The sequence below is a fragment of the Cervus elaphus genome, chromosome 5, assembly GCF_910594005.1.
Source record: "Cervus elaphus chromosome 5, mCerEla1.1, whole genome shotgun sequence".
Lineage (NCBI taxonomy): Eukaryota > Metazoa > Chordata > Mammalia > Artiodactyla > Cervidae > Cervus > Cervus elaphus.
Window position 1 is genome coordinate 83255444 of NC_057819.1, and position 144179 is coordinate 83399622.

The 144179-nt window shown below is 45.4% G+C and overlaps 1 protein-coding gene and 1 non-coding gene across 4 annotated transcripts; one reads left to right on the plus strand and one right to left on the minus strand.

The window, feature by feature from the left end:
* Nucleotides 1–19378: 19378 nt before the first annotated feature.
* On the plus strand, nt 19379–104909 carry YPEL2 (yippee like 2). Of its 3 annotated transcripts, none has more exons than XM_043902836.1 (5): nt 19379–19550; nt 41847–42160; nt 74310–74353; nt 75366–75474; nt 79459–84270. In XM_043902836.1, exons 2-5 carry the CDS (start codon nt 42044–42046, stop codon nt 79546–79548), a joined length of 360 nt encoding a protein of 119 aa, XP_043758771.1. In that variant the 5' UTR covers nt 19379–19550; nt 41847–42043; the 3' UTR covers nt 79549–84270. The 3 variants fall into 3 exon arrangements, with proteins under 3 accessions (XP_043758771.1, XP_043758773.1, XP_043758772.1); XM_043902838.1 differs by lacking the exon at nt 19379–19550 and adding an exon at nt 51548–51638 and having other exon boundaries at nt 42035–42160; XM_043902837.1 differs by lacking the exons at nt 19379–19550; nt 41847–42160; nt 79459–84270 and adding exons at nt 44917–48123; nt 51548–51638; nt 104778–104909.
* A 9615-nt stretch (nt 104910–114524) lies between these two features.
* LOC122695697 lies at nt 114525–114674 on the minus strand. Its single transcript, XR_006341461.1, has one exon. It is a non-coding gene; the product is annotated as a U12 minor spliceosomal RNA (small nuclear RNA).
* Between the last annotated feature and the right edge of the window lie 29505 nt (nt 114675–144179).

Below are 144179 nucleotides of genomic sequence, written 5' to 3' on the forward strand. Positions count from 1 at the left end.
GCCCGCCAGGCTCCTCTGTCCATGAAAATCTCCAGGAAAGAATACGGGAGTGGGTTGCCAGTTCCTGCTTCAGAGATAATAAACTTAAATATATCAAAAATTGAAAGTTAAGAAAAAGAAAAAACTTGGATATAGATAAATTAAATGGACTAGATGATGGGTGAATACACTTTAAAAAAAAACTGAAGTATAGTGGGGCTTCCCTGGTGGCTTAATGGTAAAGAATCCGCCTGCCAGTGCAGGGGACATGAGTTCGATCCCTGGTCCAGGATGATCGCACACGCCTCGGAGCGACTAAGCCCGTGCACCACAGCTCCTGAGCGGGGCTCTGAAGCCTGGGAGCCGCGACTGCTGAGTCCACATGCCCTAGCGCCCGTCCTCCACAAGACAGGCCGCTGCAGTGAGAAGCCCTCGTACCACAACTGGAGGGTATCCCCCAGTCTCTGCAACTAGAGAAAATAAGCAACGAAGTTCGATCACATCCAATAAATAAATTAAATTTTAAAAAATGGAGTATAGTTGACTGACAATGTTGCTTTAGTTTCAGTGTACAGCAGTGATTCCGTTATACATGCATGTGTTGATCTATGTTACTGTTTGGACTCTTTTCCATTACAAGTTCTTGCAAGATATTGACTACAGTTCACTGTGCTATACAGTAGGTCCTGTTGTTTACCTATTTTATACATAGTAGTGTGTATCTGTTAATCCCAAATTTCTAATTTATCCCTTTCCCCAACCTCTGCTATCCCCTTTGGTAACCATAAATTTGCTTCCTGTGTCTGTGAGTCTTATTTCTGTTTTGTAAATAAGTTTCTTTGTATCATTTTTTTAGATTCCATGTGTAAGTGATATAATATGATATTTGTCTGATTTCACTTACTACGATAATCACTAGGTCCATCCATGCTGCTGCAAATGGCATTATTTTATTGTTTTTTATGGCCAAGTAATATTCCATTGTATACATGTACTGCTTCTTATTCATCCATTCATATTTGATGGATATTTAAACGTTTTCTATGTCTTGACTATTGTAAACAGTGCTGCTATGAACATTGGGGTGCATGTATCTTTTCAAATTAGAATTTTCATCTTTTCTGGGTATCCGCCCAGGAGTGGGATTGCTGGATTAAATGGCAACTCTATTTTTAGTTTTATAAGGAACCTCTGTACTGTTTTCCATAGTGACTGCACCAATTTACAATCCCATCAATAGTGGAGGAGGGTTCCATTTTTTTCACACCCTCTCCAGCACTTTTTATTTGTAGACTTTTGGATAATAGCCATTATGACAAGTGTGTGGTGATAACTCATTTTAGTTTTTATTTCTCCATTTCTCTAATAACTAATGATGTTGAGCATGTTGAACATGCTTTTATAAATCAGAGAAACACAGAAAACAGGCAAACTATATAAACATTTACAGAAGAAAAAATACAAATTGCCTAATGGCTACAAGCAGATGGAAAAAAATATTCAGTCACGCTGATAAAACATAGCTCATTTAAATCAATGAGATAATAAACTAATAAATTGGCTTGGATTAAAAAATAGAATGTTTAATGTTGACAAATGCATCATAAAATAGACACTCATGTAAAGAATAAATGTGACATGACCTTCTGGAAAGTATCTTGGCAGATTGTACTGAGAGTTGTAAAATGTTACATATGTTGATCTTGTGATCTATTTGTTGCAGGTTGAATTGTTTCCATCCAAGCAGCATGTTGAAGTCCTAACCCACAGTGCCTCAGAATGCAACCATATTCTAAAACTAGGTCATCACTGATATAATCAGTAAAGACAAATTCATACTGGAATAAGGAGGACTATGGCTTCAATATGATTAATGTCCTTTTAAGAAAGGAGTATGTCATAAGAGGCTTCCCAGGTGGAACAGTGGTAAAGAATCTGCCTTCCAATGCCAGAGACACAAGAGAGACAAGTTTGATCCCTGGGTCAGGAAGATCCCTTGGAGTAGGAAATGGCAACCCACCCCAGTATTCTTGCCTGGAAAGTCCCGTGAACTGAGACTGGTGGGCTACAGTCCATGGGGTCGCAAAGAATCGGACACGACTGAGCAGGCACACATGCACCCAGGAAGGCACACGCCCTGTGAAGGCAGAGGCAAAGAGAGAGAAGCGTGCTGAATGGCTATGAAGGCAAAGATTGGAATGATGTCATCTGGAGGCAAACCAATGCCAAGGATTGCCATCAAACGACAGAAGAATGAGAGAAGCAAGGAAGAATTGCCCCCTGCAGTTTTTAGAGGTGGTGTGGCCCTGCCAACACCTTGAACTGCTGCTTTCCAGAACCATGAAACGATACGTTTCTGTTGTGTGAAGCCACCTAGTTTGAAATAGTTTATGGCAGCCCTAGGAATCTAAAACACTATCTTTGGGGAATGATTGATATGAATAAAGATATGTCCAAAGATATTTATCACTAAATTATTTATAATTATGCAAGTTTAGAAGTGACCAGAATATATAACAATAATAGAATCGTTATGTGAAATATATTTAGAATGCAGAATATTATGGTGCCAATAAAAATCATATTTTTGGAAGTCTGGATAAACATTTCATAATATAAAAGTGAGAAGAGGTAGCAAATAACACTGCATATACTATAAGATTCAAACTTTATTTTTAAATCATAATTTTACATAATTATATATTTATAGAAAAAAGCTGATGGTAAATACAGGGTCAATAGTGGTTAGCTTATGTTCTATAATTTTAGATTATATTTTCTATAATTTTCTACAGTTATCATTGCAAAGTATAAATATTAGAAATGTAAGAAAGAAGAGACATAGTATATTTAAATTTGATGGTCTTGGAGACCAGAAGGAAAAAAAAAGTAATTACAGGCATCCAGTTTACACTGTTTCATTTGTTCACACAGCTGGGACTTGTTTTCCCCTTGAAATACAGCCTATTTCTAGAGCAGAAGGTGGCAAGGACTTAATTCAGGCCCAAGCCCATGTTCCTAAGTACAGAACCAAGGGTAGAGGCTGTCAATTTGACTCTAGTATTTTATTTTCTTTATATCGTAGACTATAGAGACTAAGAAGAACACTGAGAAGATTCCAAGGAGATACAGAGGATATTCATTCTCACTTGAAATGCTCAGTTATACTTCAAGATTACCAGTCCCTGTGACTTCCCTGGGGGCTGTCCAGGGGTTGACTCCACTCTGCCACTGCCCAGAGCCGGGTTCAATCCCTGGGTGGGGAACTAAGACCCCACAAAGCCGCAGTTACCAGTTTTAGGTGACCCCAAGTGCCCAGCAAGAGAGAAGCTTCACAGGGCTAGAGGAGCCGCAAGAAAAGGCATTTATAGGAGGAAGGGTATGATGCCACAGCTGCAAGTGCTGTGAGCTCTAGCAGGGCAGCAAAGCCTCACCCAAGGCCGTGCATGGCAGTTACATTACTTCACCTCACTGCATCCTCTCGGAGGAGTGATACAATCTGATGGCTCTCTCCCCTCCCTCCCCTCTCCCTCTCCTTTCCTCTTTCTCCCCTTCCCCTCTCTTACAACATGGTGTTTTCCTACAATGGAAGTGCTTCCCTAGGATGCCTTTCTTTTGTTATTGCTGTTTGTTGTTTAGTCGCCAAATCGTGTCCGACTCTTTGCCACCCCATGGACTGCAGCACACCAGGCTTCCTGTCCCCCATCATCTCCTGGAGTCTGCTCAAACTCATCACTGAGTCGAAGATGCCATCCAACCGTCTCATCCTCTGTTGTCCCCCTCTCCTTCTGCCCCTCCCCTCACCTTCCTCTCTTGATCAGTCGTTTGCATTTCTGCAACATTGTAACTTGGTATAATCTTGTGGTAAGGCAACATGACAATAAGTATCAAGAGCTTTAAGTTAAGGAAAACAAGAAAAAGGAAAATAATTACAACAGTAATTTGTCTACTTGCCAGTTCTGTGCCATATACATAGCATACAGGATCATAACCTCAATCCCCAGAGGATCTGGGAGCTTTAAGCAAAGCATTCAAGTCACACAGGTGGTAATAGGCAGGGCTGAACTTTTACTCACGTGGTCTAATTCCAAATTCTGTGTTTCTATCCACTCTGCTACTTTGCCATACTATTCATACTCTTCGCCTCTGAATTCTGACTCCTAGAAAGGTATCCTACTACTCCTAGAAAAGTAGTTATGTGTGGATGTGAGAGTTGGACCATAAAGAAAGCTGAGCTCTGAAGAACTGATGCTTTTGAACTGTGGTGTTGGATAAGACTCTTGAGAGTCCCTTGGACTGCAAAGAGATCCAACCAGTCCATCCTAAAGGAAATCAGTCCTGAATATTCATTGCAAGGACTGATGCTGAAGTTGAAACTCCAATACTTTGGCCACCTGATGTGAAGAGCCGACTACTTGGAAAATACCTTGATGCTGGGAAAGACAGAGGACAGAAGAATAGGGCAACAGAGGATGAGATCGTTGGATGGCATTGTCGACTCAATAGACATGAGTTTGAAAAATCTCTGGGAGATAGTGAAGGACAGAGAAGCCTGGCGTGCTGCAGTCCATGGGGTAGCAAAGAGTCAGACATGGCTTGGAAACTAAACAACAAACAACAATAACAAAAGAAAGGAATCCTAAGAAAACACTTCAGTTGTAGAAAAACACTGTGTTGTAGTGTTAGAAAAGAGAAAAATTTGAAACACTATTATTGTCTAACAATAGAAGAATACCTGTACTATGGTGCACCTATGTTATGGAATATCATATAGACTCCCACGGAGACTCTGGAAGTATGAAAAAAATATTTCAGATACACTATTTGGTGAAAACAGCAGAATATGAATGGTCATATTCATTAATTGCAGCAACATAAAAACATGTATGTATAGGAAATATAATTGAAAGTAGTGGTGGATTGAGGTTGCTTAATTGGACTGGCTGAATTTTTTCCCCTTAGTTTTAAAACAATGATCTGAAATGAACAATCGCACATAATCCCCTTCTCAGTACGCTAGCTTCATTCCAATTTCTTTACTTGTTCCTCTTCTGTTCAGAACAGCTCCCCAGTTTCCATTTGCTTCTGTTGAACTCCACAGCATGAGCTTTTGACACTCAGGTCCGTGTGCAGAAAACTGGCCCAAATAGGAGCCACACATTTCCAAAAAAAGAAAGAAACTGCATGTATCCAGAACTCACTTCACCATTTCGTCCATCTCTGCTGTGATCAATAGTGTTGAGCTGCATTTTTTTTAAAATTTTGTTTTATTTTAAAAGATATTTATTTATTTAATTGTGTCAGCTCTTAGCTGTGATACGCAGGATCCTTTTTAGTTGCAGCATGTAGACCGTCAGTTGCAGCATGTGGGATCTAGCTCCCTGACTAGGGATCGAACTCGGAACCCCTGCATTGGGAGCGAGGAGTCAGTCACTAGATCACCAGGGAACACATGAACTGCGTGTTTTATTGAAGAATTTGTCCTTTTTTGCCCCTCCACGAAACAGGGTCTTCCCACACACACACACCCCCATTATAACAACATTCCTTTGAGGACAGTTGTCCCCTTTATACACTTGCATGCGGCTGTTGGTCACGGGGCTTCTCAACCTCAGCATCACTGATATGTCAGCGCAGATAAATCTTGGCTGTGTGTGTCCTCTGCATTGTAAGATGTTGAGCAGGATCCCTTACCAGACGTCAGTAGCATCACTGCTCAAAAGTGTGACAACTGAAGACGTCTCCAGATATTGCCAAACGTCCCCTGGGGCTGGGGGCAGAATCACTCTGGATGACAACCCGGGGAATGTTGGCGGCACAGTGAGAACCTGTAGCTGACTGTTATGCCCCGCTTTGACCACAAGAGGTCTCCCTAGACCCCATTATGGTTCCATCCTGGCAAACAGGGCGATGGCCGCCACCAAATAGGTTAATCATCATGATTCGGTGGGTGGCAGCAGCAAAAGGTTTACAAACAAAAGCATTTGATCAATCTTCTGTGCAGAAGAACTCCAAATAAACTAAGGAGACATTTCACTCTAAAAGAGGGAGCTTTATTCCCATAGTGCGGTCATTCAGTTGCTCAGTCGTGTCCGATTCTTTGCGACCCCATGAATCGCAGCACACCAGGCTTCCCTGTCTAGCACCAACTCCCGGAGTTTACTCAGACTCATGTCCATTGAGTCGATGATGCCATCCAACCGTCTCATCCTCTGTCACCCGCTTCTTCTCCCGCCCTCAATCTTTCCCAGCATCAGGGTCTGTTCAGTGAGTCAGGTCTCCACATCAGGTGGCCAAAGTACTGGAGTTTCAGTTTCAGCATCAGTCCTTCCAGTGAACGCTCAGAGTTGATTTCCCTCAGGATTGACTGCTTTGATCTCCTTGCAGTTCAAGGGATTCTCAAGAGTCTTCTCCAGCACTAGCATCGATTCTTCGGAGCTCAGCTTTCTTTATGGTACAATTCTCACATTTGTAGCTTTGATTACATGAACCCATACATGATGTCCCATAGTGTAGGCTATGCATTACTGATTTGCTGTCAAAGAAAGAGGAATGGAAAGTTAACTGTAGTGGAGAAACTCAGCAAACATGACCTCAGCCAGGGGACTGAGGTCAACATCAACACTGATAAATCATAATGATAGTACTTACCCTTGACATACATGATGAAATGGCACTTTACCTCTGTGATCTGCCTCTCCAGTACCCTGTGACCCCAGTCTAATCATGAGAAAAAAACAGCAGACAAATCCCAGTAGAGGGCATCCTACAAATACCGGCCAGGACTACCCAAAACTGTTAAGGTCATTAAAAACAAGAAAAGTCTGAGAAACTGTCAAAACCAAGAGGAGCTGGGAGACATGACAACTAAAGATAAGGTGGCACCTGGATGAGATTCTGAAACAGAAAAAGAACAGTAGGTAAAAATGGAGGAAATTTGACTAACTATAAACTTTAATTAATAATAAAGTGTCAGTGTATGTTCATTAATTAGAACAAAAGTACCATATGCTCAGATGCTCAGTCGTGTCCAACTTTTTGCTCCTCTGGAGTACTAGCCCACCAGGCTCCTCTGCCCATGGGATTTTCCAGGCAAGAATATTGAAGTGGGTTGCCATTTCCTGCTCCAGGGGATCTTCCTGAGCTAGGGATAGAACCTGGGTCTCCTGCATTGCTTAAGATAATACTAATATAAAATTTTAATAGTAGGGGAAACTGTATACAGGTGTCAGGTTAAATGGGAACTCTGTACTCTGCTTAATTTTTCTTTAAAACTATAAATTAAGTCTATCAATTTTTTTTTAAGTCTATCAATTTTTAAAAAAGCATCTGATCAAGCACTGCATTGGTAAAATAAGTGGAGATCTTAAAATGGTGGATTTGCTAGAACTCTGATCTAAAAGGAATCATTTGATGACTAGTGAGAAATGCTACCATCATGAACCAATCAAGCCCATTGCTTTCTGCCGCGGTATCAGGTAAGAAAGGCAAAGACTGATACTTTATTCCATTCCAAGAAAACTTTGAATGGAATAAAGGAGCCCAACTAACATGTTGGTAAACGCGCCCTGACCATACAGTGAGAATATCAACTATTTATATCTCACTGATACCCCCTTTCAAGTTGATTATATATATTCCAGTTGAGGAAAATTGAATCTCAGCAAGATTATATAGCTGCCTAATATCGTAGAACTATTATGTGGCAAAACGAAAACTCAGCTTTTTACATCTGATTTTACAATCTTTGCTTTTGACTCCTGTTCAACATTTCCTCCCTATATGTGACAGCCAAGGTTATTCATGTCTCTGTAGAGTATATATTATGTAATTTAAAAAGCGTTGAACAAAAACCAGAAGTCCGCATCCTCGGCTGGCTCAGGATACCAATTTCCTTACCAGAAAATTGTGGATAATAATACCTGTCTTGCTTACTTCACAGGGTTATTTTAAGAGTCAAATGAAAGAATACATGAGAAAATGTCTTGGAACCTGTGAAGCATGGCATTGTACCCTTAACACATTTTCATTCGTGCAGCTTTTTGCAAAGATGTCTGTGAGCTAATTGCCAGATGGAATTTGTGGAGCTGACGGAAGGGAGCTTTAGACTGGAAGGCTTAGAAGAGAACTGTGTCAGCCTCAAATCCTCCCTTGGAGGATAAGATCCCAAGCCTGTGGTCTTCACCACTGACTGCACGTACCACCTTGGGAGCTTTTAAAAGCATCCATGCCCAAGTTCCACTCCAGACCAATTAAATCACAATTGCTCGTAGTGCGGCACAGGCATTGCTCGGTTGGGAAAGCTCTCCAGGTGATTCTAATATGCAACCAAGGCTGAGAGCTGCCATCCTAATTGATCTAAAGTTAGCCCAGTTCCGTGGGGCCCACCCTACCCTTCCCGAGTAGGCTGTTCTGCTCTTCCAGAAATTGCTGGCGTTGGCGCATTGCCATCAGGCAGTGAGGCAAAAATAAAAGTCTGGTCAGCCAAGCTGCTGAGACAGCTGATGATATTGTCATTTGACTAAAGGAAATAGATCTATGTCAGTTTTATTCAAAGAAAGAAGAGTCCAGTCACGGGAGGGAGAATGCTACAGAGGCTAGCTTTGCAATCCTGCAGCCCTCTGCTGCAGCAGCAGGCCAGGAGAGCAGAGAAGCTGCTCGGAGCCTGTGTAAACTCAGCTCTGTGGGTCAGTTTATCTTGGCTATTGTGTTGTCTGAAGAGCTTTTTTTGTTGGGAGCCTGGGCCTTGGGGCCTGGCAGACCAAAGCAACAATCAGCTTTCAAGTCAGTGAATTAACACTGTTCAAAAACTGAGACCGAAGAAGAAAAAGCTGTTGAGCAGGAATAACATTAGATGTGCTACAGAGTGAACACAGTTCAGAGCTGGAAACTCCCGTGTTTTAGAGACCAGGCCCAGGTTCTCATATACTACTTTTTCAGGGTCTTTGGCAGAAGGATTTAGGTTACTGCAATGCCAGAAGAGAGGGCTGAGATGAAGTCATCTGGGGAAACTGAGGGTCCCTGTCTTCTAGGGTCTGGGCATTACTTTGACAAATTCAAGACTTCATTTTGCTCTTTGTTTGTTTTTCTGGGGAAGAGGCCTGCTTCACAGCATGGAGGATCTTAGTTCCCCAACCAGGGCCCCCTGCATTGGAAGAACAGAGTCTCCAACCAATGGACTACCAGGGAAGTCCCAATAATTCATCTTGTCATAACTTAGAGGTGAGCAGTCTCTTGGGGGTAGACCCACGTTAACCAAGCTCACAAGAGTCTGATGTTAAATTATGCAATGACACTGGATGGTATGTTCTCAACCATCTGTTAGAAAGACAACATGGGGAGCCATGTTGGAATCAGAAATTATACTTGAAAATCAAGAATGGAATTAAGAAATGAGTTAGGTGATCTTACAAGATGGTGTCTTCAAGCTGAATTCATTCAGCCTTTCTGCAGGGGTGAACAGTTAAGCAGAATAAAATACCCCAGACTCTGGCTGGGCGCCTTCTGTCTGAACCACCTTGCAGTTGCTGGCAAATTCCTGCTGTTGGGGAGTCATTTTTTCAAACCAGGGCCTCCGAACGTTTCTGGTTGTACTTTCCTAACAAATAACAACAACAAAAAGTAAAGTCAGTTTTCCAAATCATCTGTGGATAATTTTGATTTTTTTTTTTTTTTTTTTGCTATCACCTTCTTGTCAGATTTGACAAGACAGTTATTGCTTTTTCCTGAGTAATGTGGCTGACGGCTGATATTAAAGGTAAGAGAAATGTCAACCTCACCATTTTCTTGTTTGCTGGGGCCTTAATTAGTAGCATTATCTTTAATTTGTGGTTTCTCTGCAGGAAACTTGGTAACCTCTTGTCCATTTTATGAGGGTTAACTTAATGGAAACTGAACTCGGTAGTGTAAGATTACCTGTAAATCCATTAAATGGGGCGCAGTAAACTGCAAGGTGCCTCAGGCTCTGCTGAGAGGAAACCAGTAAGGGAGGTGCCACTGTCAACATTTCCACTGTGGAATTCCCATTCTTTGCTCAGATACCGCAGCCATGAACGGAGCTATTCTTCAGACCATATATGACACAATGCATTCACTCAGAGACTAGGATATTTTATAGCTTTGGATACAGTAACAATATACAATTGTTCTTATTTAGACATTTTGCCCTAATCCCCATATGGAAAGCCCTAGATCTCTATCTAGGGCTTCCCTGGTGTTAAAGAATCTGCCTTCTAATGCCGGAGACAAGGGTTCGATCCCCGGCTCAGGAAGATCCCCTAGAGAAGGAACTAGCAACACATCCCAGTATTCTTGCTGGGAAATTCCATGGACAGAGGAGCCTGGCTGGCCCATAGGGTCACAAAGAGTCTAACATGACTTAATGACTAAACAAATCTCTATCCGTTTGCTGACTAGGGGAGTCTTTTGTGTAGACGTCCAGTCTCTTCCATCACGGTTTGATTCTCCTTATTGTTACTGCTGGAGGGGGACTTTTATCTGAAGTTTTGGGGGTGCCTAAGGAATACACTGCTCTACACAGAACCATAAAGCGAGCATGAGAGAACCATGAGCATCGTCTCATTTCACTATTAGGAGGATGGTTTTATTTAAACTCAGAAGCAAAACAGCCCAAAGCAGAGCTAATTTGGTTGACGGGATCAGGATGAACTAGTTTTACCTCTCTCTGTTCAGAGACTTCCATTCCTGGGAAACTTTCCACTGGGTTTTAAAATTATGGCTCTGGAACATTTAAAAATTGGCTGAGATGAAATTTTCGTTGTAATTGGTGTTGTGCTATAGGTGAGTCTGCAGGCATTTGAGACATTTGTCTGCAATGGATTAACAACAAAAGAAAGTCTCCTGATCCATGGCTTTCTCCCAAAGATAGCACAGAGTTTGGACTCTATAGTCAGACTGTGTTGGGTTGTTCTTTTTATTTCCTCCATAGAGAAATTAACTTTATTTTTAATAGGTGATACATACACACGATACTTAATGGGAAGGCTCCCTCCATCTCCTCACTCCCAGCTCCCAGTTCTTTTCCCAGCAGGAAAAACAGGTACCAGTTTCTTGAGCATTCTCCTAGAGATACTAAAGGTGTCTTCAAGCATACTTCTATACATCCTACATATATTTATATTTAAAAAAATAAACAGTGGCATACTTTGTACTGTTGTACTGCCCCATGCCTTCCCCCCCACTCCTGCTGCCCAGGAATTCTTAGAGTTTGTTCGCTCAATTCATTCATTCAACATGTATCAATATTTACTGAGCACTATGCTAGATTGAAACATTGTTCTCTACTCCTCAAGGGAGGGTCATACATCCTGCTCTCTGCCTCCTGACTTCTGAGGCTATTTCACAGAAAAAAGTGAAGTATACTTCTCTTCTCTCTTGACTTTGGACTTGATCACATCATTGTCTTTGAATAGTGGGTTGCAGACCAAAGTGACAATATGTCAGTCAAGGGAGAGGCTTTAAGAGGCATCATATGTTACCACATACTTCTTAAACATACATCAGTTATCCCTAAATGAGAAGACACTAGAAGCCAATTTCAACCCAGCCTGTGACCCTTAGCCTGAAGCACAGGTGCCTGAGAGATTCACGAGAAAAAAATCAATGTGTTTTGTGTGTATGGGTAAGCTACTGATATTTTGGTATTATTTTTTATGTGCATACTCAGTCATGTCTGACTCTTTGCGGCCCCATGGACTGTAGCCCACCAGGCTCCTCTGTCCATGGGATTCTCCAGGCAAGAATACTGGAGTGGGTTGCCATTTCCTCCTCCAAGGGAATCTTCCCAACCCAGGGATCGAACCCAGGTCTCCTGCATTGCAGGCAGATTCTTTAACATCTGAGTCACCTGGGAATCCCCACTGTCAGTTAGCCAGAAGCAAACTAAGACCACTATGAGCCCAGGTACTATTCTAGGTGCTTAGGTTCATTGGGGAACCAAAGACCCTTGCCCCCATGGAGTAGCTATGTAAAACCTGCCTCTTTATAATGGCTGCATAGTATTCCTTCAGGCAGAGGCACTGTAACTTATTCACCCAGTCCTTTATTGATGGATTTAGAGTATTTCAAAGCATTAGTTTTAAAAGATGAAAATCATATTTTCAATATAAATGCATAGAAACCATATATTAAAATTTTTATTTAACCCATTAGTGAAGAAACTACCAGGATGACAAAGTTGTTTCAAAACAGAATATGCAAGTTGAAAATCATAAAATCAGTGGATAAAAAGATTCTGAAATAGCAATTATGGTAGATAACTAGCTAATGTCCTACAGGGTGAAAATAATAACATTTTAAGTTCTCTACTATTAAACAGAAAAAAATAATCATCCCCAATTATCTGTTTTTTGGAAGATATTCCCTGGTGGCTCAGTAGTAAAGCATTCACCCGTCAGTGCAGGAGATACGGGTTTGCTCCCTGGTTCAGGAAGATTCCTTGGAGAAAGAAATGGCAACCCACTCCAGTATTCTTGCCTGGAGAATCCCAAGGACAGAGGAGCCTGGTGGGCTACAGTCCATGGGGTCACAAAAGAATTGGACATGACTTAGTGACTAAACTGAAACATTATCAGTTTTAGAGAGTCATAAAATTTCTGGGCTTTAATCATTTTTAAAGTTACATTTCCCAGAGAGTCAGAGTTTTTGCTAAAACTAACAATTTTACAATATCCTTTAATGTCCATCTTCATGCACATGTGTGAGTCCATCTTAAGTATAAATTCCTAGAAGTGAAATTTCTGAGTATATTAACTTCTTATTTTGAGAGAGGTTATCAAATTGCCCTTCACAGAAATCATACCAATTTACCTTATTGCAAACAACATATGAGTGTGTATTTTGTCACGGGTTCTTCAACACAATGTTTTTATTTTTGGGTTTTTTTTGTTTTAGTTTTTATTAGAGTATAGTTGCTTATAGACACTAACAATGTTGTTAGTGTCTACTGAGCAGCAAATCCAACACAGTGTTACTGAGCTTTTTACTACTTGTCAATCTGATAAGATAAAAATAGTACCTCACTGTAATTTTAATTTACTTTTTTCTTGTTATCTGTATGGTTGAATATTCATATCTTTACAAGTTATTTCTTTTTCTTCTACTGTGAATTGTCACTTCCTATTTTTGCCTTCAGAAAAAACTAGCCCTCAGGCTGTCACATGTGTTCCAATTTTTTTTCCACAGCTGCAGACTATTTCTCATTGTAGTTCTACTATTTACTGTCTGTGTCAGCTTGGGCAAGTTACTTAACCTCTCTGAATCTAAGTGACTTATCTGTGCTGCTGCTAAGCCACTTCAGTCGTGTCCAACTCTGTGAGACCCCATAGACGGCAGCCCACCAGGCTCCCCCGTCCCTGGGATTCTCTGGGCAAGAACACTGGAGTGGGTTGCCATTTCCTTCTCCAATGCATGAAAGTGGAAAGTGAAAGTGAAGTTGCTCAGTCATGTCCGACTCTTAGCGACCCCACGGACTGCAGCCTACTAGGCTCCTCCGTCCATGGGATTTTCCAGGCAAGACTATTGGAGTAGGTTGCCGTTGCCTTCTCCCAAGTTACTTATCTGTAAAGTTGGGATAATACTATAGTCCTCAGTCCCATAGTTGAAACCCTGGCATAGATGTGTTTTAAATTCTAGAATCTTTCAGTGCATATGCTATATATTACATAAAACCCCGGGGTGTATGAGCTCTTCCAAATATTAATATTCCAGTAAGAAAGATATGAGCATGCCAGATGGGACTAATAAAGCCTATGAACAGCCTCATGTCAGTTGAAGCTTGCCATCAAATGAGCTACATCAAACTTTACAAACAAAATCTTGGGGACTTCCTTTGTGGTCCAGTGGCTAAGACTCTGTGCTGCTAGTGCAGGGGGCCTGGGTTCAATCCCTGGTCAGGGAACTAGATCCCACATGCCTCGACTAAGAGTTTGCGTGTGCAACTAAAGATCCCCACATGCCACAACATAGATTGAAGATCCTAAAGCACAAAGACATGCCACAGCCAAATAAATAAATTAATTTAAAAAATCTTTTAAGGCTTTTTACATCAGTTTAAAAATTATGCAGGAAAAAAATTAAAAATTATGCAGAAGAGAGTCATCTGCAAAAATTATGCAGAAGAGGGGTACTGTAATTGATTGTGAGGCATAATCTATTAATTATACCAATATTGAGACTAGCCCACCCGGGAAGGGCTGGAAATGAAAAGACACTCAATAAGAGTGAAAATAAAGAAGGAAAATGCAATTGCTTGCATCCTCCCAAATATTTTTTACCCTACAGATTTAGCTATTGAGTACCACTGCTTTGTTATTGTTCCACATGGGTTGTGTCAAATTTTTAATTTTTTAAAGCTTGTTGAATTTTGGAACTGTGGGTAAGGTATGTAACTCCCCTTCCCCACAGTGGCAGATCTTTTCCCCGGTGGAATAGTAGGTAAGTATGTAAGGTTAGTACACCTGTGTTATCTCTCTCATAAGGTTATTGTGAAGATTGGATTAAAATGCGTGGAAAATGTCTGTATCAGCTGTTGCATTTAAGATGGAAGTTCTCTTGCTTCTGGGACCTTTGAGTTTTGCTTTGTGGGGGTAATCTGATATTTGGATGAGTTTCCTTGTCAAAGTGACTGGAATATTTGAAGAGAAGAGGAGCGAAGACTTTGTCCTCTTTGATGGTGGAGAAGAACGAATGAATGGGCTTTGAAGCCAGATAGATCAGGGTTCTTAATTCCATAGGATCATCTTCTGTAAAAAAAAAAAAAAAAAAAAGAAAATGGAGGAAAATACCTATCTTGCAGGTTGCTTTGAGGATTAAATATAACGAGATAGAATAGAAACTGCTCTGTCCACAACACGTGCTCAATAATGAGAGCAGCTGTTTTGTTCGGCGTGTGTTCAGGAGGGCTGATGCATAACCCTTACCCACTTACAGTCTGAAAAGCACATAATCAGCCACTTTCACGACTGAAAGTGAGGGGCTTGGACAAGGATCAGAGAAAGCATCTATTGTACGTCCAGAAACAAAGCACTGTTGCCATGATGTGTCTGCAGGAAGATGGCACCAGGCCCTCCTCTGTGATGTAACGTCATGGGACTTTCCATGTTGGGGAAGATGGCAGGAAGGGGTACAGTGCAGCCTGGGAGGAGAGCGCCCCCTCCCCACCCTGGCTGTTTTCCTAGGTGGTGTGGTAGTGTGACAGCCTGTAGCCTTTAGAGTTCAGGAAGTTTCCATTGTGCTGTGATTTTAAAATGTAGGCAGCTCCTTTCATGACGGAATATACTGAAGTTTCAGGTTAATGTGGTCACACCATCAAGTCAGACCGCTATAATTGATCAGTGGACTCTGAAGTCAGGGCTTATCCATTCCTGCTTGGATCCCGACTGGTTTCAGCTCAGATATAAACCTGGAGGGAAGGCCTGTCACATGCCAGGTGCTGAAAATATAAAGACGATCTGATAAGGTTCCAGTCCAGGAGGGACTGGCAGAGAGAATAGATAACTGAGAACTCTTAACAGGGAGTGCAAAGTGTGGAGTGGTGTGATGGAGTTATGAATACACGGCTGTGGGGGGCACCGGGAAGAGAAAGAATAGGGGAAACTCCTCCAAAGAAGTGCCATTTGATCTTTGGACTGAGTCCTCGAGTGAAAGGCTTTGAGATGGGATGAGCAAGGAGCAGAGAGGGGAAGGGCATGAAGCAAAGTGAAACAAACTGCAGGGGCTGGGGTGGGAGGTGGGGAGCATGTTCATTCATTTGTTCAGTTATTTATTCCACAAGTATTGGTCGTGTGCCAGGTGCTCTTCCAGGCACTGGGGAGACAACAGGAAGGATGGCGATGTCCCTGACTTGATTATGGAGTTTATACTTTAGAGCTGGATGAGACAGAAAACAAATAAACAAGGTAATTTCAGAGGGATAGGTGTTATGAAAAGCTGGAGGTAGGTAGAATAGAGACTAGCTTGGAGGGGGGAGCATGCAATGACTGAGGGGCCTCTAAGAAGGAAGTATTAGACCTAAGAACCAAGTGGTGAGAGGCAGCCTTCTAGCGCTTCAGGAGGAGGGAAGAGCAAGCACTGACTCGGTAACGGGGCTAGGCTCGGTGTGGACTTCTAGCCCCCTTGTTAGGACTCCCACTTTCATTGTCAGGGCCCTGGGTATGATTCCTGGGGAGGTGGGGGCTAAGATCCTGCGAGCTGAGTGGAACAGCCAAAAAGTAAATGAATAAATAAAATTAAAAAAAAAAAAGATGATGACGACTAGGCCCAGTGTATTTAAGGAACAGAAAGGTGGCCAGCTCCTTGGGAGCAGTGTGAGCAAAGGGGAAAGACCGGAGAGGTGAGCTGGCCTGCTTAGCAGGGCCTTGTGGCCATCGTAAGGGGTTTGTTTTGAGGAAGTACCATCTGGCTGCTGCGGAGAGAATGGACTGGAAGCACGGAGATCAGTTGGGAGGCTGTGGCTTACTCTAGGCAAGAGATGCTGTGGCTCCGACAAGGGAAGGGGCAGTGGAGATCTATCTCATGCTCAGAGGAAATAGAATATGCATTCTTGAAGTAGAGCTGACAGGACCTGCTAATGCACTGCTGTGGGGGTGAGGGAAAGGAAGAAAGTGCGAAAGTTTTGGTCGTGTCCGACTCTTTGTGATCCATGGACTACAGCTTGCCAGGCTCTTCTGTCCATGGAATTCTCCAGGCCAGAATACTGGAGTGAGTAGCCTTTCCCTTTGCCAGGGGATCTTCCCAACCCAGGGATTGAACCCAGGTCTCCTGCATTGCAGGCAGATTCTTTACCAGCTGAGCCACTAGGGAAGCCCACCATGAGCATATACAAGTGACCTTTGAGACTTTCCTGGTGGTCCAATGGTTAAGACTATGCTTCCAACACAGGGGGCATGGGGTCATCCCTGGGTGGGTAACTAAGATCCCCCACTGTGAGTGGCATGGTCAAAAGAAAAAAAAAAAAAAGTGAGCCTTTTCACGGTAGCAGTGATGTCAATATGGCAGCAGTAGGAATGTGGGATTGGAGACAGCGGATGCTGGAAAAGAATGGCTGTGAAAGCTTTGGGAATGAATGAATTCAGCCACATACAGAGGAGACAAGTGTCCTGGGCCACTGACAGAGGCAAGCTGATCGATATCCTGTCTGTGGGGTGATCTGAACGAATTTATTTACATCTCTCCCTGTATTTTTCCACCTCATTTTTGCTCTATGGGGTAGATATCTGTCCATTCTCACACTCTCTCCATAAGCTCAGCCCTCTATTCTTTTGGTAGGTTCTTTGGAAAACCACCATTCCAGCCAATCAGGCAAGTCTGCACAGAATAGGCCCCTGAGTGAAGGTGTCCTGAGAGGCCATTCAAGGTGCTTTCAGAGAGGAAGAGAAGTTGTTTCTGCTACTTTGTTTCACTTCTACCTCCTCCCGGGAATAGTTCCCAATGCTTGGCTCTTTTGACAGGGAGGAGGCATGATCAGGCTTATTTCATCTTTTTCTGTTGGCTGCCTGGCTTGGTTCTATTGTCTCTAGTCTTGCAGTCTGGATGCCTCTTCCAGTCCCCGGCATACACATGGCCAGCCTGCAGGGGTCCTCAGATCTCCCTCTGAAGCTCCGCACCAGGCTCGTCCTCCTTAGCTAACATTATCTTTTATTTAAAACAGTAGCCACCAATCTTGTTACATAACATACCAATATTCCAGGGTGTTAAACTCATGCAGGGCCTGCTGCTGGGGAGTGGTGATCTGGCAACAGTAATAGTCACTAGGATGTTGTTGAAACGTTGTAACAAGTTTGACTTTCTGGACCTGCTTAGATTTTAGCCCCTGGAGGGGACTATTTCAATCTATTTCAATCTTTTTTGTTTCAAACTGCAGCTACTAAGGTCTGGAGAGAGGAAGAAATTTGCCCAAGAGGCAGATTAGAGCAGAAATCAAGATCTCAATAATCGAAAGAATCTACCACTTCTTCACAGATTAAGGATTAAGTGCTAAACCTTTCTTGATTCTTTATCTGATAAGTATTTAAATTTTTTTTGTTTTAAACTTTTCAAGTTCATCAACTGTGAACAGTGACAAGGTGCTCTTGTTTACACTGAAAACGCTTACACTGAGACTGATAGATATGTGAGATGCCGATGTGTTTCTGGTATTTTTTGTTGTTTTTACTAACATTAGGACTGGATTCACACCCAACCATGCAACGTATATTATCAGAATACATCCAAATGAGAAATATATTAACTGAATCAAACGCATTTTAAAGACAGCTGGCTGGAGTTGTGGTGAAGTTTGAGCCACCTGGGGATCTACCTTGGGTACCATTCTCCATTTTCGCGCAAACCAGCGTGGAAAGGGGTTGAAGACAGCGTCACCTCCAGAAGTGTCTCACATTTCTGACAGCGGCTCTAACTAAAACCTGGGGTTTCCTCCTGCTTTCTGAACAACTGCAGAATCCCAGAGGCCAAATGAAAAGGCTGAACTGCTCTCTGCCCCTGATCCCTGTCTGCATTCTTTCTCAAAGTGACCTGTTTTCTTGCTGGGAGGCTGCCCCACTCCGCCCACCTGGTGCCTCCCTAGATTTCCTGATAGCCCTGGGCTTATTTTTTAACCGTCTCTTCCGTGAAAAGCACCGCTCCACTGACCCAGACTGGGCGCACCGCCCCTATGGTCACTGACCATCCTAGTGTCCCAGGTGAATCGTTTCTCTTCAAAAGCCTTAGAAAACCAGCAGCAATTAGGGGCGAGGTGTCTTCCAATGTAAATGCCTCTTATCCTGAATTTAATGCGCCCAGTTTAAGGAGAGCAGAGAGACAAGGGGAAATGCCTTGCTGCTGAGTGGGGCCTGGCGGGGGCCCCCTCGGGCTGGCGTTGTCTTATTACATTCAACTGCCCTGGGTCCCGAGAGCCTCTCCAGGTAACTTAGACTGAGTTAAGGGCGGCTAAGGCGTGAGGAGTGAGTTACTGTCTTAGCTCCTCTAAGCAGAAGCATCACTAGAAAGCGCGCCCCCCCGCTCCCACCCCGGGTTCTAGAAATCCCAGCCTTGACCTGGAGACAAACTCCAAACCCAAATAAACGGTCTTCGCCCGGGCGCCGAGAGCCTCTCCATCGTCATCACCCTTCCTCCCCGTCCCTCGGGCCAGCCGACCCCCGCCTCGCCAGGCCCGGCGGGCTCAGCCTCCCCAGGGCTAGATCCCGGCGCCCGCCTCGCGCCCCGCACCCAAGCCCGGCGGGGCCCGAAGGGGTGGTGGGGGGTGGGGGGCGGAGGTCGGGGAAGCAGGGGGCGGAGTTCCGTCCTTCGCTGATTGGCTCGCGGCGGATGGGCTGCGGCCGGGCGCAGCCAACCCGCGGCGTGTTGCTATGTGCTGCGCCGAGGGGATAGGCGCGGGGGCGCGTCCGTCACCCGGCGGCCCCCGGCCCGGCCGGGAGGGATGCGGAGCGGCGGCGGCGGCGGCTGTGGCTTTAAGAGCGCGCCCGGGCCCGGGATCCGGCCGGGCGGTCCTTCGCTGCTGCGCATCCCCGCGGAGCCGAGCGCGGCGCGGGCCGGACGGGACTGCGGGCTGCCGGGTGAGTGAGACGCGAGCGCGGCGCGCGTGGGCGTGGGGCGTGCTGTCAGCGCGGGGCGCCCGCTTGGGGCGCGGGACGCCTGTCCCCGTCCCCCCGCCTCCCCGCCCCGGGGCCCCGGCGGCCCGGCTCTCTCGGAGCGCGCGCGGCACCCTCCGGCCGGCGCGGCCGAGGTGGGGTCCGGCGCGGGGGTCGCCCCGGGGCGGGGTGGGGGGGCCGCGGGCACAGGGGGCGGGGAGCGAGCCGCCGGGGCCACGTGATCGGTTTGTTTACAAACACTGCCGGGGCCCGGCTGCGGCCCGCGGCGGGCGCCGAGGGGGCGCGGGTCCCCGGGTCGGGGCCGGGGACCCGGGCGACTAGCCGGGCTGGTCTGGGGCGCGCGGGGCGGGGGCGGGGGGTGTGAACCTGGAGACCCGATGGCCGCGCCTTTCTCAGCTTAGTTCCCGCGGGTTGGGACTTCGTGGGTGGGGGCCCGTGGTGGGAGTTTAAGGCGTTTTCTGTCCCCGATGTCGCTGGGTCTGCGCTGGAGACACTGGGTCCGGGGGCGCCGCCCTCGGTGCCCCACCGGTTCCCCCGCCTTTTGGGGGACTGGCTGCCCTCAAGACTCCGAGGAGCACTTGGCCGGCCCCGGGCAGAGGTAACCGCAGCAGAGTTCCTCCTGCCTGGCCGCTTCCCGGCGCCTCCCCAGGGCCCTTGCCAAAGAGGTGGGCGCGAGTTCACTCCTGCCCGACGGAATCAGGGGGCCTCTCCAGCGAGTATCTCTCGGGAAGTGGGTTTGGGGGGCAGCCCCGACCCCTCACTGCTTCAGGTGCACCCTCCCTGGCCGCTGACCTCCTCTGGGTATCTTTACCGCAAGTGGTGACTTTTCTCTCGTTGGCGAGGGTGGGGGGGAGGGGAACCACCTGTTCTTTTGGACCCGGCCCAGGAGCCTGCCACCTCTGACTTCACTCTCGGCTTACAAGAGCTTATAAAGCCTAGGGAGTGAGCGCCCTCGGTTTTTCTGTGTGATGTAGCTGACCTGCCCGCGGTCCCGCGGCTTTGAATGGCACGGGGAAACCGCTCCTGGGCTTCGCTGGGGTTTTTTTTTTGTTTGGTTTTTGAGCTCAGGCCTCCTCGTCGGTTGCTCTCCTCGAGTCTTCAGGCTGTTTTCAGTAAGTCCTTGCTTCTGATGAGTCTAAAAGCTGAAAAGACAGCTAGCTACTCTTTTTTTTTTTTTTTTTTTTCTTTTTGGCCACATCCTGCTGGCAGGCGGGATCTTAGTTCCCCCATCAGGGATGGAACCCACGCCCCTTGCAATGGCAGCTGGAGCCTTAACCCCTGGACCACCAGAGAAGTCCCAGCTATTCCTTCTCCCTCCTAGCTCTTCCTCCCATGTTCCTCTCTTCTGGTCGGGCCAGATGGGGCTGCCTGTCCTTGCATTGGGCAAGAAGGGACGCTGTCTGATTCCTTGTGTTCCACTTGCTCCCAGAACATTGGCCATGCAAGGAACCGAGGGGATTGAAAAGCTAAGTGACTTGCCCAAGGCAACCGATGTCACTGGTTCTGGGGTGAGACGTGACTTCACATGCCTGATGCTGTCCAGTGCTGTCCTGATTCTGAGAGCTCAGGGCCTGCTGGTCAGTGGGCCTGGATTCACCCTTCCCTGACTTTCCTTTGACCTAGTCACTGCCCCAGGACTGCACTGATGGGTTGAACCTGAGTTCTCTTATTCCTTAGACTGAGACTGAGCCTCCCCCGCCTGGCTACCTACCCACCCATAAGGGAATATTTCAATTCTTCTAATGTATGATAATGAGTGTGCAAGTTCTTTACCAAGGAACAGGTCCAGCCTGGGAAGAGTTGTACAAACTTCCCTTTGGCACTTTCCATATCCTCAGCTCCTTGAGAAGGGTCTGGGGCAGGAAGGAGCCTTGAGCTGACCCCCCTGTTCAGTTTGACATTGCCTCATCAGTTTAGGATTTGATAACAGCCTTTGTGTCTTGATAACTTGTGCTTGAACTAAAATCCAGAAGCTCGGAATTAGGGGTGAAAAATGGTAAATAAACACCATGCATAGGAATAGCATAAAATATTCCATAAAAATATTCCTTCATCCCTCTAGGAGAGTGGTTTTTAAACTGAACCACAGTGATGAATACATTTTACATCACTGCACAGAGGTCCACAACCGCTTAAGTTCCCAGAAACAATAATTGCCCTGACTACCTGCAGTGTGTTCTATTTATAATTTTTTCCTACTTAATTAAAAAAAAAATCAACTGCTGGTCATGACTCATGGCCCAGAGTTTGCAGAAACATTGCTGAAGTTCTCAGACTTAAATGTGCATAAAGACGACCTGGGTAGTGTTTAAACACTGTAGTTTGTAAGTCCACTCCGGAGATGTTTATTGTCAGTGAGGGACGTTTTTAATAAGTGGGCCATGAGGTTGTGAGACAGATGGTTGATAAGAAACGCTGAACTAGTGGGAATTGGGGGCGATGAACACTGATATGCAAAGCCTTGGTCAGATTATATGACCCACACTGTATACAGACCTAGGACCGCTGATCTGTCGCAGGCCCAGGCTTTGAAACGTCTAAGGGTATAGTGTTTGCTTTCAGCTGCCTTGAAGCATTGGCCCTAAGAGATAGGCATGGGCCCTGTTATTCCCCGCAGCACCCTGCTCCAGTCCATTTGAGGGCTGCTTTTCACTATTCTGTACATTCACTATTCTGGATGTTTCTAGGTGTGTGGGGTTGGGGTCATGAGTAGTGCTGTTGAATCTGCTGCATTATTCCCAGATGTAGGTGAATTTTCAGGGTTTTAATGATTTTAATGGTTTTGAGTTGAGGATAACAGTCATTGTGCCTGGGACATTAAGAGTCTGGCCAGCAGGAAAGGTTGATTTTGTTTAGTATCTGGGTATTTCAGGCTGTGTAACCTGGAGGAAGGGCATACTGGTGATTTTATTTTTCTTGGGAGTGGGGAGGGGAGCCAGGGGTTTGTCTGTTAACAAGAAGTGACAACAAGTTTCCATGCCCCCTTGCCGACCTCAGCCCAGCTTCTTTCCTGGGTGGTGGCTCGGCTCCTGTGTGCAGTTGGATCTTGATTAGTCACCCGTTTTCTGATGCTGTTACCTGTCTCTCTTACCTGTTCCCTGGTAGCTCAGGTAAAGAATCTGCCTGCAATGCAGGAGACTGGGGTTGGATCCTGGAGAAGGAAATGGCAAACCACTCCAGTATCCTTGCCTAGAAAATCCCATGGACAGAGGAGCCTGATGGGCTGCAGTCCATGGGATTGCAAAGACTCGGACACGACTGAGCGACTAACACTTTCACTTCGCTTTACCCATCTCTACTTTCAAGCAGAAACACACTCCTGCTTCTTCCACATGTTGGATGTTTCCCTCTTATTCTTGTGTCCAAACACGTTGGTAAAAGAAGTTTCTTCGAATTAATCAAAGCTGCAGTTTAGCTTCAGAAAAGATTCAAATTCAAATTCATCCTTCTGTGGTGCTTCCTGCCAAGGGTATGCCTTATTTGGGAAGGCTAACAGTGGGATTGTTGAAATTAACTTTAATAATATTCAGTCTGGTCTAGCAGCTCACATGGAGAGTGTTGAGTTTTGAGCCTCTGGAATAGAAAACAACAAAAGGATGGCCAAGGATACGACATCCTAGGATGGGAAGAGCAGGTGGGATTCAGATAGAGGTCTGGATCAGTTTTCTTTGTAAATTATCTTGGCATTTCCCTAGAGTCTGTCAACCAAACCACCAGTTGCTCTGACAATTGCATTCCCTTCATGATGAGGGGGTATAAAGCTCTGGAAAAGGAACTGTCTTTTTTACTTTTAGCATCTAGTGATGGAAAGCAGGTTTCCCTGGCAGCTCAGTGGTAAAGAATTTGCCTGCAATGCAGGAGATGCCGGTTCAATCCCTGGGTCAGGAACATCCCCTGGGGAAGGAAATGGCAACCCACTCCAGTATTCTTGCCTGGAGAATGCCATGGACAGAGGAGTCTGGCAGGCTACAGTCCATGGGGTTGCAGAAGACTTAGGGACTAAACAACAACAAACAATGGAAAACCAGGGCCTACAGGCTAAAGGGATTCCCTTAAGAGTTTTGAGTTTGGTGATACTACATCTCTCTGAACTTCCCTTGGAGCTCTGACCACAGCCCTGGAGATTTTACACTAGGGTTATGCCCCTCCCATTGCCCTTCAGAAGGAGTCCACCTCCTTTCCCTGTAGCCCTGTCTCCATCTTCTCCCACCTCATTCCCTGCCGGCCTTCACTTGGTCTGTTCTACTTCAGGCTGGCTTCAGTCTACTGCAGTGGCCTTCCAGAAGTTTCTAAAACATGTAAGGTTTGTTTTTGTCATGGGGCCTTTCTGCTGGTGCCTGGTCTCCAAATTTTTGCATGATTGGGTTCCCTCACTTGCTTCTCAGAGAGCCCCTCCCTGACCTGTTATCTAGAACAGTCCTCCCTCCCTGCCCCTCAGCCTCTCGTAATCCCCTTAATTTTTTTTTTTCTCCAAAGCACTTTAATACCATCTGGAAATGTATTTGTCTACTTGATGGCTGGATTGGAAGCTCCTCTGTCTTGCTCACTGCTGACAGTGCCTGGCAGGGAGTAGCACAGGGTAAAAATCTAATTGTTGCTGGAATGAATGAATGAGTGACTGACCAAGAGAGCCAAAGTTTAGAGTCTTTTAAGAGTAGGAACTATGAACAAAGCTAGTGGAGGTGATGGAATTCCAGTTGAGCTATTTCAGATCCTAAAAGATGATGCTGTGAAAGTGCTGCACTCAATATGCCAGCAAATTTGGAAAACTCAGCAGTGACCACAGAACTGGAAAAGGTCAGTTTTCATTCCAGTCTCAAAGAAAGGCAATGCCAAAGAATGCTCAAACTACCACACAGTTGCACTCATCTCACATGCTAGCAAAGTAATGCTCAAAATTTTCCAAGCCAGGCCTCAACAGTATGTGAACCTTGAACTTTCAGATAGATGTTCAAGCTGGATTTAGAAAAGGCAGAAGAACCAGAGATCAAATTGCCAACATCCGCTGGATCATCGAAAAAGCAAGGGAGTTCTAGAAAAACATCTACTTCTGCTTTATTGACTATGCCAAAGCCTTTGACTATGTGAATCACAATAAACTGTGGAAAATTCTTCAAGAGATGGGAATACTAGACCACCTGACCTGCCTCCTGAGAAAGCTGTATGCAGGTCAGGAAGCAACAGTTAGTACTGGACATGGAACAACAGACTGGTTCCAAATCAGGAAAGGAGTACATCAAGGCTGTATGTTGACACCCTGCTTATTTAACTTCTATTCAGAGTACATCATGAGAAATGCTGGGCTATGAAGCACAAGCAGGAATCAAGATTGTCGGGAGAAATATCAATAACCTCAGATATGCAGATGACACCACCCTTATGGCAGAAAGTGAAGAAGAACTAAAGAGCCTCTTGATGAAAGTGAAACAGGAAAGTGAAAAAGTTGGCTTAAAACTCAACATTCAGAAAACTAAGATCATGGCATCTGGTCCCATCACTTCACTGCAAATAAATGGGGAAACAATGGAAACAGTGACAGACTTTATTTTTTGGGTGTTCCAAAATCACTGCAGATGGTGACTGCAGCCATGAAATTAAAAGATGCTTACTTCTTGGAAGGAAGGTTATGACCAACCTTGACAGCATATTAAAAAGCAGAGATATTACATTGCCAAAAAAAGTCCATCTAGTCAAAGCTATGGTTTTTCCAGTAGTCATGTATGGATGTGATGATTGGACCATAAAGAAAGCTGAGCACCGCAGAATTGATGCTTTTGAACTGTGGTGTTGGAGAAGACTCTTGAGAGTCCCTTGGACTGCAAGGAGATCCAACCAGTCCATCCTAAAGGAAATCAGTCCTGGGTGTTCATTGGAAGGACTGATGCTGAAGCTGAAGCTCTAATGCTTTGGCCACCTAATGGGAAGAACTGACAAATTGGAAAAGACCCTGATGCTGGGGAAGATGGAGGGCAGGAGGAGAAGGGGATGACAGAGGCTGAGATGGTTGGGTGGCATCACTACTCAATGGACGTGGGTTTGAGTGAGTTTTCCGGGAGTGTAGTTGCTTTACAATGTTGTGTTAATTTCTCTCGTGCAGCACAGTGAATCAGGTACGTGTAGATAACACATCCCTCCCCTCCTTTTTGGATTTCCTTCCCATTTAGGTCATCACAGGGCACTGAGCAGAGTTCCCTGTGCTGTGTAGTAGGTTTTCATTCACTGTCTATTTTATAATATTTTGTTTTCAAGAGAAGAGGAGGAAAAGAAGTTTTCTATTCCTTTTCCTGAGATTTTCTGTTCCTGTGGAATTACTTCTGAGATTTCTGCCTCTCACAAATTTTTCATCCTTTTTGTCTTTTTATAGGTTGCCAAAGTCTCTAAAATCTCCACGGTTATTTTTTTTGTTTTTATAATAACTCTTGCCTGCTCTACTGGCCTCACTAGGCTTCATTGTTCTGACAAACATAGTAATCATGTTTCATTAATGCTAGGCACTATAAGTAGGGCTAAGAATCTTGACTTTGGAACTAGAAAGCTCTGTGACCTTGGACATTTTCTCTGAGTCTCTGCTCCTTATTTGTTAGATGAGACTAATAATAGTTACTATCACACAAGGTTGGTGGGAGGATTAAATGAGAGAATGTACAGGAACCCAGGTCCCGGGCCTGGTACATGAGCTCTTGGTATTAGCTATTAATAGCAAGAGTAATGTTAATAGTTAGATTCTCTCTGTCTCTCTCACTGGCAGGAATTTCTATTGATTTGGGAGTGCAGTAAGACAGGGAAAACTACCAAATTTTACATTAATGTAAGTAAATGAAGACCAAAAAGGTCACTTAGATTTATCAGAACTGGAATGGAATGTAGAAGTCATCTAATTGGAAATTGCTACCCAACTCTTAATAAACATCCATGTGGAAGAAGTAATATTTATAGAAGTGTTTGGAAGAACAAGTTGTCTACCTGGTCTTAGTTTTATCCTTGATTTAAGTTGGGCCAGTGAAAGCTGCATGCTTGGGCCATGTTAGCTCAGCCCCGCCCGAATTACTTTCACTGAGATGAACTTGGGTGTCCTGCCCTTTGCTTTATGGACTGATGCTCTCCAAAATAGCTTTCTGTAACTTGCTACTATATTTCTTGTAAGAGTTTACATTGTTGAAGACTTAAGCTACAGCTTCATTTAATATCTCTGCTAATTGGAGAAATTTCCTTTCAGAATCCAGTGCCAGGAAAAGCTTTGCCTCTCCCAAGGAACTGGAATGATTTTCCTTTGTGGACAATTGGGTGTAACTGATCATATTTCTCTTTTTGCTTTGGCTGCCAGGAAGCAGAGAAACAAATTTGTGGCTTGACTTTAATAACTGTCGGGCCCTGTATCCCAATTTTTTCCAGTGGTAACTTTATCCTTTTATTTTCCCTGCTTTTGAGCTAATGGTTTATAACTCTGTATTATTTAGATATTTGCTGGATTGGGCATTCAAATCCATTTTAGGTGTTACATTTTAGAGACATAAATGTTGAGGCTCAAACAGGCAGTAAGAACTTGCTTATTAATGCACAGAACTAAGTAGGGCACAGCATAGACTGTAAACTGTATCTTTTATTTCTCAGATCCAGGGCTCTTACAACTCCTGTGCATTTTGGAGGAGTACCAACTCCTGACTTAAACTCTGAAGAACTCATAATGTCTCAGTGCTAGGCCAGGCCTCCCTTCTCTCTTGGAATGGACTAAGCATCTGCTAGTGAGGTGTGCTCTGCCACCTGAAGCCCTGTTTCCTGGCCGGGTCACTGACCTCTCTGGTCTCCTGTGTTCCAGTGCAGTCAGGCCTCCCCGTGGTCTTGGGAATGCAGTCTGTCCAGACTTAGTGGGTTTTAGCTGAAATAAGAGTCACTGCTCAGGATGAAATTAGCCTCTAGTGTCTGGAGTTCCCTTGGCTGTTTCTTGCCACGAGAGGAAGGCTTGCTATCCAGATGGCAGATGGGTGCCGGATGCTGTTTACTCGCTAAGTCGTGTCTGACTCTTTGCCACCCCATGGGCTGTCGCCCGCCAGGCTCCTCTGTTTTCGTGGGATTTCCCAGGCCAGAATACTGGAGTGGGTGGCCATTTCCTTCTCCAGGGGATCTTCCCAACCCAGGGATAGAACTCGTGTCTCCTGCTTGGCAGGTAGTTTCTTTACCATTGAGCCCCCGGGGAAGCCACATGCATGCCACTGAGGCTCAGAGTCCCCTGGGTGTGAGCAGTGGTTGAGATCAGTTGGGCAGAAGAAAGTGGCTTTATTTTAGCTAATGTGAATTTTGTTATAGGAAATATTGACCTACCTAATGATTTGGTTTGTTTTCCCGTGGTGTTCTGGGTGGGAGTACCTGGGGCAGAACATATCCTGCCTGAGTCAGGAAAATTTCGATTCCTTTTTTGAGATAGAGAAGAGGAACCTCTGGCCTGGGGCTGAAATTCAACCTTGATTTTATTTCCCTGGGTAATCATCATTCAACAGATGATAAGACCTTTGGGAGAAAAAGATAAGTTATAATATGGCCCCTAAGAGCATATCCTCAAATAGGAGTGATTAAGGCATCTATGTCAATAACCAGAGTACAAGGTAGAGTCTAAAGTCCTTAGAGCGACACAGAAAGAAGGGTAGGCGTTTTGGAGATAGGGCTGGGAAGTGACATGCAGAAAGAAACACGCGGGGGGACACAGTGTGTGCACAACCACGGGGGTATGAACGTGAGCGGAAATGTACGAGGAGCGCCAGGAGGCGTGTATGATGCGAGGAGAAATTGCTTAGGCTGCCACTGCTGCCGAGTAGCTCCACAGAAGTGGACTGTGACTTACATTCACAGTAGAACTCTGGACGATGAAGACCCATGCACAACAGCCTAGCTGACATAGATCATTGTTGTTGAGTTGCTCAGTCGTGTCTGACTCTTTGCAACCCCATGGACTGCCGCACTCCAGGCTTCCCTATCCTTCACAATCTCCCTGAGTTTGCTCAAATTCCTGTGCATTGAGTCAGGATGCCATCCAACCATCTCTTGCCCTCAATCTTTCCCAGCATCAGGGTCTTTTCCAGCGACTCAGCTCTTCGCATCAGGTAGCCAAAGGATTGGAGCTTCAGCTTCAGCATCAGTTCTTCCATTGAATTTGATCTCCTTGCTGTCCAAGGGACTCTCAAGAGTGTTCTCTAGTACCACACTTTGAAAGCAATTCTTCAGCACTCAGCCTTCTTCGTGGTCCAGCTCTCAACATCCATACGTGACTACTGGAAAAATCATACATAGGTAATAGGCATCCTCAAAAGTGAGACTGTCCCTGGGGATTCTCTACCTTGATTGTCTTGAGAATTCCTGGCCCAGCTAAAGGCCTATAGAATCAGAATTTTTGGAATAGGGAATCTAATAAGAGTAAGCAAATAATACCCCTGCATATCCCCATTTCCCAGATTTTTCTAGGCAGCCCACCCCACTCATGTCCGAGGTCTGGAAATCACTAAGGCAGTTGCTCTCCCAGGCAGAAACCAGCTACTAAACCTCCTTAACCTCTGGCCTCCTTTGCCTTAGTTTCTATGTCTGCCTCTTCCTTTTCTTTTGTTTGTAAGTCCCTGTGTGTCATCCATTGTATTTGTGTTCCCTTAATCATTTTCTTTGACCACTTTCGTCTTTGTTGGGGTGTCCCTACCTAAACTGACCCACCTCAAAAGGGACCGTAAGGTAGAAAGGATTCGCTTTCAGTATTTGCTGTGCTAAGGGTATAAACATGTGTGTTATGTAAATATATATTAATAGGGCTTTGGGTTAGTTTTGCTTACATGATTCTTAATTTGTTTTCTTCAGGATTTGAGGGGGGAAAGTGACTGCAGCCTGAAAGCTAAATACCCCGTTAGCGTGAAGAGATGACAAGAACTGAAAACGAGCATTCTCTTGTGCCTACTCTGCTGTCCCACCTTCTGGTTCCGGTTATTCCCTCCCCTCATTTGTTTTCTCAGGTTGCTGCAATTAAAAGTTGACTCACTGGGCCAACCCTGGGAGTCTGAAGATGTTTTGAGAGAACTTGACATCTTCGTTTTGCATTGTCATTAATTGACTTGGTCTCTCTCTCTGGGAGGTATTGTCTTAGAGGGCTCAGGACCAAGGATGCACCTCTTCAGATCACTTTCTGTCATGTCTTGGTTGAAGGATCCCCTGGTGGGGTTGGGGGGTGGTTCCCAGATTCAAATCTCAGTTCTGGTACTTTTCTATTTAAGCCACTGGTGGCTCAGACAGAAAAGAATTTGCCTGCAGTGCAGGAGACCTGGGTTCGATCCCTGGTTTAGGGAAGATCCCCTGGAGAAGGAAATGGCAGCCCACTGCAGTATTCTTGCCTGGAGAATCCAATGGGCAGAGGAGCCTGGAGTCCTGTGGTCGCTGGGGTCAGAAAGAGTCAGACACTCGGCGGCAAACAGTTTGACTTCACTTTTTGGTACTTTCTAGCAGAGTGACCTTGGGCAAATTGCTTAACTTCTTTTGGGCTTTTTCATCATCTCTCAAATAGGAGTAATCATAATAATACCTGCCTCTCTGGGTTGTTGTGAGGATTGAGATAATATGTATCGAGTGCTTCACCCCTCATGGGCCCACAGTAAGAAATTAATACATTGTGGAGCTCTGGAGGCTTTCTGACAGTTGCTGAAAGGCCTCAGTGACTCTTCCTACGTCCATCCTTCGCTCATTTCCTACCTTCCTTCTCTGAGCTCTTAGTGCCAGTGGGGCTTGGGGCTAGCTATGACAGATGATCAACTGGATGTGGTTCCTGGACGTGATCATGAACGACACAGCATCTAGTGGGAAGATTAACCCATAAACTACTAGCTTTGTGGAGGCCTCTGACAGTATGTGACAAGGCAGCACCGGCAACATGCTTGGCTTCACCTAGGAGTGCCAGGCTGAAAAGGAGATGCGGCTGTCATTCTTATGAAAATCTGCCATTCCCATAACAGGAAGAAGCCAGAAATTTGCTCTAGAATCAATCTGTCTCCCCCACCCTGTTCCTTTTCCATTCCTTCAATAAATGGCCACACTGGGTGACACTTTAATTCTTAGAACAAAATGCATCCATCTCTGGGGTGGTGACGGCCGAGACTTTGGACATACAGGCAGCCTTTTGAAAGTGCCTCTGCCCGTTTTTTTTCCTCCTGAGTTTTAAGTCCAGTTTCCAAATTCCAATCGTGGAAAGGCAGGGAGCCCAGCCACAGATGTCAGAGCCGAGTTTTGGATTTATTTGAATTGGGAGATTAAAGTGAGAAAGCCAAAGGCATGCTGACAGGGGAACAATAGAATGGTATTGGCAGATTTGGGATGGATGGCTTGTAGCTAATTGGGGCCCCAGCTGCGCCCTAGGGGAGCAGCAGTTAAAGAGAAAGCAAGGTCACACAGTGCCCGTGTTCCAAAAGACAGTCATTTATTCAGTAAATAATATTGGATCTTTGAGTATGTGAGACACAGACGACAATCAAATAATCATCTCAATAACAACGGTGACAAGTGCTATCACATGGAGTTGGGGGTCTGTCTTACTGGGGCTTGGAGGAGTCTAAGGTGAGGGTTCCCTTGAGAAGTAACCTGACGACTGGCCACATCTCATACTCTGCTTTCCAAGACGTTTTCTTTATGGATCTTCTAAATGGCTGCTTTACATAGCAGTTCATAGTGTAGCCTTGTCTGGGACAGAGGAATGGGCTGGATCCCTATCTGGGGCCCAGATCATGGGAAGAATGCATTCATTTTGTTTTAACCAGGATTATCATCTCTGAGCATGGCCAAGCAGAAAATGAAGGACTCACACTGAAGGTGACAGTCCCTGGGGACCGGCAAGTAGGTAGATCTGGTTTCTTTGAAACGTGGAGCAGAGGCAAGGTCAAGGGACCCTTTCCTCCTCGGCCTGAACCAAGTCTGACACTGCATTTTCTCTGACTCAGTCTTACCTAGAACAGCAGCTCAGACTGCCTTGGGGCTTTAGTGGGGACCCTCCTGGAAGAGAAGGTTCCTGGGTGGGAAGTCTGGGGGTTTCTTTAGGGGTCTAGAAGCCACTGCTGGCCTGGAGAGGGTGCCTTGGGAAGTTGCCCTAGGTGGGCAGTGGTGGGAGGGGCCAGGGGAGGCTGAATGGGAAGTATTTCTGCCAGCAGCTGGGTAAAACCATCAGAGGTTTTTATGATGGGGCCTATCAGAGATAGGGCTCCGCAGTCCTGAGTTTCAACCTGCCAGCCCAAGTGAGTTTACATCAGAAGAGTCTGTGGAACATTACTGGTGTGTGAGTCCCGTGTAATACCCGGAATTCAGTATTTTAAATGTACTGGATAAGGGCAAAGTAAGGAGACTATAAAAAAAATACCAGCTTTAGAGGCCAGCACAGAGCCAATGATGGTCATTCAGTTTACTCAGTTAATTAACATTTATCAAGAATCTCCAGTGTGCTGGATACCCGGAGTCCTTGGGAACCAAGGAGGGTGGGTGGATAGAGACTGGACCTCTGACTGCAGGAAGTTTCCAGGCTGAGAGTGGAAAAGTACCATTCCAGAGAACTGTTTTTTTGCATGCTGGATGAAGGGGGCCTCTAGCTCTGCTTAGGCTCTCTTTTTCTTTTGGCCTGTGAGATATGTGAGATCCTAAGCTCCACAACCAGGGATCGATCCTGCATCCCCTGCATCGGCAGCACTGGGCTGCCAGGGAAGTCCTTCCTCAGGGTCTTATTGGAGCTGGGTATTAAGGGATGAGGAGGTATTTCCTGGGCAGAGAAGATAGGTTAAGGCTTTGCAGGAGGCTGAAATAACTTGAGAAAGGGTAATGAAGGAGCTCGGTCAGATGGGGAGACAGGTTTGCCGCAGTGTGGGAAGCTGACGAGAAGATAGAGAGAATTGGGCCTAGGCTTCAGTGCCACGTCACGGGGGCTGAACCTTGCCTTGCAGGCTGCTAGGAAACCACTGGAGGTTGAAACATGCGAGAGCTGTGATCAGATTGTGCTGTATAAATAGAATTCTAGAAGGGGCTGGGTTGGAGAGGTAAGCGCTGAGTCAGGGGGACCAGTTTAGGAAGTTCAGAATGAGAGAGAGGACCTGGCTCCCAAAGCTGCCAGCTGTGACTGAGGATGATGGTGGGAGGGTGGGTTGTCAAGGCAGTAGCTGTGTAGGGGACAGGCTGGGGTGTGTGTGTGTGTGTGTGTGTGTGTGTGTGTGTGTGTGACATAGAAGGGAGAGAGAATAAAGGGAGTTTCCTGCCTGGGCAGCTGGGCCTCCAGGAGGAGGGAACAGAAGAGGAGGAAAGGGGATGAGAGCCAGGGGGAGGGGGAGAGATGGTGCTGGCTTTGGGAATTCTAAGTGCTTTCCTAGGAGCCAGAAAGGGGTCCCCCTGTAGAGAGGAATCCATGGACTTCCCTGGTGGTCCAGTGGCTAAGACTCCACGCTTCCCATGCAGGGGGCCTGGGTTCGATCCCTGGTCAGGGAACTAGATCCCATAACTAAGACCCAGTGCAGCCAAATAAAAAATAAATATTAAAGAAAGAAAGAAAGGAATCCAGAGAGGTATTTAGAAGACTTGAGTGTGGATGAGAATGCTGGAGATGTAGGGGGTGGGGGGGAGGGCAAGCAGGCATCTGGTGGAAGCTCCTCCAAGGAGGAGGAGGATGGAAGAGCTGCCTGGGAGACTGAGGCTCCATCAGAGGCCGAGGAACCCAGAGAGGCAAGAGGAGGCCCATAAGGGAGAGTTTCAGGGGAAAAAACAGCCCAGGGAGAGAGCTGAATGCAGCACCCGGGCCAAATAAGTGCTAGCATTCAAAAGTATTAGTGTTTGGACTTGGCATGTTGGAGGCTGCCCATATTTTTGTTACTCAAAAGCCTGGTTGTGATAAATGATATTCGTGGAGCGCTGCCAGAAGGCTGTGCAGCTCTCCCGTTCCTCTGGAGAGCCGATATCGCTGGATCCAGCCAGACCATCCGAAAGCCACGTTCTTGGGCCGCCCTCATTTGACCCCATGTAGAATCCCAGTTACTGAATCGTCAGTATTCCTCGCGCTGTCCATTTTCGCGGAGGGGCCTCTGAGAAAGTCTTGTAAGAGAATCCCGTGGCGGGAAGGGCTGACGCACTGGGGCTCCGTCCGCTGGCTTGCTCACTGTCTCCTGCAACCACCCAGAGGAGAAATGTCTCTCAGAGAATCTGTGTCCTGAGCAGCCAAGATGCTTTCATTTCACAGGAAATACAAAACGTCTAACGGCTGGTATTTTCTTTTCCTGCCTTGGTTCTTGGGGAGCTCAAAGCCAAATTTGCAGTTGAAATTCAGAAAATCTTTAGTAATTTAATAGCATGCATTTGTGTCCTAACTCTCTTTTTGTTCTTTAATTCTTCCTACCCTAATTTCTTAATCTATTTTAATAGTGTTGTATGATTTGTGCTTTTGTAAAGCCCCCTTAAATCCTTTTTGGATCTTGGTGTTATATAAGAAAAAGAAGGAAGCCATCAGTGAACTTAAGCCAAATGTGCTTGGTAATGAATCTTCAGACAGGTTGTATTTGGTTAGAATTGTAGAAACAACCCAAAGTAATATCTGATCTCTTCCTAGCCAGCTAGCAACAGCTATTTGTATGTAATGACTAGTAAATTACTTGCAAGTTTCAGAATATTCAAGAGGAAGTGCCTCTTCTCTATGCAGATGTTCTAACAGATGTAAACCTCACATGGGGGCCTCCCAGGCAGAGTGCTGAACTAAGGGCCATGTGGAAATATATTGTTTTGCTAACAGATGTTGCAAAGCACTGTCCAGCCAGTGGACTCTGCGAGGCTGGGATGTTTCTGTGACCTCGCAAAACAGAAGGTTGGTGGGTGGGCACTTTACTCTGGGGCAGGGTTCAGCTGGCAGAGACATCACATGAAATCAGGTTTTTAAGAGCTGAAGGAATCCTAGAGATCATGTTGGATTATCATCTGAAAGATAATCCCCCTGAAATTAAGACTAGACCCTGTATCCAACATAGAGATGAATGGTTGGTTTTGTTTATGAAAGAGTGGTTTCCTGAATATCCAAATGGTTTTTTTTTTTTTTTTCCATTAACTAGATGGATTTAAAGTACCACCTGAGTTCAGAGGTATAAAGTGGTTAACCATGAAGTGATAGCATTGTTTTTCCCACGTGCCTTGCACATCAGCTTGAGGCAGTTTTAATACAGAGTTTCAATAAGGTTTTCAGTAGCGGCCCCCTCCTGGGATTAGTAGAGTCAATGCAGACTGCAGAGGTACCTTCCATTGCACGAAGTGATGGAGTGGTCTGTTGTTCACAGTGACACTGCAGTAATGTCAGATCCCCAGCTAAGCCACCAGAACCTGCTTAAACCACAGTATACCTTTAAGTGGATTAATTTAGGCCTAACCCTCTAACCACCATGAGTCAACCTGGCAGACAGGAGCACCACTTATTCAGGTCTTGTGAACAGGAAGGGTTCCCGTGTTTTCTTCTCTCTTGCTGGTGAGGATGATCGCAGCTAATCAAGGTTATGGAGTACCAGCCACATGCCAGGTGCTCTGCTGAATGCTTCACTTGCATTATGTCATCTGATGCTTTTGTCTCCTCCACGAGGTAGGCACTGCTAGTCTCTTTCAGGCAGCTTGCCCAGTGGCGATGCAGCTAGTGAGAAGAACCAAGACAGAATCCAAGTCCCTCTCTAATCCTGTCCTCCTCACCAGGGGAAGATACCACCACCCACTTCTCTTAAGTGGCACCCTAGGGAAACTGGGTCTCCCCACTTCCTGAGCAGGATCGAGGATTCTGGTGAGATCAGGAGAAAGGGGAAGAGAGAGGAGTATCTCCTGGGATAGAGGTTTTCCACAGCCATTCTGTCTCTTCGTTTTTTTCTGTCTCTAGTCCCAGAATGGCTCACCTATCCCCTTTCCACTGCAGCCTATTTCTTGCCTCCAGTTGGGTCTTCTCTCTTTCCTCCTGGAACAAGCTCCTACCCTCCTGTTCATGCTCCTACCCTCCTGTTCTTAAAGCCAGCATGAAATCCTTCTTAGGATTCCTGAGAGTTCCTGCGGTAAGTGCGTGTGTGCTCAGCTGTGTCCGACTCTTTGCGATCCCATGGGCTGTAGCCCACTAGGCTCCTCTGTCCATGGGATTCTCCAGGCAAGAATACTGGAGTGGGTTGCCACTTCCTCCTTTAGGGCCTACAATAAGTACAAGATGGAAAAGCTGGAAAATGGTTAGGCTGTAACCTCAACAGATATATATATATATATATATGTATTTATATATAGATAGACAGCTTCTGTTGGTGGCTCAGTTGGTAAATAGTCTGCCAGCAATGCAAGAAACCTGGGTCCAGTCCCTGGGTTGGGAAGATCCCCTGGAGAAGGAGCGACTGAGCGACTTCACTTGCTTTCTTTCCTTCTTTACTATATGCCAGGTGCCTATGTAAGTACTTTATAGGTTTTAGCTTAGTTAATTCTCACAAGAGCCTTATGAGGTCATTATCAGTGTTCCTAGATTTTGATGATGAGAGCAAGGTCCAGAGAGTTAAGTTGTTCCAGGTCACACAGCTAATAAGTTATTGAACTGAGGTTTGAAATCCTCGGAGTCTGTTTCCAGAAACCCTTTTTAAAAATATTGTTGTAATTAATTACATACTGCACGATATGATATTAATTTTCAGGTGTACAACATGATGATTCAATATTTTTATACATTATGAAATGACGACCACAGTAAGACCTGTCACCATACAAAGTTATTACCGTATTGTTGACTGAATTCCCTGTGTGTACATTTCATCCTCATGACTCATTTATTTTATCGCTGGAAGTTTGTATCTCACCTGTCTTATTTGTCCCCCCACACCTCTCCTCTCTGGCAGCCACCAGTTTGTTCTCTGTATCTGTGACTCTGTTTCTGTTTTATTATGTTGGTTCGTTTGCTTTGTTTTTAGATATATAAGTAAAATCATATGGTATTTGTTTTTCTCTGTCTGACTTATTTTACCTTGCACAGTACCCTCCACATGCAACCATGTAGCTGCAAATGGCAAGATTTCATTCATTTCTATGACTGAGTAATATTCCATTGTGTGTGTATATGAATAAATATATATATATAGTATATATACCACATCTTTATTCATCCATCAATGAACACATGTTGCTTCAATATCTTGGCTATTGTAAATGGTGTTGCAGTGGACATAGGGGTATGTACATCTTTTTGAATTAAATGTTTTAGGTTTTTTTTTCAGTTAAATATTCAGAATCCATCTGTTCACCCACTGCCTCGTGTTGCCTTTCTGAAGGACATGAGAGTGATGAGATTAAATACATACATGCTTTTTAAATACATGACACTGGCTGAATGCAGAAGGTGGGCTTAAGGGGGAAGGAGACTCAGCCCTGCTAGGGCTGTGTGCATCAGAGATGCTATGTTCCTGGCAGTGCTTTAGGCCCTTTGCGAGCATGGCCATGAGGGAAGTGACCCCCTAGGGGAAGGAACATTGCTGCAGATCCTCCAGTGCACTCACCACCTTGAGAAGAGAATTCTAGGTTTAGAGAAATGTCATCCCAGTGATCGCAAAGGTACCATCTACCTTGCTTGAAAACAAGCTAGACAATCCTAATGAAGCAGCAGGAAAACCATGTCTGTCTCTGAACTCTCTGGCCTCCTTTTCCTTTTTCTTCTTTTTTTTTTTTTGAAGCAGCAGCATCTTTTTTTTTTTAAATTCATCGACCACTAAAAATAGCAATTGCTACAATTTTGGTGTTTTGTGTGCCAGTACTGTGCGTGTACTTATATCCTCTCATTTGATCCTCCTCACCCTGAGTATGTCAGTTTTATTAGAATTGGGGGAGCGGGGGGTAAGAGGAGTTGAATAACTTGCCAAAGTCACTCAGCTACAGTGGAGCAGAACCAGTCTCTCTTTTTAGTTTACCATTTTCATGATTTTATTTTTATTTTATTAAATTTATTTTTTTTTTGGCCAGCCCGTGGGATCTTAGTTCCCCGACCAGGGATCGAACCCACACCCACTTCATTGGAAGCGTGGCGTCTTAACCACTGGACCACCAGGGCAGTCCCCTACCACCGGTTTCTGACTCCAGAGCCCACTTCTTTTCCAGGCAGTCTTTGCCCGCCCTCCTCCAGAACAACACCCCACAACAGCACGGAGGCACACCTCGGGGTGGTCCTGGCCTGTGGCTTGAGGGGGGGGGGTCACTTCCCTCGGCGAGTTGCGCCCTCCCCGTTTCTGGGGCTCTGTGAGATCGGATGCAGCTTTGCTCGCTGTCACTTATCCAGTGCCTTCATGACTTATCTGAGGGCTCGGTACCTCCCTGCCCTCCATCCTAGGGACACGCAGAAGGTTCTGTTTTGAGTTCCACCTGGGCAGTCGTGGCTTCTGGTGGAAAAGCCCAGTCCATGAGGTGGGATGTCTAGGTTCGCTGTGTGCTCCCTTTGAGTTTGGCTCTCAGCGTGGCATATCTGAGGTCTTTGTTTTTAATCATAATAGTTCACATCTTTTCTTTCCACGCCAACCAGCAGGGGCCAGCTGGAGGTGGTAGCAAATCTCCCTTTAATTTCCACTGTGATGGATTATTATTTCGCTTAAAATGGTGTTTAATTTGTACACGTGCCCTGAGGCTTTTAAATATCGAGCTCATTTGATTATTGTTGGAAATCAATTTAAACTCCACAATGTGTTCAGCAAGGTGGACTCAGGAAGCCCCATGGAGCCTGTGGCCCCACTAGCAGGTACCGCAGTCCAGAGATTAAAATGCGGTGAGTTCTGCAGCCCTGTAGCCTTAACTTCTTCCTTAGAAAAACAAAAACAAAAAGCTATTTCATCTTCCTTCCTAACAACTGACTTCTTTTTACTTCCTTTTTAAAAACTGACTGCTTTTTAAAGAAGCAGCTTTTAATATTTGACCTTAAGAGGGGAGGAGACAGTAATTGGTGATTAGTTTTCAGTCTCCAGCTCTTCACTTTTTCTCTGACTCAGCCCATTCTTTCTTCTCAGGCTCAAGGACCCCTCTCTTGATCCTCCTTCACCTTGCTTTCCACTTTCCCCCTCTTATTCCTTCTCGTCTGCCCCACAGCAGTTGAACAAGATTCATATTTCAGCAAGCCACTTTTTCTTTCTGTCTTGGGGAAGGAGTCACCTTTTGTGGGTTCCTGTCAATTCCTAGGAATGAGTGGAGACTTTGCAAGGAGAGCAAAGTAGAGCAAAGTCCAAGGCTGTTCCGGGCTTTTCTAGCACCAGGCAGCCTGCGATGTTGCTTGCATGGTCCATTTTTCTCTTCTTAAGTTCTGAGCTGGATGAATGTGCTCGTGTGTGACACATGCATGTTTAATGCAGATTATGAATGCCGATTTCTCCAAAGGTTTGTGTAAGTTTTGAGATTCACATTTGAAGCTGAGCATAACCAGAAATCCCTGCCTGTGAACTTTTTTGGGGGCTTTCCTACAGAAGAGAAGTGAAAAAAGAAATAATTCTACTCTGGGGAAATGCATAATTTAGCAGCCGTCTGCGTGTGTAAGAAAACAGACTCTGGGGCTGCTCTGTAAACCCAGACTGGCAGCCAGGACTCACTGTTTCCTCGCCTTCCCGCAAGTTTGGATAAAAGGCGGACAGGCCAGAAGCAGTGCTCCTCCTGCTCTCCTCCAGGCAGCGGGGGCCCTGGCCTTCAGGAGAGCCTGGCCCGGGGCAAGCCTCCCACCCACTTCCCCTGCCCTGTCTTTCCTGTTCCTGCCCCCTGACCTTTCACCACTTCCTTTCCTGGAAATGCTGCCATTCCTGAGAATAGCACAGGAGTATTGCAGAGTTCTAGGATCTTTCAGGAAACCCCAAGCAGGGTCCTTGGCTCTTTCTACCACCTGCAACACTTCAATACCCAACAGCCTTGGTCTACCGCGGGCTTTGGTTTGGACCACTCACCTTAGCGTTTGCAGAGTAAGCTTAGGGTGAGATGCGGGGGCTCTGATCCAAGGGGTCGTGTTGTCTCCTGTTGTGTCTCCTATCTCCTGCTATGGCCAGGCCTCAGGCTGAGGCAAAGCTGAGCAGGTGAATTCTGACCCCCATCCCTGCACGTGTGCTGAGTCGCTTCAGTCGTGTCTGACTCTTTGCGACCCCATGGACTACAGCCTGCCAGGCTCCTCGGTCCATGGGGTTCTCCAGGCAAGAATACTGGAGTGGGTTGCTGGGCCCTCCTCCAGGGGATCTTCCTGATGATGGAATCGAACCTTCATCTCTTACATCTCCTATGTTGACAGGCAGGTTTTCTTTTCTTTCTTTTTTTTTTTTTTACCACTGATGCCACCTGGGAAGCCCCTCTTAACCCTTCCCATATTCTTCAAGTATTTCTATGATGCTCAGTTTAATCTGATTACTCTTTAAAAAAAAAAAAAAAATTTATTTGGCTGTGCCGGGTCTTAGCACATGGGTTCTTTTTAGTTGTGGCATGTAGGATCTAGTTCCCTGACCAGGGATTGAACCCAGGTGCCCTGCATTGGGAGCGTGAAGTCTCAGCCACTGGCCCGCCAGGGAGGTCCCCGATTTCTCCTCTTTAAAATTAGCGGTAGAGAATCTAGCAGCCAAGACACTGTGCCTGGGCCCCTCTAGGTCTGAAGCCCTATAGCAGTTGGACATTTCAGGTGACCAGTTGGTCACTCTGGATGTGGTGCTTCCTTGACTCAGCTCTCAAGGGACATGCGGGGTGAGAGATGATGACCACTGCTGTCCTTGAGCCTAGTGCTGGCCAGGGGTGTTAGCCACTCAGGAAGCTATAGAGTGCCCCAGGGGCACAGTGGCCTTCAGTGGCGCAGCAGTGGGAAGGATGCCAGGGAGGAGGGCGGCTTTCGTGCTGAAGATTTGGTTCCAGTTGAGGTCTAGAGGGAAAAGACTGTGATTGGCGGGCTTTGTCCGAACATCCAGATGGATCCCAGGCATAATGCGGCAAGGAAGATCTGATTTTGTTTGTCTTCCTCCCCCGTCTCTCTAAATAATTTTATCTTCAAAGCATGACGCAGGCGTTAATTAACACTCTGGCTCTCCTGGGAGGTAGGCAAGTGGGAACACCACCCCCGTTAGTGAAGAGTGAAGCCCAGGGAATAGGTAGATCCAGAAGCCTTAGGTGTGTGAGCCGCAGAGAAGCAGAATGGGTTTCAGCCCTTGGGGTTTTGCCCTCAGACCTTTAACTGGACATAACCCGGGAGCCACCCCTCCGTGTCCTTATTCTCCATGGGAATCACAAAGCTGAGGCTGTGGTAGGAGAAATACTTGGTACTGTAGGGTGAGTAATGGAAAGTTTGAGTGTTGAAGAGAAATTCTGATCAGACTCACTGTTATTGTGAATTTGAAATGCAGGAGTCTGATTCTGCCATTAGTTGCCTTCATTTTACTTGCTTAAAAACAAATGCGCTGAGCATCTCCTTCTGGACAAGGTATTACAAAGAGAATCATTTCTCAAAAGGACTGCCTGGCCATGAGGGATCCTCTTGGTTGGGAACTTGATCCTTTGTATCCTGTGTTTTGTTTATACGCACAAGGGACCATGGGGTTTGTTGCCTCTTCAGATGGTGGTAACTTCAACTACTGGAGGACTCCTGGCATTTGGAGATGAATACACATCTATCTGTGAATTGTTGACTGTAGGAAAGTCATTCATCTTGGCTGGATCAGGAGAATGGGACCCCCAAGGGTCCTCTCCCTGTGCTGTAAGTGGCATATCTTTAAGCCTGGCCTTTTCTGTAGCTGTGAGTTTTCCCTCGTAGCTCAGCAGCAAAAAATTTGCCTGCAATGCAGGAAATGCAAGTTTGATCCCTGAGTCGGGAAGATCCCCTGGAGAAAGGAAATGACAACCCACTCTAGTGTTCTTGCCTGGGAAATTCCATGGACAGAGGATCCCGGTGGGCTACAGTCCATGGAGTTGCAAAAGAGTCAGACGCAACTTAGTGGCTAAACAACCACCACATCTAGGAAACTTCCCAGGAGTGGTGATCATGCCAGTTTGCTGGACGTTGGTAGAATAACTCCTGAGAGCCCCCAGTCGGCTCTAAATCTCCAGCTCTAGAACTGCAGCAACCGTGGGATCTCCACTGGTTTCTTTCTTACTCGTTGGGCATCTTGGCACAGCGCAGGAACGCAGAAGGGGGATCTTTTTGTGCTGTAAATGCTGCCCTCTCTCGGGTGGCAGTTGGACTCGGCTGGCTTTACAGGAAGCCCAGCTCCATCTAGCTAATGATATTCGCTTATCTTGGCCCTGCAGGCTGCTGAGAACCAGCCCGAGACCTCTGCTTGAGGGTCCTTCCTCTGAAGACATCACCAGTGTGTGGAGCCTGCCGCACACCCACCCCCCGCCAAACCACGGCCTTTACCTGCGTCTTTCGGTGTTTCCCGTGCGACCCGTCCTGTGGGAGTGCCTCGTGGGCCACCCCAGAGTTCACCCCCCGCTCAGCAGCGCCAATGGTGAAGATGACCAGATCCAAGACTTTCCAGGCTTATCTGCCTTCTTGCCACCGGACCTACAGCTGCATTCACTGCAGAGCCCACTTGGCCAATCACGATGAACTTATTTCCAAGGTACATGTTCGCTGCAGGCCCTCCTTGCCGACCTCGGGGGAGGGCGCTTCTGGGTTCGCAGACATGGACAAGCTCTCCCAAAGGGCCCGGGACGTTTGTATTCCTCCTTCTGTCCAGGGAGGGCGGATCTGCATGGCTGTCTCACTCAAAACTAAGAAAGAACTCGGAGTTGGGGGGGATACAGTACTAGTTTAATCTGTAATTTTGGAAAGTGGGTGTCATCCCTGTTGACATCCCCAGGTTGTGGGGAGAGGGGCCAAGGAGTGATTGGAGCCTTGCAGCCAACTGGCCTGGCCTGGGTTGGCAGATGAACTCAACGTGGGGGCTGCCCGCCTGGAAAGGACTTCTGAGAAAGGTGGTAGGCAGGAGAGAGAAAGGTAGAGCAGTTAATGGCCGAAATGAGAGGGAATATTGCTTTTTAAGCTCCCGGGGACGGTTACCGGATGGTTTAGTTACTAAAGTGGGTGACCTTTGGGTGAGTCACAAGTGGCTTGGTGAAAGTTGACCCACTGGCTTGTGGGTCCCTTCAGGGCTTCTACGTGAGGTAACATGGCATGACATTTGATCACAATCAGAAGAAAGACAGGAACCCTGTTTTCCCTGAGGAGCCTTGGCAACTGCTCCCTAAAGCTGGGGTGAGGGATTATTATTCATAACAAACACTAAGTGCCCCAGTGGGAGTCCAGACCCCGGCTCCTGCAAGCAGCGTTCTCAGGGCTGCTCCCTTCCTTCTGGCTCTGAGTTCCCAAGGGAGGAGAAACAGCTTTGCTAGGCTGCATGAAAAGGAAGAAGAGCTCAGGGGGGACTTGTGCCTTTATAGGTGACCCGTGGGAGCTGGCTCCGAAGGACCCCGGAGCCAGTGCTCTGTGGCAACCTGGACGGGTGGGGTGCGCAGGGAGCGGGGAGGGGACATACCTGTCCCTGATGCTCGTGCATGTTGATGTGTGGCAAAAATCATCACAATTTTGTAAAGTAGTTATCCTCTAATTAAAAACAAAAAAAAAGCATTCTTTGGGAATGGCTACCCACTCCAGAACTCTTGCCTGAAGAATTCCATGGACGGAGGAGCCTGGCGGGCTATAGTCCATGGAGTCGCAGAGAGTCGGACACGACTGAGCAACGAACACTTTCACTTTCACACTTGAAGAATGTAGACTTCATATCGTTGAAGTGAAAAAAAAAAGAAAAGAAACTTTTATGCTAACTCAGACTAAGTTAAAAAAAAACAACCCAGTGTTCTTGATCTGTTTACAAGAGGTGCTAGAAAAGATGGCGCCCGCTCCCCGCCTCTGGCTCAGTGAGCCGCCGCCGGAGGGAGGAAGGGCCGGCCGTCACAGAGAGTGCCGTCCAGCTGGCCGGGCTGACAGGAAGCGGGGGAGCCGCGCCAACAGCCTCGTCTGGTGGCGGCGACCCACGAATCAGGGCTGCGGCTGGGTCGGCTCCTCCTAGGCCCCTCCCAGGCTCTGGGATCACCCCAGACCTGGAACCCCGACTGGCCCTTCTCTAGGTCTCTGCTGCTCACTCTCCTCGGCGCCGTTCATGTTCCGGCCAGCCTATAGCTTCCTCCCCTGTCAGCCAGACTCATCTTGTCTCAGATTGCTCTTGGATCTTTTGGGAACCCCCTGAGTCTGGAGGTTTGGATGTGGGGAGGCTGTATCAGTGAGAGGAGAGAGGTGGTCAGTCCTTTTTGCTTTGGAAGGGGGCCTGCAGGCTTGGAGGGGAAAAAACATGTGAGTTGTCCTGTTCCTGGAAGTCTCCAGAGAAAGCGGAAGCCAAGATGTCTTTTTAACTTGAGGGAGAGGTGCTGTGTGTCCTAAGAAATGGAGGTAACCGTAAACTGTGTGTAGGTACCTTCCGAGTACAGAGGACTGCTGCCTAACACTGTATAAATAGTACCTCACTCATTCCCTCCTAAGATGCCTTTGAGGTAGGTGATGCTAGTCATATATTATATGGAGGGAGAAGTTGAGATGCATAAAAGTTGTCCAAGAACTCAAGTCTTGAGTTCTCAAAGAAGAGAGGGCAATGACTTTGAGCGTGTTCGGGAAGAATTTCTGGAAGAAATTTGCGCTGGGCCTTGTTAAGGTGAGCAGAAGGAAGTATGTGGGGGTGGTATTGGCCATCAGAGTGATGTCCTACTTCTGTGGCCTGGTGCACATGGCCTTAGATGATCTGGCAGAGCCTAGCTTTAGAGTTAGGGTACCTTGCTTAATGTTCTAGTTCAATTCAGTTGCTTAGTCATGTCCGACTCTTTGCAACCCCACGGACTGCAGCACGCCAGGCCTCCCTGTCCATCACCAACTCCCGGAGTTTACTCAAACTCATGTCCATAAAGTCAGTGATGCCATCCAACCGTCTCATCCTCTATCGTCCCCTTCTCCCGCCTTCAATCTTTCCCAGCATCAGGGTCTTTACCAAGGAGTCAGTTCTTCGCATCAGGTGGTCAAAGTATTGGAGTTTCAGCTTCAGCATCAGTCCTTCCAATGAATATTCAGGACTGATTTCCTTTAGGATGGACTGGTTGGATCTCCTTGCCGTCCAAGGGACTCTCAAGAGTCTTCTCCAACACCACAGTTCAAAAGCATCAATTCTTTGGCACTCACCTGTCTTTATAGTCCCACTCTCACATCCATACATGACCACTGGAAAAACCATAGCTTTGACTAGATGGACCTTTGTTGGCAAAGTAATGTCTCTGCCTTTTAATATGCTGTCTAGGTTGGTCATAGCTTTTCTTCCAAGAAACAAGTGTCTTTTTAATTTCATGGCTGCAGTGATTTTGGAGCCCCCAAAAATAGTCTGTCAGTTTCCATTGTTTCCCCATCCATTTGCCATGAAGTGATGGGACCAGATGCCATGATCTTAGTTTTCTGAAGGCTCAGTTTTAAGCCAAAGGGTCATTGTTGATTCCTTTCTTACTGCTGCCCCCTTTCCCCCTCCCCCTGCACCCAGTCCCCATATCCAATCCACAGGTAAGTCCTGTTAGCTCTGCCCTCAAAAAAGATATTTCAAATCTGGCCCATTTTCGCTATCTTCCCTTGTCTGGACTCCAGCAATGAGCTCTTTTTAACTGGCTTCCTTACTTTCACTCATGCATCTTACAGCACATTTCCGAGAAGAGCCACAAGGATCTTTTCAAAGTGTAAAGATGTTGCAGGTCCTCTGCTTAAAATCCTGAAGTTAGAATAAAATTCAACCTTCAAAGCCTTACTCGCTGATGTACCTGCAGTCTTACTAACTTTTTTCATGGCCTTAGATGATCTGGCAGAGCCTAGCTTTAGAGTTAGGGTTCATTGCTTAATGTTCTAACCTCTTGGCATATCCAGCAGCATTTCCCTGGACTTGCAGATAGGGGTATCTCAGGCCTCTGTGCCTCAGCCAGGAGCATCCATTTTTCTTTTTTTGGCCATGCTGCACGCTGTTATGCGATCTTAGTTCCCCGACCAGGAATCGAACCCATAACCCCTGCATTTCTGAAGCATAGAGTTTTAATCACTGGGCTGTCATTTTTCTTTACCTCCTTCCTCTCTCCGAGGGGCTCTTACACATCCTTTTCCTCCTGGGGCCGTATCCTATGAGCTTTGTATCTTTGGGTCAGAACCTGGCTCACGTCAAGAGCTCAATAAATGATCAAATAAACAGATGGATGGCTCTTTTTGGGCCTGGGGAGAAGACAAGTGATGAGCAAAAAAAGACTTGATGTCCTCCTTCCTACACCTTTTGGGGAAGAAAGCCTCCTTCACAAGTCCAGGCCAAAGTCAGCACAGGCTTTAGTTTCATTGGCTACAATCGGTGCACAGATGGGGCGCATTGGGGCTTGATGATTTAAAGAGCTGGGTTAAATTCCTGACTGCGGGGAGAGCGAGGGAACTGTGGCTGGCATCGCACAAAGATTCCTTTATTTCATTCCACAGCCACCCCCGGCGTTAAATAATCTATAGATTTCTTATGCAAGTCCGCTTAACGGAAAGATCGTTGCCCCAGCCCCCTCCCTGGAAAACAGGCCTTTCTTTTCATTTTGTTTCTCTCTTCCATTTAAGAAAGTTCAGGGAGAGAATGTTTCTCCTGTTCTCCCCTCTTGACATAATCTCCTATGTGGTTTCAGAATCCACCCAGTGGGAGTTAGGAGCTGGGAAGCAACTAACTGGAGCAGCAGTGTAATTAAATGATACTTTGTCCTTGTAATAGAGCCTTTCATCTGGAAGCTTGACGTTCCATTGTTTGGGGTTTTGTTTTGTTTTAAGTGAGTCTGCCTTCACTATGGAGAAGGCGACACAAAGGTGCAGAGAACTAAAGCTCCGGGGCCAGCAGAGAGCTGGGAACAGAATCGGGACTTCAGGCTTCCTTCTTATCAACGTAGCTAAGCCTCCATGGAAATGTGTAGTTGTCAGGTCTTGAACAATTAGGGTCCGTTTTGATACGGTGGTAGAAAGACTCCTGCACTGGGCTTTCTGTCTTCCCAGCTCTCTCTAGATTCCTAGAGGCCTCGTTGCCTGGGATCAGCTGTCCAACCTCTGAGTCTCACTTTCTCACCAATAAAATGAGTAATATTTGCTGTGTCGATGGCTAGCAGTTAGCACTTGTTGTGTGCTTACTACGTGCCATGGCCCTAACAGCCCTAGGAGGTAGCCCTACCTTGTTTGAGTGTCGGGGGAGCAGGTTTACCTCACTGGGTTGTTATGAGACTGGATGAGATCATGGATGTGTGGGTGGTTTGCAAATCACAAAGCTCTATGCAAATATAAAGTTGTCCCTTTGCTTCTCTTGGTCTTGCTGTCCCAAAAAAAAAAAAAAAAAAGTCAAGGAGATGGGTGGACAGGATTGTTACTGCCTGACACTAAGCAAATTGACTTTATACCAAGATAGTTTTGCTTTAGAACGTGGAGCACAGGAGTTGGATTTGCAAGGCTAAGAAGAGGACAGCAAAGCTGTGTGTGTTGGCAGAAAGGTAACAGCATTTGCTCTGTAGGATGCTGGGGATGGGGGGGTGCCGGGAGGGGATGCTGCTTTTTGAATCGATGACAGAGCTATCTAGGGAATGTGCTGAGGCCTCCTACAATTGCTTTCTTAGGGGGTGTTGTGGTCTAAATGCTGAAGTGTTTGCACTCATAGGTATTTTGAGTTGGCACGAGGAATTGCTCACGCTGTTGTTTCTCACTTAATGGTGCAAGTCACAGTATAAAAATATACTTTGGTTATAAAATAATAATAGTTTACATCAGAGCAGTTGCCCACCCCCCCCCCACCCCAGTGAAAACAATCTAATGCTCACTTCAGTGGATGCTATCTATCACGGCAACCTGGATCTTCACAAAGCCTTTCCTGAAAAACTCTTTCGTCCTTCCCTCACCTCCTTCCTGCTAGTCCTTGGATAGGCTGGCAAGGAGGCCACTTAAGAACGGTGAATTGGACTAATCTACCGTGAACCCACTTGGGCACGTTGGCTTCATTCTGGGACACAGGTTGCTCTAAGCACCCTGGGTCCTTAGAGGGAAGGTGTCGGAGGCTGGTGCCTCCGTGACCAGCTGAGGTTACCCAGCCCAGTCTCCACCTCACCCCCTGCACTGCTCAGTGTGGGAGCAGCTGGGCCTCCTTGTGAGGCTGCAGCCTCATTAGGAGGCAGGTTCTTTTTGTTCCCTCTGGGGTTCCTTTGGGCTCATAGTGGTGGCCTTTGGGTTTTTCCTTCCTGCCTAGACACTAAATGCAGCATCACTGTGAGAAAAGTGGCAGGGAGGAAGGTGCTCTGAAGTCTTGTATTGACCTGGTGGCGGCTGAGAGGCCCACTTGCCCATCGCCGCTTCTCAACACAGTGTTCTACACCAGTGGCTCCCAAAAAGTCTTGTTCCCCCAACACAATGATGACTTAGAGATTGTGGACAAAAGCAGGGTACCGTCCAGTCCTGTCAACTCTACCTGTCAAGGATGTATCTGTCTTCATTCCCACCACCCGCCAGCTTGTACAGGTAATAAAACTCTCTCTCCAAAATGATAATGCAGTTATTTTTGTCCTGAAAACCTCATGTGAAAAATAAATACAGGAACAGAATTTCTAAAAAAAACAAAAAAAAAAACTACACATTTCTTTTTCTCTAAGTGCCCTGGAAAATGTTATAATAAGCATTGGGTTGTATTAGCTGTATTAGTGACCACTGTGTCACATTAAATGGCATAATTCCTAAAGAACACATGCAGTAAGACATGGGTCTTGAAGATAATTCTGTGAGCTTACCTAATTTGCAAAATATGTCAAATTGTAATTTTATTAGTTGAGCAGTTTTGGTATCCAGTGATAACAGTTATTTTTTACAAAAAAAAAAAAAAACGAATTTAGTAAAATTAGTTTTTCATTCTAGCAGGAGGGGAAAAAGGCAGATTGCATATAAACATGTAAATGTCTCATTAAAAGTGTCCGTTTTTGTTTCTAAAATCCTGGAGACCCAGGACTAGAGTGATTGATGGGTTTTAAGAAACAAAAGGTTGCGAACAATCACCAATTTGGGACCCATGCCAAATAGCGGGTGCCTTTGCTTCTTTTGCAATGTTTGCAAAACACTGTCACATGTTTGTCAGTTTCCTAAAGAGCATTTCTGAGGTGCAGTGAAGGCAGAAGTGATAAATTATGGAAGTGTTCCAACATACACCAATACCCTAGTTTAAAGACACAATCAATTTTGCTTTTGTAAAGAGAATCCATATCCAACCTAAAGCTTGTTTTGCTCAACTGTTTGATCTTTGAAAGCTCTAATCTCCTGCTAATGAAGTGTTAGTTCTTGGGGGGTGGGCGGGGGAGCGGTGTGGGGTGGGGGTGGGGTTGCAGATGAGCTGTTGACCACCCAGGAAGGGGTGACAGGTGAACCATGTCTATACAGCAAATCTCCAAACAAAGGAATGTGGTTATAGTGTTTCTTGGTGAAAAGAGATTATAGATTATAAAATATAATCTCTTACGGTATCTTCTCCCCATGGGGCAGAGATTGAATCAATTCAGGGTAAGATAAATCATAAGTTAGGCTGGTATAATTTGTATAGCATAATTGTTCAGAGTTGGGACCACCTTCCCTGGATATCAGAGGCCTCTGGTACACGTGGGTGATGGCAGTGGGGCCTGTGCGTGTAACTTGGTCATCTGTTTCATTGGCCGTGTTCTATTATTGCATGAATAGATATGTATTGTGGGGTGGTGGCGCACTGTACTAGTTGTGGGGTGTGTATGTGTGTGTGTGTGTGTGTGTGTGTGTGCGCGCGTGCGTGTATGTGCACGTGCGCACACGCTCAGTCGTGTCCTACTCTTGGACTCATGGACTATAGCCTGCCAGGCTCCTCTGTCCATGGAATTTTCCAGGCAAGAATACTGCAGTGGGTTGCCATTTCCTACTCCAGGGAGTCTTCCCAACCCAGGGACTGAACCTGCATCTCCAGCGTCTCCTGCATCGGCAGGCAGATAAGTCATCCACCCCCATTTTTTTTCCTTAGAACAATTTAACAAATTATACACGTATATTTAGAGGGCTTCCCTGGTGGCTCATAGCTCCGTTGGTAAAGAATCCACCTACAATGCAGGAGACCCTGGTTCAATTCCTGGGTCCTGAAGATCTTTAAAGTCTTTATTGACTTTTGTCTTTATTTTAATTTTATTATTTTAACTTTTATATAATTAAAGACACCTTATGTCTTTAATTTTATTCAAAAAAGTCTTTATTGAATATTGCTTCTGTTTTATATTTTATTTTTTTGGCCATGAGGCACATGGGATCTTTGCTCCCCAACCAGGGATTGAACCTGTATCCCCTGCATTGGAAGGCAAATTCTTAACCCCTGGACCACCAGAGAAGCCCCCAAACTCCTTATCGTAGGTTCCAACTTAAATCTACTAATTTATATGCAAATACTATGCCATTTTATATAAGGGACTTCAGCATCCTTGAATTTTGATCTGTGAGGTGGACCAATCCCCTTCAGATACAGTAGAATGACTGTCTTTCACTTTATGTTTATCTTAGGTGCTGTCTCTCTCGTTTGGCTGTGCCTCAAGGCTTATGGTATATTAGCTCCCTGGCCAGGGGTTGAACCTGGGCACCAGCAGTGAAAGTGCCACGTCGTAACCCCTGGACCACCAGGGAATCCCACACCTTATGTTTATCTTAAAGCATTTATCACAGTGTAATGATGCATATCTCCCAGTAGCCTGTGAACTACTCATGGAGGTGATTGTGATGTCATCTTTGTGTCTCTGGCCCCTGGCACAGCTTTTAAATACTGGCCAATTTCCAGGGAGTATCTGTGCAAATAACTTGTTAGTTCTCTCAGAGAAAGACAATAAGGGGCTCTACATCTGGGGTCTCTGGGCTGACTTCAAAGGGTCCCTGAAATTGTATGTTTAATTCTACATTTATGTATATTTTTCTAGGGAAGTTTCCATAGCTTTCATTAGATTCTCAAAGGATTCTTGATGAAAAACTCTATAGGTCTATCTTTCTAGAAACGAAAGTTCTAGGAAGACTTGGTAGGAGTGATACTGAGATGTCCCTTGAAGCAAGAACCTAGATGTGTGGAAGTGGATGGGGAGGGACTTGTAAAAGGAGCGTCATGAACAAAGAAGTGAAGGCCCGGAGTGTGTGGGGAGGGGTCATCCTTTTGGGTCACACAGTGAGGAACTGTGTGAATACGGATTGAAGCCAGGTTGTTGGGAGAAGAGAAGTTGGGACTTTATTCTGCTGGCAGTTGGGTGCCACTGAAGGCTTTTGAGCATGTAATGCCCTGACCAGAGCCTGGCTTTCAGATGGCAGATGTCACGGTGTCGTAGGTGAACTACTGAAGAAGAAACCAGACCTGAGGGAACGAGCGCATACGCGCTGCAGTGGTTGCAGGTGGTTCATGCACGTGGTGATCATCAGGTGCAGACCGTTGACCACTGCTTGGGAAAGAGCTGTAAGCATTCTAGGGCTTAGAAAAATTTGCTCTATCATTTATAGCGACGAACAAGAGGAACTGAGTTCAGGAAGTCACACTCTTTGGATGGGAGGCAGACCTGTCCTACACTCTGTGAAAATTAATGATCTGGGCATAAGCAGAATTGCTCACCAATTTATTATCAAAGGAGCTGCTGGAGATCAAGTCGAGTGAATCATCTTGTGTTGTTTGCTGCAGACTGCAGGCAGCTGGAGCACAAATCTGCTCAAATGCGGTCCTTTCTATGTGGTTGCTTTAAATACCAAAAGGAAATGTTGACTTGAGCTATGAGGCGTACCCTGAAAATTAACTCTGCGGTTTGCAGATGCCTGTAAGGTTTCAATCCTAAGATTGGTTTGTGCATTTGTGTGTTGGCCTTCAGCAAGGACACCGGTGATTGCAAGCTTTGTTCCTTGTGAAAATCCAAACTCTTTTCAGCAGGGCCCTCTCCCTGGGAAGCAGGCGGTGGAAGCAGAACCCCATCCCCATGTTTTGTTGGAGCGCCAGCACTCTCGAGGTCTCTGGAATGGTAAAGCTGCACCGTTGCCTCTTTGGTTGTTTGTATTTTGGGACCTGACTGGAATCCACCATCATATGCTGATTGTTCATTTCAGTAATATTTTTTTGTGTTTCAGATGACATGCCAGGCCTAGGCTGGGTTCTAGGGATAGGGAGAAGCAGCCTACTGAGATCACAACATTCAGGGAGCCTGTGATCTCTGGGCTACATGGAAACATAAGGCTCACTGGGAGGGCAGAAGAGTGTTACAGATGAGGTTGTATTGGTGACCTGGAAAACACAGGATGGAAAATCTACATTGTTGCTGTTAACTATTATTTATAGAAGATCTACCATGTACTTGGGACTCCTTACTTTACAACGGCCCCTCAAGGTGGGAATTAGGTGACTTGCCTAAGGCCATGGGGTAGTCAGAAATGGAATACAGGTCTAGATGGGTCTCTGCCCTCTTAACCATAGTTTGACCTAGGTAGCTCCTTTGGCACTGTTTTCTGGGTCTTGTTAATATTGGTGGTCAATCCTATTCCTCTTCCCCTCCTGTCATTTTTCTTTCCTGGAAAATCCTTCTTTTTCTCTAGTGTCTACTCATTCTTGAAGACCAGCTTAAGTATTTTCTAGGATGTCTTCCTGGATACAGGGTCCTCTCCCTCCACTGAACATCAGTGGTACTCACCGCCTGGTGGTTTTGTTCTTTGAGCAATCAGTCATGACTGTCTTGTGATAATATAGTCTATATGATTGTGATTACATCATACATCATGTGTACTTTTATGTGTAATCGTCTGGTTTCCTAATAAGATTCTAAATGACCCGGAGTCATAGACTCTCTGAGTATTAGAGGCTTTGAACCAGGGTGTTTCTAGTTCTGCTCATCATGTTACAGGTTAGGAAACCAAGGCCCGGAGAAACCAAGTGCCTCTTGACTCTGCACTTTGCCACCTCCTCCCTGCCACACACACCACCTACCACCTTCCACTTAACAGGTGCTTGAAAATGCTAAAGGCAGCCCTGGAGGAGAGTGCAGGCAGCCAGAAGAAGGACAGTATCAAGCCGTGCGATCTTGGGCAAGACTGTTCTCTCAGGCTCTCCTTTTTCTTCATCCATCCAAGCTTTAGATCAGACTGTCACTGAAGGTTCCCTCCACCTTCCCCATCCTCTGATTCTATTAATAAGATAGCAGCAGGAGATGATGCGAGGCAACATAACTCAGTGGTTAACAGTATATAACATTTGAGTCAGGCTACGCAGGTTCAAACCTGGCCTCCTCACCTAAATAGTTATGTAAGCTAAGCAACTCCTGGGTTGCTCTCGGTGCTCTCATTGGGAAAGTGGGAATCATGTTCATCTTAGATGTCTCTAAGATTTTTTTTGTGGACATTAAGTGAGGTAATCAGTATAAAGTACTTCTCACGGTGCCTGGCCTATCGGAAATGCTCGGTAAATGTTGTTTTCTGTGCACATCACTAAGCAAAGTGAAAGTGTTAGTTGCTCCGTGATGTCCGACTCTTTGCCATCCCATGGACTCTAGCCCACCAGGCTCTTCTGTCCATGGGATTTCCCAGGCAAGAATAATGGAGTGGGTTGCCATTTCCTCCTCCAGGGAAAAACTCTGAGACCCAGAGATAGAACCCAGGTCTCCAGCATTGCAGGCAGATTCTTTGCCATCTGAGGCACCAGGGAAGCCTAAGCAAAAACCAAACAGAAAGTGACAAAGAGACGCAGGTCCTGTCGCCGTCACCCGTCACAGTGCCGGGGTGACAGCCGCAGCAGCAGCTTCCATCCTGCTCTTGGGGTTTACCTGCAGGTAGCTGGGAGGCCTCTCTGGAGTTTAAACAGAAAAACCAGCCCCCTGCCCTCTTCCCCTCCAGTCTGAGCAGTGGTGTGATTTTGCCCGTGAACCACACGTCGGACAGTTTCAGAGACCTCGAACTACCATGATAGCCGCAGCAGCCCAGGCAGCTGGGAGAGAATTCGGGGCCTCAGTGTGGGAGCAGCAGCTCAGAATTGCTCATCAGTTTGGTTCACCTTGTGATGCTCCATGGTGGGTGTAGGGCAAGATGCTGTTTTTCTTATCTTTCAAAAATAAAACCGAGAAAAAAAGCATCTCTGATACCTTTGTTTTCAAAGCACTCAGCCAGCTACCAGGGGGAGGATTTGACCCGGTGACCCAGAGTATTATCTCTGGGGTCAGGGCTGTCTTGCCAAGGAGAACCTCAGCTCCGGGTTCCCTCCCCTCCCTGCCTATTGCTGGTGGCTGGACAGTGACTCAGAGGAGGAGGAGGCGGGGAGGAAGAGAGGAGGAGACAGCTCCGCCAGCTGCTGCAGAAAACAACATCTCATCCGTCCATCACCTCCCTCCCCTCCAGACCACAGTGAGGACAGGGGGCAGCGCGGGTGGCCCTGATTCTCCCCTACCCCTCACGCCTAACACCTTTGGGTCTCCGAAGGGATGGTTTACGGTTGTCAAAAGGGAAATTATCTACCTTCGGAGGGCCTGGGAAATTCCTTTTCTTCCCTGTTAGGACTGGTTCCACCAAGAGCCTTCACTGTAGCGTCAGCTCTTACAGATGAATGAGGAGAAGCACATCCCCTGGCAGGGGAAATGGCAGGCCAACTCCAGGATTCTTGCCTGGAGGATCCGTGGACAGAGGAGCCTGATGGGCTATGGTCCATAGGGTTGTAAAGAGTCGGACACGCCCGAGCACACACACAAAAGCAAACGGTCTCGGTGTGAAACCTCCTGTGCTAAGCCCTGCCGGTTCGGAGTTCAGCGAGCACCTCTGACCTGTTAGATATTGGGGAGACAGCCTTGCCTTCACCCAGCTCGCACGCAGAATCCTTTGGTTACTAGCAAGCCCACTGTCTGAAGAAGCAGCCGGTGGCAGGACAAGTGGGGAACTCCATCTTGAGGGTTGGCTGGAGCAGCTGAGAAGCCAACATTTCCATATCATTTTCTGTCCCGTTTGCCTGGTTTTCAGGAGATGCCAAATGTGTCCCGCTCGCCCTCTGATTGCCCCCGCTCCCCCCACTGCAGCGTGGCCCCGAGTGTAAAACTGCCGCCTGGGATCTGCTGGTAGTGTGTGGTGGCCAGTGACCCAGGCCTGCGGTTCTCAGGTGTCCTTGGAGGAATGTCTGCTCTTAGGATCAGGCCTCTCTCGCCCTGGGGTGGTGGCTGCCTTGCACGCTTCACCCGCAGCCGGTCCCTCCCCTGTACGTGCCAGACGTGCCACCGGGCAGGCGGGGCTCCGAGGAGTCCTTTGAGGTCCCTCCCAGACAGATTCACCCAGGAAACCCAAGGGGAGAGGAAGTGAGAAAAACCAGACTTCCCGGAGCTCCTCTAAGCCCCAAGTCTCCGTATATCTTGATCCTCCCCTTTGCAGGAGAAAGAAAAACAAAACAAAGTACATCTGTGGGGAAGGAGAGAGGTCCTCCCAGTCTCTCTCCTCCTCTATAAAAACACCAGGCCAGGCTGCCCTGGGCAGGTGTCGGGTAAGCAGGGAGGAAGGAAAGCTGATAAGATAAGGTCTGACAAATCTAGGTCAGCAGGCTGCTGCCAGACACCTGTGTGACTAGTCACCTTGAAACTGACGAGAGGGAGGGTGGACCTTTGTTCAGGGTTCAGGCCCAGACTAGCTGGACCTTGTTTGTCTGTTTATTTAATAAACATTGCTTGAGTACCATTAAACCAAGCCAAGTCATGTGCTCGGGTGCCCCAGGCCCGTGTGTGTGTCTCTGATAGGGAAAATCTCCTCCTGGATCCCAGGCCGGGAACCAGAGCTAAAAAAAGCAATGACATCATGCAAAAGCCAGTCTGGTCCACTGACTTCCAGAGTGGGGGCAGCCAGTCCCTTGGTAGCAGGGCGGGCCTGTTTGGAGTCTTCATTCCCTGTTCCTTCAGCTAGATCAGGGGTCAGCAAAACTTTTCCTGTAAAGGCCAGATAATACATAGTTAAGGCTCTGCGGGCCATATGGTCTCAACTGTGTGTGCGCTTGCCAAGTCGCTTCAGTCGTGTCCGACTCTTTGCGACCTCTTGGACTATAACCCACCAGGCTCCTCTGTTCATGGGATTCTCCAGGCAAGAATACTGGAGTGGTTTGCCATTTTCTTCCCCAGGGGATCTTCCCAACCCAGGTATCGAACCCATGTCTCATATCTCCCGCATTGGCAGGCGGGTTCTTTACCACTACTGCCACCTGGGAAGCCCCTCAACTCTGCAGTCATAGAAAATTCATAAACGAGTCAACCTGATTATGTTCCGGTAGCACTTTATTCACAAGACAGGTGAGAGGCCCCATTTGGCCCTAGAGGACTGTTTGCTGACCCCTGATGATTGGAATGACCGTTATGAGATCGGTGTTGGAAGAATGGGTCAATGTGATTTCAGGAGGTGTCCCAGATCAACAGGGGAGCTCCGTTTGGTAGGGATAGTACAGGAGTTGATGGACGCTGTTCAGTGTCATGGTCTGATTGGCGCCAGGGAAATCCTCTGCACGGGCCAAACTGCATCCTCAGCCATCTAGTGCACTGGTTCCCACCAAAGGTTACACGGTGAGTGAGCCAGACAGTGCCTGTAGTTTCAAACAATCTCATCACTTCCGTGGGAAAACAGCGTGGTGCCCTGTGGGTGGCGAGTCATTGGCACCACCTTACGAGCCCTGAGTGAAGAGTCAGGCCACCTCTGCCCTGGGGCCTGGCTTTGCCACTGAATGTTGAGTGTGGCCTTGGATAAGGCACATGATCTCTCTGACCATTCAGCGTTGTCCTGAGTACTGCCTTATGAGGCACTGGGAATACAGAAATGGACACGATAAAATTCTTGCCCTGAAGCAGCTCATGATCTAGTGGGCAAAAAGAAACAAGTTAACTATTACAGGCTGAAGTGAAACTCGGGCTTTGAATAGGTGATTATTTAGGCTGTTTACAGGGTCAGAGAGCAAGATGAGTGTTTACTAAGTGAACACGAAAGGGGAGTCCATTCCAAGCAGAGGCGTAGAAACGTCGTAGCGGAGATCCAGCCTAAAGGACCACAGGTAAGAGATGGAGAGGGCAGGTAGAGGGAAGCAGAAGGTCAGCATGGGTGGATCACATGGGCCCAGAAGGCCAGGGAAGGAGTTTAGACACAATTCTGTATGCTGCATGCTCTGGGGAGCCACGAATAGTTTCCAAGCAAGGGAATAATAGCCTTTGGTTCCACTCAGCTTCTCTCTTAACTGCTCTAAACCGTATGCCTATGAGCTTTGTGTGAAGAGGAATGTTGATATTGTATAAAGTTAATAAGTGCTGATAATTAAGCCAGTGGCTGTAATTAATAACCAGGCCAGTCCATTCCTGGTGATGCTGTCAGCTAAACGGCAGCCAGATAAATTACTGGCCAACACCCAGCACCCGTGACTCTGAGATGAAGGCCTTTCAAAGTACTCTGGGACCTGGGTTATCTGGTTCGCTGGGTGAGATGCTCCCTCTCCTATGAATTCCTAGCTTCTTGAGCTCACTCACTGAGTCATCATAAGCAGGCCGTTGCAGCCTGCATGTATGGATTTTTTCCTATTACTTTCAAGGGAGAACTGAGTTGCAGAATGCAGATGACTTTGGTGTATGTCCTTTTGAGGCTTAGGCCAGGGAAAAGTGAAGGAGGAGATTAAGTGGCTTCTACAGCCTTCATGTCTTTTAGGGTCTGAGAGTAGTTGAAACTGGCTTTGGAAAATGGAGATTCTTGGGCAGTGATTCCTAGGGCGGAGAGTACATCAGAATAACATGGGATAAAATGGCTGGTCTCCAGGTCCCAGGGATTCCTATTCTGTAGGTCTGACTGTCACTGGGAAGCCCCTACTAGGGGAAGGAAACAAGTCTCCTAGGACAGCAGCTTTAAGGAGGCACTCTATTTGGGCTTCCCCTGTGGCTCAGACAGTAAAGAATCTGCCTGCAATGCGGGAGACCCAAGTTAGATCCCTGGGTGGGGAAGATCCCCTGGAGAAGGGAATGGCAACCCACTCCAGTATTCTTGCCTGGAGAATTCCACAGACAGAGGAGCCTGGCAGGCTACAGTCCACAGGGTCATAAAGAGTCGGACACGACTGAGCGACTAACACTTTCACTCCATTGTAGGTTATTGTAAGATATTGAGTATAGTCCTCTGTGCTATACAGTAAGTCCTTGTTATTGGTGGTGGTGGTTTAGTCACTCAGTCATGTCCGACTCTTGCGATCCCATGGACTGTAGTCTGCCAGGCTCCTCTGTCCATGGGATTTTCCAGACAAGAATACTGGAGTGGGTTGCCATTTCCTTCTCCAGGGGATCTTCCCGACCCAGGAATCGAACTGGAGCCTCCTGCATTGCAGGCAGATTCTTTACCAACTGAGCTATGAATGAGGGAAGCCCTCATTGTAGGTTATTGTAAGATATTGAGTACAGTTTGTGCTGTACTGTAAGTCCTTATTGTTCACCTATTTTATCCATAGTAGTATGTGTCTGTCAATCCCAGATTCCTAGCTTATCTCTTGCTGCTCCCTCACCACCACCCACTGTACCCTTTAGTAACCTTACCTTTGTTTTCTATGTCTTTGAGTCTGTTTCTGTTTTGTAAATAGTTTATTTGTATCATGTGTTTAGATTCCACATATAAGTGATTAGCATGGCATTTGTCTTTCTCTGACCTGCTTCAGTTAGCGTAGTGCCCTTCAAGTCCACCCAGGTTGCCGAACGAGGTGTGATTTCATTATATTTTAATGATTGAGTGGTATTCCATTGAACCACGTCTTCTTCATTCATTTGGCATGGACACTTAGGTTGCATCCATGTCTTGGCTCAAATCGTATATATGGGCTTCCCTGGTGGCGCTAGTGATAAAGAATCTGCCTGCCAGTGTAGGATTCATAAGAGACTTGGGTTTAGTCTCAGTCGATTTATACTACAGTCTTTTAGTTGTATTCATGTTTACAGTAGTCTTGTTTTCAGGTTCTTAAGGAATAAGACAGTATGTTCTAATGTCCTTTCTTTTGTGCTGAAGTGAATTTGTCACTGTTATCCTCTGTATTCTTTTTCCCCCCAAGACAAATAACCACTATTTGTTGACAGTTATAACCTTAAAGTAATTAATACTCTATTTTAGTATAATTTTTAAATTTATTAATTTTATTAAATAGTAAATACATTAAAATGATTTTATTTATATATTTATTAATAAAAATTTTAATGTTTATTTGATTAAAAAAAGAGAGAGAGACTTGGGTTCAATCTCTGGGTCTGGGAAGATCCCCTTGAGGAGGGAGGGCATGGCAGCCCACTCCAGTATTCTTGCCTAGAAATCCCATGGATAGAGGAGCCTGGCGGAAGTCAGGTTGACGGAAGTGACTTAGCACGCACATGAACATTGGGGTGCGTGTATTTTTTCGAATCAGAATTTTCTCCAGATTTTCACCCAGGACTGTGACTGTTGGATCATATGGCAAATCTCTTTTTAGTTTTTAAAGGAGCCTCCGTACTGCTTTCCACAGTGGCTCCTCCAATTTACATTCCCATCAACAGTGTGGGGGGGGGGTCCCTTTTCTCCTCTTGTTCCCATTTTCAGGTGAAGAAAGTGAGGCTTGGGCAAACTGAGTTGACCAAAGGGGACTCAGCTAGGAAACGGAAGTGGTAGAACCAGAGTTGGAATTCAGGTGTGATGCGCGCCCCGCCCCTGCCCCCTGCCCCCATTCATTCCCCAGCCCACTCCCCTAAGAGTTCTACCTGGAGGCCTGTTTCTTGCTCTGAATTAGCAGAGGAACTGAGAGCCCAGCCTCCTCTCTTGGTCCTTCCCTGGCTGTCTGCCTGGCTCTGAAATCTCCAGGTAACTTCCTGTTCCTGGGATTTAGCACTGGGACAAAACCCAACACCCCATATTTCCTTTTTCACTTGTTACTGGGTTTCCGGGTGCATACACAGCTGAGGCTCACTGGGGAAGGGGCAGAGGAAGGGCACCGGTGGTCCTCAGACGGGCCCAAGAAGAGTTCTTCTTTCTTAAGCTGTTTACCGATTAACTCCCATTGCTCCTGAAACCAGAAAGAAGAGGAACTCGAGAGTCAGCAGGGCTCAGAAGCCCTAATTAATTTGTGGTCCAACTGGGTCAGGGGGAGTGACCCTGGGCAGTGGCCTTTTTTTTTTCCCCCAAGGACATGTCTGCTGAGGCTCACTGGGGCAGGGTTCCCTGCCATGAGGGAAGGCATTCCAGCCCTGCTGTCGCCCCCCCCTCCACCCCGCCAGCCCGGGGGAGTTAGATCTCCTGCGAAGCTCATGTCTGCCTATTCAGTCCCTTCCTCCCCAGCCCTCTGGCCGGGCGCCTCCCGGTGTTAAGTTGCCCCAAATACCCAGTCTCTTATTTCACATTCTCAGGCAAAGATCCCACAGCCAAGGTGCCCTTTCAGCTTAGCTTTCCCATCGGCTGCTCACTGACAGATAAGCTCCTAAGAGGAGGGCGGGGTGGGGTGGAGAGGTGGGTAAGACCAGCGGGCAGACCCTGCTGCGCCCTTTGTCGTGGGGCCCACTGGGTCCGGCAGCGCCACTGCGGGGCTTGATGATGGGGTGAGCCCTGGGTGGGGGCCCCCGTCCTTCGTTGGCAAATGGAACTGGACTTGGCTGAGGCACAGTCATACATACACTTAGGTTTTACCTTCGGCTGGAAATCAGAGGCAGAGAGTCTGTAAGCGTCCAGAGACAAGGAAACTCTGTGTTCCATGAGCGCGCAGGCTGGGAGAAGCCTGGCCTATTTGCACCTCCTCTGCCATGGCTGTGCCAGACTCCCCGTCCAGGCCTCGCAGAAATGTCTCGTCCCTCAGGCTGGATGGAACTGAGACACGAGTGCTGCTGCGGGTCGAGACGGGGAAGAAGCCAGTGGACAGAATGTTCCTGCGCCTGGGCGGACCAGCCAGCCACGGCACAGGCCGGGTTCCCTGGGAGGCGAGCTGAAACCTTGCTCCTTTCTGTAGCCAGGCCATATCTTGAGTCACAGTCGAGTCCCTGCCAGAGGAACTGGTGTTAGTTCAGCTTTCTGAAGTGATAGATGGACTTAAAAATGAGAGTGACCGGGAGGTCTGCCCTGTTAGCTTCGCCAGTCTTGTTGCTCTGGGAAATGGATGTGGACACTGGACTTAAACTACCACCTCTTTTGTCTTCCCTTCCCCCTTCATTTGCAGCCAAATCAAATACCTGGAACCTGGTTGTAGGGATTACTATGGTATGTGGAATTAGTCCATCCTCCGAACAGTCCCAGGGAATTTTCCCAAGAAGGGAGAATACAGGCCAACCATGGCCTCCTTGGAGGTAGGTGTCAGTGTGAGAGAACCCAAGAACTGGGCCTCTGTATATAAGTTGGTGTCCAGAATATATTTAAAATGATATCCCAAGTATCCAGAGACAGGTTTAAAAATGTGTTCAGAAAGGTAGCAATTTATTGTTTCTCTTGGAATAAGCCTGGCCTGTGCATTCTCCCAGGAGCCTTTGCCTAGGGAATATGATTAAAAATAGATCTGAGTAGCACTTCCTGCTTGGCAGATGGCTGATAGCAAATGCTAGGGCTTGCAGCTGACCTTTCCTTTCTGAAATCTGCTCTGTGTTTCCATGATGCTAATTGAGTCCCTCACTAAACCTAATCAAAGAGCTGGTTGCAGAAAAACTAGGCTTGCTGTGTCCTGGGTAGGCTCTGTTCATGGAGCAACTTGAAAGCGCTGGAATTTGCATGGAAACACCCACTCAGTGGTCCAACTGGCTGGTCCTTGTTTAAAAACTAACAAGTTCTGCTTTCAAAGTTGCTGTCCAGTGCTGTTATGGATCCCACACCCTCTCTCCACCCCCATCAACAGGAAAGATCAATGGGTAGGGGAATGATGTGTATACAATAGACAAGGCTCACCCACACTTCCAAACAAAGGAGCTGCCCCCGGCGTGGGGGGTGCTTTTTTGAGTTTAACTTCTGGGTGTGGCTCTGTCCTCATCAGTTTATCTTTTTAAAAATTATTTATTTATGGCTGCACTAGGTCTTCGTTGCTGTGCACAGGCTTCTCATTGGGGTGGCTCGTGGTCCCTGCGTGAGTAGGCAGATTCTTTACCCCTGGACCACAAGGGAAGTCCCCATCAGCTGTCTTATAGAACAGGCATAATACCTGAGACAATGCCCTGAGGTGGTATCAAACTAGGGGAGATACAAGATATTGTTGTTTTTCTTATTATGTAGCGAGCATCTGGGGACCGCTGCTCACTGAGTTATTATCCTTCCCTGGGAAAGAGGTGCGCGTATAGGCAGGCCGTGCCTCGGCTGTTCCCAGTCCTCTTCGTCATCTTCACCTTGGAGGAAAGCCCTCTGCTGGAATTTAAGAATCTTTGGGACAGACTATTTATACCCTCTGGGGCTATGCAAGGTCTGGGACATTAAGTATTTGTTGATTTAAAATTATGGAGGTACAGCATTCTTTCTTTATGGCTGTGCTGGGTCTTCATCGCTGCACAGGCTTTTCTCAAGTTGCGGCGAGCTGAGCCTACTCCCCGGCTACAGAGCACTGGTTTCTCATTTGCCGTGGCTTCTGTTGCTGCAGATCATGGGCTGTAGGGCACAAGAGCTTCAGCATCTGCGGCCCGTGGGCTCAGTAGTTGTGATACATGCTCTGGAGCATCGGCTCAGTAGCTGTGGCATGTGGCCTTAGTTGCTCTGCGGCATGTGGGATCTTCCTGGACCAGGGATCAAACCTATGTCTCCTGCATTGGCAGGCAGATTCTTTTTTTTTTTTCTGCAGGCAGCTTCTTTACCACTGAGCCACCAGGGAAGCCCTCAGCCATATCTATATTATTGAACAGTTAGCTCTTACCCCACCCCATGTCTCCTATTTTTAAAATATCATAGACTATGTTACTGTGGGAAAATCTCTTTGCCCAGGAGATGATTTTCCAGTGCCTGATATTTCAGTGTGCCTTAGGTTTTTCTGTTGGCCAGGGAAGAAGGTTGAGCACCAGAATATGTGGCAGGGATTTAAGTCTCTAAGTCTTGAGGATGAGTCTTATCAAGGAATTAGATAAGATAGACCAGCTGATGAGCAGAAAAGACCTTTTATCCAGATAAACAGGAAGTTGAAAGAACACCAGAAAAGAGGTTCTGACTCAGAAATATTCATTTACTGTGCAAGGCGTCTACTCTCTGGAGAATATGGACTCATGGAATATTCACCCTTGCAAGAAACCTCAGTCAACCCCCTCATTTCACAGATGATGCAACTCCCAGTGCAGAGGGGCAGGGCTCTGCATGAGGAAGGCATGGAGTTGGAGGCAGATGATGAAGCCTTGCCTGGCTGGGGCTGGGAGCAGGCCGGCTGGTTGTTCTGACCCGCTCGTGTTCTGCCTCTAGACAGAATACTGAGAATCTCCACTGCCCAGCTTTTGCACTTTGGCAAGCACGTAATGCACAGATCTTTCTAATATTTGTATCCTTGAGTCTTTTTCATAAGAGCTCGCTGGCTGTGATTTCTTCAAACCCTTTTAAATAACATTGTCTCTTCCTTCATAACTATTTCATTTAACTCTGCTCCTGACTAAGCCCAGTCCCTGGGGATGCATGGATTTGGAGGTTAAATGTAGATAGATGCTAATACGCTCATGGGAGGAAAGTCTGGTAATGGACCTGTGGCCTGGCAGGGAAGACCATTTACTCAGCCTGCTTTAGTTTGTGTGAACAACCTGACTGGTGAAGCAAGTCCTTGTGCTTTGATGAGCATTTCCAGGAGAGGAAAGGGGAGTTCAGGAACCCCTAAGATGAAATGAAAAAATCAGGTTAGGAAGACAGTGAGAGACTCTGTGAGGGTAAAACCATGCCGCGTACAGGAAATTTGAAGGATGCTACCACTTTTCAAGGGCCTGGCTTATGCCAGTCACTTTACTCTCTGCGAGGTGGGTACTGTTACCCCACTTGACAGGTGAGGAACTCGAGACCAGAAAGGGGAGCATCTTCAAGAACACACAATAGAGAAAATGCCAGAAATGGGATTTGAATCTAGTTCATCTGCTAAACTGGGAGAAGCTTAGCCCGTGGAAGGAAACCACGACATAAAGCTCTAACCAGAAGTATTTTTTGGCACCAAAGGGTGTAAAGATTAAGGAATATCAGAGCGACTGGCAGCAGAATGGGCTTCCTCGGGAGGCAGGGTGAAATACTTTCACTATCCCTGAAAGTATTTAGGCAGAAGTTTGGTGGAAATAGGGCTTCCCAGGTGGCGCAGTGGTTGAGTCTGCCGGTCAATGCAAGGAGACAAGAAGAGACGCAGGCGGGTCTCGATCCCTCGGTCAGGAAGGTCCCCTGGAGGAGGAAATGGCAACCCACTCCAGTATTCTTGCTGGGAAATCCCATGGACAGAGGAGCCTGGCAGGATACAGTCCATGGGGTCGCAGAGAGTCGGACACGACTGAGCACACTTCAATCTTTGGTGGAAACGTGGACAAGAGCCATGCGTCAGGTGAGTGGTTGACCCCGGCTCCTCAAAGCCCAGTGGTCTCTGAAACTAAAACTGGATAAAGTCATACGTATATTTTGTTTTGTTTGGAGATCCTCCGTGACTGTGGAGGCCTTTTGCCACTATACCTAACCTGCAGTCCACTTCATGAGATTCCTACGGACTGTAATTTGTTATTTCTTTTTTTGAAAGCTCCCCAAAGCATTCTTTCAGCTTCTCTGCTCATTCTGCGTCATGAAGTCCATGTACCCAAAAAGAGGGGAGTGGATTTTTAAGGGCTTCATTGATTTTCTTTTTCCATGGGTTGTGAAATGAGAATCATTCATTCAGTTGTTACCTGGGAGGGCTGGTTTCAGGCTAGGTTGCAGAGAGCATTCTCTTGGTGGCCCTTAATCAGCCTTAAGCATTGTTAAGTTTACAAATTAAATTTTATCCATTCTCCCAAGAGTGACCAAGCCCTGGTGAAGTGATTCATCCTAACATAACTCACAGGAAGCTAATTGGTAGACCAGAATTCTAATTAATTTACAGTGGAACAGATAATCCCAAAAGCTTAGATGTGTGTTATCTTCCTTGAAGGTAAACCCACTGAGCGATTGAATTAAATTTAGGCAGTTGCTGAGTAAATATGGAATCAGAGCAGAGGAGGGTGAATAGCTTAAGAGACTTTCATCAGTTTTGACAGCTTGATCCATCCTTCTTCTTCAAAGAGACAGATTTTCCAAGTGAACACATTCTAGAAAAATCTTGGGACCTGGAGTCAGAAGCTGTAGGTTTATGTATTGACCTTGAGTTACAAGCTTTGGGAAACTGGGTAAGTCACTTGAACAGTTCTGGACCTCAGATTCCTCCTCTGTTGTTTTGGAGGTAAATCAATCAACATATGTGAAAGATCTTTAAATATGTCAGTATTAGTCTAATTCTGTTGAGCTCCTTTCTTTTAGGAAGTCACTTGGACAGCACCCTTGTCATCCCATCTTCATTCTTGCTTAGATTTTGGAGCCAGACTGCCTGGGGTCACTGGCATGTGTTGGTATTTGACCCTATGTTGGCATATGTCTTAACCTTTCTTTGTCTTGCTTTCCTCATCTGTAAAACAGGATGGATGAAAGTACCTCCCTCATTAGATTGTTGACAGGATTAAATTACCTGGCTTATGTAAAACAGTTTGAATCCTGTCTGGAATATGTTGGTTTAGTTGCTCAGTCCTGTCCAACTCTCTGCAACCCCACGGACTGTAGGCTCCTCTGTCCGTAGAATCCTCCAGGCAAGAATACTGGAGTGGATTGCCGTTCCCTTCTCCAGTGAAAGTCGCTTAGTCATGTCCAACTCCTTGCAACCCCATGGACTGTATGGTCCATGGAATTTTCCAGGCTGCAATACTGGAGTGGGTAGCCGTCCCCTTCTCCAGGAGATCTTGCCAACCCAGGGATCGAACCCAGGTCTCCTGCATTGCAAGCGGATTCTTTACCGGCTGAGCCACCAGGGAAGCCCTGTATAGCATATAGTAAGCACCATATAAATATGAGCCACGACTATTATTATTTCACCATTTCCAGTTTATTTTAATGAGCATCTCAATTTGGGCTTCCCCGGGGGCTAAGTGGTAAAGAATCCGCCTGCAATGTAGGAGACACAGATTCGATCCCTGGGTTGGGATGATCCCCTGGAGAAGGGAATGACTACCCCACTCCAGCAGTCTGGCCTAGAGAATTCCATGAACTGCATGGGGTCAAAAAAAGTCAGACACGACCGATCGACTTTCACTTCACATCTATAAACTGTCTCCAATTTCACTATCATGATTACTTGTTAGAAGATATTTAGAAATCAACTCCCCCCGCGCCCCCCCTCCCCCCACCCCCGCCCCATAGCATGTGGCTTCAGTCTTGCAGGAACCGTTTCTGTCTGGACTGGTTGCAGGGGAAGTCTTGCCTTGAGAGTCTTTAACTTCAGGGGCTTGTAGTAAATTGTTTTTAAAGGCCTGAAAAAGTTTCACACACATGATTTCATATGATCTCAAAATAAACCTTTAAAAAAAAAATCCCTCTCCCCTATACTGCCCTTCCCCGCATTCCTCTTCCCACCAGTAACTACTAGTTTGTTCTCTATGTCTGTGAATTTGCTTCTTCTGTTTTATTCACTAGTTTGATTCCACATATAAATGATATCATACAGTATCTGTCTTTCTTTGTCTGATTTACAGAATAAAAGTCCATCCATCTTTCTGCAAATGGCAAAATTTCATAATTTTTTTCTGGCTGAGTAGTATTCCATTACATATATATATATATATATATATATATATATATATATACATATACATATACACACACACACACACACACACATATATAAAACATCTTCTTTATCCATTCATTTGTTGATGGACGTTTAGGTTGCTTCTGTACTTTGACAATGATAAATAATGCTGCTGTGAACACTGCAGGTAGGGAGGGGTGTGCACATATCTTTTTGAATTAGTGTTTTATTTTTCAGATATACACTCAAGAGTGAAAGGGCCTGATGGTTTTGAGAGAAATTTGAGCTCCATTATTTTAGCCCCCTTAGAAATTTTATTTTTATCTATTTATTTTTTAGGTGACACTGTGCAGCACGTGGAATCTTAGTTCCCCAACCCAGGATCGAACTGGGGGTGCAGAGTCTTAACCACTGGACTGTCAGGGAAGTCCCCCCTCCAGAAGTTTCAGTTTTATATTTGAATTGCAAAGGGCCCAGCTTTAATGAGACTTCCCTGTTGGCTCTGGCTGCCATTGCATCCTGATTCCACCTGTTCACTCTCTGTCTCAGAAGCCGCTCCCCCACCCAGCAGACATACAGGCTTTCTTCTGTAGAGGATAGGGGCTTGTCTGATCATAGAAACCCCCTCCTCTGTATCCTTGTGGAGAATGCAAGTGTCCCAGGACTTCTCTGTGGAGAGAAAGGAGGAGAACAGGTTGTAGGGAGCTGCCGGCATCTGCTGAATTTGGAAGGTCTGATCATTAAGTAACTTAGATCCTGAAGCCTCCACGTTTCAGCAATAAAATGTGGCACCCAGGCCCCACACCACCTTTTGTTTTTGCCATTCAGTTTGTTGTATCATGTATGCTGCCATGCCCTTGGAATTTCATGACTCCACACTGCAGATATTTCCTCCTCTAGAGCCAGTCCCTTCCCTGCCCCTCCCTTCATCTGGTTCAGGAACGGGAGGGTGAGTGGCGACCTCCCAGAGCTCAGAGGGAGCCAAGCTTCTGCCCCTAGGCAGCACACACGTGGCTTTTTACCCCATGCAGACCTCCAGACAGATGTGTGAAAACTTTCTATAAACCATAAACACATACAAATGGCTTTATGCTTTCCTAATCTTTCCTGGTGACCTGTGTCCCAGTGTGGAAGTCTTACATAGTCAGGAAATTCTTCCCTTATAATGAACCCAAGTCTCTCTTATTTCCGTATCGGTCCACTTCCTCCTTATTGCAAAGAAAATGGAAGAAATCCCCTTTGATTGTCTTTCCTCTTAGCTAATTGCTCAGTCTTTAAACTGCACTCGGGTTCTAATTGTGGAAGTTTTCATCATTTTCATTGTTCTTTATTATCACCCTTCCCACTTTCTCCATATGCTTCCTCAAGGGTGAAATTCAGACAAGGTTATTTTGCTTGGGTTTCAGCTCTTTGGAATGGAGCCTGTGGTTTACTTTGACCCTGAATAGCAAACTCCACCAGGCTTGGATGCAGAAAGGAATGAGAAAGGAAAAAGGACTGACCTGACCTTCCCCAGGAGAATCTTGAGGTGGGGTGTTCAGCCCACACCCCAAGGGAGGAGTTTTACTTATCCTTTATTGTGTCTTTATCTAATACCTCTGTTACCTTCTCCCCGACAAGGTACAGAGTACAGCATATAATACCATGAGCAAATCCGTAAATACAGAAAGTAGGTTTGTGGTTGCCAGGGACAAAGGAAATGGAAGGTGACTGATAATGATGCAAGATTTCTTTGTGGGGTGTGAAGATGTTCTGGAATTAGATAGTGGTGATGGTTGCATAACCTTGTGAATATACCAAGAGCCCCTGAATTGTATACGTTCATGGTGACTTTTTTTTTGTTTGTTTGTTCATGGTGACTTTTATGGTAAGGTTCTATCTATCATGCCATGAAGCGTACACAGTATTATTTATTTCTTATACAAATCTGGTGTGAGTGTGAATACAATTTTACTGTGTGCATTTTATAGATGAGGAAGTTTACTCTCAGAGAAGTAAATTGGCTTGACCCAGTTAGTAGCATCGTGAATATATGGCCACGCCAAGGCTCCAACTCTGGCAGTCCCATATCTTCAAAGCCCATGTGATGGACATTGTGCCTATGGACGGTACTTTAAAAGGTTCGTATTATTGTAACTGGTAAGGGTCATCAGCAGCTGCAGGGCTATCCCTATATTTTTATGGATTTTGAAGAACCAGACAGAGTCAACTTTTTCTTCTCTCTTCTGCAGGCTTCTGAAAAAGCCAAAGAGGGAAGGTGGAGAACTGATCTCCTTTTCCCTCTGCACTTGGTTTACCTTGTTTTACTTCTTGTTCTCAACAACTTAGGACGTGGGCACATTTTCCATCCACAGGTGTAAAAGATGTGGAAGCCCAGAGGGTAGATAATTCTCCCAAAGTCAAGTAGAGCTAGTAAGTTGAAGTTGTAAAGCCAGGATTTTATCCTGAATTTCTGAGCCAAGATGAGATCCTCTTATCATGTGCGGATACCCCAGGACTAGCTCCCAGTTGTTAGAGCTGAGTAATCAGGTGGGCCTCTGCCTGCCTCATCCCTGGGCACCTCCTGGGGCATGAACTCAGTTGACGATGAGTGACCTTCCCAGAGAAAGGCGACTGAGAGGCCCTCTTTATGTGAGGAGGACTTCATGCCTGAACCTGTTCGAGAGAAGGAGGAATCCGCATGTTTGCTCTGTTGCCACCTCCCCCGACAAATATTCGTTTTTCAATGGTCCTCCTGCTTTTGAAAGGAATTGCTGCCTTCCAGACTTTCAAAGGGGCCAGAAATCAGTGGTTTTGGCTACCAAACAGGAAACTCAAAGCCTTTCCGTTCCTTTGAGCTGGCTGGAAGGGCTGGGCCTGAAACTATAACTTTCCTTTAAAGGACAGAAGAAAAGTTTGGGGTAATTTTTAAAAAAAACAACAACAACCAAAAAAAACCCTTTCCTGGAGTCCTGAATACCAGCCTTGGTTGATATACAACATGGAAAAGAGCTGCCTTGTTGCCTGGCAGTCATGATAGCAAACAAATGTGTCTGACCGTCTGTTCGGGCTCTCCTGGTCTGAAATCCTGCTTGCTGCGTTCTGATTGCTCCCTGCGCTGGCTTTCTGTCTCCCCACCTTCCGTTCCACCCTCCCTCAAGGGAGCGCCGGGCCGCGCCTGGTCGTGCCAGGCTGGGCCGGGCCCCACAGGATACAGCGACCCAGCCGGGCTATTCTTGTCTGTGTCTATTTGCAAGATGCCTGTTGTTCTCCGTGAATGTTTTTCTCATCATAAATGTTGGCTTGGCAGCGGCCCAGCGTGGAAGCCATGGCGGAAGAGCTTGCAGAATCTCCCTTGTCCTCAGAGGCTCAGCTGGTCCCGGGTGCAGAGCTGGGGAGACAGGCTCATCGATGCTGTCGCTAGTGGGGTGCCGCTGTGGGTATCGGCACCTGATGGGTTCAGCACCCTTCGCAGAGCGTGGGCCTCTGCCAGTACACCCTCGGAGAAGACACCTGGAGGAGCCGGGGTCGCCCTGGGAGGCACCCCTGGGCCTGATGGAAGACTCTTCTTCATGTGCCCTCCCCCACCCCACTGTCTAGGAATTCGAATGTGTGTCAGGCTAGAGAAAGCCACTCTCTTTTTTTTTTTTTTTACTTTTCATATGATTTTTAAAAATTGATTTATTCTTGCATTCCTATATGCTAAAATGAGAAAACAGAAAGAAATTAAGGAAACAGTTCCATTCACCGTTGCAACAAAAAGAATAAAATACTTAGGAATAAATCTACCTAAAGAAACAACAGACCTGTGTATATAGAAAACTATAAAACACTGATGAGAGAAAGCCACTCTTAGGCCCTGCCTGAGAACCCCAAGAACAGTCACCTCTGAGCATTTAAAGTCACATACCCCTACCAGGAAAGTGTTTTGAGCGTGTACTCCTAATGTGTCTATTTATTTATAAATGGTTTACATGGGGTTGCTAATTTGTACATTATAAACATTTACTAGAAATTTTTAATAATTTATGCAATTTAAAAGGATGGAAGAAAAAGTAACACAATTATAACTTTTTAATCTTATTTTATTGAAGGTATATATGATTGAATATGCTCTCTTTTCAGGGGAAAAAAAATCTTCGTTTATCACTTTCTGATTCAGTAATTCAGAAAGTGAAAGTGTTAGTCGCTCAGTCGTTTCTGACTCTGAGCCCATGGACTGGCTCCTCTGTCCGTGGAATTCTGCAGGCCAGAATACTGGAATGGGTAGCCGTTTCCTTCTCCAAGCATCTTCCTGAACCAGGAATCAAACCCAGGTCTCGTGCACTGCAGGCAGATTCTTTACCATCTGAGCCACCAGGGAAGCCCTCAGTAATTCAGAGGTGTGTCCAAAGACAGTGCCCTTCGGTACTTCATTCTAACTATTGCCCTTGCTGAAAACTTCTTTACAGAGACAGGTAGATTCAAATGGAATATTTGTGGGAATTCCCTGGTGGTTCAGTGGTTAGGACTTGGCACTTTCACTGCTAGGGGCTTGGGTTCAAATCCTGATTGGGGAAGATTCTATTGGATTTCACTAGCAAGAGTATATTTTACTGTAGGTAAAAATAATTTTTTAAAAGTCCAATGAGTTTTGACACATGCATAGTCTTACGCACCACCAAAATCAAGATGAGAAAATAATTCCATCTCCCATGTTACTCCTTTGTAGTCAAACTCACCCCTTACCCATAACCTCTGGCAACCACTGATCTTTTTAGCCTAAAGCATTTCAAGCTCATCCATGTTGTTACGTGTATTAACATAGGTTTTCATTACATTTGGGTAATTGAAACTGCCAAATGCTTGTCCAGACTTGGCCATTTTGCAGTGTCCTTGAGAGCACTTAGTTTTGTCAGTTAAAAAAAATTTTTTTTGGACCGTTCTCATAGGGGTATGTCAGTTGTTTTTCATTTGCATTGCCCTAGTGGCTAGTGATGTCCAGCATCTTTTCATGGGCCTGTCCCATCTGCTTATCTTTGGTGAAGTCTCTTCAAATCTTTTGCCCATTTTAAAATTGGATTTCTTATTTTATTATTGAATTTTGAGGGCTCTTTATATATTTTAGATACAAATCCTTTGTTAAAAAAGCAATATGTAGATATTTTCTCCCAGTCTATGATTTGTTTCTACACAGTGTTTTTCAGAGCACAAGTTTGAAATTTTGATGAAATTAGGAGTTTTTTCCCTTTATAAATTGTATTGCTGACGTAGTATCTAAGAAATCTTTTCTAATGCAAAGTCAAAGATTTTCTCCCGCTTTTTTTTTTTCTTAATAGCCTCCATTTTGAATTAGTTTTTTTGTACAGGCATTTCAATTTTGAGCTACAAAGATCATATAAAATGAAAGCATTGCTAAATACCAGTTCTCTCTGTAGTACAAGTTTCTTTGGAAAAGGTGTTACATTTCCATTCCCTGTCAAAATGTTGCCTTTACTTTGAAGGGGCAGATTTAGTGTGTGTTTTAAAAAAAAATATTGCCAAGTCAGTATTTTGTCAGCAACTTTTTGTTAAGATAGTTTGGGATGTTTTTTGCAAAGGAAAAATGCATAACGTTATCTTTACATTATTAAGTACTTGGGTGTAAATGAACCTCTTTGGGCTACTCTGTCCCATTAGAAAACATTACAAGGATCCTACTGTTTAAAGATCCTATTTTTATAACATCAGTCTCATTATTGACATCTTAAAGCACAGAAGCAGCGTTTTTTTTTTTTTTTTTTTTTTTTTAAGGAAGAGGCAATTGACTCATGGGATAAATATTTTGTAAATGATGCCAGATTTTTCATGCTATATGTTGCGGGTTCAGAGAGACATTGAAGACACGGTTCATATCTTCAGGGAGCTCACAGTCTAGTGAGGGAGTTAGTTAGACAGGCAGTTGAAATCAAGTATGCTGAGAGCTAAGAAAAAAGGAACAGGCGGTGAGCAAAACGAGTCCCGTCCATGGGTACCAGGGGGTGCCTCTTCTTGGGGAGGTCAGAGAAAACCTTACGAAAGAGAGGAGGCTGAGCTGAGGCTTGAGACTGGTCAAGTGAAGGAACCTCCCCGTCTTAGGGAGGATCGTGGGCAAAGTTGGTGAAATGCAAGTTCCAGGAATTGCACATGGTTTGGCCCGACTAGAGCAAAAGACACAGTGGCAGAGGAGCAAGAGAAGAGACTGCAGGGGGTGGTGGGACCAGATGGTGAAACTTTTGCTATCCTGGTGGCACTTGGGTGTCTGTGTGCTGCAAGACTGAACTAACTGGTTGGCCAAATGTATGGTCTGAGACATTGTCTCATCTGAACACGTGGCATGGACTTCCAGGTTCCAGGTCTCGAGGCTGTAACACTGGGATTCATGCTTAATTCTAGCCTAGAGCTCATATATTCCCCGGAGATGCTTCAGGACCCAAAGGAAAGAGAGCTGGTTTTGCCTGAGCAGCAGCTGGGGAACACCTGCTTGCTCCTCGGAGCTGCACCTGGGAGCCAAGGCTTCTGGCGTATTTGCACATTGGAGGCAGCCAACCATCCAGCTGCCCCAAAGACAGATCTGTGGCTGGCGGGCCCCGATCCCTAAAGTCCATTGCTTCTGACGGCAGCTGTCATGGACGCAGTGATCTGTGTCCTGTCTGGTTCTCTCCTACCCTCTGGTCATCTGTTAACCAGTCAGCCCTGGATCTCTCCAGCCACTGAATAACAGAGGTCATGGGAAAGTCCCTTATTTTGTTTGGTTGTTTCTTTCTGAGTGGTCTTCAGAGCAGACGAGGATGTTTAATTCAGGGTACAGTTGTCAAGCCACATTAAAAATGCAGGCAGCAGTGTGGGACATGGCTTGCTCATGTCAACCAGACATTCCAGTGTAACCAGAGGAGGAGAACATGGACAGGGCCCGTGTTAGAGGAAGTATTGCAGGGTGAGCTTTCAGGCTCCTGTTTCTCCCAGTCCCTGCCATCCTCCAGCCAGAAGAAAGAAGCTCCTATTTGTTGTTGTTTTTGTTCAGTTACTAAGTTGTGTCCAACTCTTTGTGGCCCCATGGACTGCAGCCTGCCAGGCTTCCATGTCCTTCACTATCTCCTGGAATTTGCTTAGACTCATGTCCGTTGAGTCAGTGATGCTGTCCAACCATCTCATCCTCTGTCTCCCCCTCTTCTCCTGCCCTCAATCTTTCCCAGGATCAGTCTTTCCAATGAATATTCAGAGTCGATTTCCTTTAGGAATGACTGGTTTGATCTCCGTGCAGTCCAGCTCCTATTTAAGCTAGAAGTTAAAGTGGGATTACCCTTTAGTGGGCATTCCTATGACCTGGAGATCAAGTTGCTTACACCTCAGAGAGAGAGAACTCCTGCAGTGCAGGTTGGTTGGTTTGTTTGGCTGCACAGCGTGTGGGATCTTAGTTCCCCAACCAGGGACTGAACCTGTGTGCCCTGCATTGGACGGTGAATTCTTAACCACTGGGCCACCAGGAAAGTCCTCCATGCTGCATTTAGGAAGACAGTGACTGTTAGAGCAATTAGGGTCTCCAGGAAAGTAAGACCAGTGAGAAGTGTGGGTTTGGTGGTTCAGTCTTACCTTGGGAATTCTTTGCTGTCTCCTGGGGGTTGTACCCAAGAGGGCAGGGAGAGGTACTTGTGCCTCTTGCCGTACCCTGGCCGCCTTGAGGAAAGCTGTGGGCAGCACAGATGGCCAAAAGCAAATGGGTCCAGGAAAGGCCAATGTGGATTAATGCTGTCTCCTTGCCAATCCAAGTGTGGGCTGACCCGGGTTCCGTAGCTTTGTTTGTTCTGCCTTCTCCTCCTCCCACCGTGCCATCTGCCAGCTGGACAGTTAGCTGCCTCACTGCTCCCTTTTAGCTCTGTCAGTCCTGCAAGGTCATGATTGTTGTGCTTTGGGGTTGGTTTCCCCCCGGGTGGGTGAAATGGATCTCTAACCATCGATTTGTCTTCTTGCATTTCAGTCGTTCCAAGGAAGTCAAGGACGAGCTTACCTCTTTAACTCAGTGTGAGTGTCTCTGAATGGTACATCCATTGTTTGGTGCAAATTTTGAGGGATGGGGAAACGCAACACTCCATGATGATGACACAGTGGAACCTGTCCTCTCTGACACACACACACACATACACACAACCCTGTGGGGCATTATTTAACCACACATGTTAGCCAGTCATCCTTGGGGAATTTGGTGGTGGTGGTGGTGGGGGGAGGGGCATCATCTTGGGCTAAAAATAATGTAGGCAGTATTCCAGTAAGCAGAGAGGGCTGTAGTCTCCTAGCAGAGAAGCTGGCGTGCTTCTTCTGAAGCCTGACCACAAAGGTCTCAGAACTAGAACTGAGACGTGTCTCTGAGGAAGAAAGGAGGATGAACAGAAGACCCCAGGATCCACTGGAGGACTGAGGCTGGAGGAGGCTTTGTAAAGTGGAGTTAGCCAAGAGCCCCTGTCCCCTCGTACGGTCTGCCACAGCCCTCAGCATCGTTTACAGCTTTCTCTGGGAAAGCAAGCCTGATGAACTGTGAAAATGGAAATCTAGCATGTTCAGCTTGAAATAATAGGTTCTCCGTGAAGGAGTTTAGGTAGCTGATAGATGGGGCTCACTGGTCCCTGATGAGGACAGGACTCTGCTGTCATGATTGACATCTCCGGCCATGGTCCGTCCTCAGGAAGCTATGCTCAGGCTGTGGGCTTCAGTGTGGTTGTCCATTTGCCCCCTTAAATCACAAGCTTAAGAAAAGCTCTGAAGAAAGAAAAATTCTAAGCAAAGTCTCAACCATAAAGACTGTTTTGAGTCGACTCACTGAATCAGAACTTTCAGATCTGACAGACAACTCAGTGGAGATGTTTCCACGTGGCTACCTTTTGGAGGTTGCTACTAGTTTCCGTTAGAGGTGATGCTCTTAGCGTTGGCTTCGCTTCGGGCAGCCATGTTCAGTTAATCTTTTGCTGGAAGTTCAGCTCCAAAAACCAATGGGCATTTGCCTGACTCCCCTCTTTCTCTCTCCCCACCCTTGGCACAGAGTTAATGTGGGCTGCGGGCCGGCGGAAGAGCGCGTGTTGCTAACAGGACTGCACGCCGTCGCAGACATTTACTGTGAAAACTGCAAAACCACCCTGGGCTGGAAATATGTAAGTACCGAGGGGTCTGGTTGGTGGAGAGCGTGCCGTAAAGAAACGAACAGAGTTGGACACTGGAATGCAGCCTCCCACTTGCTTCCCCTGGCCTTGTGGGATTCTCTTCAACGAGGATGGGAAACTGAGTTCCAAGAGCAGTTCCTGGCACACATGCGTCCTCTTTTCATTGATAGTCCACTCTTCCTACTCAATCCTTCACCTGCTCCTGACACACACAGACACACAGTCACACACCCTCTCAGTGTAGTAACAGTGAAAAGTGAAGTTGCTCAGTCGTGTCCGACTCTTTGCGACCCCATGGACTGTAGCCCACCAGGCTCCTCAGTCCATGGAATTTTCCAGGCAAGAGCACTGGAGTGGGTTGCCATTTCCTTCTCCAGGGGATCTTTCCAACCCACGGATCGAACCCGGGTGTCCCACACTGCAGGCAGATGCTTTACCGTCTGAGCCACCGGGGAAGCCCAGTAGTAATAGTATTAGTAGTAATAACAATGGCACATAACATCTGACGCCTTGCTGTGTTCCAGGCATACATTATTTTATTTACTCTTCCCAGAATCCTTAGAGTGTGGGCCATATTTTAATCCCTAGTTTACAGATGAGGAAACTGAGGCTTAGGCAGGGTGATAGTATGTCCCATATTGTCTAGTCATTAGGTGGCCAAAGAAAAATAGGAGTGCAGGTAGTGGTCTGACTGCAGAGCTCTTTGCTCCAGTAAACATCCCCAGAACATTTTAATTTTTTGACCATGCCATGCAGCATGTGGCATCTTAGTTCCCTGACCAGGGATCGAACCGACACTCCTTGCCCTGGAAGTGCAGTCTTAACCCCTAGACTGCCAGGGGAGTCCCTCGACAGATAGTTGTAATGTCTCCTTGGCAGCTAGGAGAGTGTGCAGAGCCTTGCCAGGGTGAGAGGAGTTTGTGTGTTCTGTCCAAGTCAACTGGTATTATTATTATTGTTGCTGCTATTATCGGTAGATCTTTTCACAGTGCTTTTCTCTGTCCTCTCTGTCATTGTGGGGCTGTTAAAAGTCAGTCTTCCTGTTTCTGGGAGAGAACTTTATTCCATGTTGTCGCAAAGGGTTGGTGTGGGGCTGGCTCGTAGGACCTGCTTGGGAAGGAGCCTGAAGGAGCAGTCAGGACCTCCTGGAGAGTGCTAAGGATGTGTCGTGTAGGTTTGTTGATGGCAGCAAAGACACCACTCTGCAGGACTTTGCTGGTGGAGGAGCTTCTGCATATGTGGGAGCAGGGAGCGTAGGGGAAATCTCTGTGTCTCTGTGTCTCCTGCTCCTTTTTTCGATGAGTCTAAAACTGCTCTAAAAATATGAGTCTGTGTGGAAAAAAATATATTGAGCAAGAGAAGCCAGCCATGAAAGTATGATTCCGTTGAAATAAAGTTTAAAAATACTCAGATCATAAAAACTGCAGCAGGTAGAGTCTCCAGGGAAGGAGCACAGCCTTTAGATTCTGTCTTTCATGTCTTCCTTGGAATGCTCAGAATGAGAACGGAAAAACCTAGACACTGTGTCACGATGCTGAGAAGGTTCAGCCACAGGTTCATCTGGGAGAAAGGTCCTTGGCCGATCTGATTCCCCTGTGTGGCCACTAGCCCCCTCTGTGGTCTGGGGGCCACAGTTCTGGTTTTGATTATCCAGAAATGTTCTGCCCCTTCTTTGTTTCCCAACTTCTTGATTATCTTATTCCTTGAAGATGTGCTGGATTATAGACAGAAAATAATCCTGAGTTGGCCAGCTTGTCTCCTTACCTTGGGTTAAATGATTAAGTCCTGGGGACTTCCCTGGCAGACCAGCGGTTAAGAATGCACCCTGCAATGCAGGGGACCCAGGTTGGATCTCTGCTTGGGGAACTAAGATCCCACATGCCACACAGAGTGGCCAAAAAAAAAAAACAAAAAAACCAGTCCTTTGACAAAGCTTTATTTATTAAGAGCTTTGTGTTGGATACAAAAGTGAGTGAGATCCAGTCCTTTCTCTCAGGATGCTTACAGTCATGATACTTGGGAGGAAAGCCGCAGGTGACTATAAAACAGCTGGACAGGACAACAGAGAAACATCCATCTCCCCAAACATTCCCTGATCCCCTCTCACATACCAGGCCCAGTGCTCCAACCTTTCATTCTATTATTCCTTCTGACCCTTACGATGACCCTGTGAAGTACTTGCAATTATCCCAACTTTGTAAGTGGAAAGTTTATAATTCTGCAAACTGTTAATGGAAGTCAGATGCTTAGATAATGCTTTTGATGCTGGGAAGCAGTAGGAGCGGGGTTTAATTTGCGATGTTTGTGTCAATTCCAGATCCAGTGCTCTGTCCCTTGGAGTCCACTTGTGACATTTTGCAAGTGTCTCGAGGCTTGAGGGGTGGGCGTATTGACTTTCTTTTCCCTCTCTCTTTTCTGCTTTAAAATAGGGACACACTGTCACTTTCCTAGTTTTATTTCTTTCCTCCCTTTGTATTCCGAACACCCTACCACGGAACAACAGGTTTTATTCCTAAACCATATTCCTCTGTTGTGTACACATCACACTCAGGCAGACAGAGCCGGGGAATAAGGAGGTGTCAGGGAAATTACTGCTGAGCCCACAGCTCTTGTGTGTGTGTGTGGTGTGTTTGCATTTTCTCTCGACGCCCCTCCCCTCTCTGCTATGTGGAATGACTCCTCTCTGAACGAGAGACTCAAGTCTGAACTCGTGTTGAGACCCAGAGCCCCTGCACCCTAGAACAGAAGATACAGTTCATTGCTGCCTAGCACCTATCAGCAGTAGGATTCAGCTCCTTCCCGATTTGGGGGGCCTATCAAGCTTCGCCATCTGATGACCCTGACACCCACTGGTTTTTAGATGCCACACCAAGATGGCTTTCAGTATCTGTTTCTGCAAATAGAATATCATCGTGATGCCACACCGACGCAGGGCTTATTTCCGTGGGGCTTGTTAGCTGGGAGAGCCTGCGGTGCTGTTTCAGATGGACACCTCCCAGCTGGTTTGTAATGGGTTTGCCCTCTGGAGGCCTCGCAGCCGAGTGGGGCTCAAGGGCTGGCAGGTCCTTCAGCCTGCAGTTCATACAGCTCCTTGCTCCCTGGAGAAAGGCAGTGACGGAAAAACAAACTTAAGCCATCTAACATGGAAATAGCAAGATAAGAAATAAAAGAGAGACCTGTTTGGCAATACAGTACACTTTGTCCCTCTCCCTGAATGTCTTTTCTCTAAGCCTAACAAGCATGGTTTAAAATAATGGCACAGTGGGCATTCCCTGGCGGGCCAGGGGTTAGAATTCCGTGGTCTCACTGCTGAGGGCCCAGATTCAATCCCTGGTCGGGGAACTAAGATTCCAGAAGCTGCTTGGCACAGCCCCCAAAAATAATAAAAATGTGACACACACAGAAACTCTGTGGATACCTCCATAGGATGGATTTGTGGTTGACATAAAAAGCTAAGTGCCCATAAGATTTTACAAGGCAGACAAAACACAAAGTAGATATACAATGACCAAGACAGACAGACACAAAATAGATACAAGTTACACTGTATGTTTGAATGTGGTTAAGTGCTGTGGAGAAAAGTAAAGCAGGAAAAGACAGGGGGCAAAGGGGATGGCTGTAGGGGAGGTTGTGGTTTTCAATAAAGACCTTACTGCGATGATGATGACGTTTGAGCAAAGATGCTAAAGGAACTCTACTGCAAATACTGAGAAACTATTTAGGATACTTAAATTTAAAAATATTTAAATTCTACTGCAAATACGGAGAAAGCGCTGGTGATGCCTCAGTCCTGCAGTTAAGCCAAGGGGACATGGCCTGCTTGACTGGTGGGCCTTCTCCGTGAGTCTGGGTGAGGCTGGGCCAGACTTCAGAGGCCCCGAGGCCCGTCACTGGCCCTGCCTTTGCTCCTGTAGCCAGAAGTCACCTGCGCATCTTTGGTCATTGGATGTCTTCTCTTCCTTTGTGTTTCCGTAGGAACACGCCTTTGAAAGCAGCCAGAAATATAAAGAAGGCAAATACATCATTGAGCTAGCACACATGATCAAAGACAATGGCTGGGACTGAGGGGAGAGCATCCAGCCAGCCCAGCGTCCACGCGAATGCCATCCAACCGAACATTCTACCCAAGCGTGAGAGAGTGATGAACACTTGGTTCCATCCATTTAGGGGCCTTGCCATCTGGGGCATTCTCCCACCCTGACGCCAGCTTTCTGGTGACCGGCCTCTAAACCGCTGTCTCTCTGTCTCTTTGCTTTGTATCTGTTTGTGAGTTGATCCTGGCTTCTCTCTCTGTTCTAGTGTTGGCTGAAAAAACAAAACAACAAAAAGGAACAGACGCCTGCCCGCATGGCGGCAGCCCACTTTGACGAAGGCCCCAGGGCCCTTGAAGAGCTGCCCGAAGGCCACTGGGTCAGGAGCACAGTGGCCCAGCCTGGGGGTGTGAGGGTCCCGGGTGGGCAGGGGACGGGAGGGGAGAGGTAGGAACAGACTTGTGCTGCTCCTGGAGACCTGGGAACTTAGGCTTGAAATAATCGACTTGTCTAAGAGGACAAAGAGGAAAAAAAAATACCTCATGACTTGCATTCTCTCTGATCAGAAGCTTCTGTTCCTGACACCAAATGTGCCAGGTTAGCAAATGCGAGCACAAGACGGATGGCCCCTAATTGTCACTGGTGGGGCAGGGGGCCGGCCTGGTTCTCCCGGGCCGAGCTGGTGGGGGGTGGTGTGTCCTGGCAGCAGGGGATGACTTGGGAAAAGCCCGGAAGGTTTTGATGACTCTGATGCCTCACTGCTCCTCTGGGTGATCTCTGCCTCTTCAGCCCCTGTAGGTGACAGGAGAGGGGACTGTCATTTGCAATGTGCGCGAGATGCAAATATCCCAAAGGCTTTGACCAGCAATCAAGTAAAAAAATCAGTGATTGAGGATAACAGGGAACAAAGCCGGGGGGAGGTGCAGTTGGGGAGCTCTTGCAGAAATGGCCTTGATCTTGGGCCAGAGAAAATAAAAAAGTAGAACCAGTTAGCAATTCTGACTGACCTTTTTTTCTGAACCTTCATAAGAGAAGAGCACTGTGGCAAGGAAGTGGGGGTGGGGTGGGGCAGAGCCTGGAATAGTTTAGGTTTGAACTGTTACAGGTTAAGTGCATCTTTTTTTTTTTTGGTATGCATTGGCTTCACTGAAAACAGCAGTTCTTTATGCATATGAGTTTTTGGGTGTTTTCCTCCAGCTCTATCATTGTAGTTGCGGAAAACAAAGTCCCAAGGCTTCGAGTTTAGTGATACCCTGGCCGGTAGATTCCTCATGCCCCTAACTTGTTCTCTTTGTACTTGAATGTTTTTGTGTGGAGAGAAATCTGTCCGTGTGATCCAGCAACGGGAAGGTCTTCGATTTGATGTCAGACGGCAAGTTATAAATTCCAGTGTTACACCCCACCCCCAACCTCCCCATCCAAAGTTCATTATATTAGGGAAGTGGGGGAATGCATCCCTGTGAGGCTCATGAGAGAGGAGTTTGTTGCATTTAATCAACACTGTGAAGTCTGTTCTACAGCAACTTAGCCAGTACGCAGTGCATGACCGAAACTCATTTAACTGAGATAATTTCATTACTTAGACTGAAAATATTATCATTGTTAAGATATGTGTAGGTTATGTTAGGTAATTCTTAGCATCTCATTCTCCCAGTAGGCTGATCCTATAGGAAAATTCACCTTAAAAGTCACAAAAGAGTGAGTTGAAGGAGAACTTGTAAAATTGTTAAGCAAGATTAAAGCAGCCAACCCGGGATGTTTTCAGAATGGAACGAGATTCCCAGAGAGGGTGAGTCTGTCGTGGAAATGCCTTCTTGTGTCTCTGGGGGCTGCTGGTGTGACGCGGGGCCTGAGCTGGGCATGGCCCTGCCCGGGTAGTGCTGGGCGAAGAGCTAACGGAAAGCCAGGTAGCCCCACGTTTAGCAGCAGGCAGCCTCTGCGAGACAAAGAGGGTTCTGCAAAACCAAATTTGGTTCCCCAAAAGCTTCTTGGCCCACATCATTCGGTGCTTTGGTGACCCTGGGAGATTAAGTTGTTCTCTCCACTGTTACTAAAAAGCAGACCGAGATTCAGAAGTCTTTCATTTCCAATCCCAGACACACAGTTCCTCTGGTTCCCAGGCCCAAGATCTCGATTAAAAAAAAAAATCACTTTCAACTTTCACATTCCTAAGCTGGTTTGCCAGCCCAGAAATCATAAATTCCCCTCTGCGTCCCTGCTGAAGGTAGTGGCTCTCATTTCTGTGTTTTGATTAGCCCCTTTACTCAGGGAATGTCCTGGCTATTGATAATCCTTTCCAGGAAAAGAAAACAGGCAGGGTCAGGGTGGGGGGAACATGTAGGTGTGTAAAAACCAAGCGTGGTCATATAGAAACTGGACGTGAGGTGCCCTAGAATGTTAAAGGGGCAGAGGAGACCGAAGTGCCACTGTTCACCCTTGGGGATGGGGCCTCTGACTCTTGCATGGATCAGAGCAGGCTCCAGTTAGACCCGGGTTCTGGTGTTTTGTTTTGCTTTAATTTAAATTACGATCCATTGAACATCCAGTGGGCACATGGTGCGAGAGAGCTGAACAAAATGCTGGTTTTTCCGTAATGACAAGGGTAAAAAAAACCAACTCATTAGGCTTTCCCTAAGAAAAACCAAAAGTGCTTCTTATGACTTGAGCTCCATTCATGGCTTGTCTACTAATGTCTGGCAGCATCGGAGAGACCGCAGCTGAGCGAGGGAGATGCCTCAGTCGGTTCATTTTTTAATTTCCTCACCAAATTATGGACTCAGAGCATAACCAAAGACCTCATCCGTTCACCCCTGGTGGGTTTGGGGAACTGGAGTTCGATGGTAAAGCTTAGGTGGGGTGCCTAGAATAGGGAAAGGGAGAAGGGGAAAAGAAAAAGGCATGACGTGCTAGACCTCAGCCAGCAGCTGCCTTCCTTTTCAGCTGAAGTCCAGCCGGCAGATTCTAGTTCCATCTCCCTTGTGCCTCCCCAGGTCATATGGCATGGGCGGCCCTGGATTACACCCAGCCCGCTGGGATATTAGTCTCAGGCCGCTGATGGGTTGATTTGATGTGTATCCAACCCAGCCGAGCTCAGCGTCCACGGAACATCAGCTGGGCCTGCCCAGTTCCCCGGACAACAGGATGACGGAGATAGGATAGAGTCAATCTTTACTGGTGGATCAGTGTGTGAAAGACAGGTGTCCCCTTTATAAAAGATTTTCAAGAGGATATATAAGAAACAGTTGCTTGTGAAATATACTTTTGTAAATAATATTTAATTTTTTAAATAATATATTTGGTGCTGTTTTCTCAGATCCCCTGAGAGCACTTTTTATTTTCATTTTTAAATTCTCTAGTTTCCTCTGCATTTCTTGAAGTATATCTTAAGGGAAACAGTGATCACCAATATACTCTTGCAAAAGAAAAGGAAAGAAAAAAAAAAAAAGATCTCCATCACTTTAGTCTGGACAGAGGCAATAAATGAAACAGTGCCTCTGTATTTCTTCCCAATGGAACTGACTCTGCAGTACATTACCAGGTTGAGAATTGAAATATTTTCTTGCACCACTATTGGCCAGAAAAGAAAATAAATAGAATCAAATAAGTTTAGTAACAACTTAGAGCGATTCCTCTTGTTGGAAGAATTTCCAACAGATGGGAGTCTTGTTTTTAATTGTTTGTGTAAGTGTGTGTGTGTGTGTGTGTGCCTGTGCGTGCGTGTATGTGTGTGCGTGCGTGCATGTGTGTGTGTGTGTGTGTGTAAAGCACTGTATTGTGCCTCTGGTTTTTGTTTTTTGGGGGGACACTATACAGTTTACACCTTGGGCACTTGAGATTTTTCTTCCCTTTCTCTCTGCTGGTTTTGTTTCTGAGTGGACCAACAGCACAACCCTCGAGGAGTTTGTTTTCCCGAGCTCAGAGCTGTTGCGTGTTTGCTCCTCTGTCTGTGTGTGCTCAGCTTTTCCAGACTGTAAAGGAAATCTGTTGTTTGTGAAGACCCAGCAGAGTCACAGCTGTGTTCCTCACTGAGATGTGAGGGTGTACTCATCATGGACCCAGGGCTCCAGTTGTTGTGGAAGCCACATCACGTTAAACATTAAACTGGTTTGGGTTGAAAAGAATGTCAATAAAATAATACACATATTTTGTAGGTAAATAGCTTTTTTTTTTTTTTAAGGTCACATTGCCTCAGGTTCAGGAAGAGGCTGGGAAATCAAATATTGAACACAATCAACTTAGATATTTTTTTTAAAAAAATGAGTCTGCCTCAAATGAGAAAACATGCTAGTGGTCTAGGTCAAGGAAAGAGATATATTAATATTTAATATTTAAAATTAAGATAACGTCATGAAATCAGCCAGCAGTGAAAGATAAAGCCAAGAAGAAACAAGCCGTTCTCATATTATCAAATTCTACCTGCCCGTATGTTTTTGTATAACATTTGGGTGAAAGTGAGAGTCAGTTCCCTTTTCCAGCCTGCAGAGACTATCTTTCAATACAGACTCTGCCTATTTATGCTTGTGTTTACAAACTGTATTTGTTGGGTTTTGTTTTTCTTTTATCTTTTTTTTTTTTTAAGTGGCATTTTCAGGTCACTTTGCTTCAATAACAAAGAAAATTATTTTCAAGTAATTTGTCTTCACCATTTCCTGTATTTGTACATAGTGATTCAGTATTAGAGAAAAGTGCATTGTTTCTGTCATATTTCCGATCTGTGTTGGTGCTCATTTGAGAAAATAAAGTTTTCAAATATGAATTCTTTGCAGGGCTCCTGTGTCTTAATTGACCCAACATGTTTTATCTCGACATTTAACACATAAAAGTAACTGAAAGGTCAGAAGGAGGTCGTCTGTCTAAGCCCATTCACAGATCTGTCAACTGAGGCCCTAGGGGGTTATTTTCTCTAAGGACACTTGGCTGATTAATGAATAAAAATCAGGTCTCCTGCTTATCTATAAACACTTCTCCTGGTTTTGGAGATCAGAAATGCAGGAGTGACCTTTATCATTTCTGTCTACTAAGTCCCATGTTAGTCTCTGCAACATTTTCTGTTTACACCAATTTTCTTTGGAGATAGAATTACATTAGGCAAAGGGGGAAAAAAACAGGTGAATCAATAAAATAATGTCAAAAAAGAGGCAACATTACCTCTGAATGGTTGACTAACAAAGGGAAATAAGCATAGTTACAATATATGGAAAAGCAAGTCTTCTCACTCACTGAACAAATAATAAACATCTATTCAGTTCTAGGTGGCTTCCCTTGGTGGCTCAGACTGTAAAAGTTGTCTCCCTGGAGACCGGGGTTTGATACCTGGGTCCGGACGATCCCCTGGAGAAGGAAATGGCAGCCCACTCCGGTATTCTTGCCTGGAGAATCCCATGGACTGAGGAGCCTTGCAGGCTTCAGTCCATGGGATCGCAGAGTCGGACACGACTGAGCAACTTCACTTTCACATTCAGTTCTAGGGACTGGGTAAGGCAATTCAACCATCCTAACATTGCAGCTGTTTATTTCCCAAATACCTTTCTCTCTAGTCTTGTCTATATGCACACACAGCCTTGCATAGCCAGTCATTATAAGTACAGTTTTAACAAGGCTACTTTTACCTAAACATCATCAGTTTATTCTGCATTTTAAAGCATTTTTTCAGAAGGTTGCATCCACAACTTGTGCAAGCAACCTAAACAACAGAGAGGACATTAAAGCCACACAAGTATATGTGTTGTATGTTTTCATGTTGGTAATAATTTAAAAGCCTATTCCCTATTAAAATAGGAGATACCATCTCTACTTTCCTGGACTTTTTACTTACCCATTCTGGCCCCAGCTACAGTTGACTTTTATTTGTCCTTGAATGCATTATCTCTTTCCTGTGACCTGTTTTGCTTCAGTGGCTACCCTGTTACCATTTCATTTGTGTTTGCCTTTGGCAGCCACTGAGGGGGGAAACGATAACATGTGCAGGAGAGGACCAGACTCAAACCAGGGCAGCTGTCCAGGAGATCAGGCTGGAAGAAGGGATTGTTGTTTAGTCGCTAAGTCATGTCCAACTCTTTGTAACCCCGTAGACTGCAGCCCACTAGGCTCCTCTGTCCATGGGATTTCCCAGGCAAGAACACTGGAGTGGGTTGCCATTTCCTTCTCCAGGGGATCTTCCCGACCCAGCGATCTGAACCCGCGGCTCCTGCATTGGCAGGACTGTTTACCACTGAGTCACCAGGGACGCCTCCCGAAGAAACGGAGGGGAAGGCAGGAATGTTCATGGAGTGCCTGGTTTGTGTGAGAGCCTGTGTTGGGCTCTGCTTGCATGACCTCACGTAGGATGTTCACAAGAAAGTGTTTCCTCATATCATCCTAGGCGTTCGTGGGAGAGCAGGGCAGACGATCATTCTCATTTTGTAGGTGAGGAAACCAAGGTTTGCTCATGACAGGGTGAGGAATTACAGCCCATCTGACCTTATGCTCTTGGTTCCCTACACCGTGTCCCACATGTTAGCCTCTGTCTTCTGCCCTCATTCTAGCGTGGTTCACAGGGCACTTGCCCAGTCTGCCCACCATGACTGTTTAATAAATAAGGATTGAGGAATGCAAATTAGAAAAGCGGTGCAAACAAAGCCACAAAGCTCAATTCTACCTGAAAAGTATTGTGTCCATAGCTGAGTATAAGCTGAGCTTTGCTGCTCCTTTAATACTCTGTAATGAATTACATATGTAATCCTTGGCCCTTTGATTAATAGAAGGTCCTTAATAAGTGCTTGGTGAACACTGAATTAATGTGTAGCATTCATAGGTGTTTTTTTTTTCTCCCTTAATCTCTTTAACATGTTAGTTTCCCTAAGAGAAGAATGGAGAAGAGGTTAGCGTTAAATGTTCCATAAATTGTTACACCATGAGCAATCAGTTTATTAACTTGCATTTATTTATTCAGCAAGCACTTTGGGGGCATCTATTATGTACCTAGTCTAGTCAGGAAACTAACCCCAGGGAGGAGAAGAGCAGGGGTACTAATTGTGTTGAGGGAGAACAAAGGATTATGCATGGCTTTCCCTACCGTTGGCCAAATACCTAGCCACAGGGACCACGACCCTCAGGCAGCTGTTTCCTGCAGAAGCAATTGCTCATAAATCCTTTAATCTGAACCCAATAAATGGCTCGTGTCCTAGAGCAGGGCACAGGGCAAACACTGGAATTAGAGCACCTGGTTTCAAATACTGGTTTCCCTTCATAAAAAAAGGAATCTATGGAAAGTGTTAGGCCAGCGCCAGGGAGGAGTCAATGATATTAAAATAACTGTTATCATCACAGACTGCTCAAGTCCGTTTTGAATTTGGCATGGGAAAAAAGGACTACTGTATTTTGCTCTGTATGTATATTTTTTGTTTAATTTCACAACAATCCCATGAAGCTTCCCTCTTTTACAGAGGGAAAAACTGAGGTTCAGTGAGCATAAATATATACATGGAAGAGCTCTGAACTGTTGTTCTGATTCTGAAGTCCACACCGTATCTGGTCCAGCCTGCCATTCAGGAAAAAGGAATAACTACCAAATCGGAAACTCTCTGGCAGGTCTGACTAAGCACACACCCAAAATGTCATGCTATTTTGTTCTCTTATATTTTATTCTTTTTTCATGAAATGGCAACCCTGGCTTTTCTGTTAGAAGCCAAGAGCTTAGAACTGAGGAAGCATAATTTAAACCTTTATTTTACAGGATTTCATGAATATTGATTTCAGTACTATGACTTCTTATTTCTTTCGAGGGAAAAAAAAAAAGTATTACTTTCAGTTCAGACTGAAAGATAGAAACCCCAAAACTTACCCATCTGGATGTGACTAAAGTGTCCTTACACATGACATTTCTTTGGAGCCATAGGGGGCGATGCTCCGGGCCTGTTTGAACAAGCCAAAGATTAAAAGTTCATGTTGCATGAAGATTCTTCTCATTCCCAAGTGATGTGGGATCATTTTAATGAGAGACAGGATAGCTAGAGAAGCTGACTTTTTCAAGGCCTGAGCAATTTTTTTTTTAAGGCCTGAGCAAATTATTTGAAAACTATGACCAAACTATTGAGTTATATTTATTTTGAATTAAAATCATATTAATAAAAAAAAAAAATAAAATAAAATCATATTAATGATTTCTCCCAAGCTGAGGTATTAGCAAGGTCAAGTAGAAAGGTTACTTTGGAGTTGGACAGATGGGGGTTTGAAGCCTAACTGCATGCTTATAGCTTCGCCGATGGCTCACTTGTTAAAGAATTCGACTGCAATGCAGGAGGCCTAGGTTCGATCCATGGGTTGGGAAGATCCCCTGGAGAAGGAAATGGCAACCCACTTCAGTATTCTTACTTGGAAAATTCCGTGGACAAAGGAGCCTTGCAGGCTACAGTCCATGGGGTCTCAAGAGTTGGACACGCATTGATCACTTTGAGGGAGTCACTGAAATTCTCAGGACTAGTTTTCATCGTTTGTAAATTGGGGCTACCAGAAACCATGCGTAAGTTATTGTAGGGATCAATAACAGCCAGAAAGTACTCAGCGCTTTGCCCAGACCAAGTAGACCTTAGCAGGTGTCACTTGTCCTTTATTTGCTGAGTAATTGAAACTCACTGTGGTAGGCACCACTAGCACATAGGATTATTATTATTATTTTTTTTTTTGGCCCAGATATTATCTCAGCATTCAAGATCATCATTCCTCAACCAGGGTTCGAACCCGTGCCCCCTGCATTGCAAGGGCCAAGTCTTCACCATTGGACTGCCTGGAAAGTCCCAGCACATAGGATACTTAAGGTTTAACAGTCATCCTTCCACCCCATCTCTACCAAGGAGGCTGGCACTCAGGGAGGTTAAGTAACCTACACTTGATCATGGGCCTGGTATGGAGCCAGAACTGGAACTGGAACCCAGAACACCTAGGCAATCAGACTAGGAGTCCCTACACCACACTTTTACTTCGAGAGGAGAGTATATACCTTTAAAAAAGAAAGGGTGTCAGCTAGGAAAGCATCCTTGCATTTTAGAATCCTGTTTGAAATGTACCCATCTTGGGTCATCTTCCATACAGCAAAATTTGCTCGTTATCCTTACACCCGAGACTGATGTGCAGTCAGCTTGTGGAGGAAGCAAGATGTTCTCAGACAGGCTCACCTCCCCAGCCTCCCCGGGACTGCCCGCCTCTGATTTTGAGCCACTTTTCCAGAGCACAGCCACCGACCGAGCAGTTGAATCAGGGATGTTTTATTTATGACTTTAATAATGGAGTCTCTTTGGAAAATTTTGGTTTCCCATTCCCAGAAGTGAAAAATCATCTACAGAATGTTCTTGAAATTTTTTGCTGTTTACATTTTTTTTTCCTCCTACCACAGTCTTTGAGCCACCTTAATAGAATTTCAAACATCCCTTCACAAAAGAAGGATAATTTGAGCTGATGTTCATTTGGCTGGTATGTTCTGTACCAAACGGGCACAGTGTCAGGAATGGAGGATATAGGTTGATAATGTGGCTGCTGATACAATCCTATGTTGAACATGGTGTTTATTGCCAAAACAGCCACTAGGCCAACAGGGGCTTGTTTTAACTTTGTCTAGTTCCCAGAGCCTTATTTCCACACCCATTGGACGAACAGTACCCACATCTCACGGAGGCATGCAGGCTTGAAGTTGTTTCCATGGTGATGAGACATGTCCAGGGCTCAGGTTTCATTCTGTTCTTATTTCTCAATGATATTATAAAGAAATAGTTTTCTTTATAATGAGAGAATGTTAACCACATGAAGAAGAGAAGTTGAAAAAAGGAAGCATCACTGACCTTCTGGGCCCTGGCTATAGGAGGGAACTCTGGAAGTTTCTGTTTAACCAGGGGGAGTTAGGGAGTCATCTCGGGAAGACCCCCTGGAGTAGGAAATGGCACCCCACTCCAGTAATCTTGCTTAGAAAATTCCATGGACAGAGGAGCCTGGAGGGCTACAAAGAGTTAGATACTGAGTGACTTGAGGACAGGCCCAAGGCTTGCAAAGAAAAGGTTAGAGTTATCACTGAGCTAACTGGTTTGGACCTGTTGTGTCCTATACATCAGGTATTTCATCTTGCCTTGGGTAGAGCTAGATTTAGCCTGAAGGAGACTTACCTGAAAAAGCAGATAAGGCAGGCAGAACTCAACATTCAGTTTAGTTCAGTTCAGTCGCTCAGTCGGTTTCTGACTCTTTGCGACCCCATGAATCTCAGTACGCCAGGCCTCCCTGTCCATCACAAACTCCCGGAGTTTACTCAAACTCATGCCCATCGAGTCAGTGATGACATCCAGCCATCTCATCCTTTGTCGTCCCCTTCTCCTCCTGCCCCCAATCCCTCCAAGCATCAGGGTCTTTTCCAATGAGTCAACTCTTCGCATGAGGTGGCCAAAGTATTGGAGTTTCAGCTTCAGCATCAGTCCTTCCAATGAACACCCAGGACTTAGCTCCTTCAGGATGGACTGGTTGGATCTCCTTGCAGTCTAACGGACTCTCAAGAGTCTTCTCCAACACCACAGTTCAAAAGCATCAATTTTTCAGTGCTCAGCTTTTTTCACCGTCCAACTCTCACATCCATACATGACCACTGGAAAAACCATAGCCTTGACCAGATGGACCTTTGTTGGCAAAGTAATGTCTCTACTTTTTAATATGCTATCTAGGTTGGTCATAACTTTCCTTCCAAGGAGTAAGCTTCTTTTAATTTCATGGCTGCAGTCACCATCTGCAGTGATTTTGGAGCCCCCAAAAATAAAGTCTGACACTGTTTCCACTGTCTCCCCATCTATTTCCCATGAGGTGATGGGACCAGATGCTATGATCTTAGTTTTCTGAATGTTAAGCTTTAAGCCAACTTCTTCACTCTCCTCTTTCACTTTCATCAAGAGACTTTTTAGTTCCTCTTCACTTTCTGCCATAAGGGTGGTGTCATCTGCATATCTGAGATTATTGATATTTCTCCCGGCAATCTTAATTTCAGCTTGTGCTTCTGCCAGCCCAGCATTTCTCATGAGGTACTCTGCATATAAGTTAAATAAGCAGGGTGACAATATACAGCCTTGATGTACTCCTTTCCCTATTTGGAACCAGTCTGTTGTTCCATGTCCAGTTCTAACTGTCGCTTCCTGACCTGCATACAGGTTTCTCAAGAGGCAGGTCAGGTGGTCTGGTATTCTCATCTCCTTAAGAATTTTTCACAGTTTATTGTGATCCACACAGTCGAAGGCTTTGGTATAGTCAATAAAGCAGAAATAGATGTTTTTCTGGAACTCTCTTACTTTTTCGATGATCCAGCAGATATTGGCAATTTGATCTCTGACTCCTCGGCCTTTTCTAAAACCAGTTTGAACATCTGGAAGTTCTCGGTTCACGTATTGCTGAAGCCTGGCTTGGAGAATTTTGAGCATTACTTTACTAGCATGTGAGATGAGTGCAATTGTGCGGTAGTTTGAGCATTCTTTGGCATTGCCTTTCTTAGGGATTGGAATGAAAACGGATCTTTTCCAGTCCTGTGGCCACAGCTGAGTTTTCCAAATTTGCTGGCATATTGAGTGCAACACTTTCACAGCATCATGTTTCAGGATTTGAAATAGCTCAGCTGGAATTCCATCACCTCCACTAGCTTTGTTCGTAGTGATGCTTTCTAAGGCCCACTTGACTTCACATTCCAGGATGTCTGGCTCTAGGTGAGTGATCACACCACTGTGATTATCTGGGTCATGAAGATCTTTTTTGTACAGTTCTTCTGTGTATTCTTGCCACCTCTTCTTAATATCTTCTGCTTTGTTAGGTCCATACCATTTCTGTCCTTTATTGAGCTCATTTTTGCATGAAATGTTCCCTTGGTATCTCTAATTTTCTTGAAGAGATCTCTAGTCTTTCCCATTCTGTTGTTTTCTTATACAGGAGACAGTGATCAAGACCATCCCCATGGAAAAGAAATGCAAAAAGGCAAAATGGTTGTCTGAGGAGGCCTTACAAATAGCTGTGAAAAGAAGAGAAGCAAAAAGCAAAGGAGAAAAGGGAAGATATTCCCATTTGAATGCAGAGTTCCAAAGAATAGCCAGGAGAGATAAGAACTCAACATTAGAAAGCCTATAAAGATCTTTTCTGCCTGTGGGCATGAGACTACCAGGCAGTTGGGGATTAAAAAGCAGGCTTCCAGGCTCTGATTAGCTGTGTGACCTTGGATTAGTTACCTTTTGAGGCTCAGTTGACTTATCTGTAAAAGAAGGTTGTTGTAAAGGCCACGTGAGATAATGTATCTGAAGTGCCTGGCACCCCTAAAGCTAAAGAAATGTTGGTTGGAAGGGTGGTTTAGTCCCTAAGTCATGTCTGACTTTTGCTACGCCTTGGAATGTAGCCCACCAGGCTCCTCTGTCCTTGGAATGTTCCAGGCAAGAATACTACAGTGGGTTGCCATTTCCTTCTCCAGGGGATCTTCCTGAGCCAGGGATCAAACTCAGATCTCCTGCAATGCAGGTGGATTCTTTACTGACTGAGCCACCAGGGAAGCTGGTGTAATGTTGGTTATTGTTGCTTGAATAGTAGTAAAGGCAGAGCATGGATGTGTGTTATTCAAAGTGGAAAAATGCATGTGCACCAATGGCCAAATGACAAGGATTACTGGTAGGCTGGTTTATGATTTTCCTTTTCCTTTGCATACACTTTCTGAACATATTTTATTTTTCTCCATTTCTGTATATTTGGCAATTATTAATGTCTGTATATTTGGGCAATTCTACCCAAGGACAGTAATTTACCCATTCTTTCAATAAGTCTTTTTGAGCCAGGCTTAGGGATAATTCCCCTGCCCTTGGGGGAGTTTTCTCAATCTCTTTAGGGAGTGCTTGTGTTACAAGGGGGAGAAGGGGTTGCCCAGTGAAAAAAAAGGTCAGCGTTACCACAGCAATGATTGGTTTGGACTAGAAAGTAGAGTTCTAGAAACGCTTCCCAGTGGCCCCCTACTGCCTTTCTCCCTCTGGGTCCTTGTAGCGCTTGACGCAGGCCTCCTCTATGGTCCTTACCAGGTTTGTTGTCTGACTCCTTCCATAGGACTTCCTCCTGGACAGGGACCCAGGTTCTCTCTTTTTTTTTCTTTGGCTTGCTCAGCATGTGGGATCTTCGTTTCCTGACCAGGGATTGAGCCCACGCCCCCTACGTTGGAAGTGTGGAGGCTTAACAACTGGACCACCAAGGAAGTCCAGAACTCCTTATAGCCAACTAGTGAACATTTGATGAACAAATAATCGTGGGGAGTTCCCTGGTCGTTTAGTGGTTAGGATTCCAGGCTCTCACTGATGTGGCTTGGGTTCAATCCCTGGTTTGGGAACTGAGATACCGCATGCTGCATGGCCAAAAAAAAAAAAAAAATGTGTGGATGTAAGGGATGGTCAGTTAACAAAAGAATTATTCCTTTCAACCCCAACCCAAAAGGAAATGTGGTATTTATTGAATGCATGTGGAGAAAGGAAAGATTGCTTTAGCATTTACCTTCATTCCATTTGAAACAATAAGGAAAATGAGAGAAGTCGGTTTATTTTTTGTTTATTTTTGGCCATGCCACATGGCTTGTGGGATCTTAGCTCTCTGACCAGGGACTGGACCTAGGCCCTTGGAAGTGGAATTGCCAAATTCTGACCACTGGACCACCAGGGAAGTCCCCAAGAGAAGGTTGACAGGTAAGGTAACTAAAGTGGGCATATTTTATATCCCTTGGTGGGAGTGAAGCCTGTCATATGGTTTCTTGCAGTCTAACCAAGTACAAGTGTAACAGGAGGGAAGGGGGCAGGGCACAACTTTTGAAAGAATCACATAGCCCAAGGACACAACATAAATCAATTAGAATCAAATGGGTCCAAGATGGCAGACAAGTCGATTTTAATTAGACCTTGATCCCCAATCAGCAAGCTAAATGACACACCCAGAGGCGCCATGACAGTTCCAAGTGAAGTGAAAGTCGCTCAGTCATGTCTGATTCTTTACAACCACAAGGACTGCAGCCTGCCAGGCTCCTCTGTCCATGAAATTCTCCAGGCCAAGAATCCTGGAATGGGTCACCATTTCCTTCTCCAGTAACAGTTCCAAGACACTGTCGAAAGACCAAGGAGTACACAGTGGCCCAATTCCTGCAAATCTCCACCGCTTCCCCAAAATGGGTTTCCCTGGTGGCTCAGACAATAAAGAATCCACCTGCAATGCGGGAGACCTGGGTTCGATTCCTGGTTTGGGAAGAGCCCCTGGAGAAGGAACAGCTACCCACTCCAGTATTCTGGCCTGGAGATTTCCATGGATAGAGGAGCCAGGCAGGCTACATACAGTCCAAAGAATCGAACATGACTGAACAACTTAACACTTTCCCCAAAATAGTTGAAATAATCCTCCCACTCACTAGCATATGAATTTCAGCAGCTCAGTCATTCACTCACTCTTTGCAGTCCCATGGACTGCAGCATGCCAGGCTTCCCTGTCCATCACCAACTCCTGGAACTTGCTCAAACTCATGGCCATCAAGTCAGTGATGCCATCCAACCATCTCATTCTCTGTTGTCCTCTTCTCCTCCTGCCTTCAATCTTTCCCAGCATCAGGGTCTTTTCAAATGAGTCAGTTCTTCACATCAGGTGGCCAAAATAATGGAGTTTCAGCTTCAGCATCAGTCCTTCCAATGAATATTCAGGACTGACTTCCTTTAGGATGGACTGGTTGGATCTCCTTGCAGTCCAAGGGACTCTCAAGAGTCTTCTCCAACACCACAGTTCAAAAGCGTGAATGCTTCGGCTCTCAGCTTTCTTTATAGTCCAACTCTCACATCCATGCATGACTACTGGAAAAATCGTAGCTTTGACTAGACAAACCTTTGTCATCATAGTGTCTCTGCCTTTTAATATGCTGTCTAGGCTGGTCATAGCTTTTCTTCTAAGGAGGAAGCATCTTTTAATTTCATGGCTGCAGTCACCATCTGCAATGATTTTGGAGCCCCCCAAAATAAAGTCTCTAATAAATAAAGTTTCCATTGTTTCCCCATCTATATGCCATGAAGTGATTGGACCGGATGCCATGATCTTAATTTTTTGAATGCTGAGTTTTAAGCGAGCTTTTTCACTCTCCTGTTTCACTTTCATCAAGAGGCTCTTTAGTTCTTCTTTGCTTTCTGCCATAAGGGTGGTTTCATCTGTGTATCTGAGGTTACTTTTTGATATTTCTCCTGCAATCTTGATTCCAACTTATACTTCATCCAGCCCAGCATTTCTCATGATGTACTCTGCATATAAATTAAATAAGCAGGCTGATAATATACAACCTTGACATACTCCTTTCCCAATTTGGAACCAGTCTGCTGTTCCTTGTTTGGTTCTAACTGTTGCTTCTTGGCCTACATACAGATTTCTCAGGAGGCAGGTCAGGTGGTCTGGTATTCCCATCTCTTGAAGAATTTTCCACAATTCATTGTGATCCACATAGTCAAAGGCTTTGGCGTAGTCAATTAAGCAGAAGTAGATATTTTTCTGGAATGCTCTTCTTTTTCAGTGATCCAATGGATGTTGGCAATTTGATCTCTGGTTGCTCTGCCTTTTCTAAATCCAGCTTGGACATCTGGAATTTCACAGTTCACATACTGTTGAAGCCTTGCTTGGAGAATTTTGAGCATTACTTTGCTAGCATGTGAGATAAGTGCAATTGTGCAGTAGTTTGAACATTCTTTGGCATTGCCTTTCTTTGGGATTGGAATGAAAACTGACCTTTTCAGTCCTTTGGTCACTGCTTATGGCCACATGAAATTACCCAGCCTATAAAATATGAAATTACCCAGCCTATAAAGACTAACCATGCCACATTTCACAGCCACACTCGCCCTCTGCGATGGCCCACACTCTGCCTGAATCTGAATCTGCTTCTTTCTGAATCTGGATAAATCCACTTCTTACCTGTCTCTGTCTCTCACTGTATTCTTTCTGCAATGAGACATCAAGAAACTGAGCTTCATTAGGTCTGTACCATGTACCGTGGGCTTTGGCTGGGCTTGAGTCCCAGTCACGTAGGTTCAAGTCCCAAGCAGGGTTTTGTCTGGGTTTGAGTTCCCACCACATGGGTTCAAGTCCCAATCTGAGGCAAACAGTTTCACAAGTGGTAGGAGAATGGGGTGGCTGGCAATCACTCATGTAATAGCAAGAAGGAGGCTATCTCCACGGGGAGTAAGCTCGACAAAGAACTGCGCAACATCTTGGGGGAACAGACATCTCTTGGCCCCATTTATCCTTTGCTCGTCCTCTCTTTTCCCTCATCTCTTAGAATCTAGGGAACCCCTTTCAAGTGAAGGATAGAAGTGGAGAAATCTTGCTTTTATTCATGGTGTTTTCTCCCACATGGTTTGTTCTTGCGTAAAGTCCTCTTTTCTTACCCTTGTTGACCTAGGATTTTGAAACTCAAAAGCTAAAGAAAGACAAATATTTTTTCAAATCAGAAATAATTTGGGACTTCCCTGGCAGTGCAGTGGCTAAGACTCTGTACTTCACTGCAGGGGGCACAGGTTTGATCCCTGGTTGGGGAACTAAGATCCCACATGACATAGTATGCCCCCCCCCAAAATAATGAGATATTATTCATTTCTATCATCTCAAACATTCCTTAACATCCTTCTTTTCTATAATGAATCCACTTCTCCCTTCCTTAGCCCCTTGACAACAACTGATCTGTTTTCTGTTTCCTTTTCTAGAAAATCTATATAATATATAGGTTATATATATATATATAAATAAGCTATAATAAATAGCTTTCTGAATCTGGTTTCTTTCATAACGCTTTAAAGGTTCATCCACAGTGTTGAATGGATCAGTAAGTCATTCCTTTTTACTGCTTAATAGTATTTCATTGTATGGATATACCACAGTATGTTCACCATTTGATAAATGTTTGTGTTGTTTCCAGTTTCTGACTATTATTGTAGAAACTGCTGTTAACATTTGTGGACAGGTTTTGGTATGTATTTTGTATATGCTTTCACTTCTCTTGGGTTTCTTAGATATGAAATTGCTAGATCATATGGCAAATGAATGTTTTAAATTTAGAAGAAACTATTGAACTTTTTCCAAAGAGTCTGTGCCGTTTTGCATTCCCACCAGCAGTGCATGAGAGTTCTGGTTGCTCCACATTGTCGCCAGCACTCAGAATTGTCTGTTTGTTTATTTTTCAATTTAGTCCTTCTGATAGATGTAGACGCTCACTTATTTTTTTCTTTGGGATAAATGTGCAGAAAATCCTATTTGACAAATAAAGCCAAGAGGAAATTTAAGAGTAACTTTACATAATAAGCAAAAATGTATCATTTCATAAGAAAACATAACGGTAAGAAGGAAAAACTGAAGAAGTGAGGAGCAATGTTGGGAAGTGGGACCTAGGGATGTGGTCTCATAACCTTTCCAGTATAGTTCTTTTCTGTCATCCATTTATACAGGACACAATGTTGTTGTTGGTTAGTGGCAAAGTCATGTCTGACTCTTTGCGGCCCCATGAACTGTTCTCCAGGCTTTCCTGTCCTTCACCATCTCCCAGAGCTTGCTCAAACTCATGTCCATTGAGTCAGTGATGCCATCCAACCACCTTATCCTCTCTTGCCTCCTCCTCCTGCCCTCAATTTTTCAGAGCATCAGGGTGTTTTCCAATAAGTCTGCTTTTTGCATCAGGTGGCCAAAGTATTGGAGCTTCAGCATCAGTCCTTTCAGTGAATATTCAGGGTTGCTTACCTTTAGGATTGACTGGTTTGATCTCCTTGCTGTCCAAGAGACTCAGACAGGGCACATACCTTTGGCCAAATTTTCTGACTAATCCATTTGGAAAAATCTACTTTTCTCTCAGCATTGGTTATACAACCAACCACTTTTTGTGAACTCCTGTTTTCCAACTTAGTCTCCTTTAAACCAGAAATGTCAGTGCTCACAGAGACAGGTGAGACAATAGCATTGCTAAAATAGCCACATGTAAAATTATTATAAAAGATTGCACATTCAAAGGAATACCTCACCCTTGGCCCAAAATTATGTTATTTTTCAGTTCTTTGGAAGGGTAGTTTGACATAAAGAGTCTTTGAATTCTTCTGAAGACCCATCTTGTACTTTTCCTTGTCACTCCTCATTCACTTCATCGACACACACATTTGCAGGATAATCTTGCAATTTATCTCTTGGCCATTTATTTCCAGGCTCCACTGAGACTATTATGACCTCTAAAAGAGGCTGCTTGAATCAAGATCCAGAAACCTCAGGTGTGAAATAGACTGCCACCCCCTCCTTATGCATGAGATTGGGAAGGAAGGCATTTCTTCCAGCTGTGTTTGGGACACACACGGGGGCTTTGTTTACCCAGGGTTGCTTCAAACACATCCGTGCAGCCAACAAAAAGAACAAAGGACCCACATCCTACCCTGACAGTCTATGTCCCGCTTCCTTTCCTCCAAGGAGAAACTGCTGCTTGTAGCCATACTTGCCTGCACCAGTCACCTCTCTTTTACCAAATGCAAGGGAGAGCAAGCAGGCAGAGGGGTTGGCATTTTGAAGAATTCAGGTAATCCGCTGACTGGTTGACAAGGCTTACTTTTCATTTCTAGGCAATAAGTCATGATTTATAAGCAAAAGGTTACTCTTGTATTCAGCCATCATCTGCATCCATATTCCCCACGGCCCTGTATCCAGGGTGACCCGATAGTTTGGCAAAAGAAGAGTGTGCTGACATTGACTGTTCATATTTGAGAGCCAGACTCCAGACTTTTGGTTCAAAATGTGATGGTGACACAATGGGGTCAAGAGAAGCTGTCAGGAAAATAGCTCCTAAGAATAGCTCATATGTATTGAGCCCTAGCTCTGCACCAACCACCGCATGCTCCACATGTTCTTTTTTTTTTTTTTTTTAATTTATTTAGCTGTGCTGGGTCTTAGTTGCAGCACTCAAACTCTGAGCTGCAGCATGTGGGATCTAGCTTCCTTACCAGGGATTGAACTCAGGGTCCCTGCATTGGGAACCCAGAGTTCCAGCCACTGGACCACCAGGAAAGTCCCTCCACATGTTCTTTTTATTTTTGCCATGCTGCATGGCTTATGGGATTTTAGCTTCCCAACCAGGGATCAAACCTGAGGCCCTGGCAGTGAGACGCCGAGTCCTAACCCCTGGACAGCCAGGGAATTGCCACATGTTTGTTTCCTTACTAGACCTTACATGAACCCTATGATAGATCCTATTATTAACTCAGTTTTACAGTAAAGAAAACTGGAGTTCAGTGAGAGAGTGACTTTACCTAAGGGCCCAGTGTTAGCAGATAGTAGTGTGTTTATGTGTGTGTGTGTTAGTCACTCAGTCGTGTCCGACTCTTTGCGACCCCATGGACTGTAACCTGTCAGGCTCCTCTGTCCATGGAATTCTCCAGGCAAGAATACTGGAGTGGGCTGCCATGTCCTTCTACAGAGCAGATAGTAGAGCTAAGTTTTAATTATAATTAGTAGAGCTAATATTAATAGATGATGTGAGTCTTCATTCTTAACAACTACTATATTCTCAGGGGACTTCCACAGTGGTCCAGTGGCTAGGACTCCATGTTCCCAGTGCAGGAGGCCTAGGTTCAATCCCTGGTAAGGAAACTAGATCCCACAGACTGCAGCTAAGAGGTCACACACCACAACTAGTGTATCCTGTGTGCCATAACTAAGACCCCGTACAGCATAAATAAATAAATTGTTTTTAAAAGAACAAAAACAAAGCAAAAGCTGCTACATCCTATCTCAACTAGAGCTCCATTGCAGCAAAAATCCACAGGTAGATAAGTCTGACAGTGGGAAAACGTGAAGATCAAAATTGCCCAGATTTTGAAATCTACTTTGAAAATCAATTCACTTCAATAAGTCATTCTTTTATTCATTTAACAAAAATGTATGAGCATGTACAGATGTTGAGCATACACTAGTTATAACTACGGTTCCTGCCCTCATGAATCTTACAATCCTAAAGAGAAACAGTTTGTAAAGGGAAAATTATGGTAAAAATTGATGTATTTTATCAGACCTATGAAGGTGCAATGCCAAGGAGAAGGAAGAGGTACCTAGACCTGACTATGAGTGTGAGAAAAGGCTTCCTGGAGAAGACATTTTAGCAGCTGAGTCTCAAAGAATAGGGGCTTAAAGATCCCCTGGAGGCAAGGGAGAAAGAGCCCCTGCATGGCAACCCACTCACTATTCTTGCCTGGAGAATCCCCATGGACAGAGGAGCCTGGTGGGCTACAGTCCATGGGGTCACAAAGAGATGGACACAACTAAGTGGCTAAACACAGCACAGATGATGCTAGTAGTAAAGAACCTGCCTACCAATGCCAATGCAGGAGACATAAGAGACTCAAGGTTGATCCCTGGTCAAGCAACTCTCCTGGAGAAGGAAATGGCAACCCACTCCAGTATTCTTGCCTGGAAAATCCCATGGACAGAGGAACCTGGCGGGCTACAGTCCATGGGGTCACAAAGAGATGGACATGACTGAAGCAACTTTGCAAGTAGGCTCAAAGAATAAAGAGGAATCAGGCAATAAATAGGGTGTGTGCGTCTGTGTGTCTGTATACATGCACAGGTGCTTGTGTATATGGGGTGGGTGTTGCACAGAGGAGAAAAGGAAAAAGCATAGTATTCATACTTGAGAGCACATGTTTGGTGTACCTGGAATAAGGGCTTCAGTGGAAACAGTGGGAGAGGAGGATAAGGCTGCACAAGGAGGTTGGGACCAGGTCTTTGAAAGGCCTTATAACGGCCTTCAACTCACAGGCAACAAGAAACCATTAAAGGATTTTGAGCAGAAGTGTGACATGATCAGATGTGTGTCAAGGGAATTCTCTGGCAGTCTAGTGGTTAGGACTCTGAGCTTTCACTACGGTGGGAAAGGTGAGTGGTTCAGTCAAAGGGGAAAAAAAAAAAAGATAGGTATCAGATTCCAACATGGTCAGTTACAGAAGAAAACATGGAAACAGAAAATCTAGGAGGATGGGACAATTTCAAAGATGAGAAAAGATGAAATGCTTAACCTGGGGCAGTGCCCAAAGGGATAGGGAGGAACAGACAAACAAGGAGATTAAGAAGGCAGGATCTCTGGGACTGAGGATTGCTTCACCATGAGGTATTGCAGTGGTTAACTGCATGTGGCTCCACATTGCATTGATTCCGTACATTTCATAGCTGTGTGACTCAATCAAGGTACTTAAACCATCCGCCTTGGTCTCCTCATCCATAACATGAGGACACAATAGTACTTACAGCAAAGGCTTGTTGCAAAAGTCAAATGAGATCCATGCGTCAAGAACAGTGAGTGCTGGACTTTCCTGGCGGCACAATGGTTAAGACTTCATCTGCTAATGCAGGGGACAGGGTTCAGTCCCTGGTCCGTGAAGATTCCACGTGCTTCAGAGTAACTACGCCCGTGGGCCACAGCTACAGAGCCTACAAGCCTAGAGCCCGTGCTCCACAGTAAGAGAAGCCATCACAACGAGAAGCCCATGCACCATACCTAGAGAGTAACCCACGCTCACTATATCTAGAGAAAGCCCTCACAAAGCAATGAAGACCAGCTCAGCCAAAAATAAATTTAAAAAAAAAAGAGGAGTAAGTGCTCAACAAATTTTCTGTTTATGTAATTTTAGTGTGACAAGGGGAGATATCTATGCTAGATTCCACGTTCCTGACCAGGGTCACTGTGTCAATGTGGACTACGTGCAGGCTACTTTCCCTGAAAAGGTTGTAATTTCATAGAGCACTTGGGCTTCCCTGGTGGGTCAGATGGTAAAGAATCCGCCTGCAATAGCGGGAGACTTGGGTTCGATCCCTGGGTGGGGAAGATCCCCTGGAGGAGGGCATGGCAACCCACTCCAGTATTCTTGCCTGGAGAATCCCCATGGACACAGTCCCATGGAGTCACAAAGAGTAGGACACGACTGAGCGACTAAGCAAAGCTAAAGAGCACTTACTGACAAAACACCGTGAAGCTGATCCTAATGGGCCACAACTAAAATTTGATATACTTGTTGAGCCATGTAAGTAATGAGTGACACTCCTGAGTAGCTCCAGGATCTGAGCTGCCTGATGCAAGCAAGATTTTCTGCCTTTGTTCTTAGAAGATATTTTTCAAGTATCAAAAGTATTTCATGTGATTCTAATGCTCTTAAAGTAATCCCAGATCATTGAAAAAAGTACTAGGAAATACTCCCTGAAAAAGATTACTTCTTCAAATTTCTAGATTTTTTTTTTAAGCTTAAAAAAGCATTCTAGAACTTTCTGTTCCCCTTCCCCCCCAAATGAATTCTACCTCTGAATTCCTGGGAATAACTTTAGTGGGAATTCATGCTTGGTTCCTCAATTTCTTGCTTGTAGGAGTAGATCCTTCCAGTTTGAATCTCTTTTACTTTCAGAGGGACACTTTGGTACAAATGATTTTCAGCATATGGTGTTGCTTTCTACCCATCCGTCCATTCATACATCCTTGGATCCATTCATCCACCAACCTACCCATCCATGTACCCACGCAGACTCTTTGACTGTGTGGTACACTGGTGAAGAGTCTAGAGTTTGGAGCCAGACCTACCACTATAAAGCTTTACCATTTAGTACCTATGAGACCTTGAGGCTGTCATGTAACCTCTCTGAACCCAACTCCTTGTTTGTAAAATGAGGATTCAAACAAGTATCTCCTCACATTTCTCTTGTAAGGATTAAATTAGAATGACTATAGAGCATGGAGCACAGTGCTAGGCATTGACTACATACTCAATATTGGTATGTGGTTGTTTTTTGTTGTTGTTCAGTCACTAAGTCATGTCCAACTCTTTGCAACTCCATGAATTGCAGCACACCAGGCTTCCCTGTCCTTCACTATCTCCCTGAGTTTGCTCAAACTCATGTCCATTGAGTCGGTGATGCCATCCAACCATCTCATCCTCTGTCACTCTCTTCTCCTCCTGCCCTCAATCTTTCCCAGCATCAGGGTCTTTTCCATTGAGTTGGCTCTTCACATCAGGTGGCCAAAGTATTGGAGCATCTGTTCCTCCAATGAATATTCAGGGTTGATTTCCTTTAGGATTGACTGGTTTGATCTTGCAGTCCAAGGGACTCTCAAGAGTCTTCTCCAGCATCACAGTTTGAAAGTATCCATTCTTCAGTGCTCAGCCTTCTTTATGGTCCAACTGTCACATCTATACATGACTACTGGAAAAACCATAGCTTTGGCTAGACAGATGTTTGTCAGCAAAGTAATGTCTCTGCTTTTTAAAACACTGTCTAGGTTTATTATAGTTTTTCTTCCAAGGAATGAGCGTCTTTTAATGTTGTGGCTGCAGTCACAAAACCTGCATTGATTTTGGAGCCCAAGAATATGAAATATGACACTGTTTCCATTTTTCCCTATCTTTTTGCTGTGAAGTGACAGTTATTCCGCAAACCAGACGCTGTGCCAGTCACAGAACACACAGCTGTGAACAAGAGTTTGGGGCCCTGTCTTCATGGAGTATATAGTCTGGAGGAGGAGAAAGACATGGAATTAGTAATTTCCCCCAAATAATCCCATCTCATTAAACAGCTACTATTCTCCCAGTTTATCAGGTTCAAAATCAAAGGGTCATCGTTGATTCCTGTCTTACTACTGTCCCCGCTTCCCCCCTCCCCCTGCACCCAGTCCCCATATCTAATCCACAGGTAAGTCCTGTTAGCTCTGCCCTCAAAAGATATTTCAAACCAGGCTAGCTTTTACCATCTTCCCTTATCTGGACTTCAGCAAAGAGCTCTTTAACTGGTCCCCTTACTTTCACTCAAGCACCTTATAGCACATTTTCCGAGAAGAGCCACAAGGATCTTTTCAAAGTGTAAATCAGATGTTGCAGGTCCTCTGCTTAAAGTCCTGAAGTTAGAATAAAATTCAACCTTCAAATCCTTACTGGCTCATGCACCTGCAGTCTCACTAACCACAGACAATCTTTCTGTGCCTTGAACACATGAAGCCCTTAGCCATCCTCCCATACATGCCTCCTCCTCACCCACTGGGTCTCTGCTCAGATGTCTTCTCTTCAGAGAGGAGGCCCCCCAACTGCATTGGCCCCACCCCATTACCCACTTCCAACCCCACTCCACCCCCATCATTCTAACCCATTACCTTATTTTATTTTCTTGATATCACTTTTTTTCTCTATCTCTCTCTCCCTCCTTTTTAATTTAATTTTATTTTTTGACACACATGTGGGATCTTAGCTCCCTGACCAGGGTTTGAACCTGTCTGTGTCTCCTGCAGTGGAGCAGAGTCTAAACCACTGAGCCACCAGGGAAGTCCTTCCATCCCACTTTTTAAAATCTCTACATATAACTGGTCTCCATGTGGGGCAGGACTTTGTCTTCTTGCCTCCATATCCATGTGCCTTGAATAAGACGCGGCCCATAGTATCTGCTCCAAAAATATTTTTTGAATTAAAGATTGAAGGGCTGAGTGCATAATAAAGTCTCTGTGATCACAAGAACAGTGCAGCTAGGGCGGCGGGGTAATGCCTGCTCAACTATGTACTGGAAAAGACTTCCATCTGTCTGAAATTGAAATTCAGTCCTGCCTGGTAGCAAGAACTTGGATTAGAATTTTCTCAGAATTCCTTCCAATCCAAGATTCTGGGATCCGTGCCTTTTACTGTGTCCTGAAGTGTCCTCCTTTCACCTGGTTTTTAGTAATACTCAGATTAAAGACCTGCTGTGGCCGAATGATTGGTGAAACGGAGACCTGGCCGCCACTCTTAAGAGAGCAATCAGTCACCTTCCTCAAAGAGGCACTGCCAGACTTTACTGAGGTTATTTTATAGCTGAAGTCATAACAAAGGCTCCCATTTGCAGTGTACCTGCTACATTCCATCCACCTTGCCTCCTTCTTGGCTCATTCTTACACCCACTCTGCAGAGTAAGCATTTCCCTCCTCCTCATCTTGCATATAAAGAACCCGAAGCCCAGAGAGCATAATTGCCCAAGGTCACAGAGCTGGTTAAAGTGGGGAGCTGGGGTTCAGACACATGTCTGTCTGGCTCTGATGTCTGGGCTGGTTCCCCAGCATTCTCGAGGGCCAACTCCTTAATGCAGGTGGTAGATGGCACTGATGTCAACCTAGCTGATGCTAATTTAGGAAAAAAACCCTGAGATAAAGAGTTAGAGCAAGAAGACTGTAATGAGCCTGCTGGCCTAGCGGGAATGATGAGTTTTTATCTATTGCAGGTCAAAGCTATTTGGCTTCTGGAGCTTCGAGGGCAGGCCTGTGGGGACCTTGGCGAAAACAGTTGTCAATGACAGAGAGCCTGTGATGGGTCCTCCCCGTGATGAGACCCTGCTGGGTGACAGGAACAAGAGGTTTGTAAGGAGACCAGTGGCGTCAGAAAGGCCCTGGACAGAGGACAGACGGATGCTGGGGATGGGATTCAGGAGAGGGAAGAGGTGTAGAGCTGCCCATGGCAGGAGATTGGGAAGGGGGGTCTGGGAGCCCCCTTCCTTCTCCCAGGACGGTCTTCACTGAATCCCTGGCTGAGGTCCCCTTTTGTTCCGCTTAGAGTGTTTCACTCAGAGAGAAGGGAACTTGGCTGAACACTGAGGCGGGGGGTGGGTGGTGGGTGGGTGTGACCTTCATAGTCAATTTCCAATGAAATCCCATCAAGTTCTTAACTTCCCCAGAGTGGCCGCCCCTGACCTTCTCATCTAAGGTCATAAATCAGTCACCCCTCACCCCACCAGCTCTCTCTCTCTCTTCTCTCTCTTTCATTTCTTGGGTTTTTGGTTTTTGTTTTTAATGGATCCTGCAAGGATCTTAGTTCCCTGACCAGAGACTGAACCTGGGCTCTTGGTAGTGAAAGCTCGGGGTCCTAACCACCGGGCTGCCAGGAAATTCCCCCTCTATCGCTCTCTGTTATCTCCACACACCGTTCTCCACTGCATAGCCCCCTTGCAGTGTCCACCAGTCCTGCTCTAGGACGTGATTTCTCCTGGTTCTGTCCTTCACCTGATATCCTATACTTGATGGGAGTATGTGACATGTTGCTCAAATGCTATTCAATTAGCGTTTGTCTTTATCCTGGTGCCCTTGCTTACTGCATATGTCCTTACGGCAGCAGTTTAGGGGGCTCTGCAGGGCTGGAGAAACCATGCATTCAGGAGGGCTGTGTGCAGTTGGTAACAGACCGGTTACGTGCCTTATGAAGGTAGTCAGGAGAGAGATCTGTAGGTTTGCTTCTGCACATTCTGATACCGTGAGCTAACGGGAACAAGGTTTAGGGGGTCTCAGTGCACTAACGGGCTTCCCAGGTGGCCAAGTGGGTAAAGAAACTGCCTACAACGCAGGAGACACCAGAGATATGGGTTCGATTCCTGGGTTGGGAAGATCCCCTGGAGGAAGGCATGACAACCCACTCCAGTATCCTTGCCTAGAGAATCCCCACGGACAGAGGGGCCTAGCGGGGCACAGTCCATGGGGCCTCAAAGAGTTGGACACGACTGAACATAGCACATCCTTCTCTATCACTGCAGCTGAGCACGTCTCTTACCAGCATGTCTTACGATTAGAATGATGTACTTGTTAATTTTCACATCCTGTGTGTGGTTCACCCGCTAGAGCAGAGACCATCATTGTTTTATTTACCATGTGTGTTCAGAAACCAGAACAGGGCTGGTGGGAAGGTAATGTCCATAAGTATCTGTTGCATGACCAAAGGTGTGAATGATGTATGGGTGGTTGATTCTCAAACGGGATGGTATCGGTGGCATGTAAATAGATTACAGTGTGCTCATCCCCTCCACATCAGTGTATAGATAAAATCATATTAGGGTTCATACCAAGCATAGGTCCAGAGGAGAAATAAAGACCACTCCCCAAGAGGTGTCTGGGAAGTCCTGCCCTCTGCCTACTGAGGTGCAGGGAATCCTGGGCTCTTTGATGAAAATGAAAGTCAACTTAGTTCCCATCTCTCAACCCCACACCAGCCCCCACTCAGCGCCCGACTGGGGGGCAGGTCATGCTGGGGCTTGCCTCACTTTGTGCTGCCAGGAGCTCTGGCTGGCTCCCATCAGATATACGCTGGCTGTTGGCAAGCAGGAAGGAAGCAAGCTGTAGCAGGAACAAAGTCTGTCACCCTCCCAGAACTTGAAGTAGTTGCCGAGGGAAGTCAGCTGGTCCTGGGTTAAGGAGACCATTATTTGCCATCTCATAAGCAGGTGTTTGAGGATCAGATTATTTCTCAGCAGGTTGAAAACCAGGGCAAGCGTGATGTTTTGTTTCTCCTTTGGCCTTGCCGATAGCAGGGTTCACCCATGAGGTCAGGTTGACCTGGTTCTTCTAAGGGGGCCTTGAAATGTAGCTAAGGGTACAGTCAACCCATTCTTCCTGATGTCATCCTTCCTTTATCAGCTGTGAGACCTCCGATAAATGTTCTGAGGGATGATGAATGGAGCTGGGAGACTCCTCACTATGGGCTCAGCAAGATGCATCACAGTCCAGACTGGGCCTCTCTTTGGGACTTCTGAATGGTATGAATCTAGAGAAGGGAAAAAAAGTTTTACTTGTTCTTATGAGATTTCATAGCAGAGATGGTCTTGAGGCTGGTCGTTTTCCCCACTGGTTTGAGGGACTTGGATGACCCTGATTTGCTCTCATAGTTCCCTTCCTTTTTATTTTCTGGAAAGAAAAGTTAGACCACTGGATAAGATTCCACACTCCCAATGCAGGGAGCCCAGGTTCAATCCCTCGTTGGGGAACTAGGTCACACATGCCCCAGCTGAAGATCCTGCTGCAGCAACTGAGACTCGATGTGGTCAAAAAAAATAAAAATAAATAAAAATAAAAAATATAATGGAAATGAAACTATTAAAAATATAAAAGCAGAAGAAAAGAAAATTAAGACTGTTTATTGCCTACCTACTATATTCCAGGCACCGTACTAGGCCAATTTTCCAAAGTTGTCTCATTTCATTTGTATAAAACCATTTCAGGATAGATTATTATTTTTTTATATAAATGAGAAGATGTAGGCTCAGAAAAATAGAGTAAAGATGCTGAGCCCCTCAGCTGAGGGACTGAGTCAGAATGTGAACTCAGGTTGCCTTGCTCTTAAATTTGCATGTTCTTCCCCTCCAGGGCCCAGGAAGAACAGGAATGCTGGAATAAATTACACGGTAACCCAAATTCATTACTTATCAGCATGAATCTAACACTAAAGATTGTTAAGCATGTCTGCATTTACTGCAGAGAGACAGAGGAGGGGGAGGAGGGGGGCCTGAAAATATTTTTTTGCTGGGATTCAGTCTGTTCTCAGCACCCTGTCCCATACAGACAACCCGAACCTCTCCAAGTTTGCTACCTTGCTTCTGTAGTGTCAGAGAAAAGAGGACTTGGTAGGGACGAATGCTAACTTAGCTTCTCTACTGGCTCAGTCGGTAAAGAATCCACCTTTGGATTTGGGAGACCCAGGTTTGATCCCTGGGTAAGAAAGGTCCCCTGGAGAAGGAAATGGCACTCCATTCCGGTATTTTTGCCTGGGAAATCCCATGAACGGAGAAGTCTGGTGGGCTTCTGTCCATGGGGTTGCAACAGTCAGACACGACTGAGCAACTAAACCAAACCACAGTGCTAACTTGGTCCAAAGTTAGCTTTCCACCTACTCTTCATAGAGCACTGCATCACTGCAGTAGAGCTACATGCATAGAGCTACTGCATCATTGAATAAGAGCCACACTTTTCCAGTCCTGCCCAGGAATATCTGTGGGAATAAAGACTTCAATAAAATGCAAGGTAGCCTGGATTATTGTCTCCTGCCCTAAACCAGAGGCAGTTCAGCAAGACAGAAACCCCAGAGCAGTGTCTCGTCTCTGGGACCAGTGACTCGGTCACCTGGGCCTCTGTCCTTCTGTAGAAGGCGACACCTCGCCTCTACCTTCTGGGAGGGAACCTGAACCCTCCCGGCCCTCGGCAGCCCCACTCCAGGAAGTCTGCTGCTTTCTTATTCGAGATGTCTTATTAAACTGTAATCAGGCTGCCAGAAGAGCCAGCCAAAGCACTGGCTATTAATAGGGAGGCGAGGACAGCTGACTAAGGAGGGAGCGGACTTAGACTGGAGGGGAGAGCCTGGCCACCTTGGCCCACAGTCCTCGGACACAGGTCAGCGAGAGCGAGAGAGAGAGGCCTGAGCTCTTTTCATTCCTGGGCCACAGTCAGCACTATCTGGCTTTCTCAACTTTGGAAATAGAAACCCGAAGCGGTCCCGATCAAAAGGATATCCAGCCGTCTTTCCCAGGTCCTTGGGGAGCCTTGGAGCCCTGAGAACACATAGCTTAAATAGCTACGGCATCAGTCAGCGAGACTTGGAAAGGTGCTGGGGCTATATTTCTGTGGTCTCCCTCAACTGACAAGCCAGTGCTGACCCAGCCGCTTGGCTGGCCAGCCCTTCCCACTGGCAGAGACGTCAGAGTAGGGAGATTCTATTTCTGGCTGCTTGATAAGGCGTGGGGAAGTGGGTGTTAAAGAAAGGTGCAAGGGGAGAATGAAGGGCGTGGTGCAAAAAGGGCCTAATAATGAGGAAGAAAGTCTTTGGAAACTTCTGTCGATGGAATGCCTTTTTCAGGGAGTTAAGATTTTTGACATTTAGTAGAATCTGTCAACCTCCTGATGCTGGAAACAGGATACATTCCAAAATCTGGCCATGGGCACTTCCCTGGAGGTCCAGATTCTAAGCTTCCATAGCAGGGAACACGGGTTCCATCCTTGCTCAGGTAACTAGAGCTCCTGCATGCCGCATGGCACAGCCAAAAAAACCAAAAACCAAAAAACCAATCTAGCCATGGCATGCCATGGATGCTGGGTGTGGCGTATCTCTCACTCTGAACCAGGCACTGAACACGCACATGTTCTGTGTATGCTGACACATTTGCTCTGCACCAGCCCCCACAGTCGGTATTCTCACCCCTCTTCTCAGAGGGGAAAGTGAGATTCAGAAAGGTAAGTGACTTGGTCACACAGTGGGTGAAAAAGATAGTACTAAAACTTGGGTCTGTCTGAGGCCAGGGGGAAAGCCAGGCTTCCTGCCTCTGTGCCCAAAGCATACCCCCATCCTTTCAGCTTCTTCTACCTTGATCCAGCCATCCCCTTACCCCTATAGCTACCCCAGTACTGACACTGAGGTCAAGGTGGTAGGGGTCTGTATGTGTGTTGCTGGGAGGTGCTGAGAAGTGGGGGACTGACGTGTTATAATCTTGTCACCTTTCTTTTAGTTGGCTAGGCATGCCTAGACATGTTTCAAAGTAGAAGATTTGTTTTCGTTCCTGGATCTCTGAAGAAGGAGGTTCAGATGGAGATAGGATGTGGGAGATTTCTTTCCCTTCTTTCCTAAAAATATTTATTAAGCACCTATTGAGCTCAGCTCTGGGTACTTTCAAATGATGGGACAATTGAATGACATCATGGATCTGGTGTTTTTCTCTGCTGTTTTTCACATATCCTAGAAACTATCCATATATGGATATCTCTTGAGAGTTACAAAGGTGTCATAATCTACACACTTACTTGCATCTACCAAATACCTTTTCACAGAAAAGAGAGAAGTGACTTTCCTTCCACTGATTGTCGTATAGACTACTTCCTGAACCTGAAGGAAATTCCAGGATCCCAAACACCAGGCACTAAGCTCTTGCAAATACAAGAGGGGAGAGTTTCAGCCCCCAGCTGTCAGGGGCCCCAAATACAGAGGTGGGACCAGACCAAGCCTGATAACTTACAAGCTCTCAGGCAGTAGATCATCTGAGCTATTGTTTCGGGGTTTTATGTACTCTCTTTTTTTTTTTTTTTAATTTTATTTATTTTTGGCTCTGCTGGGTCTTTGTTGCTGCACTGGCTTTTCTCGAGTCGCAGTGCACAGGTTTCTCTTTTTTTTTTTCACAGGTTTCTCTTTATGGCAGCTTTTCTTGTTCCAGAGCATGGGGTTTAGGGCACGCGGGCTTCAGAAGCTGCAGCATGCGGGCGCAGTAGTTGTGGTTCCTGGGCTTTAGAGCGCAGGCTCAATCGCTGTGGTGCACGCTTTGTTGCTCCTTGGCATGGGGGATCTTCCTGGCTCAGGGATCAAACCCGTGTCTCCTACCTTGACAAGCAGATTCTTTCCCACGGAGCCACTGGGGAAGCCTTATAGACTCTGTCAGTCAATTCTGTTTTCTTCCTTTTTTGGAAAGGCAAGCAAGTAGCCTACCAGCCATAATAGTCAGCAAGATGGTGTCAGCACCCAGGTTCAGACAGCCGCCTCCTCTCACTGTAGTCAAAGTTAATTAATTCCCACTGTACCTTGAACTAGGTCACCCGCAAGTCTGTGCCGGGGCCTGACCTGGCTGCTAGGGGAGGAAGAGAATTTCTAATCTGGCTCTTGCTGTCCCCGGCAGGAGGGGTGGAGAAGGGGGTACGTTTCACCTTTGCGTGGGCTTGTCTGTCCTCTTCTCCTCCGGGGAGGTGACCGTTTTCAGATCTGTGGGTGGGGAGGAAAATCTTCTCTTCCAAAAATAATGTCTTTCTGCAGCGGGGTTTAAAGCTGGACCAAGCTGCTAGAGCTATTTTTACCCAGCTTGCAGTTCAGGGTGTAAATAGCAACGGCGGCTGTTTTTTTCCCACAATAGGGTCGATGTCCTGGAGGCGAAGGCATTCTGGCGTTTGCAGCGAGGAAACAATACAGGTTGTCCTTGGGCCCAGGGGCTGATCCTTGACCACTGGGTCAGTATAGAAACCCGGGTGGCATCTCCATGGTTCTGTTATCTGGGGCTCGGCTGTAAATACCAGGCCCCCGGATAACTCCTGGGCCGAAGGCTGATTTAAAGAAGCTTGAGGTGGAGTCAGGTGGGAGTCTTTGAACGGCTGAGGGTTCTGGGAGCTTGTGCACCTCGGGGCTCCCTCTTGATCGACCTCTTGCCTTAGCAAGCACGTCCTTCCAGGTTGCTGCCGTTGGAGGGTTTCTTGCCCCAAGCCCACCAGGTAAGGAACTGAGGAGAGATAGAAAAAAACAAAATCCACTCGAGGCTGCCCAGATGACGGAAGGTCTCTAAAAATATATATGCCTCCTAGTTCTCAAGTGATTGGCAGCCCCGCGGTCTTCAGCATTGGAAAGTGTCATTTAGAGGGTTGGCTCCCTCCAAAGCTGAGAAACTCACCAAGGCTTTGAGTTATGTCTCCAGCTGGCTTGGGTGTGGTGGGTGGGGAGTTCAGCTTTCCAGAAGACCCTGGTTGGTATTATTGATGAGTGAGATAAACCAGCAAAGCTTGAGATGTGCCCATCACAGTTGACGATTCTCTATTGCTTTCCTTTGAAGGAACAAATAAACTTCAGTGGCTTTCTTTTGAGGCCAACTTATTTACGCAAATCTTTCCCTGGGGTCTTTCATCTGAAATTAGACAGAAGTTATGAGTCAGCTCTTTGTTATGAATTACAAAGCAGCTCCTTGTGGAACTGTCCATTCCTTTCCTCCAGGTACACATTGATCAGAGAATTTCTCAAATATCTACCACATACTCAGAACTGGGCCTTTAGGCACATGGTTCAAGTTTCACGTTCTTCCTGGAGATGATGTGTGGGGTAAGAAAAGGATTGAGGAACAGGTAAGCAGCTGAGTAATCCCCAAATGTGCTTTTTTGGCAATGGTTTTTCTGTGCAGCTCCTTGAAATTGATTCTCAGCAGCTGTTAATTGCAAAAACTCACTGCCAATTATTGATAGCTAAAACGACACTGGAGAGCTTTTCATGGTAAAAATAGGGGCAGACAATAGATGAGAAAAGAGCTTTGCATTTGAGGAGAGAGGTTGGGAACATATTGTTTCAATCTGGGTTTCCACTGTCAGCTTGGGTTCTCTCCCAGGACTGGCCAGTGAAGCCTATTTCCTGACCTCCAGCAAGAAGTCCGCCCTGGAGCCTCTCACGATGAGATCAAAGCTTTGTCTCAGCAGCCAGACCAGAGGACATCCACGCTGGGTTCAGGGCATTCTGGTCCTCACTGTGATGGGTCACATTAAAGAGCCAACCCCACAGCTTTTAGTGAAACCTGATGAATTTGACATGTATGATTAGCTAATGTGGGGAATTATTATTGTCCAGTTGATGTGGTAATTTGTCTACCAAACTTCAAAATTATAAACAATGGTTTTCTGGGGAAAGCCTCCTGAAGCATGAATGGTAAATGTTTACTGTAAAGAAACAAACACAAAAACCCCCCAAAAAACCTGGATCTGGAAAGAGTGCCCTGGTGAATAAAATGAAAACCATGTGCAGACAGTCACATTGCTTAACTGACTAATTGTTTCAAAAAACGCTTCCAGCTCTAGCCTTGACATTGGGCAAATTGGGAACACTGTACCAGACTTCCTGTCTAACACTTCCTTAGATTTCCTGGAATCCAGTTTGAAGCGCCGTTTCCCTTACACCTCCAAGGAGTTAAACCTTGGCTCTGCTGTCCGGTGACTAATAGGCACCGTGTGGCTCTGAGCTCAGTGAGAAAGAAACTGACAGTCGGCGTGGGAAGCGTGTGATTTCAGTGCTCTTGCAACACCTTTGAGGGGCATGGTGTGCGGGCATGAGGAGGATTGCCATCGAGTGCCCTCAACTGCATCCTTTTATCATCAGTTCTTGGTTCTTCCTCTGAACTTTGCATGATTTTTAATGAAGAGCTCCAACTCCTTTGGGGGCCTGATGTTACGGTGGTGTGTGTTACTTCCATGGAGAAGGATGTTTTAAACAGCAACCAAATTCCATCACTTTGAAAAAGAACCCATTTTGATTGAAAACAAAGCAGAATCAACTGACCTTATCAAATCACACTTGATGTGTGCTGGGGGTGGGGGGACATCGTCTTTCCACTCTTGCTGTTTGCTTCCTGGTGAAAGAAGCCTAATTAACACAACACTCACTCTCTCTTGCTTATCTGGGAAGGAAGAGTGGTTTAATAGGACTGTTGCGTTTCGCAGGAAAGTCTTCCTTTCCTCTTGAGAGTTCACACTGCTCCTGCATGGTGGGAAGGGGAGACCTGTTCTGGCCCACCTGTACATTGCTAAGTGGCCAGATTGTCAGATTCTGAGTTTGAGTACTGGGTAGCTCATGCTCATTCAGTTCAGTTAAGTTTAGTCGCTCAGTCGTGTCCGATTCTGCGACCCCATGGACTGCAGCATGCCAGGCCTCCCTGACCATCACCAACTCCCAGAGTTCACTCAGACTCATGTCCATTGAGTCGGTGATGCCATCCAACCATCTCATCCTCTGTCATCCCCTTCTCCTCCCACCTTCAATCTTTCCCAGCATCAGCGTTTTTCAAATGAGTCAGTTCTTCACATCAGGTGGCCAAAGTATAGGAGTTTCAGCTTCAACATCAGTCCTTCCAATGAATATTCAGGACTGATTTCTTTTAGGATGGACTGGTTGGATCTCCTTGCAGTCCAAGGGACTCTCAAGAGTCTTCTCCAACACCGCAGGTCAAAAGCATCAGTTCTTCAAGTGCTCAGCTTTCTATGCTCAGCTCAGTTGGACTATAAAGTCCAACTCTCACATCCATACATGACTACTGGAAAAACCATAGCTTTGACTAGATGGGCCTTTGTTGGCAAAGTAATGTCTCTGCTTTTTAATGTGCCATCTAGGTTGGTCATAACTTTTCTTCCAAGGAGTAAGCGTCTTTTAATTTCATGGCTGCAGTCACCATCTGCAGTGATTTTGGAGTCCAAAAAGATAGTCTCTCACTGTTTCCATTGTTTCCCCATCTATTCGCCATGAAGTGACGGGACCAGATGCCATGATCTTAGTTTTCTGAATGTTGAGTTTTAAGCCAACTCTTTCACTCTCTTCTTTCACTTTCATCAAGAGGCTTTTTAGTTCTTCTTTGCTTTCTGCCATAAGGGTGGTGTCATTTGCGTATCTGAGGTTATTGATATTTCTCCCCGCAATCTTTTTTTTTTTTAAAGTAAAAGGAGGATGGGCAGATCGCAACTCCCAGGCATCCCGCAAAGTAGGCAGGTCACCTTAGGGGCAAACTTCACCCGCTCAAAAATTCGTCTCACATTAGCAGTGAAGATTCGGGCGTCACCCCGAATCGTTATTTTCCTTACTCATAAGTTTAAGGCATCTTCCGGCAATCTTGATTCCAGCTTGTGCTTCATCCAGCCCAGCATTTCTCATGATGTACTCTGCATATAAGTTAAATAAGCAGGGTGACAATATACAGCCTTGACGTACTCCTTTCCCAATTTGGAACCAGTCTGTTGTTACATGTCTGGTTCTAACTGTTCCGTCTTCCTGCATACACATTTCTCAAGAGGCAGGTAAGGTGATCTGGTATTCCCATCTCTTAAAGAATTTTCCACAGTTTGTTGTGATTCACACAGTCAAAGGCTTTGGCATAATCAATATAGCAGAAGTAGATGTTTTTCTGGAACTCTTTTGCTTTTCCAGTGCTCACTGGCCTGACAATATAAGGCTTCCCTGATGGCTCAGACAGTAGAGAATCTGCCTGCAATGCAGGAGATCTGAGTTCAATCCCTGGTTCAGGACGATCCCTTGGAGAAAGGAATGGCAACTCACTCCAGTATTCTTGCCTGGAGAATTCCATGGACAGAGGAGCCTGGCGGGCTATAGTCCGTGCGGTTGCAGAGTAGGACAGGACTGAGCGACTAACACTTTTCTCTGAATATCAGCTGTACTAGTGATAAAGGGCATTGTTGGTCCTTGTCTAGCTTCAATTCAGTTCAGTTCAGTTCAGTAGCTCAGTGGTGTCCGACTCTTTGTGACCCCATGGACTGCAGCACGCCAGGCCTCCCTGTCCATCACCAACTCCCGGACTTCACCCAAACTCATGTCCACTGAGTTGGTGATGCCATCCAACCATCTCATCCTCTGTCATCCCCTTCTCCTCTTGCCCTCAATCTTTCCCAGCATCAGGGTCTTTTCAAATCAGTCAGTTCTTCGCATCAGGTGGTCAAAGTATAGGAGTTTCAGCTTCACCGTCAGTCCTTCCAATGAACATTCAGGACTGATTTCCTTTAGGATGGACTGGTTGGATCTCCTTGCAGTCCAAGAGACTCTCAAGAGTCTTCTCCAACACCACAGTTGAAAGGCATCAATTCTACGGTGCTGTTTTCTTTCTTTCTTATCTAGCTTACTTCTGTCTTATCTCTGATTTAGTTTAAAATTTGCAGAGCAAAGGGGATAACTGCCTCTTGGGAGCCTTCTCAAAGACCTCAACATTGACTGGAGACCTCCTGGTGGTTAGAAAAAGCTTTGTGTTGCGGTGAGATCCTGGCATCTAGATCCACATCCCGAATTCCTTAGCTGTCAAATGAGTAAAGGAGAGTTTACTGGTGTTCCTTGGAGTTGAAATGTATCCATTCAGAACTTGTTCATAGAATGCCTACTATGTGCCAAGGGCAATCAACATGAACCATCTGTTGTCACACAATTTATAATCTAGCTAGTGTGTATCAGAAAATTTAATGTTCCAAGTGAAATCAAACAACCTCAGAAAAGCTTAAGCAATAAAGAAAATTTATTGGCTCACTGGGGAGGCAGGCACAATTTGATCCAGGACTCAAACAACAGGTTCCATTGCTTGGTTCTGCTTTCCCTGGGAGGGATCCATTCATTTGTGTACACACGATCCACACTTCCTCTCTCCTGGCAGCTTCCACAATGGCTGCAGTGGAAATAAGACATACCATTTACCATTTGGGCTAAGAAGAGTCCAAGTCCCCAACTTCCCTACACACTCTCGAGGTCCACTCTGATGAGACCTTTCTAGGTCATGTGCATGCATGCTAAGTCATTTCAGTTGTGTCAGACTCTTTACGATCCTGTGGACTATAGTCCACCAGGCTCCTCTGTCCATGGGATTCTCCAGGCAAGAATACTGGAGTGGGTTGCCATGCCCTCCTCCAGGAGATCTTCCCGACCCAGGGATCAAACCCTGGTCTCTTATATCTCCTGCATTGGCTGGCAGGTTCTTTACCACTAGTGCCAACTGGGGAGCAGGCCATTCCTAAAGCAATGACTGGGACTCAGTGTAATGGATGCATTTATGTACCAATGGGCTTAAACTCACTGAAATTCAGGGACCCTCAGGGTGGGCACCCAGGGTGAAGAACTGTGGGGTGTGGGGCATGGTGGGTGTCCAGGAAGCTGGGAGCAGAGCACCTCCCACAGTCATAGTGAGTGTGGCTTTGGGGGCTCCCGGAGGCAAGCTCTCAGGAGCCCCTTGGGCCCCTGGAGGGGTGGGAGGGCCCACCTACAGATGGGATGGGCCCAGGACCTTCCTGGAGGCAGTGTGGGAGGGAACAGCCCTAGGGAGAGCTTTAGGCTTTGTGCCCTCCTTCCCTCCAGCTGTGGGTGTAAAGATAAAAAGAAGACTGAAAAAGAAAAAGAAAGAAAAATCGGGGGGACGGGCCTCTTAGGAAGAGAGGAGAGGCAGCAACCAATAACTGTCCATGATAGAAGGGAAAGGCCATAAATAAAGTATTTCTGCTCTGAGGGAACACTTCAGCTCACAGAAAACAGATATCCCATTTTCACCTGGCCAGTGGAGCACAAGCCTCGGAATTAGAGGTCTGGATTCTGGGCAGGGCTCCTTTGCAGAGCGGGCCCTCAAGTCATGGAGGTTAGTAGACTGTGCTTCTTGGTCTGGCCCCTCAGGAACTGCCCCTCCCGTCGGATTCTTCTGCCCTGTGATCCCTTCTTTCTTTCTGGAAAGGAGGCTAAGGTGCTTGAGAGGACCAAGGTGAGAGCCGCACAGCGCCTGTCGCTAAATAAACCTAAGCTGAGTTGGCCTGTGTTTGCTATTCTTTCTGATTTATGGACATCCGGCCAGCAGTTAGGGGTTAAACATTAACTACCCTGGGCCAGACTCAGCACCCCAGCACCCCAGGAGACATGAACCCTGAAGATACACAGGCCTTCAGCGTTGTTTGTTAGTGTGCCTGTGCGTGCGTGCTAAGTCACTTCAGTTGTGTCCGACTCTTTGCAACCCCATGGACTGTAACCCGCCAGGCTCCTCGGTCCATGGGATGCTCCAGGCAAGAAAACCAGAGTGGGTTGCCATACCCTCCTCCAGGTTATCTTCCTGACCCAGGGATCGAATCCGAGTCTCATGTCTTCTGCACCAGCAGGCTTGGTCTTTAACCATTACCGCCACCTGGGAAGCATGTTTGTCAATGTGCAAGGTTCAAAAGATCTGTATAAAAGAATGTGTAACCCAAATGAGCTGAAAACAGACATAAATGCCATCAGACATGCAGGGTAGGAAGATTACTAAGTACCCAGCTATTTCTCAAGAGGTCACAGTACTTGCCAAGTAACTCAAGAGTACCAGCAGGCCTGAGCAATCCTTCACCTCTTCATTCAACAAATACTTAATGGGTACTTTCTATACAAGAAGCCACAGTAAGAACACATAACCAAGGCTGCCACTTCAATCATTTTTTTGGAAAAGAGAAGGAATCTCCATTTGTACATAGGTAAATTATTATAAGAAACCAGATTACTATGTGCTGCATAAAATGAATTAAAGACCTACTTTTATACCAGAGACAGATCACAGTAAAATTAATTTCATTTGGGGTCAGATGTTGGAGACAGAGGGGGCCATGGCCAGATTTAAGTGAATCTTGGTTTAAGATAGAAACAAATATATAGAGTTATGTTAAAAGATTGTAATCAATGAAAGTCTTTTTTGGTCTCCCAAATGAATGTGACTCAGTCCTTTGAACACTAAACAGCAACAGTTTATTTGCACCTTTCTTATCGTTCTTATTCTGAATCTGTCACAGTCAATTATTTATTCAGTCAATTCTTTGGTCAGTCTCTCACTGAAGATTTACATAAGGCTTGTTATGCACCAAGTACAGTGTGGAAGACCAGGATACAAAGCAGAGTGAGACACGGTCCCTACCTTCTGCGAGCTCAGGGCAGAGGCATATAAAAAGAATAACGGTAACATGAAAGGTGCCCTAACAGAATCATGTACTGAGTGCTCGGAGGTGAGGTCTTTACAAAGGAGGTAACATTTCATCTTGAAGATAACAGGAGTTTTCTAGGCTGAAATTGCACATTATCTGGAATGTCCGTTAAGGAAGGAGCCAGCATGGTATGTGAGGAAATGGTAAATAGTTTGGTATGGACAGATCTTGAAGTATGTAGGGAGAGTGTCAGAAGGGGAGGGTAAGAGATAAGTCACCAGAGCATCATACATAGATCTTGCTGTAGGCATTGGACTTTATTTTTACAGATAAAAGGAAATTTGTTGAAGGACTTTACGTAAAAGAAGGACAATATTAGGTTTGGGCTTTAAAAAGACGTTCTGTCAGCAGTCTGAAGGAAGAGTTATTATGGGGAGGGTTTGGAGGCAAAGAGAACAGGGAGGTATTTCAACACCTAAATCAACAGGAGGTAAATCAACAGGGAGGTGGGAAGTGACAAGGTCTTGATAGCTGAAACAAAGGAAACAGAATGGGTTCAGGGAAGAAGGCAGAGAATGATGCAACCAACAAGACCTAATAATTGACTGATGGGAGATGATGTGGGGAAGGAAGACGTTAAGGATGACTTAAGAAGTTAAGAGTCAGGAGCCAGGACAGCTGAGGAAATGAGGGTTCCATTAAGTACAGTAGGTAAAAGAAGAAGAACAGGTTGGGAAGAAAAATGACATACTGTCTTTAAGATGCCCACACGACATTCAGATGGGCAAGCCCCGTGCGCTATTGGAAATATCTGTCCAGAGTTTAACCTAGAGATGGATTAAGGTTTAGATAGGTGCTGAGGCTATGGTATTAGATGGCACAGATTAGACCACTGACTGGTAAAGTTTTTGACATTAGTAACTTGATAGTCCCTCAAACCCCTAGCAAAGTACTTTGCACAAAGCAAGCAGTATCTCAGTAAAAATCTACAGGAACATACAAAGACATACCAATTTGGAAATTGCTAGTAATAGCTAGATGCCCAGAGACCTCAAGTTTGAAGTCACTGCAATTTTGAAGACTTATTTTAGGTTCAAATGGGCAATAAGAAGAGTACAGCTAACAAATTACTATGTATAAAATAAATAAACAACAAGGATATATTGTACAGCACAGGGAAATAGAGCCATTATTTTATAATAACTTTAAATGGAGTATAATCTATAAAAATGTTGAATGTGTTGTACACCTGAAACTAATATAATATTGTAAATCGACTGTATTTCAATTTAACAAAAGGGTACAACTAGCATACTAATATTCAAAGAGATACTAGCTTTCCCCCAAATTCCATTAAAACTTCTATTATCACCCTGTGTAGTATATCTTGGCATTTGGTCTTGCAGAGAAGATACAGGGTTAATACTATAAAATGAAGAAGCTGGGGAAGCATAATTTATCAGAATAGGGGAGTTCAGTAGCAGTTGCTGGAACACAGAAATTGATGTCAATGTATTTGACCTTCAGCAAAGTCATTCTGAGGGCAGCTTCATGGTGTTTGAGGAACTAAGCAATGTCTTCATCAAATGTCACACAATGTTACAGTTCTGCATTTGCTCATTCTTTCAACAAACACTGTTTGCGTACTTTGTACGCCCTAAACACCGTGTTAGGGACAAAAGACATCTTCCCATCCCTCAAGGAGCTCACAGTCCAGTGGAGTTGGGGGTAGGAGGATGTAGAGAAGGGAATACAATCCAAATATCCTGGGAAGTGCTCTGATAGCACTGTATGCAATTAAAGCAGAGAAGGACTACCTCACTCAGAGGGTGGGAAATGAGGGTGGCGAAATGGTGACAGAAATCTTTCCAGAAGAGATAACACCTGGGCTATGTGATATAAGGAGAGGGTAAGGTTTCAGATCAAGGGGAGATCAACTGTAAAGGCAAGTGAAGGTGAGAATCACTCAGTCGTGTCCAACTCTTTGTGACCCCATAGACTATACAGTCCATAGAATTCTCCAGGCCAAAATACTGGAGTGGGTAGCCTTTCCCTTCTCCAGGGGATCTTCCCAACCAGGGATCGAACCGGGGTCTCCTGCATTGCAGGCAATTCTTTACCACCTGAGCTATCAGGGAAATAAAGGCAAGGAAGAACAGAATTCATTATGGTTGGACATAGACTACACGGAGGCAATGGTAAGGAGTGAGCTGGGAGAGGTGGACAAAGACGTCATTAGGCCACTAGAAGCCCTTCTAAGGAGTCTGGACTTTTAGCTTGAAAGCAACAGAGCCACTGAAGGATTCTTATAGAGGACTTTTTTTTTTTTTCCTTATAGAGGACTTCAAAGCAAGTCTTTGGCTTTTGACATTTTTCTTACTTCTCTTTCTGTCCTCACCCCCTTCCTCTCTTCTCTCCTCCTTCCCTCCTCTCTCCCTTGCTCCCTCCCTCCCGCCCTTCTGTCCTTCTTCCTTCCTTCAGTCCTTTCCACAAGCCTGCTTTTGGACATTGCAGCTGATCTGGCCTGTATCTAAAGGATAAGGGCACAATTTATGATTTGTCCATGCTCGGGCTAGAGGAAAAGGAGTTGGAGATGCCTGAGCCTTTTTTGGCAAAAGATTGACAGGATTCCAGAAATAATTCTTATCAGAGAGACTGTTACCTCCAAGGTATGGACAGGAATCTTCACTGAAGAGAGGTCTACACTCTTGTTGCTTAAATGAGACTCCTGGCCTAGCAGAATCAACATCTCCTGGAAGCCGGTTAGACAAATAGAATCTCAAGCTCCACCTCAAACCTGAGTCAGAATCTGCATTATTAACCAGATGCCCCGGTGATTCCCATGTACATGCAAGTTTGAAAAACCCTGATTTAAAGATAGGAAAACTGCTTAACTGGTAAATCCTGTTACCATGTTGCAATCTTAAGTTTTTTTGCATGGCTAATTGATATGTAATACATTTATCAGCCCCTATGAGTCTGATTTATGTCCAAAAGTAAACTCAGTCAGGGGTTAAACTCTTTGTACTTTACTAAACATTTCCAAGAAATCTCCTTAGAGCCAGTGAGGTTGAGATCCCTTGAGATGGAGGGCTCGCTCTCTGGCTGATGGGTGAAAGGTTCATTGTTTTTGTGCCATTGGGACAAAATATACATAATATACATTTACCATTTTAACTATTTTTAAGTGTACAATTCAGTAGCAATAAGTCCATTCACATTGTGGTACAACCATCACACCCATCTATCTCTAGAACATTTTCATCTTTCCAAACTGAAACTCTGTATCCACTAAACAATAACTCCCATTGCCAGGACCACCAGGGAAATGAGGGTTCCATTAACTACAATAGGTAATAGAAGAACAGGTTTGAAAGGAATGATAAGACATACTACCTTCAAGATACGCACATGACCTTCAGATGGGCAAGTCCCACGGGCTGTTAGAAACATCTATCTAGAATTGAGCCTAGAGATGAACCAAGGCTTAGGTAAGTGCTGAGGCCAGGAAATTAGATTCCTATGAATGGAATCCAGTATTTTGCTTTTGTGATTGGCTTTTTCCACTTAGCATAATGCCATCAAGGTTCATCCATGCTGTAGCTTGTATCAGAATTTCCTTCATTTGGGGAACTTCCCCAGCTAAGAATCCACCTTCCAATACAGTGGTTGTGGGTTTGATCCCTGGTCAGGGAACTAAGATCCCACATGCCTGTGGGGCAACTTAAGTCTGCAACTAGAGAGCTGCTCGCTCTCTAAGATCTCTGCAACTAAGATCTGATGCACCCAAATAAATGAATTTTTAAAAATTATATAAAAAAGAATCCCCTCCCTTTTTAAGGCTAAATAATATTCCATTCTGTGTATATATTGTATTTTGTTTCCCATTTATCCATCAGTGAACATTTGGGTTTCTTCCATGTTTTCGCTGTGGTGAATAGTGTTGCTATGAACATGGGTGTAGAAAGATGCATTCTTGTGACCAGCATTCATGCCAGGCATGCAGCTCCCTATTTTCCCAGCTTATTCACATTATTTCCTAGTAGTGTGCCACAAGGAACATGATAAAATTCACAGCTAATGGATGTTCTAAGTGAATTTTCTTTAATATGTCAAGCCTCGAGTCAACTTATCATTAAGGAAAGGGAATTTGCTGTTGTTTGGAGCGAAATGTCTGTTCCATTTAGCATCTCTGTCTGGGAGCAATGGCCTTCTGGATATAAACGTAGAGCCAGAGCCAAAAAAGATATTAATTCGTAAAGCTCAAGTATTGATTTGGTGATGCCATTCTCTTCCCCGATGCTATTCCTATCAGCCCAAATTATCTCTGTGAGTATAGGAAGCATTTTTTCCCCAGTGTGCTGGGCAGCTGGTGACAAGCGCTTTGCTGATAGGCTCTGACAGAGATGAACAGTCAGCCCTGAGTTTGCAGCCCTGAAGCCAAGAGGCAGACACCCACCCGACAGACTCAGCTCCATCCTGATTTCAGGGACCTGTAATGGGGCTCAGACAAGGCGAAGGGCCCTTGAACTTATGGTGGAACTATTCTAAAAAGTTATTTAAAGGGTTTAAAGAATTATTTAATTATCTAAAGAATTATTTAAAGCTGATCTCCTCATAAGCTTCCCTGGCGGCTCAGTGGTAAAGAATCTGCCTGCCAATGCAGGAGACTCGGATTCAATCCCTGGGTTGGGAGAAAGAAATGGTAAACCCACTTCACTATCCTTGCCTGGGAAATTCCATGGACAGAAGAGCCTAACGGGCTACATACAGTCCATGGGGCTGCAAGAGTCAGACACGACTTAGCGGCTAAACAATGACAACATTATCTCCTCACACTGATCATCTTTCTCTCTGGAGTCTCCACTTTACTTGTGCCCCTTCAGGAGGTTGGAGATAAGGGCGGGAAGGAGGGCAGGTTCTCCTTACGCGGTGTCCTACAGGTATCCAGTGGGGGCAATCTCATACCCTCCATCTCGTCCCCACTGTTTAATTCTTGGGCTTCTCTTGTGGCTCAGCTGGTAAAGAATCCTCCTGCAATGCAGGAGACCTGGGTTCGATCCCTGGATTGGGAAGATACCCTGGAGAAGGGAAAGGCTACCCACTCCAGTATGCTGGCCTGGAGAATTCCATAGACTGTGTATACTCCATGGGGTCACAAAGAGTTGTTTAATTCTTGGAACAATTCTGGTTTACTGGATACGCTGCGTGTGACAAGGAGAGGGTTACAATCACACCAGCTTATTCGGAAAATAAACACTGAAACTCGATTTCATCTTCAGTGCCATCACTTTTGCTTTGCAAAGTAAATCTAGATGTTAAGGAAGGGAAACCACTAAGTTCCCCATTTTCCTGTTAATTCCTGGCTTTCGAGGATGATTAACTTTATCGAGAAACTGTAAACACACTGGGCTAATCGTTTATGAGATCTGATTAAGAGCTTTACGGGGAAGATTTGCACCACGTTAGAGGCTCCAGCAATTTGGGAGAGTGTACATGTAAGGAATTTCCTTTTACCCGATTATAAAAGTAGAGTTAGAAATCACAGCCAACTATCCTAGAAAGAGGTGAGGACCTGTTGCCTTTTTGAATCTGAAGGAAAAAATGTTTGCCTGTTGGCGAGAACCCTTGAAGAATTCCCATGAAAACTGTTAATTAAACCAAAATTTGTAACATGAGATAAGATTAACTGTGTGGGCAGCCACAGCAACATGTGACGGGCTGGAAGGACCCAGGGAGAGTCAGGAGACCTGCATAGGATAATGAAGTATCTGGGGGCCACTGCCTAGAATTTACAATTTGCCCCTGCCCTCTCCTCTAGAAGGTCTTTCCCTGTCCTTTTCCTCTCCATTCATACATACTTAACAAAATTTCACCACTCTGGGGAAGACTGCCCAGGGTGACCACTCTCACCTGTAATCATTCTTTTTGTTGTTTAGTCTCTAAGTTGTGTCCAACTCTGTGACTCCATGGACTGTAGCCCACCAAGCTCCTCTGTCCATGAGATTTCCCAGGCAAGAATACTGGAGTGGGTTGCTATTTCCTTCTCCAGGAGATCCTCCTGACCCAGGGATCAAACCCGAGTTCTGTACATTGCAGGCGGATTATCTACCACTGAGCCACCTGGGCAGACAATCATTGTCTTGCACCCTCTCAACACGTGTCCTGTGTGTCTCAGGGCAGCCCATATGGTGTTAACAACACATTCGTAAATGGTCATTTTCATGACATTTTTCATATGTGTGGTTTGAGCTCTTACACCCATCCATAAGCTCCTTGAGGTAGGGACTATTAGGGTAGAGGGAGGTGTTAGTGGTTTTGGTCTTTCTTCTAGAATGCTCTAAAGCTGCCCCTTTCACCCCTGAACACTCATGGGAATCAGCAGGGGATCTTGCTAAAATGGAGATGCTAATTCAGCAGGAATGGATCGGACCCGATAGTCTCTATTTTCAACCATTTTTCCAGGTGTTGCCTCTGGTTGGAAGACCACAGTTTGAGTGGCAAGGCCCTATAACACTCAGTAAGGTGTTTCAAAATAAACAAGTTCAACTTTCTATTAGGTGTAGTTCTGGGAAAATTCCTTTACTGAGGCCTGACCCCTTCAAGCAAAAGTTACCTCCCAATAAGGCCTTATCCTTTGATCACTAAGCTGTTCTCTAAACCAATTAGAGCCTGAGGACATGCTTTTATTACAGTGCAGTTTGGATTTGTGTTTAAACTCTAGGAATATGGGTAGTTTTACTGAAGTAATTTGAGAGCATTGGCGAGCATTGGGTGTACATGGCCCAGCCCTGCCATGCTAGGCCACTCTTTTTTTCATTTAAGCAAAATCCCTTTTTAAAAAAATATTTACTTAGTAAGTTTGGCTGCACTAGGTCTTATTGCAGCATACCAGCTCTTCGGTTGCCGGATGCAAACTCTTAGTTGTGGCTTGCGGGATCTAGTTCCCTGACCATGGATTGAACCTGGGCCCCCTTCACTGGGAGTGTGGCATCTTAGCCCCTGGACCACCAGGGAAGTCCCTAGGCCACTTTTTTTTTTTTTTTTTTAATGTGGATCATGTTTTAATGTCTTTATTAAATTTGTTACAACACTGTTTCTGTTTTATGTTTTGGTTTTTTGGCATGTGGGATCATAGCTACCCCATCAGGAATCGAACCCACACCCCCTGCATTGGAAGGTGAAGTGTTAACCACTGAACTGGCAGAAAAGTCTCCCTAGGCCACTCTTGATAAGAGTCACAGTGACGCTATCTGGTCCCATGGAAGGGAGCACATGCCAGCCCTCCCAGAGTGCTGAGAACTGCAACTCCCCTTCTGGAATAGGGGCCCTCACTTTTCTCCCTGATGGCTTAGGTCAGCAGAAGCAGAAACAAAGCTCACTTGTGTTTACCTGTATCCAGTAAGTCTCTGTTTCCTATATAAAGTCTTGCTCTGTTAGAGGCAAAATGCCCCTTTTCATTTCACCTTTGAAATGAGGAAAATCAGTCTTTATTTCTAAGCAGACCTCAATAAATGCTTTTTAACCAGAGGGACAGATCAGAAGGATAAGCTGACACCACTGAAACTGCAAAGACAGCTAGGACAAGTCAAATCTCTTGAGACCTCGATTTACTTGTCATAAAATCAAGATGTTGGTCTGGAAGATTCTTGCTGCTGCTGCTAAGCTGCTTCGGTGTCCGACTCTTTGCGCGCTGTGGACTGCAGCCCACCAGGCTCCTCTGTCCATGAGATTCTCCAGGCACGAATCCTGGAGTGGGTTGCTGTGCCCTCCTCCAGGGGATCTTCCTGACACAGGGGTCGAACCTGCATCTCTGCATCTCTTATGTCTCCTGCACTGGCAGGCGGGTTCTTTACCACTAGCACCACCTGGGAAGCCGGGAAGAGTCTTACCATTCCTTAAAGTGTGTGATTCTAATCAACATGTCAGGGGAAGGCACAGGAGACAAGAATTCCACACCTGGCTCCTTGGGAGCACAGTGTGACTGGGCGCCTCCTGGCTCTTAACTGCTGCCTGATCTCAGCCCGGAGGCTTGCCCTGATGTGGTGCTAAGTTGTCCCATCCTACAACTGGGTGCCTCGCATCTGCCAGCCTGTTGTGGGAAGACTGGAAAGATATGCCCTGTGCTGCCACCTAACGGTTCAGCTGCTATCAAGGTGATACCTCAGCACCATTTGTTTCAGTTCAGTTCAGTCGCTCAGTCGTGTCCGACTCTTTGCGACCCCATGGACTGCAGCACGTCAGGCCTCCCTGTCCATCACCAACTCCCGGAGCTTACTCAGACTCATGTCCATTGAGTCGGTGATGCCACCCAACCACCTCATCCTCTGTCATCCCCTTCTCCTCCTGCCTTCAAGCATCAGGAAAGTAAACCATTTGTTTACTGTAGTCTTTAGGCCCTTACAATCCTTCATCTATGAGAGTGTAAGAAGAGAGAATAAAAATAGAGTACTTCCAGGTGACACCTCATTCAGGGAATCAAGAACTATGACGGCTTTTTAAGCTTTGTAATTTCCTCCTTGTTGTTATTTCCTGTGTTTCCCTGTAGTGATTAGCAGTAAAACTCTAAAAACAAAAAAGGGCCACGGTGTTTGTTTTCCAGGGCAGGGAGGAAGCAGGGAACTGGGGAGACTGCCCTCCAGGGTTTGAGGTAAACGGCTCCAGGAGATGGAGGGGGTGGATGGAGCCCAAGAGCTGAACGGAAAGCAGATTGAGTCTTCAGGCTGGTTTGAAAAAGGAAAGGGGGAGTGGGAGAAGGAAGCTGCCTTCTAGTTGGAATGAAGGTAATGGTCTTAAGAGCATTGCTGTTCTTTCCTGTTTTGTCTTCAGATGCACCAGTCTGTTTTCAAGCCAGTAAAATGAAGTAAATGTATAGCTAGTGTTGTAATTCAGGGAACTTTGTAGCAAATGATACTCCTCTGGAGTAAGGATCCTAGATGCAAATGTTGCAGAAGGGCTAGGAAGATGAAGTACCTGGATGGTGCCAGCCTGGGGGTCAGGCTATAAGGAGCAGTGGGGATTGTGGTAATTGCAGGTCACTTACCCCATCCAAGAAGGGAATAGCTACTCAGCCGCAAGTGGTTATGGCCCTAACCAAAATGTGTATTGCCTGATCTTTCAAATTTTAAAGAGAAGCTGGAAATTTGAATTATTATGTGAAGTCCCCTTATTTTAAATGTTGCCAGCTAATGCTGCTTTGAAAACAAACAGCAGCATTGTGTGGGCCAAATAAAACATGTTGGTGAGACATATTTAGCCCAAAGACCAACTCTTTGAAAAGTTGGACCCAGAGAAATCTGCATTCTGGAATCTCAAAGCACTAACATGATGCTGTCAAGGCAAGTGGTCTTTCGTCAACAATAGCAAACTACCATCAAACAAGCAAATACCAGATAAATTGGGGAAGTATAAAATGCTTTGTTTTTAGACTTTGTTCATCTGTTAATTTTTCAGATCCAGCTGAAAAGTCTTGAATGTAGTCATTCAATAACTCAAGAAGCATTTGTTGAGCACTTAATATGTGCTAAATAATGATAAATGAAACTTTTTCTGTGAGGGGCTAGAGAATAAATATTTTAGACTTTGAGGGCTATATGGTCTCCCACAAAATTATTCAACTCTGCCAGTTACAGCCGCAAAGCAGCCTTAGACTGTATAAAACAAATGGGTGTGGTTGTTCTTAAAAAACAACAACAAAAACTTTATTGACAACAGGCAGCAGTTGGCCTTTAGAACATAGTTTACCAATCCTTGATCTAGAATATCTGAGAACTTGTAGCCTAAGGCAACCGTTTTCTTTCTTTTCTTTTTCTTAAAATCTTTTGGTTGCACCGTGTGGCATCTTAGCTTCCTGATCAGGGATCAAACCTGCGCCCCCTGCATTACAGGGCAAAGTCTTAACCACTGGACCACCAAGGAAATCACAACAGTTTTCTTTAAGGAGTCTGACTTGCTTATGCTTTACTTTCTAAGACCAGGGTTTAGGGTGTTATCAATATGATTTTAAAGATATTTTTATGAGATGCTCCACATAGCTCTCTATTATCATTTAGTAGAATACAAATGATCATAACTATTCTGTAAACACAAACAAAGTGATGTTGCTCAGACGTGTCCGACTCTTTGCGACCCCATGGACGATAGAGTCCATGGAATTCTCCAGGCCAGAATACTGGAGTGGGTAGCCTTTCCCCTCTCCAGGGGATCTTCCCAACCCAGGAGTCGAACTGCATTGCAGGCCGATTCTTTACCAACTGAGCTATCAGGGAAGCCCAGTAAACATAAACAAGTTCCTATAAACATTGGAAATAATTCTAGCTACTGAAGTTAGTTTGGCAAGGCTGTCTGCATATGAATTTAATGTAGGAAAATTTTTTCACAAAGAGAACTATTTATACAGGAAACCATTGACTGAGACAGTTATCTCAATAAAGTGATTACATGGTTGTTTGTTGGCATTTGAATCTGTTGTAAAGAGACAACATAAAACTGAACACACCTGTTTGTTTCCTGAGTCCTAGGCTTTACTACTTGGAACTTTCATAAGTGTGTTCTAAAGAGGACAAATGAAGCAATATATCACTTTCATCCTTTTATTCTCAATGAGATAATAGTAAATAGAAGATGCTCAAAATTTTTTTGCTTTATGAATAGGAGGCATTATGTCCATGTTAATTTCTTCTGATGTATGTTTGAAAGTGATTTCTCACTCAGTCGTGTCTGACTCTTTCATGATTATGAACTGTCAACTGAAGATGCCTAGCTATTTGTATGGTTGTAGATACTGGGTATTTGTTGTGCGTGTGTGCGTACTGAGTCACTTCAGTTGTGTCCAACTCTTTGTGACCCTATGTACTGTAGCCTGTCTGACTTCTTTGTTCATGGGATTCTCCAGGCAAGAATATTGTAGTGGGTTGCCGTGCCCTTCTCCAGGGGATCTTCCCGACCGGGGGATCAAACCCACATCTCCTGCATTGGCAGGTGGGTACTTTACCACTAGCACCACTTGGGAAGCCCGTGTATTGGTTACTGAAGCTCTTTATAGCCTCTTTCTCCTATGTCCCAATTCTGACCAACAAGATATAAACCCAAGTACCTGCTGGGGGCTTCAAAGAATATTTCCTAACAGGCACTGATTCAGTCTGACCTCATATCCCTTCTCTTTTCTTCCTAACCCAGAACATAGACACAATACCTTAGCAGTTCCGCAGCATTTCAAAACCAGGAGGGCAAAAGCAAGAGACAGAATGGTGGAGTGTAAAGAAAAAGGAAAGTTTAATGATATCACCGAGCAGCTAGCACTAGCCGTCTGTTGCTGTTGTTTTGGCTTCACTGAAGCGTGTTTGGGATCTTAGTTTCCCTGCAATGGAAGCTCAGGGTCCTAAACACTGGACCACCAGGGAAGCCCCAGTTTCGCTAGCTCATACTTACCACCTTTGGGTTTCTTATTACATGAGGGGGAAAAAAATAATTCCCTGAGAGGTAAAGCCATTATTACCTGGTTTTCTATTTCTTGCAACCCAACCCAATGCTATCTATTTGGGGCTATTTAGAGGTTGCTTCTAATTGCTCAGGAAATGAAATTTCTGGCATCCAATGTAGTCATATCAATTCTCCAACTCTTCTGTGCCGCTTTAAAGAGTTGGGCTAAGGACATTCAAAATCTTGCTACAAACCCAAATAATATGTAAAGATCAAAATTTATTGGTTTTCTTAGGAAGTCCTATTATAATACATCAACATCAACTTCAAAGAAAATGTTCTACAATACAGCTTCTAAGAAAATCAAAGGTACTGTTGACAGATTCTTTTTGAACTAGTTAAGTAGCAAATATTTTATGTTAACAAACTATCCCAAAAGTAGTTAAAAATATATGAGTATATTCTAAACATTTTAAAGTTTCATGGCCCCTAAAGCTATCAGATTTTGTGACCTATACCTTAGGTTATTATAAAGATCTCTCAAATTTTGTTTTTCAAAAGTTCCCAATTGCCAAGTTTTGGACAATTTCAGCACTGAAAAAAGAAAAAAAAAAAAGAATGATGGTATAGATTGTAACACATCAACAGAAAAGTGAAAAGAAAATTGTGAGTCCATAGTGATTCACAAGCATGTCAGCTAATAAATGTAGATAAATGATAGAATGAGAGTTGCAATTGCCAGTATTGGCTCAGGGTAGGATCATTAATGAATGCTAAAGCCTTTGAGTGAGGAATGTAGGGGAGCAAGATAATCATAATCATATGATTTCAAAGTAGCATCCTCTACATTAATTAATAATTCCAAAAGGAAAATATATCTTCACCATGGAAAGATTGGTCAAACACCGTCTTAACCAAGAGCTAAAACTTGACATCACCAATGACAAGACAATAGACAGCCTTCTTATCTTGTGCACTAAGAGGTACCTAGTACCCTCTATGCAGAATTCTTTCGGGAATGTTTAACCTGAATCTAAACATAAGGTAGCAGTTAGGCAAATCCAGAATTCAGAAAAACCTGCAAGACAACTGGCTAGGAATCTTTAAAACATTCAATGTCATGGAAAACCCAAAAGGTGGGGGCTTTTCTAGACTAAGGGAAACTAAGGAGATGACCAATTGCAGTGTGTATGGCCTCTCTGGTAGCTCAGTGGTAAAGAATCCTCCTGTAATGCAAGAGACATAGGAGATGTGGGTTCGATTCCTGGGTCAGGAATATCCTCTGGAAGAGAGCATGGCAACCCACACCCCTGTTCTTACCTGGGAAATCCCACGGGGCAGTGGAGCCTGGTGGGCTACAGTCCATGGGGTCGCAAAGAATCTGACATGACTTAGCAGCTGAGCACACACAGCAAACTTTGCTTAGATTCTGGATTGAAGGGGCAAACTTGGCTATAAAAGAAATTTCAAAGACCATTGGAGAAATCTGAATATAGATAGAATATTAAAGTACATTATTGAATTAATGTTAATTTTTTTATGTGTGATAGTAGGGGTATATGGTTATTTGGTCGAATATTCTTTTCCTAGGAGATACATATTGAGATATTTAAGGATCAAGTGTCACAATAGCTGCATCCTACTTTTTAATGAAATATGGTGTGTGTGTGTGTTTCTGCTTGCAGAGGCAAATGTGGCAAGATGTTAATAACTGGTAAATCTATGTAAAGGATTTGGACTTCCCAGGTGGCACTAGTGTTAAAGAACTGTCCTACCAATGCTGGAGACGTAAGAGACACAGGTTCGATCTCTGAGTCGGGAAGATTCCGTTGGAAGTGGGTGTGGCAACCCCCTCCAGTATTCTTGCCTAGAGAACCCCATGGACAGAGGAGTCTGATGGGCTACAGTCCATAGAGTTAGACAGAGTTGAACACTACTGAAGCGACTTAGCATGCATGCATGTAAAGGATTTAGGAAGTTTATTGAACTATTCTTTCTTTCAACTTAATTGGAAACTTAAAACTTTTCAAAAAGAAAAAAAGAAAGAGAGGGAGAGAGAGGACTTCCCTGGAAGTGAAGTGGTTAAGACTCTGTGCTCCCCGTGCAGGGGGCCCAGGTTCTGTCCCTGGTCAGGAAACTAGAAAGACCCTACATGCTGCAACGAAGATTGAAGAGCCCTGTGATGCAACTAAGAGCTGCCACAGCCAAATAAACATCTTTTTTTAAGAGACTTAAATAAGTGAAAGGAGAATAGAGATTGATTTAAGTGATATTGAGATGATGTCTGAGTTTTCTATATTATCTTAGGAGATGCTGGTGTCCTTCCACTTGAAGGATATTGGACATCTTTATCACTTAGAGTCATTTCAGTTGTATCACAGGCAAACTAGGCTGAATCCTTCTAGGGTAACCCACTGTTCTAGGTTGCTCAAGACTAAGGGATTTCCGGAGACAGAAGACAATCGAGGCTAAAATAGGGACAGTCCTGGGCAAACTGGAATGGTTGGCCACCCTAACTGTCCTGCTACTTGTCACTTAGGTGGCCTTGAGCAAATGATTTAGCTTCCCAGAGTCTTGGCTTCCTTAGCTGTAAAAAGGAGATTATCCACATGCTACAGCATGGATGCACCTTGAAAACATTATACTAAGTGAAAGAAACTAGAGACAAAAGCCACATATTCTATGATTCCATTTATGTGAAATTTCCTAAACAGGCAAATCCATAGAGTCAGACAGCAGATGAATGGTTGCCAGGGTCTGGAGGAGGAGGATATGGGGAATGACTGCTAAGGAATATAAGATTTTGGAGGGGGAGGTGATAAAAATGTTCTAGAATTAGATATTAGTGGTGGCACAACTTTGTGAATATACTAAAAACCACTGACTTGTACATTTTAAGAGCGTAAATTTTGTGGCATGTTAATTGCATCTCAATAAAGCTGCTTTAAAAAAATTCAGAAACATAGAATTACTATATAACTCAGTAATTCTACTTCTAAGAATAGGAAAATAGATAAGCAGATTAGGTTGCCTAGGGCTGGGAGAGATGGAGGAAAATGGGGAGTGACTGCTAATGGGTATGGGGTTTCTTTTTAGAGTCATGGAAATGTTCTAAAATTGATTGTGGTGATGGTTGCATATCCCTATCAATATACCAAAGACTACTGAATTGTACTTCAATGGATGAATCAAATTTATGGTATGTGAATTATATTACCTCAGGACAGTTCACAGGTACATTTTTTTTTGGCCACACTCTGCAGTTGGTGAGATCTTACTTAGTTCCCCAACCAGGGACTCAACCTGGGCCACAGCAATGAAAGTACTGAGTTCTAACCACTGGACTGCCAGGGGATTCCCAAACAGATGGTATTTTAAAATATTTCAGGCTAGGGCTTCCTTGGTGGTCCAGTGGTTAAGAATCCTCCTGCCAACACGAGAGACACAGGTTCGATCCCAATTCAGGAAGATCCCACACGCCTCAGGGCAACTGAGATGGCAGGCCACAACCACCGCAGCCCGAATGTGCCTGCGCTCCACAAGAGAAGCCACTGCATTGAGAAGCCCGAGCACCGCAACTAGAGAGAAGCCAACATGCTGCAACGAGATACAGTAGAGCCAAAAATAAATACTTTCCAAAAATGTTTTAGACTAAAAGAAAAAAGAGAGATTGAAATACGTGCGTTAGATCTAAATGAGTCTTTGTTCTCACAGCATCTCATGCCATCCTCACCAAACACGCAGCATCAAATCATCACTGAGTATGCCTTTGTCTTGTCCCCTGAACCGATTTTCATCTTGCACTGGGCCCTGCACATTTTGTAGCTGTCCTCAATCTGGCTTTGTAAGCCCAGCACTTAGCATGGTGCTCCATGGGGGTTCAATAAAGGTTAATTCTTCTTCCCCCACCCAGTACCCTGAGATGTCCCTTGGACATTGCATTGACCTTCAGTACAGATTCACCCTGAGCTCTCCCACTGTGCGAGGCACTGGGTCAGCATCTGGAGATACAGTGAGGAGCCAAAGGAGGTAGCCGAGACCTCCCACCACCCTCTTCACAGCATGGGAGCTGCTCAGAAGGGTGTTCACGCAGGCTGGGAAGCCCACCTAACCGTTTGCCTCAAGCAGCAATGACAGCATCTGACTCATCTGTACTTTTAGCTGGAGGAAAACACATCACCTTGGAATCCTGATTTTGTGAATTCTGCTTTGTTGCAGGAAACAGAAAGGTCTGATAAATTAGGATGGGACTTTAGTTCTTTTCCACGGTGTGAAAAAACAAGTCAGTGCTGCCTTTTTCAGTATGTTTGTGGTCTATCACGTTGACATCTCGTGTTACAGAAATCTCTCAGCGCCTTTTAATTCAATTCCATTTCCATGTACAAAACACTAGGCGAGGTGCTGCAGATAGAAAGATAGTCACTGGATCTTTTTAAGCTCACCATACAGGCTCCTTGGACAAAGATTATGGTGGGCTGTAGCTTCATGGGGAGTCAGCAGAGAGCAGTAGGCAAGCGAATTCCTGATATAACTAGCTTCCACTTACTAAATGTTTTTTTTTAACTAGCTTTGAGTCCCAGAGACAATTCCTTAGTCTTTCTAAACTTTAGTTTTTTAATCATTTAATATGACCCTGGTGTCAAAGGGCTATTGTGAAGATTAGATGAGACAATGCACGCACAGTGACTGGCTTTTAGTAGGAAAGCCACAATAAAACAAAACCTAAAACATCTTGTAAAATGCAGCTATTTCTCATCATAATGGCTAAATGTTTCTGTTCCTGGCACACAGCCCTGAGTCATAAAATACCTCTGCCCGCAACTTCAGTTTTTCCAGTTAGAGGTGAAGGTAAACAACTTCGGCCGACATCACCCGGCACCGTAGAGTCAGTGGGTCTTCTTCCTCTCTTTCAGTCTTGATAGTCACTCTCACACCCTCAGACATGCAGTATCTTTTGTTGGGGAGGCTGAGCAATGGGGCTGGAATGCTTACAGCTGCTGGTGGGACCACTGGAGGGAGAAGGGTTTGACCTGTTCTGGAATCTTTAGCTCTTCTGAAACCTGGAGCCCATTACTCCGGAGCACAATCTGCTCACTGAACACCTAAATAAAGACTTGGGAGCCCTCCCCACCCCTCATTACCGCTCCCCATCTGGCCCCCACCGCCCATCATTGGCCAGTCATTAGAAGTGTCTGCCCCCAGGGATAGGGGCACGATCCTGGACAAGACAGGTGGGCAATTCTTGGAGAGATACTCTTCTGAGAGCTGTTAGTCAACTCTCCCAGCAGGTAGGAAATTGAGTGCTCAGTCATGAAAGAAGGAATCTAGGTAGGCAGTGCATGCTAAGTCACTACAGTCATGTCTGACTCTTTGTGACCCCATGGACTGTAGCCCACCAGGCTCCTCTGTCCATGGGATTCTCCAGGCACGAATACTGGAGTGGGTTGCCATGCCCTCCTCTGAGGGATCTTTCCAACCCAGAGATCGAACCCATATCTCTTATGTCACCTGCGTTTGAAGGCAGGTTCTTTACCACTGAGCCACCAAGTAGGTAGTGTACCAGAGAATCCATTCTAATAACTAAGTGATAGGAATTTTTGTTCAACATTTAAGCCATTGCTATGAGTTCTTAAATGGGGTTTGGTTGGGGGAGGATAGAGAATCATGAGATAGGCCATCCACCAAATTTCATAGTTGATTATCTGAGAAAATTCATTGAAAACTGTGCATGTTATGGCTTTATGTATTTTTAACTTTTCTAAGTAGATCAAGAAAAAGTAAAATAATCAAATAAAATATCCATTTACAAGACTGCTTTCTTTTAAAATCTTTATTCTTGAATAGACATAATGGTTACATAGTCGAAAAACCCCCAAACACTAGGACTCTGGAAATAGACCAGACTGGGTTTAAATCCCAGCTCCATGAGGTGACCTCTGTTTAGTGACCTTTGTAATGAAGATAGTATACCTACCTTGCTGGATTCATGAGAGAATACACTTTGCATTTATTTAGCAATTTGTAAAACTTTAATGTAGGTTGATACCATAGACAACATTGGTGGCTACTTCACACAGGGTAGCCAGAGATTTCTTTGAGGGGATGACTTTCTGCTGAGGTCTGAATGACAAACAACTGCAGGCAAGTGACGATCAGCAGGAAGAGCGTTCTAAGCGAGAGATCTCAGCTAGTGCAAAGGCCCTGAGGACTTGAGGCGGGAACAGGGTGGGCTTGTTCAGAGAAGCAAATGGCCAAGTGGCTGGAGCATGATGAGGCGGAGGCAGAGGAGCAGACCCTGTAATCCGAGGTTGATTTACCATGAGGTCAATGGAATGACATTTTGCAACATTACAATAAATTAGAGAGAAGTTACAGACCTCTGATGTGGATATGAAAGGCATCTTCTTTTGAAATCTTTTACATTTAGTTACCAAAAGACTGGGGGAAAAAAATCCAGAGTGAAAATTAGTAGAATATGAAGATAATTCAATAGTAAATACTCTGAGAAGTGAAGTAGAAAGCAACAAAAAGGACAGATTCTACAGAAAGTACTGTGTATTAGGATGAAGAGATAAAACTTGAATAGAAGTTATAAATACACTCCTAAATTGTCTGATAATCCAGTTGATGAAAATGAGGGTATTGTAAGAACCAAAGATTTTCAGGTCTTGCTGAGTTGGTGTGAAATACTGATGTCAATGCAAGTGACGTAATTCTCAGAATTTACCGTTAAAATAAAGATTTCAACAACAAACAGGTTAAACAGTTATTGTCAAATTGAAGAATGTGCGTGCATGCTAGGCTGTTTCAGTCGTGTCTCACTCTGTACGACCCTATGGACTGTAGCCTGCCAGGCTCTTCTGTTCATGGGATTCTCCAGGCAAGAGTACGGAAATATATTGCCATGCCCTCCTCCAGAGGAATCTTCCTGTCCCAGGGATTGAACCTACGTCTCTTATGTCTCCTGGCAGGCGGGCTCTTTACCACTGGCGCTACCTGGGAAGCCCCAAATCAAAGAATACTTAAGATTAATTTTTAAAAAGAAAACATAACATGCCCTGAAATCTTACAGTTCATCTGCTACATTTGACATCAGTCCTGAAATTTACGTAATAATGAGTGTGAAGCTGAAAGAAGTTCTTTTAAATGATGATAAAAAACAAATTTTGAGCAATTATGCTGGAGGAGGAATGAATTATCTTTCTACTCTCTCTTTAGGAAATGAAATATCAGATGATATTAAAATGTGTTGTCTTTTGAAGGGACAAAGAATTAGTAGCCCCAAAATGTAGAATAAAGTATTATAGTTGTGTTAATCAATTAATTATAAAAATATTATACTCTGTTATTTTTCTGAACTCAGTGATATTTATAATATTTGTAAGCCTTTGCATTGGTTAGTTTGAAATTTATTGTAGCTTCCACTCAGATTCTAAATAACTGTTCATTTTCAATTTAATTTTTTTGGAAAAGAGATCCAACTTTTTGAATGCATTATGTGAAATGGATTAGCAAAGACATTTACATTCAGATCAAAATGGTACAGATCTAATATAAGTTATTTATTGATTATCTGGCAAGAACAATTAGAATATACAATAGTGTTCATTAATTTGTGATAATGAAGCAGAGCTGAAACTAATTTTTATAAGGTTCATAATAATATACATAGTTTCCAGTAACTGTGAATCAGTGCACATATTGATCATGTGCTTTCAATTTAATATTTTATTTGTGATATTATATTTTTTCCTAAAGAGTCTACTCCCCCAAACCGAAATAAATTGTATAAGTTTCTTTTTTTAATTTTAAATTTATTTAATTGAAGGATAATTGCTTTACAGAACTGTGTTGGTTTCTGCTGTAGAAGTTTTAAGCTGCACAAAACCTCGATCTGCCTGTGGGTATAAAATGAGGGCTGGCTTTGCTGGCTGAGGGAAGGATCTGGATTTCCTTCTAGGTATGATGGAAAGCTGTTAAAAGAGTTTTTGGTTACACATGTGACATGAACAGACTGATGTTTTAGAAAGATGGCCCTGGCTGCTGGGTTCTATGCAATTAACATGGGTTAGTGGGGACGTGAAGAGGAGGGGCTGTGTGCAAACTGGGGTGATGAGGTGTGGGGGGTGGCCACACTGTGCAAGAGCCAGAGCCTGGAGAGAAAAAGTCAGGACAGGGCGTTGGGGCAGGAGGTGATAAGCCTCAAATGCAAGAAGGGAAATAGCTCTGGGTTAATTCAGAAATACTGAGGAAGAGATTGAATTTCTTATAGGATGGGGGCATGAGTTAAGGGAATTGTGATCTGAGAAGGCCAGAGGGTTTAGGGACAGGGGGAGTAAATGGCTGGTAGGGAGAGAATAAAAAGATAAAGAAGGAATGAAAGCCAAGACACCAAGAGTGAAGGGAGAGGGAGAGATTAGTTGGACAGAAACAAAGAATAATAATAATAGCAATACTAATAACAGCCAACACTTCCAGAGTGCTGACTGTGTGCCAAGTACTGTGCTTTGCCTGCATGACCCTATTATTTTATCTTTCAATTTTTTGGCCATACCAAAGAATATGGCTTGTGGGATCTCAGTGCCCCAACCAGGGATTGAATCCCAGGTCCTGGCAGTGAAAGCCCCAAGTCCCAACCACTGGACTGCCAGGAAATTACCTACATTAACCTGTTATTTTAGAAAGATGGGCTACAACTGGATCATGGTATGTTCTAAGTGCCAGGCAAGGGAATATGGACACATTCTATTTTATTGACAGTTGGGAGTCACTAAAGGTTTTTGAACAGTTATTATAAGAAAATAAGAGAGAAAAATAAAGATTGCTTGAATAGGGGAGCCTAAAGAACTCATGAAAATGTGAGCCTAAAGTACCCCTGAAATTTTGAGTTCATAATTGTGGGAATAGCTACAGATTTCTTTTTCTGGAGGAGAATGTCCATAACTTCAGTCCAATCTCAAAGGTGTCTGAGACTTCAAAAAAGGCTAGGAACCACTGATGTAGCAGCTTCGAGCCCAAATATCCAGCAGGATGTCAGTAGCATTGAGGAAAAAGAGATTGCAAGAAAAAGAAGTGAAGAGGCAGGGTTGACTGGAAAACAATAGAGATGGTCCCTTCCTCCTGAGACCTGTTGTGTCCACGATGCTGTAAGCAAACCTTTCAGAGGCCACCAGGGATGGGGAACACAGCCCCCAGAGGCTGAGCGAGGCCCAGACACAGGCAGGGAGCGACCTCCATCACAGGCTGGAGTCAGAATGACATTGTCAGGGGAAACAGAAAAGGAGTCCAAGGGCCGATCTTCGAACCCGTTTAATCTGTCTGCTCTGCCTTTCCCTAAATGCTTTCTGACAGATTGTTTTTTTTTTTTCTACACAGGAAATTCACAGTTTGAACTTCAGTTCCTAAAATACATCAAATCACACTTTGGCTTTGGGTGGGGGGAGGAGGGGATGCACATAATGACTACTTAAGTGGTTCACTTCTCATCCGAGGAAATTATCTTTTCAAAATGATCACGGTGCTCCTGACCCTGTTCCACAGAGTGTGGGTATTTTTGAGCTAAGTTAGGAAGCGTGTAGGATAATTGTTAGCACTCAGAGGGCCTAGTTCTAGCCCAGTGTTGAAATCTCACGAACCCACAGAATTCCTCCTCTCTATGGAGGGAAAGGAAAAGATCTCTGTTACCCTTCCCCTGCTCATTACAGAAAAGCTACTTAAAATATTTGCTGCTGTTGCTACTTACTTGCTTAGTCATGTTGGACTCTCTGCAGCCCCATGGACTGTAGCTCTGCCAGGCTCCTCTGTCCATGGGATTTTCCAGGCAAAAATACTGGAGCAGGTTGCCATTTCATACTCCAGGGGAATCTTCCCAACCCAGGGATCAAACCCGAGTCTGCTGCATCTACTGAATTTGCTGGTGGATTCTTTACCACTAGCACCATCTGGGAAGCCTGCTTAAAATATCTAAGTAGATTGCAAATTGATAGCCCTGTTCTGGATCAATGGTTATAACTCAGTTATACTACTGTGTAGAAATATCCCATAGAATACCAGCATTTTCACAAGAGTTTCAGTAATTTTATGCGGGTACTTAATGTCAAGAAAAAATGAGAAGTTCTAATCTGTCATACCCTGAAACTACTTAGTCATCAACACGGAACTTTGTGGAAGCAGTAAAATGTCTGTAAATGGCCATCATGGTCCCCATAGTTAACATATTGAATGCTTACATTTTCAGACTCTGCAGAAATTTTTATGGGCCATAATCCAGCCTTGTGGGACCAGATGGTCAACACAAGGTTGTGCTGTTCCGTCACTAAGTCACGTCCGACTTTTTGTGACCCCATGGACTGCAGCACACTAGGCTCCTCTGTCCTCGCACTATTATCTGTAGTTTGCTCAAATTCATGTCCATTGAATCGGTGATGCTATCTAACCATCTCACCCTCTGTGACCCCCCTCTCCTTTTGCTTTCCATCTTTCCCAGCATTAAGGTCATTTCCAATGAGTCAGCTCTTTGCATCAGGTAGCCACAGTATTGGAGTTTCAGCTTCAACATCAGTCCTTCCAATGAACACCCAGGACTGATCTCCTTTAGGATGGACTGGTTGGATCTCCTTGCAGTCCGAGGGGCTCTCAAGAGTCTTCTCCAGCACCACAGTTCAAAAGCTCAGCCTGCTTTATGGTCCAACACTCACAAATCTACATGACTACTGGAAAAACCATAGCTTTGTCTACATGCACCTTTGTTGGAAAAGTGATGTCTCTGCTTTTTAATACACTGTGTAGGTTTGCCCCTGATGCTGGGAAAGATTGAAGGCAGGAGGAGAAGGGGACGACAGAGGATGAGATGGTTGGATGGCATCACAGACTCGATGGACATGAGTTTGAGCAAGCTCCGGGAGTTGGTGATGGACAGGGAAGCCTGGCGTGCTGCAGTCCATGGGGTCACAAAGAGTTAGACATGACTAAACGACTGAACTGAACTAAACTGACTAGGTTTGTTATAGCTCTTCTTCCAAGGAGCAAGCATCTTTTAATTTGTGGCTGCAGTCACCATCCACAGTGATTTTGCATCCATACAAGGGGGGCTGTAGTAGACACGCTTAGATCTGCCAAGCTGCGCAGTAACTCTGTTTACCTGTACATTCTCCCACCTGAGGTGAGGCTGTTCTAAGAGGACTATGCTCAGCTCTGAGGAAGTCCCCTCAGGCAAATAGAAAGTGTTAGTCTCTCAGTTGCCTCCCACTGTTTTCGACCCCATAGACTGCAGCCCACCAGGCTCTTCTGTTCATGGGATTTCCCAGGCAAGAATACTGGAGTGGATCACCATTTCCATCTCCAAGCAAACAGAAGAAGAGCGGGCAGATAGGAATACAGAAATGTCTGCTCAGCGGTGAGAGCTGGAGATGGAACTAGATTTACTGAAAGGGAGCACGTAGACAGGCAAAGCTAAGAGTTGTAGGGCAAAAGGCACACCCCAGAACAGCAAGGGCTTGTTGACAGGCAATCTATCAGTGAGGAAATTCAAGAAGGGCCGTTATTTAAGAACCAGGACAGGTGTCATGGGTCATGGGATGGCCTTCCCCCACCCATCTCCCCTTTTACTGGTTGAGTTGTCGCCTCAAAATTCATATCTCCAAGTCCAAAGCTCCAGTATCTCAGAATGTGATCTTATTTGGAAATAGGGTCCTTGGAGATGGAGTTAGTTAATTAAGGTCATTAAGGTGGGCTTCCTTGATGGCTCAGTGGGTAAAGAATCCACCTACAGTTTAGGAGGTACAGGAGACGCTGGTTCAATCCCTCCCTGGAGGAGGAAAATGGCAGCCCACTCCAGTATTCTTGCCTGAAAAAATCCCATGAACAGAGGAGCCTGGTGGGCTACAGTCCACAGGATCGCAGAGTCGGACACGACTGAGCAGCTATGTATGCACTTGCAAGGTGGGCCCTAATTCAACGTGACTGGCATCCTTCAAAAAAGGGATGGCATGACACAGAGACACACACACACAAAGAAGGTCATGTGAAGATGAGGACAGATCAGGGTGACGTTCCTACAAGCCAAGGAATGCCAAAGATCACCAGCAAAGCACCAGAAACCAGCAGGGAACAGAATGTTCCTCTCAGCTCTCCGAAGAGACCGATGCTGCCAGCACCTTGGTCTCATACTTCTAGCTTCCAGAAGTGTGAGACAATAAATAGCTGTTGCTGAAACCACACGGTTTGTGTTACTTTACTACAGCAGCCTGAGGAGATGAATATACTTCCTTTCTCTAAAATTATAAACCGGTTCTATTCTGCTTCCTGGTTTCCTGAACCAAAGCCTCAGAGGTGGTGGTGCTGAAGAGAATGTTTCAAACAAAATGGCTCCCGCAGATCCTGCAAGGTCTGCAGGGCTCATCGCAAGGCAGCAGGCAGAATGGCACGGAGTCCTCCAGCCCTGCCTTGCACTTTAGACACACTCTATCTTATGTACACTGTGGCCTGAGAGAGGGGTTCCCCAGTGAAGAGCTGGGTGCTCACTCTCTAGAGGGATTAAAAATACTCAACCCCCAAGTCATGGTGTTGTTTACCTGGATCCTGAAAGTCTTTGTTCTCAGCCTCTCTCTCCCTCATCGTCATCAGGCTGTTACCAACCTGTCTTTTAGTCACCTGACGAAGGCAGCAGGTTTCCATGGTTACCTACAAGCACACAGCAAGGTGGCGTTCCTAGAGGGCCCCGGATTAGGCAAATAACAAAGGGCCGCTGGCACAGTGAAAGTCACCTAGATCCAGCGATCCACCTGGGATATGGGGAGGGGGGCAACTGGTTCTCAGAAACAAATCAGAAGCCTGGTTGTTAGAGCTGGGCATCATAGCACTGCTGTCTGGCAAATTCTGAGTCCCTCCTCCTGTGAAGACAGTGCCACATCAAGTACTTCATGGGCCTTATCTCCTTGTGATCCTTGTTTGCTAAGGTAAAGAGTCTTTCTGCAATGCTGGACACCGAGGTTTGAGCTCTGGGTCGGGGAGATCCCCTGGAGAAGGGAATGGCTACCCACTCGAGTATTCTTGCTTGGAGAATTTCATGGACAGAGGGGCCTGGCAGGCTACAACCCGTGGGGTTGCAAAGAGTCGGACACGACTGAGCGACTAACACCTTCACCCTCACTTTCTGTTTTATTGAAGGAACTAAGCTCATGGAACTTGTTGAAGATCACACAGCTGGTAGTTACAGAGCGAAGACCTGAACCCCAGTGCTGACTATCTCCGTCTTTCCCTCCAGACCCACTTTCTGCTCTTCTGCACTCCAGAGGCCGACCTGCATCAGTTGTAGCAACAGCCCTCCTGGCTCTGATTAGGTCTGTTTTAGCTGGGGTCCCCAACCTCTGGGATCTAATGCCTGATGATCTGAGGTGGAGCTGATGTAATAATAATAGAAATTAAGTGCACAATAAATGTAATGGGCTTGAATCATCCTGAAACCATCCCCCCTCCCCCAATTCATGAAAAAATTGTCCTTCATGAAACCAGTCCCTGGCGCCAAAAAGGATGGGGACCGCTATACAGGACAGCCCCACAGAGAAGGGGGAAGTAAGGAGACGTAGTTTCATCTGGCTGTGTTGTCTCTGCAGAATCCTCTCCTTCCATTTTCTCTCCTTGGGACTTTGAGTCTGGGACAGCTATTCCAGGCTACTGCCCAATCCCCTGTGGTTACCCGCGCTCACCCTTTTGTAGGAAATCGCTTGTAACACATCCTTCCTTACTGTCGTCTTTCTAGGGAGGCTATGACTGGTCTGCCAGGTCTGTGTGTTGCTGAAGGCTTTGCCTTTAACTCTATCCCATTCTTCCCCTCACTCCCAGCCAGTGGAGTTGAGTCCCTGAGAGCTGGCTCGGTGCTCTTTGGGCTGTGCTTAGTCACTCAGTGGTGTCTGACTCTTTGCGACTCCATGGGCTGCAGCCGTCCAGGCTCCTCTGTCCATGGGGTTCTCCAGGTGAGAATACTGGAGGGGGTTGCCATGCCCTCCTCCAAGGGATCTTCCCACCTCAGGGATTGAACCCAGGTCTCCTGCATTGCAGGTGGATTCTTTTCTATCTGAGCCACTAAGGAAGCCCTTTAAACCCCTGCAGTCTCAGGGCAGGATTGGTCTCTGAGACTCAGGGTTGCAGAAAAGAGGTGCTGAAACTGACATGGGTCCCCTGTGGTTAGAGGTATGGGGAGAGGGCCAGAGCCCAGCCTACAGAGTTTTTTTTTTTTTTTTTTCAAGTTTCAGACTATTTATTCATCA

Coding starts and splice junctions, on each gene's coding strand:
- YPEL2 (XM_043902836.1), top strand. CDS start 42,044: ATGGTGAAGATGACCAGATCCAAGACTTTCCAGGCTTATCTGCCTTCT. Junction 42,161..74,309: donor ACGATGAACTTATTTCCAAG/GTACATGTTCGC, acceptor CTTGCATTTCAG/TCGTTCCAAGGAAGTCAAGG. Junction 75,475..79,458: donor CCACCCTGGGCTGGAAATAT/GTAAGTACCGAG, acceptor GTGTTTCCGTAG/GAACACGCCTTTGAAAGCAG.